Source organism: Neoarius graeffei, chromosome 3, assembly GCF_027579695.1.
Source record: "Neoarius graeffei isolate fNeoGra1 chromosome 3, fNeoGra1.pri, whole genome shotgun sequence".
Classification (NCBI taxonomy): Eukaryota; Metazoa; Chordata; class Actinopteri; order Siluriformes; family Ariidae; genus Neoarius; species Neoarius graeffei.
In genome coordinates this window covers 78,990,459-79,134,637 of record NC_083571.1, presented here as the reverse complement: position 1 = coordinate 79,134,637, position 144,179 = coordinate 78,990,459, and the positions used below count along the sequence as shown (strand labels likewise).

General features: G+C 41.2%; 1 protein-coding gene, 1 long non-coding RNA gene and 2 other non-coding genes across 10 annotated transcripts; 3 read left to right on the top strand and 1 right to left on the bottom strand.

Moving 5' to 3' along the window:
• Positions 1-34,290: 34,290 nt before the first annotated feature.
• Positions 34,291-83,089, bottom strand: usp46 (ubiquitin specific peptidase 46). 2 transcript variants are annotated; one of them, XM_060917397.1, is made up of 9 exons: positions 82,732-83,089; positions 55,929-56,009; positions 49,751-49,964; positions 43,448-43,686; positions 40,794-40,870; positions 40,602-40,685; positions 38,437-38,634; positions 35,491-35,569; positions 34,291-35,399 (listed from the first exon to the last, which is right to left on the bottom strand). In XM_060917397.1, the coding sequence occupies exons 1-9, from the start codon at positions 82,765-82,767 to the stop codon at positions 35,298-35,300; spliced, it is 1,110 nt and encodes a 369-aa protein (XP_060773380.1). In that variant the 5' UTR covers positions 82,768-83,089; the 3' UTR covers positions 34,291-35,297. The 2 variants fall into 2 exon arrangements, with proteins under 2 accessions (XP_060773380.1, XP_060773381.1); XM_060917398.1 differs by lacking the exon at positions 82,732-83,089 and adding an exon at positions 56,398-56,483.
• Positions 83,090-83,249: 160 nt separating this feature from the next.
• Positions 83,250-88,184, top strand: LOC132883595 (uncharacterized). 6 transcript variants are annotated; one of them, XR_009654371.1, is made up of 8 exons: positions 83,250-83,336; positions 83,520-85,374; positions 85,460-85,516; positions 85,785-85,845; positions 86,745-86,799; positions 86,982-87,043; positions 87,267-87,390; positions 87,945-88,184. It is a non-coding gene; the product is annotated as an uncharacterized LOC132883595 (long non-coding RNA). The 6 variants fall into 6 exon arrangements; XR_009654372.1 differs by having other exon boundaries at positions 83,262-83,336; positions 83,520-83,653; XR_009654374.1 differs by having other exon boundaries at positions 83,264-83,336; positions 83,520-83,591.
• LOC132883920 (small nucleolar RNA SNORA26) lies at positions 85,584-85,707 on the top strand. Its single transcript, XR_009654420.1, has one exon. It is a non-coding gene; the product is annotated as a small nucleolar RNA SNORA26 (small nucleolar RNA).
• LOC132883921 (small nucleolar RNA SNORA26) lies at positions 87,083-87,214 on the top strand. Its single transcript, XR_009654421.1, has one exon. It is a non-coding gene; the product is annotated as a small nucleolar RNA SNORA26 (small nucleolar RNA).
• Positions 88,185-144,179: the final 55,995 nt, after the last annotated feature.

Here is a 144,179-nt window from a genome sequence, read left to right as displayed (position 1 = left end):
TCAGCACGGCACGGCTCAGCCCGACTCAGCCGCGTTGGTAGTGGAAAAGCGGCATTAGAGTAGTCAGCTGACCTAATCCGCATGTCTTTGGAGTGCAGGAGGAAACTGAAGCTCCCAGAGGAAACCCATGCAGACCATAGAAAGGCCCCAGAATTTGCAGTATGACACAGAAAACATCTTCACAATAAGAAATTTTATGAAACAGCAATTAATCCTTTGAAAAATGCAAACAAAAAGGATTCTGTAAAGTGGCTGATTTGGGTTTGTGGCATTTCTTTTTCTTAGCTCCCTGGTTTTGTTTTGACATCCACATGAATACATTAATGCTCTGTTTCCAGTTGTGCTCACATGGATCTGTTTACTTTGTCATTGGATAGCAGATTCAATCCCCTGAAAGCTTTATGGTTGAATAATAAAAGGCCCAGTTAAAGCGGAGCTGTGAACTCAGTGTTGTGGTGATGAAGGTTATAATTGTAGTGGCTGCGGTTGGATCTGTTAGTGTGGTTCCAACTTTCCCAGCAATGCATTCTGATGTGTGAAAACATTGTACTGGTTCTTCTTTGATGTCATTTAAGGGGCACACACACACACACACACACACACACACACACACACACACACACACACACATTAAGGCATTTCCTCATAACAGAGCTGAGAGCCAATCTGTCAAGTCACTTATGCTCCTCAGTGGAGTGACGGAGAACGCTTGGAGAAAGTTTGGAGAGCTTAAAGAGGACCACATCAGTTCCACATTTCATCTCTTGATGGCAGTCTCACTCTATGACACAGTGTGTCCTTTCCACATGCAGACCTGGAGTACTTGTACATATCTACACCACCTTTAAACCATGATTTTCCATAAGAAGTTTGCATCTATATAGAACACCAGATCTGCCAAAATAAAAATATAAATAGAATGGTGGCTACAATTATCAACAGTCCATAATTATCGACACCTTTTCAGATTTACCAATAAAAACAATTTTACAAAAGTGAGTAGGGCGGCATGGTGGTTTAGTGGTTAGCACTGTCGCCTCACAGCAAGAAGGTCTGGGTTCGATCCCCGTGGCCGGAGAGGGCCTTTCTGTGTGGAGTTTGCATGTTCTCCCCGTGTCCGCGTGGGTTTCCTCCGGGTGCTCCGGTTTCCCCCACAGTCCAAAGACATGCAGGTTAGGTTAACTGGTGACTCTAAATTAGAGCCCTGCACTCCTGCAGGAGTCCCGCGGGACCTGCCGCAAAGCAGTGCGGAGCGGGACAAATTTTGAAAGCTCATTGCGGGTGCGGGCGGGACCGGAAGTGCACATATGCAGGCGCGGGCAGGAGCGGGAGTGCACATATGCAGGCGCGGGCGGGAGCGGTGAAAAGCTGCAGTCCCGCTAACTAAAAACGTGTTTTAAACAGGTTACACAGTGACGGTAGGCTTGACTCAATGCTATCCCAGAAATCCTTCCTGTAATATGCAAATTTGGCTGTCCAATCAGAGGCGGCCAAACTTGCATATTACAGGAAGGATTTCTGGGATAGCATTGAGTCAAGCCTACCGTCACTGTGTAACCTGTCTCTCTGATTAGAGTTGTAGACTAACTCAAGCAGTAAATCACTTCATGGTTCTCTTGCTAGCTCTGCTTTGCAATAAAAAAAAAAAAAAAAAAACACACCACACATTGGTACAAAGCAAGCCCATTCACTTTTTTATGCTAATCAGAGAATTACAATGGTTTCTCATGTGACAAAAATGTGTGATTCGCGATTAAATATTTTAATCGCTTGACAGCACTAATTATTATTATTAGAGACACTACATGCTGAATTCAGAAACAAGGTAAATAATAACAAACGTGAACGTGAGCTGTAGATATTTATGCTCAAATCCACTCAAAGTAGGGGGCGGGGCACCATCACGCTGTGTCAAGACAAGAACTTTCCTGAGAAATAACGCGAACGTCTGCATCATGCGGAATTTGCGGGCGGGAGCGGGACAAAATATGGCAGGCGCAGGCGGGAGCGGGACTGAAAATCATAATTCTTTGTGGGCGCGAGCGGGAGCGGGACTGAAAAATCATAATTCTTTGCGGGCGTGGGCGGGAGTGGGACTGCACAATGCGGGCGCGGGCGGGAGCGGGACTGAAAAATCTGACCTGCGCAGACCTCTACTCTAAATTGACCATAGGTGTGAATGTGAGTGTGAATGGTTGTCTGTGTCTATGTGTCAGCCCTGTGATGACCTGGCGACTTGTCCAGGGTGTACCCCGCCTTTCGCCCGTAGTCAGCTGTGATAGGCTCCAGCTTGCCTGCGACCCTGTAGAACAGGATAAAGCGGCTACAGATAATGAGATGAGATGAGACAAAAGTGAGTTTCAGTTACAACAGTTATTATTGGTTAATTAATCAACCAGAAGACCCCCCTTCACCCTTTGATCTTGTTGTCTGATGACACAGCTCGTTACCTGAGATGGAATTTTTTTTCAGCACGATCAGCAAGTTGAGAAAAAGCTGGACATTATCATCGCAGGTAAGCATGGTGGAAAGATCATGGACATGTTTTTACTTATCAAATCCACCAATATTTCATGATCTCCTTGTCGAAACCTACTTTGTTTCTTACTCATTCATTTGAATAACCATTTTGTATCTAAACGTGTGTTTGAGAAGTCACGTGAGGTGTTGATAATAGTGATCACTTTCACCGGTGTCCATTATTATCAACAGCCTGTGGAATTAAGTGACATTTACAACTGTTATGGATTGATCTTTCTGTAAAAAAAATAAAAGTGCAGTGATAATATATTTTTTCTGATTCATAACAGAATGGAATGTTTGTAGAGTATTTGGAATCCTATTGCAATAAATAGAATTAGGCCAGAATTAAATTCCTAGCATATAACAAATTACATGCTTGAAATATTCAGATTTAATAGATCTATTCTAACATTATAAAAATATACCAAAGTATAACAGAACAATTTTAGGATGACCTAGATTGACAACAAGGTACCTACAATTTTGGTTCGAGGAATGACATGCGACCTTTGACCTGGATTTTCATGAGATTACCATGTCAATTGCCTGTTGACATTTATTGGTAAACTACAAAACGAGAAATTAATACAAACAACAATGAATGATTAACAAAATGTGATCTACGAAAATACTTAGAAAGTAGAACAAAAAGATTTTCTGACACAGGTTAAATATTATCAGTTCATTTGTTTACAAACATTAGAATTACTTCCTCATTTACGTAAGCACCAACATCGATATATTTATATAAAAGATATTTTGTCCTCAATATAAGTCTATGTAAAACAAATTTTAAATAAAAACTGTTTTGTTAACTTAATGTCACATACTGATTTTAAAAAAAAAATCATCTGGGTGTCGATAATTATGGAACGGTGTTGATAACTGTGGACAAAGGTGTCAATACTTGTGGAACGATGTCACGTAATCTGATATGCTAAGTAATTGGGGATCAACTCGTTTTTTTTTTTCAAATGGAAGTTTTAGTAACTATTCATGCACAATTTACGTATTGAAAGTCTTTTCTACTTTTGCAATGGCCAAAAGATCATTAAGGTGTTGATAATTGTAGCCGCTGCTCTATATAAAATAAATAAAGAAATATATAAATTATTCTCCCCGTGTCCGCGTGGGTTTCCTCCGGGTGCTCCGGTTTCCCCCACAGTCCAAAGACATGCAGGTTAGGTTAACTGGTGACTCTAAATTGAGCGTAGGTGTGAATGTGAGTGTGAATGGTTGTCTGTGTCTATGTGTCAGCCCTGTGATGACCTGGCGACTTGTCCAGGGTGTACCCCGCCTTTCGCCAGTAGTCAGCTGGGATAGGCTCCAGCTTGCCTGCGACCCTGTAGAAGGATAAAGCGGCTACAGATAATGTGATGTGTGAATATATAAATTACTAAAAACATTTAAAAAATGTTGCTTCATTGAAATAGGCTAAATGTGCTCTATATGTTTTAAACTGGGGAGATGGCTTCCAGAGTGTGTTTACTTTGTTAGCTGCTTTGCTCAATAACAGTAATATCACATCTCTATTAAACTTTATTTTTGCTCTTGTGTTGGGAGCATTAGTGCAGTAGTATCTATTGTGTGAGACAATCTGACAAGGTGTGGTCATCCAGGAACAGTGTAAACTACCCCATGTACATTCTTGAAACGAGAGGTACAATTTAAGCATGTTTTAAGAAGAAGAAGAAAAGAAAAAACCTTTATTTGTCACATGAACACTTCAAGCACAGTGAAATTCATCCTCTGCATTAAACCCATCTGAAGTAGTGAACACACACACACAGCAGTGGGCAGCCACACTACAGCACCCGGGGAGCAGTCAGGGGTTAAGTACCTTGCCCAAGGGCACTTCAGCCCAAGGCTGCCCCATGTTAACCTAACTACATGTCTTTGAACTGTGGGGGAAACCAGAGCACCCAGAGAACATGCAAACTTCACACAGAAAGGCCCTCGCCGGCCGCTGGGTTCGAACCCAGGACCTTCTTGCTGTGAGGCGACCGTGCTAACCACTACACCACCATGCTACCCTAAGACCATGTATGGTGTTAAATATCTTAGAGATTTCCATCACCAAGCCATGCAAATTAGATCAGCTAGATTTGCCATAACTGGAGCTGAAAATCACTTGCCTCAATTGTTGCTGCTATTATTTTCAATGTTTATATGTTTTGTGGGGCAGCACGGTGGTGTAGTGGTTAGCACTGTTGCCTCACAGCAAGAAGGTCCGGGTTCGAGCCCCGTGGCTGGCGAGGGCCTTTCTGTGCGGAGTTTGCATGTTGTCCGCGTGGGTTTTCTCCGGATGCTCCGGTTTCCCCCACAGTCCAAAGACATGCAGGTTAGGTTAACTGGTGACTCTAAATTGACCGTAGGTGTGAATGTGAGTGTGAACGGTTGTCTGTGTCTATGTGTCAGCCCTGTGATGACCTGGCGACTTGTCCAGAGTGTACCCCGCCTTTTGCCCGTAGTCAGCTGGGATAGGCTCCAGCTTACCTGCGACCCTGTAGAAGGATAAAGCGGCTAGAAATAATGAGATGAGATGAGATGTCACATTTGTCTGCATACATGCCCATTTCTAGGTTTTTGTAAAGCCTTTTGTAAATACTGCACTTTTTTTGGGGGGGGGGGGGGGGGGGTAAAAGCTGCCTTTCTGGGACTTGTTTTCTTTTCTGTTTCATTTATGAACAGCAACTTTGTTTGGAATCTGGATTAGTTTTTTTGGGAAAAAAACACGAAGTCTCTGTAAATAGTAATAAAGACATTAACAAGGTTTTAAACTGAACTTATTTTCTAACCACAAATTAAAAAAAGTTGGGACGGTATGTTGAAATTGAAATTAAAACTGAAAACAATGATTTGTAAATAATCTTTGACCTGTATTGCATTCAAAACAACAACAGCACATTATTTGATGTTTTGTAAAATAAACACAGTTCAGTTTTGATTTTTGCAACATGTTCTTGCAACACTGTCACTTTATATGGCTCCACCCCACTAGGATTATGCACACCACTAGTGGATGTAGTGCCACTACCAATTATTATTGTTTGTTGCTATCTTTTGTGAGCAGTTGTCCTTATTTAGCTCTGTCTTTATTCTATTGTATTTTATTATATTCTATTTATTATGTTATATTTTCTATTATATCTGTTTTTATTCTATTTTTTTAACTAAACCTACATTTATTTATATTTTACTCTGTACTTGAGCTGCTGCAACACCAAAATTTTCCTTCATGGGGATCAGTAAAGGAATATCTTATCTTATCTTATCTTATCTTATCTTATCTTATCTTATCTTATCTTATCTTACATTTAAAAAAAAAAGTTGGGATGATAAAGCATTTACTACTTTATAATGTTCCCATTCCTTCTCACAACACTTAAAAGATGTTTAGGGGCTGAATACATCAAGTGATGAAGCGTTTCAGGTGTTATTTTGTCCCATTCTTCCTGCAAACAGGTCTTAAAGGAGATACGCAGAACCATCCATCCATTCATCCATCCATTATCTGTAGCCGCTTTATCCTGTTCTACAGGGTCGCAGGCAAGCTGGAGCCTATCCCAGCTGACTATGGGAGAGAGGTGGGGTACACCCTGGACAAGTCGCCAGGTCATCACAGGGCTGACACATAGACACAGACAACCATTCACACTCACATTCACACCTACGCTCAATTTAGAGTCACCAATTATCCTAACCTGCATGTTTTTGGATTGTGGGGGAAACCGGAGCACCCGGAAGAAACCCACGCGGACACGGGGAGAACATGCAAACTCCACACAGAAAGGCCCTCGCCGGCCGCGAACCCAGGACCTTCTTGCTGTGAGGCAACAGTGCTAACCACTACACCACCATGCCGCCGATACACAGAACCTTTATTTTTAAATACATTTCTGAGTGGATAGTATCTCCATCCTTGACTCTTGTATGCTGCATAATTGGGAATTAAAAAAATATATTTTAGAGAGTTAAAATCGACTGCAAAGTTGGCATTCGAGCTGCCCCACTGAGCCAGCCAGCTGTGGGTGGGTGACGCCACAGCGGGAACTGGTGCTATAGACCAAAGCCAGACAGTGGTTGCAATGGCCTCTTCGTTTGGATTTATTGGAGATTCTTCTGATTCCTCAGGTAGTAATACATCTGACTGTGATAGTCCTGAAATTGGAGTGTGTGTACAATGAATGTTGTTGTTTTTGTTATGTAAAGGTGAAGGAAATTTAGTGAATGAACATTCCTATTCTCTGTGTTTCTGTTTGTTGAGCTCAAGTGGCCTAGTGTACTGAGAAAAGCTGTTTTCCCACAAGCTGTAATCGCCTTTCTGTGTCCTTGGCGACTTCGGCTGGTGATAAGCAAGCTGCCTGTCTTATGTTTCATGTTATGTTATGCCTAACCACACGTCCACTGCGCATCTCAGAGCACACCAGGTGCATGCTCTAACAAAGAACCAATGTTTAGAAGAAGGCACTCCAAAGGCAAGCCATGAGCTCAGCGTTCTACAAGACAATCTAACCAATAGCATTATACTCCCTTTTGAGGAGCAACAGCTGAACCAATCAGAGAAGCAAGGGCAGAGCCCGCATGAGATATAGGCCTGAGCTGAGAGCATGTGTGTGTGCGCGCGCGCGTACCAGCTTTCTGTGTGAGTGGCTGTATGTGTGAGTAATTTCTACTTGTGTGAATGCTTTTCTACTAAAATAAATAACTGAAAAGACAACTGCCAAGCGTTCTGAAGTGTTTATTAGAAGTTTCCATTACAGTAACCAAATGAGAATTGCATCTTACCCGTCTGTGTTCTCACTTCTTGAAGGCCGAGCTTGTGGCCGATTGTTTTGAAACAATCTGACTTTCAGTTCTTCATTCATTCGCTTCTTCCATGTAAGGGTGAGATATTGCTGCTGAGGCAAGAATATCCAGCGGGGGGCATATCCGGGGGGGGGGCGGGCGAACCCAGGACCTTCTTGCTGTGAGGCGACAGTGCTAACCTTTACACCACCGTGCCGCCCCCACCATATACTTTCTATTTTTTTTTTTAAACACATGTCCCTTTAGGGGCTCTGTAGAAAAATCTCCTCATACTAGTGTAAAAACTTTTTTTTAATATTTGAGACTTTCTTTTTTCTAAATTCACGTGTTTGTGATACTTGAATTTAGTTTGCAATTTCCAATTGCACATAAAGCAGGTTAATGGAAACATGGCTATTGTTGCTTAGAAACATGGTTAGCTTGTTTACTCCTTCACAGAAACCTCCAGAAATGTTTCTTTCAGGATTTGAATAAAGCTATGTTCTGTAAATTGCTATTTGTTGTGATAATTTATGAATTAAAAAATGGCTTTTTTTCCCAGCAGCCTTTTACCCCCCCCCCACACACACTTTTTTCCTAGTATATTAGTGGTTAGCGCTGTCGCCTCACAGCAAGAAGGTCCGGGTTCGAGCCCCGTGGCCGGCGAGGGCCTTTCTGTGTGGAGTTTGCATGTTCTCCCCGTGTCTGCGTGGGTTTCCTCCTGGTGCTCCGGTTTCCCCTACAGTCCAAAGACATGCAGGTTAGGTTAACTGGTGACTCTAAATTGACCGTAGGTGTGAATGTGAGTGTGAATGGTTGTCTGTGTCTATGTGTCAGCCCTGTGATGACCTGGCAACTTGTCCAGGGTGTACCCCGCCTTTCGCCCGTAGTCAGCTGGGATAGGCTCCAGCTTGCCTGCGACCCTGTAGAACAGGATAAAGCGGCTAGAGATAATGAGATTATATATATATATATATATATATATATATATATATATATATATATATATATATATATATATATATATATACACACACACACACAATGACACTGCTTTAGACCCTTAATGTCCACACATCTGGGTATCCTGATCACTGATCTCATATCAGATTTTTCCTTTGGGTTCAGTTGGTACAGTAAAGCATTTGGGAAGGAGAAAACTGGTCTTAGCTTAGTTACTTTTTTCACCTCCTTATCCAGACTGTCAGCAAGTTTTAGCTATAACTGAGATTCCAGCCACAAGTGCAGCCTGCAGAATAACAAACCTACTCTGAGCCTGAATATATCGTATTATATGGGGAATGCTTCTTCTCCTGCTTCTGTGACAGTTTAATGAATGAGCTGGTGTTCCAAAAGGAGGTGGTTTCTGGAGGAAAATGCCACAACAGAGTGCTCTAGTTTGAAGTGCATACAAGAATACTTAAGGTTGAAGATTAGCATGCAGACAGAATTCACCAGATGAGAATAAATTTACATGAAAACAGCATAAAAGTACAGAAGAGAGATCTGGGATCTAAATACTCGATTAGTAATTGATGACCTATTTAAAGTTTGATTTATAATTCATACCAGGTCACATTCAAGCACTAGACAAAAATATTTTGTGGTTAGATGTCAAACAGGGACTTCGGCAAGACTAACTATGACAGCATCAGTAAAAGGGAGAGCCAGAAGGTAACGCAAACATGAGGGAACCCTGGGACATAAAGCAGCTAGCCACTACACTGTCAACAAACCCAAGTGAGTGAGTGAGAGTGGGGTGTGTATGACTGCATCCATACATCCCAGTTTACCAAAACACCCTATGCCTGAGGACCCTCCTAATCTACTTCTTTACCTAATAATAAGTTATTAACAATAGGCTCGACTAAACAGATATGTCTTCAGCCTTGATTTAAACAGTGTATGAGTCCCGAACATTACTTGGAAGGCTATTTCATAACTGTAGGGCTTTATAAGAAAAGGCTCTGCCCCCGATGTAGCCTTCACTATTTGAAGTACCAACAAACAGCCTGCACCTTTTCATCTAAGTAGGCATGGCGGGTCATAAAAGACCAGAGGTTCTTGTTACTGTGGTGCGAGACCATTCAGTACTTTATAGTTCAATAGTGGTATTTTATAATCAATATGAAATTTAATTTGGAACCTATGCAATATGGATAAGATAGGCATGATGTGGTCATGTTTTCTGGTTCTGGTAAGGACTCTTGCTGCTGCATTATGAACTAACTGGAGCTTGTTTTCACACCTAATGGAACATCCAGACAGTCAGACATTACAATAATCCAACCTAGAGGTAACGAAGGCATGAACTAGTTTTTCTGTATTGTGTAGTGACATTATATTTCTTATTTTAACACAATTTCTGAGATGAAAGAAGGCTATTCTAGTAATATTATCTACATGAGATTCAACTTAAAGACTGGAGTCAATAAACACAGCAAGGTCTTTTATTGCTGCACATGATGAAAGAGAAAGGCCATCCAGAGTTACTGTGTAATCAGAAAAGCTATTTCTAGCTGCATGTGGTCCTAGTACATATACTTCTGTCTTGTCAGAGTTAAGTAGAAGTAAGTTAATAAGAATCCAGTCTCTAATGTCCTTTACACATTCCTCAATTTTATTAAGCTGGTGTCTCTCATCTGGCTTTGCTGAAACATATAACTGTGTGTCATCAGCATAACAGTGGAAACTAATACATCATTTACATCAACATACTGGTAACGATCAGTTAAATAAGACCTGAGCCAGGAGAGGGACGTTCCTTTAATTACAATGACATAGTCTATCAAGGAGAATCTATCAGTCAGTGGTGTCAAAAGCTGCACTATGGTCAACCAGCACAAGCATGGAGACACAGCTCTGATTAGATGCCAACAGTAGGTTGTTTACTACTTTAACCAGTGCTGTCTCTGTGCTATGATGAGGTCTAAATCCTGACTGATACATTTCATGAATGTTATTCCTATATAACCATAACTTCTGTGGCACAGCTTTTTCTAGGATCTTGGAGATAAAGGGGCGGTTTGATATTGGCCTATAGTTGGGCCGGTCAGTTTTTTAAAAATCAGGGGTCGAATTATAAACTGCTAATTTAAAGAATGATTGCTAATTTAAATGATTTAGGTACATAGCCAGAGCTTTGATTGGTTTTGGTATTATCTGTTTGAAAAATCATAGGTAAGAATCTAGTACACAAGTTGAAGAGTTTGATGAGGAAATTAGTGAAATTTGTTCGTTCTCTCGAAGGGGAGCAAAACATTCTAATCACTAATCTGGTATAGTTATATTGTTATCTACAAGTTTACTTATCAAATTGTCTGGTTTTAAATGAATAGTTTAAATAATAATTAAATGTCACACTCAGTGGTCACTCATTAGAATTCTAGCAAGCCTATGAAAGAGTGTCCTCAGAGGATTGAATTGTTTTGGTATATGTAATATTGTTAGGAGTCTGAAAGGCCTGATGACCTGAAAAATGTATCATAATTTATTGTTATTTGGGTCTTTGAGGCTTTTTAGCTGTAGTTTGTTTGCTTGAGAGTTTTCGACCTGAGTCTGTGTTTTGTCTGCACTGAATGTCCAACTATGAACCAATCTACAAAATCAACAAAAGCAAAAGCTCTTGCATAGGTGGATCATGAAGGACATTTTGCCTGTATTTTCATAGCTGTTGAAGAAATTTGTGCTTTGTGTCTAAAGCTCTGTCACTAAGATTAATGACTTTCCTAGTGGGGATATGTGTTCAGCTGTGCAACGTTTCCATGTCTACTCTAATAATGTGTCTGTTTGTTTCATAGATACCGTATGTGTGTATGCCATAGGGATGTAACCAAATACATTATTCACATTGAACAGATAATGTGTTCTAGATACAGATAGGATTATGAAGAGCATTATTTAAAAAAAAATATCTTGCTGGAAATCTAATTGAGTGGCACAGTGGTGTAGTGGTTAGCGCTGTTGCCTCACAGCAAGAAGGTCCGGGTTCGAGCCCCGTGGCCGGCGAGGGCCTTTCTGTGTGGAGTTTGCATGTTCTCCCTGTGTCCGCGTGGGTTTCCTCCGGGTGCTCCGGTTTCCCCCACAGTCCAAAGACATGCAGGTTAGGTTAACTGGTGACTCTAAATTGACCGTAGGTGTGAATGTGAGTGTGAATGGTTGTCTGTGTCTATGTGTTAGCCCTGTGATAACCTGGCGACTTGTCCAGGGTGTACCCCGCCTTTCGCCCATAGTCAGCTGGGATAGGCTCCAGCTTGCCTGCGACCCTGTAGAACAGGATAAAGCGGCTACAGATAATGAGATGAGAAATCTAATTGAGACTAGAGTTGTTGTTTGAGACTGGCAATTGTAGTCATGTGACAAGTGAGTCATGTGAGCAAAAGGTTTTTACTTTCATGTGGTTAAATATGAAGCTCACAGGACAAAGAATGAACAAGAACACAAACATATGGCACATTTTTAAATTTAGGGCAATATTTTATCTATTGGGAAATAGAATCAAATGGGGTTTTAAAAAATAGTCCCACATGCATAGTTGCGACCATGAATAAACAAGCAAACACAAGAAATTCTGGTTTAGACCACACAGACTGCAGGTCTAAATCCAAACAGAGACACAGACATAAATATTTGGAACATGTACAGATACAGATAGTAGCATTGTGTTCCAGGCCTAGTCTGTAGATAACAGTATGTATGTCAACATGGACAGATGGAGCTTTTTGTACTTGTTTTCAGGTTTTGTACATCTTTTCTAAAGTGAAATAGCACTTTCCAGTATAACACAGATCAACATTTAGGCCCTGTCCACACGGCAACGGATTCAGGTGACTCCGATACAATTGCTTATCGTTTAGGCCTGCCATCCACACGGCACCGGCGTTTTGGGTGCCCAAAACGCAATCTTTTTGAGAACAGGTTCCAGAGTGGAAAGATCTGGCAACGTTGCCGTTGTGAAGTCGTCTGGATGAGTAGAACGGATTTGTTTACGACGACGTCACAACCACATGACTGTGAGTGCTTCACGCCGGGTAGAAGTGTAACGAATATCACCAGGAAAAAGCCTTACAGAGCACTAGTGAGAGTGAAACACGAGCTTGGATATTATTATTATGTTCAGTGTTAGTTCACAGTACTAATGCAAGAAGCAGAATAGTGACAGTAATAGTGAAGCAAAAACATGCAATTGTACAAACACTGCAGCTCTACAGCAAAATATTCATTTATGAAATGGTCTGATTCTTAACACCAGTAGTGCCAATGATCTTCTCATTGCGATGCGATGCGAGTTGTCAACAAATCCTATAACTTGGTTCATGAAACGCGCTTACAAAATATTTTCACTGTGAATATTTATTGTGTAATGGTGCAATCCTGCCAGCAAAAATAGGGGAAAAAAGGAGCGATCTCACCTCTTCAGATGTTGATTTAAGTCCGACAATACATTCCTTAAAAAGGGCGTAGAGGAGCAAATTAATCCAATTTATTCCGGACCATTAAAGATGCCGCCTTCCGCGTAGAATCATACGTCATCCTCGCCGCCATATTGGAGAGGTCAAAGCGGAGAATAAAGATTAGCTGTGTTTATCTGTACCAACAGGTTTACCGTCCAAACGAGATCATATGGGATTACCTTTCACAGGTGAGAAACAACAAATTAATCTATCAACGTGTATCATTCAATTTATTCCGGACCATTGAAGACGCCGCCTTCCGCGTAGAATCATACGTCATCCTCGCCACCATTTTGGAGAGGTCAAAGCAGAGAATAAAGATTAGCTGCGTTTAACTGTACCAACAGGTTTTCTGTCCAAACGAGATCACATGGGATTACCTTTCACAGGTGAGACTGGAAAAATACTTTTCATTGTATTTGGTCATTATAATGTAATTTTACAAACAGATTTTCCTGACTTTGTGGCTAATATGAAGTCTCGCGCATAATAGTTTATGCGCATGCGTCGTTACTTCTTCTATTGTTCTGGTGTCTCCGAAGGGACCGTCTTACAGCGCCCCTAGAGGTGTGGCATGTGTATTGCATCGTTTTCAGCAAGCGTTGCGTTGCCATATGGACCTGATATTTTACTGATTGTTGCCCATTTGGACGCGATATATTTTTAAATAACATCTCGTTGCCGTTGTCGTGTGGATGTAGCCTTAATCTCAATAGATCTCATCTCATTATCTCTAGCTGCTTGATCCTGTTCTACAGGGTCGCAGGCAAGCTGGAGCCTATCCCAGCTGACTACGGGTGAAAGGCGGGGTACACCATGGACAAGTCGCCAGGTCATCACAGGGCTGACACACAGACACAGACAACCATTCACACTCACATTCACACCTACGGTCAATTTAGAGTCACCAGTTAACCTAACCTGCATGTCTTTGGACTGTGGGGGAAACCGGAGCACCCGGAGGAAACCCACGCGGACATGGGGAGAACATGCAAACTCCGCACAGAAAGGCCCTCGCCGGCCACGGGGCTCGAACCCGGACCTTCTTGTTGTGAGGCGACAGTGCTAACCACTACACCACCGTGACACCCTTAGGAGAGTTTATATAAAAAGCTAATTGAACCGTGCTAGATCCTGAATAACTTACACTGCTAGCTAGTTATGGAACTTTGTACTAGCTGTTATATTGTTATTTTCATATTTTTTTACATTGGTATGTGGCACGGGCGGCACGGTGGTGTAGTGGTTAGCACTGTCACCTCACAGCAAGAAGGTTCTGGGTTTGAGCCCAGTGGCCAATGGGGGCCTTTCTGTGTGGAGTTTGTATGTTCTCCCCGTGTCTGCGTGGGTTTCCTCCAGGTGCTCCGGTTTCCCCCACAGTCCAAAGACATGCAGGTTAGGTTAACTGGTGACTCTAAATTGACCGTACGTGTGAATGTGAGTGTGAATGGTTGTTTGTCTCTGTGTCAGCCCTGCAATAACCTGGCGACTTGTCCAGGGTGTACCCCACCTCTCGCCCATAGTCAGCTGAGATAGGCTCCAGCTTGCCTGCGACCCTGTAGAACAGGATAAGTGGCTACAGATAATGGATGGATAGATGGATGGATGGATGGATGGATGGATGGTATGTGGCACAAATTATAAATGTGAAGGAGTTATCATTATTGATTTTCCAACAAATTTAAGTTAAATTCAACTCTGTTTTATAAGCTGAGAAACAGAAGAGATCTGAGAAGCGTTTCTTTGTTCCTTAAGAATGTGTCCAGTGCTCAAGCTGAATAAACCCAAAAACAAATGGAGCACAAATGGAACGTTTGTACAGCTGCAGAATTTAGCTTTACTATTAAAAGTGTATAATCACCTGTACCTATGAATTGCATTTTCGTAAGCTTAGAACAAGTCCTTTGTGTCTACATAATGAATGTAGACACAAAGGACTTGTTTGTCTTCCATATAGATCCTGTCATGTTATGCTGCCATGTTTCTACAGTAGCCCAGAAAGGACAAAATAAAACACTAGCTCTAGAGAGCGCCTTTTGCGCTTCATGTTTTTATAAGTGGCAGCTTGAATCCGGTAACAGAAGGAAGATGAAGAAGAAGAAATTGTTTTAAGGATTGAAATGTTGATTAGCCTAACAGTCACTAAGAAACAAAAAAGTGGCTGCACATGCACTGCTACTGGGATGAAACTGTTGTTGTAAATCTGTGGCTCTGCAGACAGATACTACTACATCTGACGGTCACTGTAAATTCTAATGGGACAGGGTGAGGGAGGGGTGTTTAGTTGATTGCAATCTGCAACTTCACCACTAGATGCCACTAAATGCTACATAGGCCACCTTTAATAACAGTAGCTGTTAATAGTCCTTTTGATTTGATTTATTAGCTTTGCCATAGCAAGAGCTATATATGTACATACATTATGGCTGGGAAACCACTACAGCTTGCGCCAATTACAGTGGCCCCATTGTACTGAATCTGCATGTCTTTGAACCGTGGGGGAAACCGGAGCACCCGGAGGAAACCCACGCAGACACAGGGAGAACATGCAAACTCCACTCAGAAAGGCCCCTGTCGGCCGCAAGACCCGGAACCTTCTTGCTGTGAGGTGACAGTGATAACCACTACACCACCCCATTAATACATATAGATATTGTTTTCATTGTCCTAGATATTCTGGCATTCATAAAAATCAAATTCTTTTTTTTCCCTTCATTTTTGTCAGGCTCGCTTTGAGACCTCATCTGTTTCCTGTTGCTGGGGGATGGTGAGGATCCTGCCAAAAAGCATCTCTGAGAAATTTTAAAGCCACAAGGTCACATTTTCACCATGAACTACAAACCTAGAGCATAAAAATTGCTGTTAATCAACAGAGTACAATGATTGATGATGTTTTGAACTTGTAATCTGTCTGTCATATGAAGTTACTCACAAACTAGCAAAGATCCATCATTATACTGCGCCTAGAACATCCCTAGCAAGCAATATATAGAATCCAAAGATCAATAGTACATGAACACAGTTTTAATGCTGTTTTGTACCTGAAATAATACGTGATAGGGATGTGAACAAATATATACATATTTGGACTGAACAGATAATGTGTCCTAAACAAATACAAATACTGATATGAAGCGTGAGCAAACTATTCTTTTTTAAGACAGCTTGCCTGAAAGGGCATCTATTTCAGACTAGATCCAGTGGGAAGCAACAAAAAAGCATGGGAGTGGAGCAGCATGCTTGAACATGACTGAGGGACAAACAAAGAACACATTCCAGATAGCTATATGAAGATATGGTGTTGTTCACAGGGCTGGATGTCTCTGCTAGGGTCTTCATAATTTTTTTTTTTTTTACTTACTTACTTAGGCCTACTGCCCATCCTTGGGCATAGGCCACGGACTAGATCCCTCCATCTCATGCGGTCCTGGGCCCTCTCTACCAGCTGTTCCAGTACCAGTACCAGTTACTGTACCAGTAAAAAAATGTTAATGCATTAAAAAAAACCAACAACCAACAACTTGTACATTAATTGTGAATGCTTTTCATCATTCTTGAATGAATGTTCTCTGTCTCTATTCAAAGAAAAAAAGTCCTGGAAAATCAGACCATATTGAAATGAAAAGGACCCAGTTAAGACTTGCAGCAGCACTGCGTCCCAGTTTTATAACAGATTCTGATAGCATATAGCAAAGTTTTCAGGTCTTTCTGGCATGTAGGAAACTCAAAATTTAAAATAAATGTGATAAAAACATGATTAGGTGCCTAAACAACAGTTCTGCATATTGGTGTTTGTTCTACCACCACCACTACTACTACTACTACTAATAATAATAATAATACAATTCTTCTGCTGTACACCATGCCCACTTCAGGATTAAATCCAAATACAGAAATACAAGTATCTGGAGCACTAAACAGATACAGATAATGGCATTGCATTAAACCCTTATAATGTGACGATATAACAGTAAGCATAACAGCACATGCTGTAATGACAGTCTGGACACAATAGAGGGCAGTATAATTTTATAATGAGACCAGGACCAGTGTTCCATGGTACTTCAAAAGCTGTTTATATGGGACAGAAGGGGGAAAAGCTTAATGAAAAGGTTTAATAATATTGACAGAAAGTTCAAAATGATTTTTACTTGACTGACTTACACAGGTTTTTTTTTTTTTTGTGTGTGTGTGTGTGTGTGTGTGTGTGTGTGTGTGTGTGTGTGTTTTGTGAAAACCCTGCTGCAAAATTCAACATAGTTTGGTCAGTTACAAGCAGCTAAAACATCGGCCAGGCTTGTAAACACACTTGTCCAGCTGGTAAATGTTGGCAGATTTATGAATGACTATTAATGTAACATCACAGAAAAGCTGTGATTAAACAGTAATTCAGGAAACTTGAATCATCATCTTTGAATTATAAGGAAACTTGAAAACACAGAGTCCCAAGACCAAGTATATGTTTTTAAGTCAAGATTACATATTTTCCAAAATGATCTGGTCTACAAGATCTGCCTTGTCTCAATCTGCCTTGACTCAACTAGACCACCTCAGGTACCTCAGCCCAGGCTAGTACAACCCCGATTCCAAAAAAGTTGGGAGAAAGTACAAATTGTAAATAAAAAAGGAATGCAATAATTTACAAATCTCAAAAAACTGATATTGTATTCACAATAGAACATAGACAACATATCAAATGTCGACAGATGATGATGATGATGACACTTGTAAATTATCCTTACATCCAATAATACAACTGTAGTTTTTAAGCTATATGCTCAGTAACAGGTCTTAAATTTTTCCTCCATGGTGGTGAAAAATCTGTTAAATTATTTTTACAATAGCCTCATCCTCTGGTGTGTTTCTTTAATGAGCATAATTTGAAGGTATCCACTCACAACTACTCTGGGCCCCAGGTCATTTAAAATGGACTGAGGTGAAATGGAAAAACTGTAGTCTGAGGAATTGAAATTTGAAATTTGAAATTATTTTTGGAAATCATGGACACCGTGTTCTCCGAGCTGAAGAGGAGAGAGACCATCTAGCTTGTTATTAGTGCACAGTTCAAAAGCCAGCATCTGTGATGGTATGAGGGTACATTAGTGCATATGGGATGGATAGCTTGTACATCTGAGAAGGCATCATTAATGCTGAAATGACACGGCGTCCCTGATTTCCATAAAGAACTTCAAATTTTGATTCATCTGACCACAGAACAGTTTTCCACTTTGCCACAGTCCATTTTAAATGAGCCTTGGCCCAGAGGAGACGTCAGCGCTTCTGGATCATGTTTCGATACGGCTTCTTCTTTGAACTATAGAGTTTAGCTGGCAACGGCGGATGGCACGGTGAATTGTGTTCACAGATAATGTTCTCTGGAAATATTCCTGAGCCCATTTTGTGATTTCCAATACAGAAGCATGCCTGTATGTGATGCAGTGCCGTCTAAGGGCCTGAAGATCACGGGCACCCAGTATGGTTTTCCGGGCTTGACCCTTATGCACAGAGATTCTTCCAGATTCTCTGAATCTTTTGATGATATTATGCACTGTAGATGATGATATGTTCAAACTCTTTGCAATTTTACACTGTCGAACTCCTTTCTGATATTGCTCCACTATTTGTCGGCGCAGAATTGGGGGGATTGGTGATCCTCTTCCCATCTTTACTTCTGAGAGCCGCTGCCACTCCAAGATGCTCTTTTTATACCCAGTCATGTTAATGACCTATTGCCAGTTGACCTAATGAGTTGCAATTTGGTCCTCCAGCTGTTCCTTTTTTGTACCTTTAACTTTTCCAGCCTCTTATTGCCCCTGTCCCAACTTTTTTGAGATGTGTTGCTGTCATGAAATTTCAAAATGTCTCACTTTCGACATTTGATATGTTGTCTACGATCTATTGTGAATACAATATCAGTTTTTGAGATTTGTGAATTATTGCATTCCGTTTTTATTTACAATTTGTACTTTGTCCCAACTTTTTTGGAATTGGGGTTGTATACACACACACACACACACACACACACACACACACACACACACACACACACACACACACACACAGGTCTTTCTGGCCTGTTTATTTTCTTTTTATTGCCTTCTACAAATGGAGCCTGAAATTAGAAAATTAGAAGTTGTAGTGTGAATGTTATGGTTCAGTTAGCAAGGATGGGTGCTTACACAACATGCCCTACATTCTCACACTTAGAGACAGTATGTCACACTCGCGCACATTGGTGCACTCTGAACAGCACGCGCCGCTATTGACACACACCTGCCTCAGAGTAAGGCACAATGAGCGTGCCCATATACTAAGGACACTGAGGACTCATTCAGGTCGCAAAGTATTGCGTTATGATTAACATTACTGAGCCTTGTTGTTTTCCTGGTTTCCTGATTCCTGTTCCATGTATTTGATTCTGTTATTGTCTAGCCCTGTTTAGCCTGTTTGTGCCTCGCCCGACCCTTTGCATGTTTACTGCTCACGATTTCTGCCTACTATATTGGACTGTATGCCTGATCATTGCTTTTATAATAAACTCTTCTGTACTTACATCTGACTCTACTGAACCCTTTTATTGACAGAATGCTTCGCCCTGCTGACCCAGTACACAGTGACAAATCATTCAGCCTTGGAGGTGTAGGGCCACAGAATAAAAATACTGAGTGAGAGACAGACTGAATGAAGCATAATAGGGAGGATGAATAGACAAGAAACAAACAAACCAAAACCAGATATAAAACTGCTGCTGAGAAGATAGAAACTAGGGTGATGCATAAAAGAACATCAGCATGAGCATGCCTTTCTGTTTACAATCACCCAGGTTCTGTAGAAACTAATGGAGAGCATCTACTTTAGGATCGGCATTCAATTTTCTAGATTCTGTTTTACCTTTCTGCGTTTGTAGCACTACAGTAACCGAATTGAATATAAACCAACAAAGAAAAAAATATGTCTCTTTTGGCTTCCATGCTGTTATTCAAATGATCATAATATTCCTCCTGAGGATTTGTTCCTTGCTATTCTCACCTTGTGTGGGTTTAAGAACCTGAAGTTTCTTATGGCTTTGTAACCATCTCTGAAAAAGTCATGTACAAATAAACTTACATTTGGATGCCATTCTTTCTTTCAGAGATCATCTTACCTGATTATCTTACCTAACAGAGAAAAAAAAAGCATGTTCAAAGACTTGCGGTTAGGTTAACACATGGCAGCCATGGCCTGAGGTTGGGCTGAAGTGCCATTGAGCAAGGGCACCTAATCCCCAACTGCTCCCCGGGCACTGTCGCATCGCTGCCCACTGCTCTGGGTATGGGTGTGTGCTCATTGCTCACTTGTGTGCGCATGTGTGTGTTCACTGCTTCAGATGGGTTAAAATACAGAGGTTAAATTTCACTGTGTGGTTAAGTCTGTGCTTGAGTGTACGTGTGACAAATAAAGGCTTCTTGGCTTGGTTGTCTTAAGAACATGTACAACAAATATGCTAGAAAACAGCAGAGTAACAACAGAAGAATAATCCAATTTCAGGGGAAACAGATTATTAGGAAGCTAATGCGGTATCCAAATGCTCAAATTAATGACCTTGGTCTTCACGAAACTCGTGCATATGCTGAACACAAGAATGCAGAATTTTGAAGCCAACTTGGATCTGAAATCTCATCTCATCATCTCTAGCCACTTTATCCTGTTCTACAGGGTCGCAGGCAAGCTGGAGCCTATCCCAGCTGACTATGGGCGAAAGGCGGGGTACACCCTAGACAAGTCGCCAGGTCATCACAGGGCTGACACATAGACACAGACAACCATTCACACTCACTTTAGAGCCACCAGTTAACCTAACCTGCATGTCTTTGGACTGTGGGGGAAACCGGAGCACCCGGATGAAACCCACGCAAACACGGGGGGAACATGCAAACTCCGCACAGAAAGGCCCTCGTCGGCCACGGGGCTCGAACCTGGACCTTCTTGCTGTGAGGCGACAGCGCTAACCACTACACCACCGTGCCGCTCTGGAACTGAAATAAAAAGAAAAATATTAAATTTTACATCACGAAAAATGCCTATGGATCCAGACTTTTGGGACACTCTGTATATCTGTATTTGAAAGGGTGCTTCTCGCTCGACTGTCATATCTAGCTTTGAAGAACCCATAAGGAATACAATACAACAGGGAATAACATTATAGCAAAATAATCCACACTGGGGTTACTGTGTGATACAGCCCAGTGTGAAGCAGTGGGGTCTGGCTTATACTTGATGCATGTAAGTGCAGAAGCAGCAGCAACGTGAGCAGCATGTTTCACACAATTGTCCGTGGATCTTATATACAACTGTAGGATTAAAAAAACCATCCACTGTAGTTGGTACATCTGTGTCAAAATATCCCTGTCTGTAATTCATGTTTCCAAGATGAACTGCAAAATGTTTCGTGAATTCACACACAGCAAAACTGTTCATTGTCGTTGTGACTGTTGTCATGAGCTGCATTTCACATTGAAAACTTTGACCTCACATTCATAAAAGTATTTGCTAATCTAGAGAATCCAGAAGACTGGTCCAGAAAACAGAAATGAATCTCCCAGTAAGAAAAATATTCGAGCACAGAATCTCTCTTTACCGCGTGGGTTTCCTCCGGGTGCTCCGGTTTCCCCCACAGTCCAAAGACATGCAGGTTAGGTTAACTGGTGACTCTAAATTGACCGTAGGTGTGAATGTGAGTGTGAATGGTTGTCTGTGTCTATGTGTCAGCCCTGTGATGACCTGGCGACTTGTCCAGGGTGTACCCCGCCTTTCGCCCGTAGTCAGCTGGGATAGGCTCCAGCTTGCCTGCGACCCTGTAGAACAGGATAAAGCGGCTAGAGATGAGAATCTCTCTTTATAGTTCGAGTAATATTTATGCTAATTTGTAAAAAGATTTGTAAATCAAGCGACTCCATATGAGGTAGCAACCACAATGGGGTATTCAATTATTTAGCACAAAAGTCTCTTAGCACAACTCTATATTCTTTAGCACAACTCTGGATTATGGTCACAATAATAATAATTTAAAAAAAAAACATACTCATCTTGATATAGGAAGAGGTTTATTATGATTGCTTAGGGACCGGAAGCTGGAATTTCTGCTGCTGTGCATGTTAATGATCAATTGTTGATCCCTGAAACGTGGACTGAAAATCCGATTCTTTGGTGTCTTTGGATATTTGTAGTTAAGCCATAACAAACCTTGAACTGTGGGCACCTTCAAAGATAACCTCAGTCACTTCTGATCATATCACAAATTCAAATGACGGTCAATAATTACACGTTTGCCGGATTAATTAACTGGGGAATTATGTCCCTTGCCCTGCTTGACAACATGTGTTTTGCCAACTAAAAGCAGAATCTATTCCTAAATCTTACTCAAATTATTAAACATCTATTTGATATCACATATTACTGTTTTCATATGTACAGTGGTGCTTGAAAGTTTGTAAACCCTTTAGAATTTTCTATATTTCTGTATAAATATGACCTAAAACATCATCAGATTTTCACACAAGTCCTAAAAGTAAATAAAGAGAACCCAGTTAAACAAATGAGACAAAAATATTGTACTTTATCATTATTATTATTATTATACATATCTGTGAGTGGCAAAAGTATGTGAACCTTTGCTTGCAGTATCTGGTGTGACCCCCTCGTGCAGCAATAACTGCAACTAAACATTTCCGGTAACTGTTGATCAGTCCTGCACACCGGCTTGGAGGAATTTTAGCCCATTCCTCCGTACAGAACAGCTTCAACTCTGGGATGTTGGTGGGTTTCCTCACATGAACTGCTTGCTTCAGGTCCTTCCACATTTCAATTGGATTAAGGTCAGGACTTTGACTTGGCCATTCCAAAACATTCACTTTATTCTTCTTTAACCATTCTTTGGTAGAACGACTTGTGTGCTTAGGGTCGTTGTCTTGCTGCATGACCCACCTTCTCTTGAGATTCAGTTCATGGACAGATGTCCTGACATTTTCCTTTAGAATTCACTGGTATAATTCAGAGTTCATTGCTCCATCAATGATGGCAAGCGGTCCTGGCCCAGATGCAGCAAAACAGGCCCAAACCATGATACTACCACCACCATGTTTTACAGATGGGATAAGGTTCTTATGCTGGAATGCAGTGTTTTCCTTTCTCCAAACATAACGCTTCTCATTTAAACCAAAAAGTTCTATTTTGGTCTCATCCGTCCCCAAAACATTTTTCCAATAGCCTTCTGGCTTGTCCACGTGATCTTTAGCAAACTGCAGACGAGCAACAATGTTCTTTTTGGAGAGCAGTGGCTTTCTCCTTGCAACCCTACCATGCACGCCATTGTTGTTCAGTGTTCTCCTGATGGTGGACTCATGAACATTAACATTAGCCAATGTGAGAGAGGCTTTCAGTTGCTTAGAAGTTACCCTGGGGTCCTTTGTGACCTCGCCGACTATTACACGCCTTGCTCTTGGAGTGATCTTTGTTGGTCGACCACTCCTGGGGAGGGTAATGATGGTCTTGAATTTCCTCCATTTGTACACAATCTGTCAATACATACATGACTGGGATAAGGTGACACAAGGTGTGTGTGTGTGTGGTGGGGCATAGCTAATAGTATAAGCATTTGTTTTGCCTTCGTTAACATGTCTCAGTGATACTCAAACTCTTGATACGCCACCCAATTAAAGCAAACTGGCAATACAGACAGTAATCGATTCGAAACAGACATTTTTAAAGCCAACTTCCTTTAATTAATCAATCATTTATATTTCTTTTCACACATGACTGTCTTTTCTTCAGAACTCCTTTTACAGCCTCACTTAAGATTAAAAATAGATATGCGTTGTCTGACATTCTACACATCTTTTTTTTAGTGATGTTCCATCTTGCATGAATAAAACAGCATTTTTTCTGTGTTCCAGTTTAAAAGGAGTGTGTGTGTGTCTCCTGGGATTCAGCACACGTCAGAGTTATCTTTGACCAATAACCAAGAAAATGGGACATATTCACGTCTTCATAAATAAATAAATGAGGCTTCATTATTTCGCAGTACCTCAAAGTGTCAGACATAACTGTGAATAAAACAATAGCAGGCTGACGCAAACTGGTCACAAACGTCAAGGATATTTTCATCTGGCAAACAACTTCTGTGTAGTCCAACTAAACTTTTGCCATTACACAGGGATCACAGATCTGTAGTGCTTTTAATTACAAGTTATTCTTTCAAAATAATTAGAAGATAATAAACTTTACAGAGTAGTTAATGAGTAAAAACTAAATGCACTGACTGGTAAGAAAGAGCTAACAAAATATTACAGGGATATACAGTTTTTATGCATGATGACACCTACATAAAATTCTGGTAATACAGAAATTCACTTCATTGCAAATCACACAGAACCAAAGGCAGGGAGAACAAGGCTGGAAAATTTGGCCTTTAGAGCAACTCCAGGGTTTTAGTTAAAGAATAAAATCTCTATGCAGTAGGGGAGAGCGGGGAGACCTGGGACGAGTTTTCAGCTTTTGTACAACCCCGATTCCAAAAAAGTTGGGACAAAGTACAAATTGTAAATAAAAACAGAATGCAATAATTTACAAATCTCAAAAACTGATATTGTATTCACAATAGAACATAGACAACATATCAAATGTCGAAAGTGAGACATTTTGAAATTTCATGCCAAATATTGGCTCATTTGAAATTTCATGACAGCAACACATCTCAAAAAAGTTGGGACAGGGGCAATAAGAGGCTGGAAAAGTTAAAGGTACAAAAAAGGAACAGCTGGAGGACCAAATTGCAACTCAGTAGGTCAATTGGCAATAGGTCATTAACATGACTGGGTATAAAAAGAGCATCTTGGAGTGGCAGTGGCTCTCAGAAGTAAAGATGGGAAGAGGATCACCAATCCCCCTAATTCTGCGCCGACAAATAGTGGAGCAATATCAGAAAGGAGTTCGACAGTGTAAAATTGCAAAGAGTTTGAACATATCATCATCTACAGTGCATAATATCATCAAAAGATTCAGAGAATCTGGAAGAATCTCTGTGCGTAAGGGTCAAGGCCGGAAAACCATACTGGGTGCCCGTGATCTTCGGGCCCTTAGACGGCACTGCATCACATACAGGCATGCTTCTGTATTGGAAATCACAAAATGGGCTCAGGAATATTTCCAGAGAATATTATCTGTGAACACAATTCACCGTGCCATCCACTGTTGCCAGCTAAAACTCTATAGTTCAAAGAAGAAGCCGTATCTAAACATGATCCAGAAGCGCAGATGTCTTCTCTGGGCCAAGGCTCATTTAAAATGGACTGTGGCAAAGTGGAAAACTGTTCTGTGGTCAGACGAATCAAAATTTGAAGTTCTTTATGGAAATCAGGGACGCCGTGTCATTCGGACTAAAGAGGAGAAGGACGACCCAAGTTGTTATCAGCACTCAGTTCAGAAACCTGCATCTCTGACGGTATGGGGTTGCATTAGTGCGTGTGGCATGGGCAGCTTACACATCTGGAAAGACACCATCAATGCTGAAAGGTATATCCAGGTTCTAGAGCAACATATGCTCCCATCCAGACGACGTCTCTTTCAGGGAAGACCTTGCATTTTCCAACATGACAATGCCAAACCACATACTGCATCAATTACAGCATCATGGCTGCGTAGAAGAAGGGTCCGGGTACTGAACTGGCCAGCCTGCAGTCCAGATCTTTCACCCATAGAAAACATTTGGCGCATCATAAAACGGAAGATACGACAAAAAAGACCTAAGACAGTTGAGCAACTAGAATCCTACATTAGACAAGAATGGGTTAACATTCCTATCCCTAAACTTGAGCAACTTGTCTCCTCAGTCCCCAGACGTTTACAGACTGTTGTAAAGAGAAAAGGGGATGTCTCACAGTGGTAAACATGGCCTTGTCCCAACTTTTTTGAGATGTGTTGTTGTCATTAAATTTAAAATCACCTAATTTTTCTCTTTAAATGATACATTTTCTCAGTTTAAACATTTGATATGTCATCTATGTTCTATTCTGAATAAAATATGGAATTTTGAAACTTCCACATCATTGCATTCTGTTTTTATTTACAATTTGTACTTTGTCCCAACTTTTTTGGAATCGGGGTTGTAGATTGTGTGAAATTCTTTGCAGGTTGCATCACATTCAGATTGCATTGGAGAGTATTTCCTATACCCTCTTACCACAACATTAGTTTCTTAGCTTGTCACATATACTGGCATTCAGACTTCACTTTTTCTGTCATTATTTTTTGCAGAGAGACAGGAGACATTCAGGGGAGACTTGGAACATAGTGGGGAGACATGGAACAAAAATAAAACACCTAGGCCTACATGTTTCATTTTTATTTACGGTATTATCAAAACTTGTACTATATGAACTGTGTGAACACACATTGCTGGTACAGCGATAGAAAAATATCAGTTTACCCAAAACCTGACTCGACAAAATAGTTCCATTCTCAAGAAGGAATTAAAAAAGTTTAATCCTCATGCAGGTACATGCCCACATTTTTAACAAATTATATTTTTATATTTGTAAACCACAAGAAAAAACCTATAACTTCAACTGTCCCAGTTCTCCCTATCTGGCCATTTTGGAAAAAATTAAAAAATAAAGTACAGTACTGAGTGATTCTCTTCCTTAATAAAGTACAGTATTGAGTGATTCTTGTCTTTAATAAAGTACAGTACTGAGTTACTCATCAAGGATAAGAGTACAGTACTGAGTGATTCTCATCCTTAATAAAGTACAGTATTGAGTGATTCTCATCCTTAATAAAGTACAGTACTGAGTGATTCTCATCCCTAAAAGTACAGTACCGAGTGATTCTCATCCTTAACAAAGTACAGTACTGAATGATTCTCATCCTTAATAAAGTGCAGTACCAAGTGATTCTTGTCCTTAATAAAGTACAGTATTGAGTGAATCTCATCCTTAATAAAGTACAGTATTGAGTGAATCTCATCCTTAATAAAGTACAGTAATGATTGATTCTCATCCTTAACAAAGTACAGTACTGAATGATTCTCATCCTTAATAAAGTACAGTACCAAGTGATTCTCATCCTTAAAGTACAGTACTGAGTGATTCTCATCCTTAAAAGTATAGTATTGAGTGATTCTCATCCTTAAAAGTACAGTAGTAAGTGATTCTTGTCCTTAATAAATTACAGTAGAATGATTCTAAAGTACACTACTGAGTGATTCTCATCAAAGATAAGAGTACAGTACGAATGGACTGAGTGATTCTCATCATCAATAGAGCCGTGTCAGTACTACAATGACTATTATCCTCAGTAGGCGCAGACTCAGCACTCAGGTGGTTCTTATTCTCAAATATGATCAGTACCGGTACAAATAAGGATCAGCATCATCCTCAAGATGGAGCAATACTGAGACTTTGAGCAGTCATTGGGCTAAAAAAAAAAAGGTTATCCACACTTATTGTAAGCATTGTCCATAGAATGCATTTTCTGGAACAGGCACCATAAACTGTTACACACCCTCAGCAAGGAAGCCAGCAAATAGGGAAACTTTACTAGTTTTAAAAGGAAATTACGCTGACAGTCCACCAGTTACTCATAGAATCACGGTTACATATGTACCCTCCTGGTTCAAATATTATGTAAATGTTTGAATGGCCATTCCGAAACACTATTCACTCATGGTTGTTTTCAGAGCACCTCAAAACTATGATCAGATCAATGAGATCGTAAACATTTCTATATGGTATACTGTAGCAGGACATGTTTTCTTTTTCTCTCCTTGCCTAAAGCCCCAGGGAAACAAATCTGTTTGCTTTCTAGATTAATGTTCTGCTCTAAGGCACACAATATATATGTATATGAATGAGAATGAATAATTGGTGGCCTTCCATTGTCAATGTATCTACTTTTGCCCAAATTTCTCTCCCTTCAATGTAAGTAGTGACTGATGTCACTCATCCCTCCCACAAATCTTTTAGCAAAATTAAGAGTTCCTGCTTGAACCGTGTGTTCCATTCGACAACATGGCCAGAGAAAGCAAATTAGAAAGTATAGTCTACTGTGAAAATGCATGTACATGTAGAGTTAAATGATGGTAATTTTCTCCAGTTTCTACAGTTTTATCAACCCCTATTTTATTTTGATGAAAACTTTCCCAAATATTTAACATTCAAGTTCGGGTATAGTTTGAATTTTATACTATTTCTACGGTCTATGCTTTGTGGGGGACCACCGCTGACAGCCGTTTGCAGAGTATGGACTGAGGAAAAGCGTTTACACTTTATGACCAAAAGCTTGTGGACACCTCACCATCAGATTCCTATGTGCTTGCTGAATATCCCATTCTAAATTTAGTCCCCCTTTGCTGTTATATTAACCTCCCCTCTTATGTCAAGGCTTTTCATTAGATTTGAGTGTCACTGTGAGGATTTATGATCATTCAATCACAAGATCATTAGTAAGATCAGGCACTGCTGATATTGGTGAAGAGGTCTGAGGTTCTAGTTCATCCCAAAGGTGTTCAGTGAGGTTGAGGTCAGGGCTCCCTGCAGGACACTCAAGTTCTTCCACTCCAACCTTGACAAACCATGTCTTCATGGAGCTCGTTTTGTGCACAGGAGCAGTGTCATGCTGGAACAGGTTTAGGCCTCTTGGTTCCAGTGAAGGTAAATTTTAATGTTACAGCATTCAAAGACATTTTATACAATTGTATGCTTCCAACTTTGCGGCAACAACCACATCTGGAAGTAATGGTCAGGTGTCCACAAACTTTTGGCCCTATAGTGCACTTCAAAGTGGTCAATTACAAACGGAATGATTGATGGACAGGGTGGCATGGTGGTGTAGTGGTTAGCACTGTCGCCTCACAGCAAGAAGGTTCTGGGTTCGAGCCCAGCAGCCAACGAGAGCCTTTCTGTGTGGAGTTTGCATGTTCTCCCCGTGTCCGCGTGGGTTTCCTCCGGGTGCTCAGGTTTCCCCCACAGTCCAAAAACATGCAGGTTAGGCTAATTGGTGGCTCTAAATTGACTGTAGGTGTGAATGTGAGCGTGAATGGCTGTCTGTGTCTATGTGTCAGCCCTGCGATGACCTGGTGACTTGTCCAGGGTGTACCCCGCCTTTCGCCCATAGTCAGCTGGGATAGGCTCCTGTGACCCTGTAGGACAGGATAAGCGGCTACAGATGATGGATATTCTTTTGCTGAATGAATACTGTGTATAACCACGTCAATAGGTGGATTCACCTACAAGTCCAAGTAAGAAACATTATATTTAAATAATATTGGCTGGCATTTTTTCGTGGTCTATCAGATATATTCCATTCAGCTAGCATGATATTGAACTCGTCTTCGACTCATTCAATATTGTGCTAGCTGAATGGAATATATCTGATAGACCACGAAAAAAAGCCAGCCAATATTATTATTATTATAATAGTACATACACACTCTTCATATCAGCATTCTTGAAGGCCAACGCTCGAAGGCCAACTCGTGACTCTGTGCTGTTAACACGGTAGTCCAGTTAGCTTCCAGCCGGCGCAGCAGTAGCATTAGCAAATGCCAACGCTAGCTTACCTGTGACTTGGTGCTGTTAGTGCTGCAGTCCAGTTAGTTTCCAGCCACTGTAGCAATAGTGTTAGCGAAGGCTGATGCTAGCTTACCCACAACTCGGTGCGGTTAGTGCTGCAGTGCAGTTAGCTTCCAGCCGGTGTAGCAGTAGCGTTAGTGAAGGCCAACGCGAGCTTACTTGCAACTTGGTGCTGCTAGCAGTCCAGTTACCTTCTAGCTGGTGTAGTGTTAGCGCAGGCCAATGTTAGCGCAGTCAAGCCGATTATTATTATTATTATTATTATTTTCCGCTGTGTAATTTACTCCCTTTTAAAATTAACAATTGACAACTACACACAGTGGCGTGATCTGGCAGCCAAAATTCTCTCAAAATCTTCCGCTTTTAATGAAGCAAACCTTGCTGGCATGTTTGTTTACAAACTGTCACAGTCACTCACTAGCGTGGAAGTTTTACATCTCCAATGTGTCTCTTTTCCAGTTTTTTGATGTACATTGGTATGTTTTTCTCTTGTAAATATGCATGAAGAATATATAATGAAGTTTTGGTAGCCTTTTGGGTGTTCAGCACATCTTTTTAGTTTCAGTTTATTTACAGTATTTACTGCTTAAACCTAGCACTGGATTAGCCTCGTTGTCTCTCTTTCCCGGCCGACAAAGAAATGATTCTGCGCGTGCACAGCAGAAAAGTTGTCTCATTGGATCTTCGCATCAGCTCCGACGTGCGACGTCGTGTTGTCTTGACAATGTGCAATATTATAGCAATATTGCACGCTCATTCTCCATTGGGGAGAGTGGTGTAATACATGGAGGATAAGCGATATGATAACAATAGTGCATGCCATCAATAAACCCACTCGAAGGGAACAGAATACATGTTTTTATTCCATGGAAAAAGTGGCCCGTATGTATAACAATTCCTAATATTAAACTGTACCTTAAAATGAATCCCTTCAGAATCAACTGCAGCCTATATTTCCTGGAAATACATGTCTACTCATGTACATCATTACCTTCGTACTGTAATTAGTGATTAATGATGTTAATAACAATTATGTCATAATTGATGTCCAACATGTGTGTTCCATTTGCATTTCATGTCACAAATATGGGCTTTACCAGCCAGTACATAGAATGTGCAGTGAACCAGTGGAGCAGGAGGACATTTTCATTTTGTGAGCATATTTCACATATTGCCTTTTTTTAAATTTAACTTGTACGTTGATTTGTCAAATTCACTCCCAGACTACTTTCAGTCTCAATTCCAATACAACATCCTTTACCTTATTAATATTCCATCAGCTGGTACATTCAGTGGTGCTCATGGAATCTTTAATGAGCAGAGAGTGAGAATATGAGGTCATAAATAAAACATGAAAAACACACAGAGAGACAAATAAAGGTGCAAATCAAGAATTATTAATAATACAAGTCCAATATTATTGTCCTTGATTTAACAAAAAGCACAGGAGCATGGAAAGGAATGTTAATCTTTTTTCCCTATAGTTTCACTTTGCTAAGCTCAGTTCATTATACACACAGTCAAATTCAGTCGGAGATAAGCCTGTCATGCAAAAATATTTCTCTCAACCAACTAGGTATTCAGTTGTTCTCTCCCTAAAGCCATAGACTCTCCACAAATTCACATTAAAAAAAATGCCCTTCATATTTTCTAATTCGATAAATTGTGCGTTTCTATTTGAGGGTCCATAGCAGCCATCATGAGTGGGTTGACTTAAACTCATTACAAGATCTTGATGTAATCCATTAGTGCTGAACTAGGATCAGCTTCTGAAACTGTTCCCTTAGTGTTAACTGATCTCAGAAAAGCCTTAAAATGTACCGAATACAGACATCCTCTCCTTCTCCTCCACCCCAAATTAAAAAAAAAAAAGTTGGGATGGTATGTTGAAATTAAATCTGAAAACAATGATTTGTAAATAATCTTTGACCTGTATTGCACTCAAAACAATACAACAGCACATTATTTGATGTCTTCCTTCATGAGTTTTTTTTTTAATCAAAATAAAACATTTCAAAATGAGTTGGGACATTTACCACTTTATAATGTTCCTATTCCTTCTCACAACACTTAAGACACCAAGTGATGAAGCATTTCAGGTGTTATTTTGTCCCATTCTTCCTGTAAACAGGTCTAAAAGGTATACAACTATGGAATCAATTTTGTGCCAAAATGTTCATACAATACTTTTGAAATATCAAACAAAAACGACAAATCAAAATACAAAAAAAGAAAAAAAAAAAAGTCGATTTTTTTAGACTGGCAAACAAATTATTTGTGTAATCGTGCAAAATATCAGTCTATTACTCTTCAGAAACCTTTTATTTTTGTTCCGTGTCTTTCTCAGTTTTGTTTGATGTAACTTATTTTGGTTGCGATTCCAGCTTTCTCGTTTGCGCTCCCTGACTTTTTGCTTGCAGTTTTGGCACAAACTTCCCGTGTGGGTGGGCTGTCCAGGAATGCATTCCCATTGGCTAACTTGTGTTTGACTGACAGCTACGCTCAGCCATTCCCCCGGAAGCTGTTGTGGCCATTTCCTACTCGGATTTTGGCGGACTGTTTGACGAGTGACCGATCCATTGACGGTAAACAAGGATCGAGTGGACTTCAGTGGCGACTATGATATTGAATTAATTCAACAAAGTGTAAATTCAATATCATAGTTGCCACTGAAGTCCACTCGATCCTTGTTTACCGTCAGTGGATCGGTCACTCGTCAAACAGTCCGCCAGAATCCGAGTAGGGAATGGCTGAGCGTAACTGTCAGTCAAACACAAGTTAGCCAATGGGAATGCATTCCTGGACAGCCCGCCCACACGGGAAGTTTGTGCCAAAACTGCAAGCAAAAAGTCAGGGAGCGCAAACGAGAAAGCTGGAATCGCAACCAAAATAAATTACGTCAAACAAAACTGAGAAAGACGCGGAACAAAAATAAAAGGTTTCTGAAGAGTAATAGACTGATATTTTGCACGATTACACGAATAATTTGTTTGCCAGTCTAAAAAAATTGACTCTTTTTTTGTATTTTGATTTGTTGTTTTTGTTTGATATTTCAAAAGTATTGTATGAACATTTTGGCACAAAATTGATTCCATATACAACAGTACAGGGTCGTCAGTGTCATATTTTTCATTTCAGAATACACCACACGTTCTCTATTGGGGACAGAGGGGTAGGCACCCTCTCCTTCCACAGCCACGCCTTTGTAAGTAATGTGTGCAGAATGTGGTGTTGTACTGTCTTGTTGAAATATCTCTGTCATCTTGAAGGCTACATATGCTGCTCCAAAATCTCAATGTACTTTTCTGCATTAATGCTCCATCACAGAAGTGCAAGTTACCTTTGCCAAGGGCACTGACACAACCCCATACCATGACACGCCTTGGCTTTTGGACTTGCTGCTGGTAACAGTCTGGATGATTCTTTTCGGCTTTGGTCCAGAGCAAGTGGCATCCATTTCTTCCAAAAATTACCTGGAATATGGATTCATCTGACCACAATACACTGTGTGATGGTCCATCCCAGATGCCTCTGAGCTTCGAGAAGTCGATGGCGCTTCTGGACACAGTTAACATAAGGCTCCCTTTTTGCACAGTAAAAGTTTTAACTGGCGTTTGTGGATGTAACTCCATATTGCAGTGCTTGGCAAACGTTTGCCAAAGTAATCCCGAGCCCATGTGGTTATATCAGCTATACATGAATGACCGTTCTTGATGCAGTGCCGTCTAAGGGATCAGAGATCACCGGTGTTCAGCTTAGGCTTGAGCCCTTGCCCTTTACACACTGAAATTCCTCCAGATTCTTTGCATCGTTTCATGATTTTATGCACCACAGAGGATGAAAGATCCCAATCTCTTCATATCTTTCTTTGAGGTACACTGTTTTTAAACATTTCAATACATTTTCTCACCCATTTGTTGACAAAGTGGAGATCCTTAGCCCATCTTTGCTTCTCAAAGACTAAGCTTTACCTGGATACTGATTTTGTATCAGATTATGATTACAATCACCTGTTTCAAATCACATCATTATTTAATCGTTTTACCTCGTTACTAGCCCTAAATTGCCCCCGTCCCAACTTTTTTTGTAATGTGTTGCAGACCTGAAATGCAGGAATGGATGTATATTAACAAATGAAATGAAGTTGACCAGATAAAATATGAAATATCTTAGGTTCATTCTGTCTGCAATAAAATACAAGTCAAAGTAAATTTAGAAATCAATCACTGCTTTCTTTTTTTATTTGCATTTTCCATACCATCCCACCTTTTTCTGATTTGGGCTTATATTATTATACTACATTAAGAAAACATAACGACCATCATTTCAGATCAGTGAAATATTTAAGCGGTGTGCAAGATGGCATAATGGAATCTGAATTGCACTCCAGATAAATGCTGACAGGATTTTCTTGAAATTGTTATAACTGCTTCACTTGACCTAAGACAGTCAAAGCACTGGAGATCTGGGGTCAAAGTAGGAGCTTTTTCATCGACTTTCCTCTGTATAAGAGGGAACGTTTATATGAGTGCAGTGAAATGGTGATCAGTGCTCATCAGCATATACTGTATATCTCTACATTTATTACATCTTTAACCTGTAAGCAGATGTGTCTGCATAATCTGAATAACAATTTACCTAGTTTCCTCTGCAACACCAAGCACAACGGTGGTTGGATAACAGGTGTGTTACATAAGGAAAAGACGATGCAATAACAGAGCTACAGCCTTGAATCATGGCTCCATAGGAGTATCATTGTGAGTTTAAATGTAACTTTCAATGGATGAATGTCTTTCTGCCTGTCATGGTTTGCTGCTGATGTAAGGCAGGAATGACTTTGTTGACCTGAGATATTCATGGCCCGGTGACTGTCATGCAGATTTAGATTTAAAGAGTATATATATAGCAGCAATGGCCCATTTTCTCTCAGGAAGGTTTTAATGCCAGAAAATTATCAGACTAGACCAGAGAATTGTCTTAAATATGAACATACTCAAAACCTTTACCTTTATCTTGGTCCATCAAAATGTATTTACCAGACACTGTATGTGAAAACTTCCCCAATAATTACCCCGTTCTTCCTATAGTGCTCCACGATGCAGCGAATGCACAGAATGCAACTAAACCCCAATAGCAAACTGGGTGGAAATAAAGAGATACTTTGCTTTAGTAAAATAAAAAGGCCATGATTTCATACCTGGGCAGATAACGCAAGCCAAAAGTCTTAACTGTCCAATATGATAAAGAGGTAACAAACATTCATTCATTGTTGGCTGCATTTGGATAATTCAACGGGAACGTCTTTGTGAGAAATCAGAATTGGAGGACTGAACAGACACATATAATACACAAATGTATAAATTAAAACATCCTGTTCATACATACATCTGTGCCAAGGAAACCACACTGATCTCCAAAGAGAAGGACCCTAAAACGTTGAAAAAAAGTGAAGGAGGACTCAGCTCTGGGAGCGGATGATTCCCGATGGCTAGATGGTGAGATCAGTTTGATTCCTTCCTTTCAAGATCTTGACAAGAGTGGTGTCATTCAATATGTTGTTCTTTTGCTGCTTTTGTAGTATGTCATTATGTACGTTGATGCTTTTTGTTCATAAAGTGCCTTCTATATGCAGGTGACTGACCGAGGGTCAGTTTGGATGCATCCCTCCCACCCCACCACACAGCCCCCCCCTCCAGAATGCAGTGGTGATGTAGAGGGCATTCTGGGAAATGTAGTATTGGCAAAAATGAGGTTAGAGTGCTATTGGCACAGCTTTCAGAATTTGCTCCTGAGTGCGAGTGTGTGAAAGTGGGCTGTGGTGTGGATTGCATGGTGTTAGTGATTGAGCTACATTTCTTCCAATTGTTTTGTCCCCTACTTTCCATCCTTTGCTCTTTGTTCGCTCTTTGTTCATCCCCGGATCCTGTCACTCCCGAGACTGATAGAAAAGGATGTAGCCTGACTCAGAGTTCTTAGAGATGTCGGAGGTCAAACCATAGAACTCCTCTATTGCCTGTGCATCAATTTTCTGTGTGGGAGAAAGGAAGAAAGAGTTGATTACGAACACACATATTTGGCAAAGTTCTTCTAAATGGCAGGTCATAAGGGCATATACACACCTCCACAATGTCATCATCAAACAGCAGCCAGAAGCCATGACTCTTCACTATTGTTATGTAGTGTCCTCTGTTTGGCCCACTATCACAAGACAATGCACAAGATGATGATGTGTGTGTGTGTATAGTGTAAGTCAACAGTACATCTAAAAGCCTTCCTACACCAAAACAGTTATGCTACGTAAGGAAAAACACACGGTGCAGTTATATGAAAATAATGCATGCCGGGGGATATGATGCAGCACATCGTAAAGCATGCCACCCCAAAATATATGATTTCTGTATAACAGCATGGACTGGAGTGTGTAATTCCACTTATACCACAGCGATTTTCCAATAAGTTCAATGTTTAATTTTTTAAATGGAGGACACATTGCACATTTTATGTTTTAGTTCAATGTTGTGGAATGCCCAAGAGACAAGTTAGTTCCTGTTCGCAATTACATTATAGTCACGATAATCAGTCTCTCTCGGCTTTCTCATGCTGGGAAACTTACGGAAAGCACCATGACCGTTACAAAGCGTTTACACTCAGAACTCCTATGTTAAATAAATGTCTCCTAACAACAAAAAAAAAAAGCCACCACATCAATGACATGTTTTACTTTGTTAAACAAAAACATTTAATCTGTATTATTAGTCTTCGATTATATGGAGCATCTGCTGTACAAGTCCCTGTGAATGAGCTGTTACTATGGAAACAACAACGTATTAGTAGGCATGTAATAATATATCATGCAACAATAAACTGTGATACAGATTTATGATGATTTGAATCGATTAAATTTAAAAAATGAATCGTGATAATCATCAAACTGTGTAATCTTAGGTTTTTTTTCCTAGCTATAATTGTGCAGTTTAGACAGCAGAGAGTGCAATAACATACAACAGCAGGAATACACGTGACTTCACTATAGGCGGAAGTAGCACAGTTCTAAAGGTGTGAAAACCTAGTCTGGCTAACGCAACTTCAAAGCTCTGCGAGCATTGGTCTGGCAAAGATATTAAGCCCAACCGTTTCCCAAAGCGCGTGGTTGACCCGCCTCCCTGAAATGCCTCAGTTTGCTACTGGTCGAAGCCAGAAAAGGCTGTGACGAAGCTTAAACCAATCACATCACTCTTTCCTCTGACGTATGTGACGCGACGGAAACTGCTTGAGTAACAGGAAGAAGATAAATACCTCCAGGGCTGCTCTTTGCTCCGTTTTCAATGAGAACTTCCCGTTGAATGCTTTCAATACAGCATCTACCACTGTGCCAAAGGCTTGCCACTGCTCCATGTTCGTAATGTTTCTAGTGAATGAAGCGCTTCCGGCATAGATTCTGTAAACAATCTATGGCTTCCGGTCGCAGTTCTACTACGTCACTGCCTTGAACACGCCTCTACCCAGGGCCGTTGGAGATGCTCAAAGCTGATTAGCTCCCGATTTTTCGGGAGCTTGGAAGAGCTGGAGATAGCTTGCCTTGCCAGACTAAGTTCGCAACAGGTCCCCGTGTTGCGTCACACTTAGGATGGGCGGGCCCAGGCTAGTGAAAACCACTGAGCTCTATATAAAATCTGGAGCACTCATAGGCTCGTCAGAGTGAAGTCATCTAGCCGCCATCTTACCACTTGCATCGTGTGTATTTGGTTTGTGTGTTAAACCATCATATCCGGTCAAACTTGCCCCAAGAAAAGTATCTCCTGCCTTCCCCCCCCTTTATTTTATCAACTTTACTCCCATTCCTTACATATCTTTATAGTGTTCCCCTTCACTGTTAGTTTTTTCCCCCTTTTCCAGTTCAGTCTCTGATCATTTTTTGAACGGCTCTTTTACTACTATAATTATTTTTAGGGAGGTTATTTCAGTTTTTCTCTTATACAGTGCATCTTTCTCTTTCGTATAGTTCTTTCCATCTATCTCCATCTATTTATTCTTATTTTACCAACACAAAGGCTGTACCATATTTCCTTTCTGTTTAGGACAGTTGTTGAGACAGGATTATTTTCTCATGTTATTTGCCATTTTCACTTCATTCTCACAGTCATGTCTGAACAATATTTATTGGTCACATAATTCACGATCACAATATTCATGCAGCTTGTGACCAATAAATACTGTTCAGACATGACTGTGAGAATGAAGTGAAAATGGCAAACAACATGAGAAAATAATCCTGTTTCAACAACTGTCCTAAACAGAAAGGAAGTATTGTACAGCTTGCGCGTATATATATGAGCTCTCCAGATTTTATATAGAGTTCAGTGGTGAAAATGCACACAAAACAAAACCAGATGTAAAATGGGAAAGAGCTGTTGTGTGATTGATTGTACAAATAGATTTAACAAGAAATCAGAGCTCTCTTTTACAGACTGCTGAATGCTGAAGAAAAGAGAGGCAAATGGAGGGAGTACAAATGTTCAAAGTTTATTAAGAAAAGGCCTATTTGTTAACTAACTTATTTTTAAATAAAGGAATATTTTAGTTAACAGGTTATTACATTTTACTACAATCTTTATAAATGTGGGTAAATTATTTTTAGTTATTATGAAAGTGAAACAAAAGTTTTTTTTTCTAAAGGGGAATATGCAAGTTGATAAAGAATAGAAAAATAAAATGTTGCATTTTTTGAGCAACAAAATTTTCTTCATTTAAATTTTTTTTTTCCAAAAATCAAATTGGGAACACAATATTGTGAATTATGAATTGGGCGAATCGTTACATGCCTACATATTAGAACAAGAGCATATAAACCTTTCGTTCATGTTACAGCCTTAACTACTGTCCGAGCCATGTCGTTATACAAAAATAACGCACACCTTCTGACCAAGCAGATTTGAGAATTAAATTTTTGTCATCAATTATGCAGCCTGTGTGCTGTGACCTTAAGAACATCAACAACAACATAAGACGTTGGTGTTTCAGGGGGTTTAGATGTTTGGTAAAAGTCTGTGCACCCACTGTATTACCTGCCACAGTGTACCACCACAGCCACAAGGTCATACATGCGGTCGAGGTTGATGGCGTCGGCGGATGTGTTGAAGAGGCGTAGCTCGAGTGGAAAGACCACGCGATAGCTCAGCTTTGTGTAGCGCTGCAACTGCTCCATGTACTTAAAGCGTTTCAGATGCAGGGCCAAGATCATGGGCAACTTCTTCACTCGCATGCTGGAGGAGACAACACACACACACACGATAAACAAAAAAGAAAAAAAAAAATCAAGCAATACCATATTTTCTTCCAATTTTGTCATTGCCAATTCCTGCACAAATGCTAACACTATCCTTTGATTCTTTACTTATATTATTACATTACATTTTACACACACACACACACACACACACACACACACACACACACACACACACACTCTTGCAAAAGTATTCATCCCCCTTGGTGTTTGTCCTGTTTTTTCACATTACAAGCTGGAATTAAAATGGATTTTTTGGGGGGCTAGCACCATTTGATTTACACAACATGCCTACCACTTTAAAGGTGCACATTGCTTTTGTTTTTTTTTTTTTTAATTGTGACACAAACAATAATTAAGATGAAAAAACAGAAATCTGGAGTGTACACAGGTATTCACCCCCCCCCAAAGTCAATACTTTGTAGAGCCACCTTTTGCGACAATTACAGCTGCAAGTCTCTTGGGGTATGTCTTTATTAACTTAGCACATCTAGCCACTGGGATTTTTGCCCATTCTTCAAAGCAAAACTGCTCCAACTCCTTCAAGTTAGATGGGTTGCATTGGTATACAGCAATCTTCAAGTTATGCCACAGATTCCCAACTGGATTAAAGGAATGGCCTAGTCAAAGCCCAGACAAGACATTTAAATGTTTCCCTTTAAACCACTCCAGTGTAGCTTTAGCAGTATGTTTAGGGTCGTTGTCCTGCTAGACCGTGAACCTTCGTCCCGGTCAAAAAAACTTTTGGCTGACTCAAACAGGTTTTCCTCCAGAATTGTCCTGTATTTAGTGCTGTCCATCTTTCTTTGAGTCCTGACCAGCTTTCCTGTCCCTGCAAATGAAAAACATCCCCACAGCATGATGCTGCCACCACCATGCTTCATTGTTGGGATGGTGTTCTCAGGGTGTTGCGCCACACATGGCATTTCCCATGATGGCCAAAAAGGTCAATTTTTGTCTCATTTGACTAGAGAATCTTCTTCCATGTGTTTGGGGAGTCTGCCACATGCTGTTGGGCAAACTCCAAACGTGATTTTTTTAAGCAATGACTTTTCTGGCCACTCTTCTATAAAGCCCCGCTCTGTGGAGTGTACGGCTTAAAGTGGTCCTATGGACAGATACTCCCATCTCCGCTGTGGATCTTTGGAGCTCCTTCAGTGTTATCTTTGTTGCATCTCTGATTAATGCCCTCCTTGCCTGGTCTGTGAGTTTTGGTGGATGGCCTTCTCTTGTCAGGTTTGCAGTGGTGCCATATTCTTTCAATTTTGCTATACTGGATTTCATGGTGCTCCCTGGGATATTCAAAGTTTGGGATATTTATGACCCAATCCTGATCTATACTTCTCCACAACTTTGTCTCTGACCTGTTTGAAGGCTCCTTGGTTTTCATGTTGCTTGCTTAGTAGTGTAGCAGAGTCAGGGTCCTTCCAGAACAGGTTGATTTATACAGACATCATGTGACAGATCATGTGATACTTTGATTGCACACAGGTGGATCTTAATCAACTAATTATGTGACTTATGAAGTGAATTGGTTGGACCAGCTCTTATTTAGGGGTTTCATACGAAAAGGCGTGAATACTTATGCACACTCCAGATTTCTGTTTTTTCATCTTAATTGTTTGTGTCATCATTTAAAAAAAAAAATCAAAACAATGTGCACCTTTAAAGTAGTAGGCATGTTGTGTAAATCAAATGGTGCTAACCCCCCAAAATCCATTTTAATTCCAGCTTGTAATGTGACAAAACAGGACAAACACCAATGAGGATGAATACTTTTGCAAGACACTGATATATGTAAAAGGAAACAAACACTCAGACTCTCGCCTATATATTAGTGGATTAGTGGCACCATCAGATGTTCATGCATGTGATCACAGAATCAACCATTCACAGATGTAAATGAAATCAGTGCAGTGCAAAATGCAGGATAAACCCACTGACCGTTTCTGGGCCTCTTGCTTGCTGCAGCAGGTTTCACAGTAGTACTTATACTCACTGCACAGCGTCTCCGTGTTACTGAAGTCCCTGTACACGCAGGCACGACAAATCAGAAACACTCCAACAAAGAAATATCTCCCCACTGGAACCTCAAAGACAGTGTCACTCTTGGTTAGATCATGCTTGCGTAAATACCTGAGACAATGTGTTATTGAAGTGTTCTGCTCGACATCTACAGACAAATCTAGGAAGTCCTCGTCTTTACTGCTTACCTGTAATTGGCAAAAACAGATCATTCTGGGGTGTGGGTTTTAGATTGTCAAGTTTATCTGCATCATCTCACTTTATTAGCATCAGTCCTGTACAGTATTCAACGAAAAGGTTGTAACTTTCAAACTCCAACTTAAAAAACAAAAAACACCCCCTTAACTCAGGACGGTCTCCTCAACACCGAGTTCAGCAAGTGACATCAAACCAGCGTGACCGCTCACAGCATCAACAATTAATATAAGCAGTATTTCTTACCTTTACATATGTTATACTATACACACACGTTTTTGTATTAGTTCAATCAACATACAGACAGGTTCGCTTGTTAAACCCGACATTTTCTGAGCATTTCCACACTCACAGTGTGATGAGATCTCACAGGATTGGGACTAAACATCTGCATGTCCATAAGAAAACCACTTGTTAATGAGGCTAATCAGGAGAAAAGGCTTCAGGCTACATCCACACGACAACGGCAATGAGATTTTTTTTTTTTAAATATCGCATCCACATGGGCAACGGCTCAGTTACATTTCAGGTCCATATGGCAACGGAACGCTTGCTGAAAACGATGCAATACACATGCCACACCTCTAGGTGCGCTGTAAGACGGTCCCATCGGAGACACCAGAACAATAGAAGTAGACGCATGCGCATAAACCCCTTCTTCTGTAGCTTTAGCCACATAAAGTTTTGATTATTAAATCAGTAGCGTAAAATGAAAGACGCAGAAAGAGGAATGAACGGGGGTAGATGGAGAGAGAGAGAGAGAGAGAGGAATGAATGGGGGTAAATGGAAGCCGGTACGCCAACATTCTGATATCCTCCAGAATTTTTTAATGGTCCGGAATAAATTGAATGCTACACGTTGATAGATTACTTTCTTCTACGCCCTTTTTGAGGAATGTATTGTCGGACTTAAACCAACATCTGAAGAGGTGAGATCGCTCCTTTTTTTCCCCCATTTTTGCTGGCGGGATTGGTTTTGTTTTTGGAAAGCGCACGGGCGGTGCGCGGTTTTGGTTACTGCTTCCGCAGTGTTTGGACTAGTTATAGGATTTGTTGACAACTTGCATCGGGTTCGTTACACTTCTACCCGGCGTGAAGCACTGACAGTCATGTGGTTGTGACGTCATCGTAAACAAATCCGTTCTACTCATCCAGACGACTTTGCAATGGGGCCGTTGCCAGATGTTTCCGCTCTGGGACCCGTTCTCAAAAGATTTTGTTTTGGGGCACCCAAAACGCCGGTGCCGTGTGGACGCCAGGCCGAAATGATAAACAATTTTATCAGATTCACCTGAATCCGTTGCCGTGTGGACAGGGCCTCAGTTTGCTAGGAAGCATAAAGATTGGACTCTGGAGCAATGGAAAAAGGTCACGTGGTCTGAGGAGTCCAGACTGACCCTATTCCAGAGTGATGGGTGTGTCAGGGTAAGAAAGAAAGTGCATGAAGAGATGCACCATCATGCATAGTAGCTGCCGTACAAACCTCTGGAGGCAGGGTTATGATCGGTGGTTGCTTCAGTTGGTCAGGTTGAGGCTCAGCAAAGTTATGGGGCAATAAAATGAAGTCAGCTGACAACCTGAAGGTACCGAAGGTTATCACATCAATGGATTTTTTCTTCCCTGATGGCACGGGCATAACATTAGGGCTCAGATTGTAAAAGTGTGCTTCAGGAAGCATGAGGAATTATTTTCACACATGAATTAACCACCACAGAGTCCCAACCTTAACCCCACTGAGAATCTTTGGGACGTGCTGGAGAAAACTTTACCAAATGGTTCGACTCTCCCACGGTCAATACGGGATCTTGGCGAAACATTAATGCAACTCTGGATGGAAATAAATGTTATGAGATCACATAAGGATGCTGAAACAATGTCATGGAGAATGTCCACCATAATCAAAGCTAAAAGCAGTCCAATTAAATATTAGTGTCTGAGAGACTTTTTTTTTTTTGGGCCAGGCAGTGTATTTTTAAAATGGTGCATCAACAATTTCAAGGGCGCTAGTCAAATCTGACTGAAAATACCCGAGATACATTATTGTGTCTATTCATTGCATTACAGGCATTTAGCAGATGCTGTTATCCAGAGCGACGTACAACATACCCAGAGCAGCCTAGGGAGCAGTTAGGGGTTGGGTGCCTTGCTCAAGGGCACTTGAGCCATTCCTGCTGGTCCAGGGAATCAAACCAGCAACCTTTTGATCCCAAAGCTGCTTCTCTAACCATTAGGCCATGGCTTCCCCATTTTATTCTTTGAACAAATGAAAAAACAAACAAAAAAACCCCCTACAATTCCAGAAATTCAGGAGTTTTAAAACAGTAAAGCAATTTAACACGGGGAAATGACCATGTCCCCTGATGCTGCATCTCTGATGAATCAAAACATGAGGATAGGAAAGGTTAAAACTAAAGACAGAAGGGGGAAAAAACCAACCAAACAAAAAACACCATATACTTATTTTTAGGCACCCCTTAAGTGACTAAAGGTAAAATAAATATATTGCCAGACTGAGTTCCAACTCTCTAAGAAGCTACAAACCATACAGGCAATGAAGATGAAGCTCTCACCGTCTCGCAGTTGAGGCAGCGCGTCTCATTGGTCAGCGTACCCTGGAAGATGTCATGCACCCAGGTGGATTCGGTCTTGTTTTCTGTCTCAGATTCGGCAGTGACGGCGCTTCCGTTGTTCTTCAGCCGGCCATTTTGTTTCTCCTGTTTCTTCTCCTCCTGCAGGATGTCTGCCACCGTGTTCAGCAGGTAGTTAAGGAACTCATGAGCATCCTGCTGCATGTAGTTATCGAACAGGTCTGTAGGGGGAGACAGAGCAGTGCAGAGACACGTTTTAACGACTTGCACAAAAATAGGTATCTACAAAGCAAATACTGTTATGTGTATGTACATGCAAGCTCAGCGTACAGGGTGATTTAAAAATGTGTTAACATCTCATCTCATCATTTCTAGCCGCTTTATCCTTCTACAGGGTCGCAGGCAAGCTGGAGCCTATCCCAGCTGACTACGGGCGAAAGGCGGGGTACACCCTGGACAAGTCACCAGGTCATCACAGGGCTGCACATAGACACAGACAACCATTCACACTCACATTCACACCTACGGTCAATTTAGAGTCACCAGTTAACCTAACCTGCATGTCTTTGGACTGTGGGGGAAACCGGAGCACCCGGAGGAAACCCACGCGGACACGGGGAGAACATGCAAACTCCACACAGAAAGGCCCTCGCCGGCCACGGGGCTCGAACCCGGACCTTCTTGCTGTGAGGCGACAGCGCTAACCACTACACCACCGTGCCGCCCATGTGTTAACATGTACTGGCAATATATATTTTTTTCAGTACAGGGATGTTTTTTTTGAAGGGAAAAAAAAAAGTCATAATTAATAACCAAATCACCCATATATTATATGTATGTATGTATGTATGTATGTATGTATGTATGTATGTATGGTCTGCTAACTGATTCTTTCCTGACAGAGACCAGTATTATTCATTTGCTGAGAGACATCCAGAGAAGTAGCAGAACAAAAATCTTTTCATACCCCCCCACCACACACACACACACACACACACACACACACACACACACACACACATACACCACCACCTGTTCCACATTCCACAGATACACCATATTACACAAAGACTTACTGTATGGATGCAAAGATCAGGTGCAAATTCATTACTACATCTACAGACATACCATTAAAACCGCCCGGTCACTTTTCTTACATCTTTAAACATTATTTTTCTACACAAAACAATGCACAGAGATACATTTTAAATAAAATATCTGACCTTATTGTTTTTTTTTTTTTTTAATTTTCACTGGCACAGTACTGGGATCTGGGCTTTTACACCAGCATCATGGATCTTGGGAGTAAGTGTTAACCTGTGATTACATTTGCACGGTGTATAATTGAATCATGTGTCAAGCAGGAAATTACAGCCTTGGCTTCGACATGCCGTTCTGTCTGCTAGGGCTGGCTCTTGTTTAATTGTAACCCATTATAAGATAACCCTACTATTAGTTCCAAATGAATACTCTACATTTACACCATTCCACAGGAATACACCATTCCTCTGTTGACTTGAATTTGTGCTTTGGCTTGTTATTGTGCTGGAAGGTGAAAGTTTTCTTCATGTTCAGCTGTCTAGCTTTAGCCTTTCCTTTGGTGCAAGTTTTGTGCCAAAATATAGTTTGGTATTTGGAGCTACACATGATTCCCTCTATCTTGACTACAGCCCCAGTCCCAGCTGAAGAGAAGAGAAGCATCCCCATAGCATGATGCTACCACCACCATGCTTCAACTGTGGGTATTGTGTTCTTTAGGTAATAAGCAAAAGCACATGCAAAGAAATGCTGTAAACTGAAGATGCCTTCAAAAGTTAACCATGAACTCTAAGGGCCTCTGCATGCTCTTGCGACAAGGCTTTCGCAGATAGCTTTTCGCAGACAGTTGTAATTTATCGTTGAGCGGGGAGTAATAGGCGTGCGCGATGTTATTCACCGCCACAATGCAAGGGGGCACGAAGTCGCGAAATCACTAGGAGTAGTTGGTGGGTGTGGTTAGTGGAGTGTTTATCCTCCGGTTATTTATAATGACTAGAACTGGAGTCGTATAGATGTATGTACTTCCTCACTTCCTCGATCAACCGCTCTTCGTGCTGCTCCATCTTCACTTGTGTTTTTAAAAATGGCGGTCGTGAAAACAAACCAAACCGGGAAAGTAGGGAAGCGGAAGTGCGTGTACAGCAGATGTAGAGTGGACCAATCAGAGCCCTCTTGTCTGCGACGCTGTCTGCGAGGCTTCTGCGGTGGTCACAATTTTTGGGAGGTGCGCGCAGAGCGTCTGCAAGGGGGGGGGGGGGCTATGCAGACGCCATCTGCGACGCCATCTGCAAGGACTGCGTTGTCAGCATAAATTGGCCTTAAGTGTTCCTGAGCATCTTGCAGAACCAGCCACAGTTCTATTGAAAACCTGCTAAAGTCGTATTTCCTTCTTATTTGTGCAGCAAAACCCAACAGCCTTCATTATGTTTTTGTCTGAAGAGTTGTCTGTAAAAAGTAGATGGCCTTTCTATTTCATAAAATCTGTGAAATTTAGTTCCCTATGGAATTTGGTCATTGTGATTATGTTTATTTTTGGAATATCTTAAAAACATCTCATTCTCATCTCATTATCTCTAGCCACTAAATATTAAAAAAAAAAAATTAGGCCATTCTGTGGCTGGGAAGTTATTTAATTTGACAGGATTTCCTAACAATCTGCATGAAAATCGCTCGCTTTGCACAGTCAAGCAGACAGAGGAAGTCTGTGTGCGCATGCACACACTTACTTGAGTCGTCATCTTCTTCTTTAGGGTTTTACAGCAGCTGGCATTCAGTGTTACATTACTGCCATCTACAGGTTTACCCTGACCGTGCACTGACAGTTGCATCATTCTGTTGCTAAACGAACAGCTGATCACACCGAGGTGCTCGCTGACCGCAGATGTTTATTAGTTTGGTCCTGCGTTTCCTTTCCTTTGCAACATAACGTCTTTTCTTCTCGCTTTCTGTTACTGTAGTTGGGCTTTCCGGTTTCATTCGCACACATATCCACCATTGTTCTCTCCCATTTCAAATTTGTATCCCACAATGCCTTGCGCGAACGAGGAAAGCCCACCACGTGATGCATGACGTAGTATCTTGAATTGGATCATGGTGAAGCAAGAAAAAAAAAAATAGTGGAGAATTTAGGGCCACATGGCCCTAAATTCATTAATTGTTCTATTAAAAAAAAACCTAAAAAAATTGTAAGTCTGTGATTAGAATTCAGTAGCTTTCAGTCCACTAAACAAAAATAACTGGGTGTCAGGGAAAATTCTTTTTATGACCTACACTTGAAAAATCTGAAAGGCAGTATAGCTTTAAGTAATATGCTAATTTATTTCCTGACATACAAATCTTTGTCAGTAGTATCACTTTTCTGACAAAAAAATGCAAAGTTTGGAAATCTGAAATGCTTTGCAAATATCTAGAACAAAATTTGTACTAAAAAAGGGTGTTTCAGACTTCTGCACAGTACTAGATATCTTTTAGAATTATGCCCCCCAAAAAAGTTCTACCTTGTTCTCATAAGACTGTAACATTTTTCCACATGGTTTTGGGTTGGGTTGGTTTTTCATGGGTTAAGGCTTCCATCTAGTCACCTCAACCCATAGCCCAGACTTGAAAAATATGAGAGATATGGGATCATGTCACATGCACGGAGTGAGCAGTGCTTGCCAAATATTCCTACAGCTTCTTTAATATTACTGTAGATCTCTTGGCAGCCTCCCTGACAAGTTTTCTTCTTTTCCTTCTGTCTATTGTGGAGGGAAGTCCTGTTCTTGGTGATGTCAGTGTGATGTGGTGGTACATCTACCATTTCGAAAATACTTTGTACCCATCTCCGGATTGATGCCTTTCAGCAATGAGATTCTGTACATGCTTGGAAAATTCGTTATGGATCATGACTTCAGCAATCAAATGAAACCAATGCGGTGACAAGAAAATCCTATAGAAACAGTTGATATTTATTTGGGGTTAATCAGAATCACTTCACTGCTGATAGCTGTATGATAATTACTACTGGCCATGAGTTTAACCCTCTGGGGTCTGAGGGTATTTTCTGGCACCCTAATGATTTTGGCATGCTCTGATTTTGTTGTCAATTTCAACAAATCTAAGCAGTGTTTTCAAAGTCATATGACTTTTTTTGTATTCAGCACAAGTTCAGCTACAATAATATATCTCTGTAGTGTGTGTCATGATTCTCATCTCACCTCATCTCATTATCTCTAGCCGCTTTATCCTTCTACAGGGTCGCAGGCAAGCTGGAGCCTATCCCAGCTGACTACGGGCGAAAGGCGGGGTACACCCTGGACAAGTGGCCAGGTCATCACAGGGCTGACACATAGACACAGACAACCACTCACATTCACACCTACGGTCAATTTAGAGTCACCAGTTAACCTAACCTGCATGTCTTTGGACTGTGGGGGAAACCGGAGCACCCGGAGGAAACCCACGCGGACACGGGGAGAACATGCAAACTCCGCACAGAAAAGCCCTCGCCGGCCACGGGGCTTGAACCCGGACCTTCTTGCTGTGAGGCGACAGCGCTAACCACTACACCACCGTGCCGCCCGTGTGTCATGATTGTACTTTAAAAAAAACAAAAACAAATGATGTTGTAAAAAGCAGTTTTAGAACAGTGTGTGAAAAAACATGACCTTACCCATTGTGTCGAACCATTTTGATCACTTGACGTGATTCTGTTCAGTCTTAGGAATGTATCAAGCACAAAAACTTACACCTGCTCCATTGATTTGGACAATTAACTGGCCATCACAAAAATGTATGTCCTATTGTTTTGGGAAAAAGGGTTGGCAGTGGGAGGGGTATTCAATGAGAAGGGTAAAAATTTCCATACCATTCAATGAGAAGAGTGAAAACCCGTCCCACTGCCATCTCTTAATCCCATCAGGTCAAGTCCCAATGAGTAAGGCCATGTTTTTTCACACATTCCAACACAGTTCTAAAACTGCTTTTTACACCTTCATTTATCTGGTATTTGACTTTATTTTGGTATTTAACTCTATTCAGTGTGTCTTGAAATTAACTCTTCTACTATTTTACTCAGTTCAGAGCCACAACCAACTCTGTTACACAATTACTCTGTAATTTTGCTCCCACGCCAACTTTTACTCTCTAAACTCAAAATCAAGCAAAATGAACCATTTTTGAGGAAAATACTTTTAACCCTAGAAAAACTGCTCAGTCATTTTTCCTGTGTATGCACTACAGTGCACACGCATCAACCAATCTGCTCATAATAAATAGAAGAAATATTTACACTTACTCAAGGTGATCCTTGGCTGGATCAAGTTGAAGTTTAAAAAAAGGGGGGGGGCACCACTCATCAGCAGTGTCGCAGTTCTAAAGACTGAATCGAATCGCTGTCCTGAATCATCCGAAGTGCATAAAATCCACGTCCATCTCGCAACAAGTTTTACCTCCAAATAGCCTAAACTATGGCTGACAGATTTTATCCTGTTTACGACAGGCGTTCCCACCGCGAAAGAGAAACCAATCGAAACCGAAAGCGTGAAAGTGATTATCATGCCGTTACCATGTGAATAGTCTTTTATGAATGCGTAAGTGCGCGCTCAGCACTCTGACACCAGTGTGACTGAATAAGGTGACAAGTTTTATGTTTCACCTAAATTAGGTAATTAAAAAATATATAATATTTGGCAGTGGGCACATAGGAAAGTGTAAAGTATAAAGTTTGTCAATATGTTTATCATGCTTGTATGATGAAGAACTTGCAAAGATATTTTTCTAAATACACAACCTACTCATTCTAAACCTGTCGAACTTCGTCGGTGAAGCTCTCGACCCCAGAGGGTTAAAAGTGATTGGTTAATTCTGAGCACAGACACGTGCCCCATTATAAAAGGGTGCAGGGTTATGCAACCAGGTTATTGTCAGCATTTGCCCTTGAAAATGTTTCTACTTGCTTTTTACTTGAATTTTGTTGGTTGTTATAGAACATTAAAGACAGAAAAAGATCGGATATGTTTTGAACTTTTTATGTCCATTGGAAGAGTATTGTTCATCTGACTTGCACTCAATTTTTAAACCATTTTAAAAGCAAAAGCAGATAGGCCAACTATCAACCCAACAAAACTGATCTTCCAACACAGACACCACATCATCATGACTGTATTTTAGACACATCGATATTTAAGATGACGAGAGTGCTTAATTTCAGGGTCAAATTGCAAGGGTCAACGTTGGTGCCTGTGACCGATGCACTGGCTTCCTCACCATTTTCTTTTCTCAGACGAGAGATGAACTTCTTGGGAGGGATGACTCCCACCTTCTTCTTCTGGGTGGCGATGCTGTGGAAGAGGTCAGCCAGGCAGGTCAGCAGGTTCTCCTTCTTCTTCTGTTGTGCCTTGTAGGCCAGCACGCTCTCCCTGAATGGCCTGCAGAAATACAGCGCCTGCAACACCGAGTTACAGTAGCACGTGTTCCCGAACTGCGAGAGAGAGAGAGAGAAAAATGCATATAATATTCTTAGATCAGCTTTGTGCTTTCAGTGAAAAAAAAAAATCTGTAATACAATCAGAGCTGAGGGAACAAGATGGCAGGAAGAAAGTCAGAGATAATCTTCTGATTCAAGACGAGGGCTTAAACCAGTGCATTTTGACATTCTTGTAAGAGACAAACTTGGATCAAATTTCTGTCATTTGTTATTCCGAAATAAGACAAGACTTTCTCTGACAGAAGAAATCATGACCTGCCCTAATTTACCAACAATGCAACGAGTAACACTAGTCATCATTGGCTTGGCATCAGAAAATGGATGGGATTTATGAGAGCTGCTGATTTTCTACTGATTATTACTTTCCTCTTGCAAACAAATGCATGTCCAAGAACACAGCTGGCAAAAAAAAAAAAGTTAACATTCATAAAATGCATATTAAATATTACTATACCATTGTTTTCTTTAGATAAAGCAAAACCAACTGTATTGCTAAAGCAAATATCTTTCACTAGAGTAAAACATGACTGCTGAACTTATTAACCCTACACTGTCAACTTTAAAATCTGCTATAGAAAGAGTTTCTAATTTCTAAGAGTGCTTTCACTTATGCAGTGTTTAGTTTGTTTGAATTGAACCCTTGTGCATCATTAGTGTGGTTCATTTGTGCAGGTGAGAACACAGCGGTTGAACTCTAGCACACTGCCCTAAGAAAGCGATTTGATCCCGAATACAGGAAGTGAACCAAACATGCGAATGACTTTTTTTAATAAAACATGTTCTGGAAATTTGGACTGACAAGCAAAAAAAGAAAATATAGACAGTGAATGCAAAACAGAAAATATTTTAATCTATTCATTATTATGGGTATAATGATATGCTCTGGCGGGGTGGCATGGTGGTGTAGTGGTTAGCGCTGTCGCATCACAGCAAGAAGGTCCGGGTTCGAGCCCCGTGGCCGGCGAGGGCCTTTCTGTGCAGAGTTTGCATGTTCTCCCCGTGTCCGCGTGGGTTTCCTCCGGGTGCTCCGGTTTCCCCCACAGTCCAAAGACATGCAGGTTAGGTTAACTGGTGACTCTAAATTGACCGTAGGTGTGAATGTGAGTGTGAATGGTTGTCTGTGTCTATGTGTCAGCCCTGTGATGACCTGGCGACTTGTCCAGGGTGTACCCCGCCTTTCACCCGTAGTCAGCTGGGATAGGCTCCAGCTTGCCTGCGACCCTGTAGAACAGGATAAAGCGGCTAGAGATAATGAGATGAGAGATGAGATATGCTCTGGCCACAATTTGATTCAATTCATGATACTGGCTTTAGGTTTTCAAAGTCGATTCTCAGAATATTTTGTCTAAAATTTGAATGAAGAAAGACGTATGACTGCATGGATATTTGAACACCTGGTGAACGGTTAGAGGAGCCAATATTTGAATACTCAAATCCATACGTGGTTATTTATTACACCATACATCCACATGAAATCACATGACAAACAGAAAAGACTTGCCTGGAAGTACAGTATTTTGATGCAGAGAGTCAAGTATGAAGCTTGTAGAACAAGTGAGACAATACTTTTGCAAGAACATTCAGTACCGAGTAAAAGTAAGGAATGACAACAGACATAAAACAAGATCAACTGTGAGCTACTGCTCACTTACGTATCCCCCCGCTCTCACTTACATCAGAATGCAAGCAATCGAAGGAATAGAACACTTATGAATGCTGACGTCAACAAATAATTAACCCTGAAACAAGTAAGTAAAAGAGCAGTGTTCTCCCCAGGGATTTCAAATAGCATCCTGGTAAACGGTCATTTTGAAATAGCATTTTGCTTCTTGAAATGGCGTCAAAATCCACGCTATATGTTTCATAAATACATTCAGTCAGTAAACAGGAAGTCGATGTGCGACAGACCTAAAAACGGTATGCACGGTACAGAACCCCAAGGTGAAGCTCGGTACCAAATATCAAGCAGTTGTGATTTGTAGTTGCTGAGAAAAGTGTAACGAAAATTATATGTTTCATAAATACATTGTCAGTAAACAGGAAGTCGATGTGCGACAGACCTGAAAACGGTATACACGGTACAGAACCCCAAGGTGAAGCTCGGTACCAAATATCAAGCAGTTGTGATTTGTAGTTGCTGAGAAAAGTGTAACGAAAATTTTATAAATCCACCTGATATGTTTCATAAATACATTCAGTCAGTAAACAGGAAGTCGATGTGTGACAGACCTGAAAACGGTATACACGGTACAGAACCCCAAGGTGAAGCTCGGTACCAAATATCAAGCAGTTGTGATTTGTAGTTGCTGAGAAAAGTGTAACGAAAATTATATGTTTCATAAATACATTCAATCAGTAAACAGGAAGTCAATGTGCGACAGACCTGAAAACAGTATGCACGGTACAGAACCCCAAGTTGAAGCTCGGTACCAAATATCAAGCAGTTGTGATTTGTAGTTGCTGAGAAAAGTGTAACGAAAATTTTATAAATCCACCCGATATGTTTCATAAATACATTCAGTCAGTAAACAGGAAGTCGATGTGCGACAGACCTGAAAACGGTATACACGGTACAGAACCCCAAGGTGAAGTTTGGTACCAAGTGGCTATGATTTGTGGTTGCTGAGGAAAAGGGCGTTTCGGACAGACAGAGGTAAACCAGTATACCCTCCCTGCTTCGGAGTGGGGGTATAAATCAAGCACCTCAGGTTTGCAGCTTATTTTACACCAGATGCTGCTCTCTTATGGAGCACATCCACTGGCTGAGTAAATAGAACATAGAAATATCTGTACTGACCAGGGCTGTGCGATATGGAAATGCATATCATAGGACGACAGAAAATTGTACATTGATAAATATTTTCTTGGATCATCACATTGCCAGTGTCACAAAAGCCACTTTTCAGCAGCTGATTTGTGTCATTAAGGTTGAAGAGAAACAAACAAACGACAAAGAACCTGTGCCTATAGATAGTTTTCACTGACGTCACGGCATTCTGGGGAAAGCCCTCCAGCCGCCATCTTGTGGGTCAAACAAAACGGACCATCGCCATTACCAGCTACGTTATCCCGGACGAATTTATGAAGTTATATAGTCAGTTTTCTAAAATAAAGATCAATGTCGGCAAAATCAAGCAAACAGAAGTATATAGATACATTAGACGACATCTCACGACAACGGTATGCAGCCAAACTGGCCTTGATTGGGGGAATTGGCCCCTACGAAGTGGACAAAGATGCATTTTCAAGTGACTATGCAGGGCTGCCAAAGCCTGAAACTGCCAAAGCCTGCTCCAAAGCCTGAAACTGACTTCATCAAACTTTAAAGGCTGTCTGATATATACAACTTTATATATTCTACAGCGCGCCTTTTGGCGGATGCCGCCTTTTTCACGGCTGAATCGCGCAGATCCGATTTTTTTTTGGGGGGGGGGGGGGGCGTTGGAGTGTCTGATTATAATTTCAAAGTAAATTCTGTATTAAAATTACTAAATAAGCAAATCCGTTACAGTCCATGAAACATAGGAAGTATAAGGATGAGAAAAAAACAGTTTAAATCGGAAAGCTGTGCAGCTTCGCGCAAATGTGCGCAGCTTTCCGATTTAAACTGTTTTTTACTCATCCTTATACTTCCTGTTTCATGGACTGTAACAGATTTGCTTATTTAGTAATTTTAATACAGAATTTACTTTGAAATTATAATCAGACACTCCAACGCCTCCCCTAAAAAAAAAATAAAAATCGCATCTGCGCGATTCAGCCATGAAAAAGGCGGCATCCGCCAAAAGGCGCGCTGTTTGCATCCCTGGTTGATTAAACACAAATCAAATCATACAGAATAGACCTAAAATGTTTTTCAAAAATGACCCTTGCGTGAGTGAAGTGACAAGTGTCAAATAGAAACGTGACAAACGAGCGATATTAAGTGTACATTACAATGTAAACGTACACTCAGCGGTTCCAGTTAGGCATTCTCCAGAGATTGTTTACACGATGTTTTGGTTTCCAAAAACAAACTTAAACACAATTGATTGTTTATTTAAACAACTTACCACTTATAAAATGATCGGAGCAGACTTTGCTCTGTTTGGAAGGCTGATAATCCTTGCGATTGATTCTCGCAAGCCATAGATTTCTCCTTTGTATGCTGAGTTTCTTTGTTTGCTCGCCTTCGTGCTCCTGTACAGTGGGAATTCCATAAAAGCTCCGCTTGACTTCATCATCTGACCTATTACAACAGCCGTGAATACAACAGGTGTGCACCATTGCTAACTTTAAATAGCCTGCTTGGGTTCTTTTGAAGACTTTGTACTCGTACGTTACAATGTGTGCTCAGTGACCCGTACGGTAAGCTTGACCCACAAGATGGCCGCCACTAGGGAATCCCCAACTCTGTGACGTCATGTGCAAACTATGTATAGAGAGGTACGTTTGTCGTTTGGATTTCTGGAGTTGAATAGTGTTTTAATATTTACTTTTTCACATTTTGTATTCATATCATTCCCATTTTGACAATAGCCGTTTTTCCATTAACATGTTTAACGCACAATAGCGAACTAAAGAACGAGTAATGGAAACGTGAATTTTGAAAAACTCATAGTGCGAAAAACGTTTTTACTCTCGCATGAGGTGACTTTTCAAACGTTCTGATAAAGTAATATTTCGCAAAATTGAAATGGAAACATTTTTCCACAAATACAGTGCTGTGCAAAAGTCTTAGGCCCCTTATTTTTATCATACAAACTTTGTTACAAATTTCTGACAAATTTTTGACTTCGACATTACCGAGTCAGTACAAAAACATTTTAGAGTCTAAATGTTCGTTTTCCAGCACAAAATTAAATGTTACAGAAAAAAAAAAGTTTGTATCTGAGCAGCATATTCCATAAGAGAGCACTTTTCAGATTAAAAAAGAAAACATAATGAAGGCTGCTGGGTTTTGGTGCAAAATGAAGAAGCGAGTGTGACAGTCAAAGTGTCCAGAAGAACTGGGGCTGCTTCTGTAAGACGCTCAGTAAAACCTACAGATCATTTCCTTATCAAACTGCACTCACTGTACCGCAGGCTACTATTTTTTTTTTTTTTAAATTGACCGTTTAATTTATTATGGCTTACTGCTGTTTGTTTAAATGTTGAAACATTTCATTTCATTATTTTTAAGCCATTTTTGGTCTACAGCATTTCTTACATGTGCCTAAGACTTCCGCACACTACTGTATTTGTTAATAATCATAATTAAAAAAACAAACAAACAAAAAAAAACCCCATCTCCCCACCCCGAACCACCACCAAGCAGAAGGCAAATCGTCCGTTCGGTTGAAGATCTTCAACAACCCTGTCAATTTTGTAAAATCTTCTCCCGTTTATCGTAAATGCTGACCTACTTCTCCCGGGAACAGGGCAAAGCACCCTGTAGTGTTCACTAAATATGTAACTCCTTAATTGGGGCTGTAATGAGGCTTTGCTTGAGCGTCATCCAGTGAAAAGTTCCAGTGTCAACCTGACCAAGAACAACATGTAACCATCCTGCAGCACCTCATATCTTTTCGTCATTTGTAAAACACCCTCATAAACACATGATAAATGCCCTCATGGAAGAAATACAATACAAAACGGTTTTCCAGGTCTTAGATCTTAGAAATCGTGAATAAAAGTCAGATACTTTTGCAAACAATACAGCAGAATAGTCTTGATAGTGAAACACTGCATCCAGTGCGATTTTACATGTTTTGTTGAGAAGTGTTTTTTTTTTGTGGTACATGAGCTTGGAATGAATAAACAATACAACATGGTAGACATGGAGAAATAATATCTTTTTTTCCATACAGTTCTTTTGCATGCAATGTTTTGCCTTCTTGGGCCAAACACGGGCATGGTCTACAAAACTCCTTTAATTGCTTTGGCTTGTATACAAATATGCGACTCAACCAGAAAGCTTTAGGACTGAATGATACTCACATTGACCAATCCAAAGTAGTGTTCATTAATGGGGAACTGCTCTGGACCAATGTCTTTCTCCAGAGCAGAGGCATTGGTGCCCTACAGAGGGAAAAAGAGCGAAGAGATAAAATCATCAAGTTATCAGTATTAAAATCACAAGCAAAAAACCATTTAAGCATCATTTTTATAAACACAACACGCACAATCTTGCATAAAAACTCAACTGAAGCTGGAAACCGAGATTAGACGATGAGATGAGGAAAAATAAAGCCAGGCCACTAAAAACACGAGTCTGTGCATACGCCAACGTGACAGCAAGTACACTTTGTTCCCAGTCTGCACCATTTGGACTTAATGGTGTCAGAAAGAAACAAGTGCGACAGCAAAGAACAGCCTGTATTACACAAAGCCTAAGAAAACACTCCGTTAGCCTCAGCAAGCAATAGAAATATCGGAGTAGCTGATTTTGCCAAGCTTATATATTTACCTCCTCTATCTGATACGTAAGCATGCCATACAAACATCCATGAAGAGAAATATTACATCCTGAGCTCAAGTCACGTATTTAACGACTGCCAGTCGATAGCGGTTAAGCCTTCTGAGGAAACTGGCTCAGACTCTTGTGACTTTACAGCAAAAGTATTTGTAGCTGGCGGAGTTTTAATAGGCACAGTGTGTTCTATGAGAAGAAAACTATCCATAGTTCATAGCTTACATGCTCCTGCCCAATTAAATCCAATTCCTTCATAAGGAAAAAGAAAAAAAAAAATCAAATTTTAAGTTGAAAAAATGCAATAGAAAAACATACAACAAAATTCCAAGTTCTTGTTTAGGAATGTTTAGGAAATGTTAAACTCCTAAATGAATTTAATCAGTTGTTTTTCCACTGTTATGTTCCAGTTTGGGGTGGCACGGTGGTGTAGTGGTTAGCGCTGTCGCCTCACAGCAAGAAGGTCCGGGTTCGAGCCCCGTGGCCGGCGAGGACCTTTCTGTGTGGAGTTTGCATGTTCTCCCCGTGTCCGCGTGGGTTTCCTCCGGGTGCTCCGGTTTCCCCCACAGTCCAAAGACATGCAGGTTAGGTTAACTGGTGACTCTAAATTGACCGTAGGTGTGAATGCGAGTGTGAATGGTTGTCTGTGTCTATGTCTCAGCCCTGTGATGACCTGGCGACTTGTCCAGGGTGTACCCCGCCTTTCGCCCGTAGTCAGCTGGGATAGGCTCCAGCTTGCCTGCGACCCTGTAGAACAGGATAAAGCGGCTAGAGATAATGAGATGAGACGTTCGAGTTTGGTGACGGGTACCAACTAACATCTGCTTCCTTTGAAGCACCTTTCCGAACTGCTGCATCACAATGTAGCTGAACACTCAGAGGAAAGCGCTATCCGCCCTCTTCTGCATACATGAGAGTGTAATGTCATCATTCCCAATTTAGCATTAAACTAGCAATCTCCTTAGGACAGGGCAAACACTTCTGTTGTGCCACTTAGGAGCCCATTGTGCAGTCATCAGCACTGTCGCCTCACAGCAAGAAGGTTCTGGGCTCGAACCTCAAGGTCGACTGGGGCCTTTCTCCTTGGAGCTTGCATGTTCTCCCTGTGCCCGAGTGGGTTTCCTCCCACCGTCCATCGACATACGAATTCGGTCAGCTGACAACTCGAAACTGTCCGTATACACTCACCGGCCACTTTAATAGGAACTTGTTCTTAATTCTAAGATTCCTGTTATTGGCTGCACGAGTGGAACCCAGTGTGGTCTTCTGCTGTTGCATGCAGAGATGCTTTTCTGCTCACCATGGTTGTAAAGAGTGTTCATACGAATTACTATATCCTTCCTGGCAATTCAAACCTGTCCAAATCAGGCCATTTTCCTCTGATCTCTCTCATCAACAAGGCGTTTGTTTCCACCCACAGAACTGTCGCTCACTCAGTGTTTTCTGTTTTTCGCACCATTCTGTGTAAACTCTAGAGACTGCTGTGTGTGAAAACCCCAGGAGATCAGCAGTTTCTGAAACACTCAAACCAGTCCATCTGGCTCAAACCAACACCCATGCCACAGTGAAAGAAAGTCACACTTTGAGATCACAATTTTCCCTCCATACTGATGTCTGAAGTGAACATTAACCGAAGCTCTTGCTTTGCGTCTGCATGATTTAATCCTTGTGTCAAGGGATTGGCTGATTAGAAAACGGCATCAAACAGCGGGTGGATGGGTGTTCCTAACAAGTGGCCAGTGAGTGTAGATAATGGATGGAATTTTTTTCTCATATTCCATTGGGATCCAGTCCAAATATTGTTATTATGAGGATATAAATAATCTCCTACCAGATTATTATGAAAAACATTTTTGTGCAAATTGCATAACTGTCAACCTTTTACTTCCAACAAGATCTGGTCTAGGGGCGGTGGTGTAGTGGTTAGCGCTGTCGCCTCACAGCAAGAAGGTCCGGGTTCGAGCCCCGTAGCCGGCGAGGGCCTTTCTGTGTGGAGTTTGCATGTTCTCCCTGTGTCCGTGTGGGTTTCCTCCGGGTGCTCCGGTTTCCCCCACAGTCCAAAGACATGCAGGTTAGGTTAACTGGTGACTCTAAATTGAGCGTAGGTGTGAATGTGAGTGTGAATGGTTGTCTGTGTCTCTGTGTCAGCCCTGTGATGACCTGGCGACTTGTCCAGGGTGTACCCCGCCTTTCGCCCGTAGTCAGCTGGGATAGGCTCCAGCTCGCCTGCGACCCTGTAGAACAGGATAAAGCGGCTAGAGATAATGAGATGAGAAGATCTGGTCTATTCGCTGAGCACGCTTACTGTGCTTGATCCAGCAGCAGCGCCTGTGCATTGACAAGCTTGCACGGTGTAACTGTGCTTGTTCTGCTGTTTCACAAACAGCACATGCAGTAAATATAAAACGTCTACACACCCCTACTAAAACTGCAGTGGGTTTTTTTAATGTTAAAAAAAATAAAACCAAGAAGAATCATATCAGATCTTTTTCCAAAAACAGAAATATTTAATGGGGGGGAAAAAGAAGAAACTTACAATAACCTTGCTTAATTGTGCACATGGGGCGTGTGAATGTGCTCAGAATTAACCATCACATTCAAACTCATGTTCAAATGTCATTATCATATCATACACCCATCAGTGAAGTGATTCTGATGAAGCCCAAATAAAGATCACCTCTTTCTGTAGAATTTTCTTGACTTCATCGGATTGCTGCAGTGCTGTAGTCAAGTCACTAAACCTCGAGTCCGAGTCCAGTCTCGATTCCCCAGTGTTCAAATCCGAGTCAGGTCCATTATTGATCAGAGTCAAATCCGAGAACAAGACTCCGACACCGTTTGACAGTGGCTGTTTTAGCGCCATTAACATTAGTTTGTTCCTGAACATAACATATGAACAGGTGAATGTGCATTCTTTTTATCAGGGAGTGTGAAGTATTCTGTCAGAGATGGTTGTAAGTGCAGAAGGTGTGTTTATTAATACAAGTGAAGACAGGTGAACAATCCAGAACGGCAAGCAAAATCGTAAAACGGTGAAAGAGGCGCAAACAGGCTATCGTAGACTCGGCAGAATCAAAGATGAGAAGCAGAAAATCAGGGATCAGGAACCCAAACAAAGAAATAAGGCTTGGTAACATGTCAGAAATGCAACTCAATACTTCGCAAAGTAAGCGTGTTTTCACAGTCTTTATATAGGTGCGCTGATTGCGCCTTAATCCTGTGCAGGTGCGAGTCGTTTGCGGCACACGCGCAAGAGTCCACTTGGTGCATACGCTGTCCAGAGCGCACCCGGGAGTCTCTCTGATGCACGTACCACGGTGCGCAGGTGCGACACTCCTACACAAAATCAGTACAAAAATTAATGCAGATATAAAGATCTTCTGCCAAATTATTATGGCATGGTACAAGAAATAAATAAATAAATAAATAAAAATCAGAGTCCCTGTCTCCAATTTACGAGTCCAAATGCAGTTAATGCACGAGTCCAAGTCATCAGTGCTGAAGTCCAAGTCGAGTCACGAGTCCTTAAAATTAGGGCAGGAGTCGGACTCGAGTACTACAAACCTGGATTGCTGAAGCCAAACAACTTTTGAAGCATGTACAGGATCTCCTTGTCAAAAGGCATCAATCAGAAGAGGAGTACAAAAGAATTTGGCATAACCCAATTCTAAAAGAAAGATATGCTTGGCACAAAATACAAGATAGTTTATTACCTAAATATCACCATCCACATGGTGAAGCATGTTGGTGGCAGCATCATACTATGAAGCTGCTTCTCTTCACCTTGGACTGAGGCTCTAGTCAAGATAGAAGGAATCAAAGATGACTCCAAATACTGTACATACTTGCCAACTTTTCAAAATTCTCATGGGGGAGAAAGTGCGTGAACGACATTTTCAATGCACGGTTGAAACGATAAAAACAGTGGATCCCAATTAATTGCAAACCATTTGAAATTTATACAATTAAAGGAGTTTTTGAATTGTTGCTATTGTTCTATCAGTTACTATAGGTTATGGGATTCATGTATCAGGCATGAGAGAGCTCAGAGTGAAAAATCTGAAATAATACTCATCTTGAATTTTAATATAATAACAATGAAAGGGAAGTCTTAAATCAGATTTTTAGCTGAAAAATCTCATGCCTGAATATTGTATACATACGGAGACCCACAGAAAATAACACAAGTGATGCTTTAGAACAGACCTGGGCATTTTACGGCCCGCAGGCCGCATCCGGCCCGTTGGTTCATTCTGACCGGCCCGCGTAAGGTTAATTGGAAATTACAAAATAAACGTATTTTTCTAATTTTACCTCATGCATGGACTGAATGTGCATTGCTTTTATTTTGAAGTTGTGTTCAACAAAAACGCAATGCGTGCGACATGAACATGACTTTTTTTTTTTTTTAACTACTTCCGTAATTTGTCCAGACCAACCACAAACTTGTACGTCATCCTTCAAACGGTCCAGCCAATCACATAGTGTGACGTCACCAGCAGGCACCGGAGCCTGAGCCCATCTGTAGATCTGATACCTACACCAAATCGACGTTGTTGCGAGCAGGTCACAAGAAGACTTTAGCCCCCCAAAAGAAGAAGGGTACGGTAGATGCTGAATGCAGGGCTTTCAACAAAACATGGACTGCTAAGTATTGGCTCTACCTACATATGTGAACAAACATTTTCAGTGATGAAGTTTAACAAATCCAGGTATAGATTCTCTCTGACCAATGATCATCTGTCAGCTGTGCTTCGCATCTCCACCTCAGACATTCAACCTGACTCTGATGCGCTCGTTAAAGACCAACAGAGACTAGATTTCTCTCACTGAACAAATAAAAAACTGAAAAACACTAAATGAAGAAGTGATTAGACTACAAATGTGGGCATCATTATTATAATATGATGCATCTTGCTTGATATTTGGAGTAGAAAGACAATATTGTGATGTCTTTATTGTGTTTTGGGGTGAATGTGACTGAAAAAAAAAAAGGTACAAACGTTCACATTTTGTTAATCATTGTTTTGGGAAATTTGATTGAATAAATGACATTTTTTTGTAAGGCAACCTCGTTTTTTCCATACTCTTACCAGTCTTAGCAGCTTGTAAAAACAATGTTATTTACTGCTTTATATAAAGAAATACAATTAATATTATGCAGAATTTAGTTCAGCCTTTTGGTCCGGCCCTCTACAAAATTTTCTGTTTCTCATGTGGCCCCATGGAGAAAATAATTGCCCACCCCTGCTTTAGAAGAATATTTATAATTTCTTAAAATAGTCACAGTGAATGAAAGTATTATTGGATTGCATCAAATGTGTTTTCCTTCTGTAAGCTCATGTAAAAATACAGAGAACTATAATATCATATATAAATTAAATTTTAATAAGATTTGACCAAAATAGTAACAACTCAATTAAATAAATACTGCACTGTCTTAGTACTACTAAAGTGCATCTCTCTCACGAAACACTTTCCAACAGAATTTTTAAAAAGCACTAGAAATGCTATCAAAATCCTATCACAATGCATCAGAGGAATTTGCTCATTTGCAAACTCTGAAAGTTTTCAAACAAAATTTTAAAAATGGCACTATAAATACTACCATACTATCAAATCATACTCCACAAAGAAATTCACTCGAATGCAAAATTTTAGTACGACCAAAATACACTCACTAGTAATCTTTCACTTAAAACATCAAAACTCCATCAAAATCAATCACTTTCCAGATAATTCACTTGTAAACTTTCACTTAAAACTTTCAAACATAAATTCAAAATAGCACCAAGATACTACCACACTATTCAAATACACTCACCAAACAAATTCGATAGTTACGGCCACCCGACCCAGCGTTAAACATTTTCCAACTGAAATAAATTCGAGAGACCTGGATGTAAACATACAGACTTCTAAACTTTGACCTGTGCAGTCAGTGAATCGCTTGCCTTGCAAAATGCGTTAGTCTGGCTGGTCAAACATTTGCTTATCCATGGAAATTCATTCTCCCATGCAACCTGGTATTTGCATTCATGTTTTTGCCGTTTGGTATTGGGTTTAGTGGCCATGATGAATGACTGCTTGTAAAAAATGTCGGACAGCCTGGGTGAATCCTACATTACGGAAGTGACTGTCGTTCTGTTCGTTGATTGGTTAAAAATCAGTTGACGTCAGCAGTGTTTCTCATACGATTCTGATTGGACATAATCGGGAGTATTTTTAACTTGGTGGTAGGGATTTCCCCAAACTGGGAGATTATCCAGTTTTTAACAAATACAATCGGGAGGCGGGAGACGGAGGCAAAAATCGGGAGCCTCCCGCCAAAATCGGGAGGGTTGGCAAGTATGCAAATACTGATACGTTTTGGCATAAGATCTGCAGGCATCTATTAGACCAGGAGTTCTTAACCTTTTCTGCTTTAAGGCCCACCTATTCATGCTTGTAACGAGTCGGGGCCCATTAAAAAAGATCCCCAATTATTTTGGTTCATCTATTCCTTGGGTGGCCAACCCGCGGCTCGCGAGCCGCATGCGGCTCTTTGCCCGGTGTCATGCGGCTCTTACGTTCATATCGAAGTTTGTGTTTGTGGTTTTTTTTTTTTTATGTGCGTGTGCGCTTTGCTTGAGTTCAGTATAGTATTTTCGTCAAATGCATCTTCGCTTTGCTTGGGTATATTACGGTATTTTCAGGTCATGTCAAATGCGCATGTGCGTGAGATAATCGCTAAGTTTTTGGGCAAGGTGTATCTTGTGTCAAGTAGCCTCTCAAAATGGCAATGAAAAAATGCACAGCAAAACGAAAATATGAAGACGAACATGGGACATTTTTAACAGAGTGGAAGAGTTTATACTTTTTTGTTGAACGTAATGGCAAGCCATTCTGCCTTATATGTCAGTCGTCATTAGCTCATTTCAAAGCTTCCCGCCTCCCTGAATAAGCAAGGAGCCAGATATGCAACACTAATTGAAAACCTGCACGAAAGCTTTGTAACCCGGTTCCGTGATATACAACTGAAAAGGCCACAGATTACGTTCCTCGTCGACCCATTCAATGCGGAGATGGACTGTTTGAAAGCCCCGCTTGTCACAGATGAGGCTGCGGCTGAGTTGGAGATGATCGATCTTCGTGAGGAAGACCAACTGAAACCTGTTTTGAGGGAAGGCACCATTGAGTTTTGGAAAAGTGTGCCATTGGAAAAATACCCGAATGTGAAACGGGCTGCGCTTAAGATACTGTCAATGTTTGGGTCAACATACGTCTGCGAGTCTGTGTTCTCTACCATGAAACACGTGAAGTCAAAGCATCGTTCTGTTCTGACTGACACCCATGTGAAAGAACTGCTTCGAGTGGCAACGACGGAATACAAGGCAGATTTGAAGAGGATTGTTCAAGGCAAGGAATGTCAGAAGTCCCACTAAGCAACATGCATAGTAAGTGCACACAATATTGATTGCTGTAAATGACTGGCCTGTGGTATTAGTACTGACTGAAGGAGTAAATTTCTCTCATGTTGGCGTGTGACATTTACTATTAATCTGGCTGAGCAGAGATGCGTGCTTGAGCGTGTGTGTCTGTGAGGGAGGGGGGGCGATATTCATGTGCGGTCATGTGTATGGTGCGGCTTTTTTTGGTAATGCCATGAGTCCCACTAAGCAGCATGCATAGTAAGTGCACACAATGTTCATTGTTAAAAATGACTGGCCTCAGCCTGTGGTCTTAGTACTGTAGGAGTAAATATGTTGGTGTGTGACATTTACTATTAATCTGGCTGAGCAGAGGTGTGTGTGTGTGTGTGTGTGTGTGTGTGTGTGTGTGTGTGTGTGTGTGTGTGTGTGTGTGTGTGTGAGTGAGAGAGAGAGGAAGGGATGGGTGATGTTCGTGTGCCCATGTGTATGATGTGGCTCTTTGCGGTAATACAATAAAAAATGTGGCTCTTGGTCTCCCCAACTGGTTGGCCACCCCTGATCTATTCTATTAGAATCTAATAATCTATTGTAAAGTGTATTAATGGGATGCAACATCACCCCCTGTTACAGATGGGAGCCCAGGAATTAAATAAACACAATAAAAACAAACTATTTTTAATTGTAGGTATTGTATTTAAAACTGTATGGATGTGCCAGAAGCCAAGCCATGCATACAGGGCATTCTCAGTCAAAAGGGATTAATGATCCAAAAGTGGAGTCTGGTCAATTAACACAAGAACTTATTGCCATGTTTGTGTACAGCAAGCAAGCAAGTTATTAAAACCAAGAAGTTCACTCAAAAGAAGTGGATATAGAAACCACTCAACGGGATTAGATCCTTACACGCTAACAAAGAAGGATTTTTCCTATGATTTGGAAATGTATCCATCCGTTGAGTTCCCCCGACATCTCAGACTACCAGACATCGTTCTACACGGTCAAACAGATGAAAACCTGGAAGAGCATGGAGAAGTACAACTTTTTATATGTGACTGAGTTAAAGATCTGGGGATCAGGACACTACAAGGTAGACAGATCTAATGCCGCTTTTCCACTACCAACGCGGCTGAGTTGGGCTGAGCCGTGCCGTGCTGAGTTGGGCTGAGTCGAGCTGAGTGGGGCTGTTGGAGTTGCATTTCGACTACAACCGCGCTGAACCGTGCTGGCTGAAAGTGGGTGGACACATTGGGTGGAGTTAGCGAAAGTGGGTGGACGTCACGTGATGTCGTTAGGCGGCGCAAACAGTGACATCAGTGATCTTTTAAGCGGTAGTCTCACGACCCGAATAGTAAACAATAAACATGGAGGACACGGAGTCATTAGTGTTGCTGGTCTTGGTGCTGTAGCTTGTTGTCACCAACAACGCCAACAGATACTGGCAAGAGCGTATAGATGAGGCGAGGCGCATAAGTCTTCAGAAATTCTCATAATTCGTAATTCTTCTTCTTCCGGGTTTACGGTGTTTACAGATCCCAGCGTGCTCGCGGGGCGTGTGTGGGCATGTGAGGACACTCCTCCTCACCAATCAGTGCACAGGGGAGTGTCTCCTCACGCCCCCAGCCCCACTCGGCTCGGTTTGGCTCGCTTCAGCCCTACTCCAAAACCGTGCGAGTTTTGGGAGCTGAGTCGGGCTGAAGCGAGCTGAGTCGTGCTGTTCTGAGGTAGTCGAAATGCGAGCCGTGTCGGGCTGAAGTGAGCTGAAAAAGGGTAGTGGAAAAGGGCCATATGTACAGGAAGAGTGTTTATTAGCAGGCGTGATCGTTACAAAAATGAAAGCAAAACAGAAAGCAGAATCATAAGGCAGAGTATTTAAACAGTGTTATAAACATGGCTAGAAACAAACATGACCGTGATAATGATAATGCTCCGCAAAGCCTCTGCGAAAACAGTGTCTGTATCTGTGTGTGCTGATTGCGCTCAAATCACTATCAGGTGTTTCCCATAATGACCGGGTCCCAAGAGTGTGCACAATACGCTCCGTGAGCACGCGTGGCCGCTCAAGCACCCAAAGGCATGACAGTCAAGTGTTCACCTACTACGTGACCACAACTTTTAGCTCACGTGTATATCGCCACCAAAATGCCTCATTTTTATTGATAACCCATCGCAAAGCATCACAGGCTGTAGTGTGACCGTAGCTTAAGGAGGCAGATGTGACGTCGGATGCAACCCAGCAATTGTACCTTACTGTGAGTAAAAATTAGCTTCAACTTGAAAAAAATTAAATTTCGCAGCCCACTAGATAGCGCTTCACGATTGAGAAACACTGTTCGACAGCTGAAGATGAACAAAATTTAATATCTTCAAGCATGACAACAAACCTAAGCACAAATCCAAGTCAACAAAGGAATTACTTCAGATGATTATGATCAACGTTTAGGCATGGCCCAGTCAGAGGTTTCGAGGGCTGTGTACAAGAGATCTCCTCACAATCTGATAGATCTGGAGCTTTTTTTTTGCAAAGAAGAGTGCAATAAAATTGCTGAATAAAGATGTGGCAACCAAGTTGGTCGAATTTTACCTCCCAAAAGACCGAGTGCTGTATTAAAAGGAAAATATGCTATAAAACATTATTAGTTAAAGGGGTTCACACTTATACAACTTGGTTATTGTAAGTTTTATTCTTTTTCTTAAAACTGTGTGTTATGCACTTGAATCGTGTTGGTTGATATATCACATTAAAGACGGAAAAACATCTGATATGATCGAGCTCCGTTTCCCTTTTTCTTTACATCACAAAGACTACGTTCAGTCTGCACCCTGAAACGACCCATATCTGATTTTTCTGCCCATATGCGACCTGTATCCGATTTGTTATTGACAATCTGAATGACACAGATCCGATTTTTTCACATGCGACCCAGGCCGCTTGGATATGTGGTCCTAAATCCGATGCATATCCGATATTTTCACATGCGACTGCAGTCTGACCGGACAGGTCGCATTAACGCGACCTACACGTCATCAACAAGAGACAAACGTCACTATTCTGCGTTGGCTAATCCCGCCTCTTTGGTGGAAAACAACAACATTTGTACAGTTTTCAGAATTTAAATAGACTTTTATAGAATTGATCAAGCTAATGGTGGATTTGGTAGGGACCTGGATGTTGATCTGTTAGCCTGATTAAATAAAACAGTTTCTATAACTGATTTATAACTTAAACCATCCTGTACCACATCGCCAGGTCTCGCCTCATCTCCATAGCAAACTGCACTGGTGTTTATGCACCTTGAGCCAGCGCTGAGAGAAGTTGCAGAATTCAGCTGGCTATAAACAATCTAAATAAATATTTATAAAAATGTAGAAAAAGTTTATTAATATGACGAAATAAATGTGTGCAAATTATTAAGCCTGAATTAAGAGTTTGGTAATACAGCGGCCGTATCCCAAATGACTGCCTACTGAAGCTCAAGTGCACTATATAGAGTTTAAAAATCCATTACTTCCTAGTAACATGTAGTGCACTTATATAGAAATTAGAGAGACATTTAGGAGTCAACCCTCGTTACCAGGCTACACGTTTTCATTTCAGTTCAGAAACAAAAACACACACGAGACCTCACACTTTAACACTAACCAGATAATTAAACAAACAAACAAAAAAAAGAAATCATTAAACATGAAGAGTGCGCTTTTTTTTTGTTTACGTATTACGTAGATGTGCTTATTACGTGTCAATTTGCGCATGCGGGACACTTTTGGGTCGTTTTCCGTTCATATTGGAGATCGCATACAAGTCTCATAATTGGTAATGTGAACGGCCTAACAAAAAAAATCGGATTTCACAACAAATCGGATATGGGTCGTTCCACGTTGCAGTCTGAACGTAGTGAAAAAGATGAAATTTTAACAGGGTTAAGGAGACTTATATCCACAATATCCTACAGAACTTATGAACCACCTAACTATAGGTAACTTAAAAAAAAAAAAAGTGTGGAGAATCATGCCTGGTTGCTTAAAAAAGACATATTAGATGAAGGAACACACATTGATGGCGGTTAAAAACTAAACTAATACAGATCCCACAGTCAGGATAAATCAGATTACTATTCACTAGCTTCACACCAAATTAGAGAATATATAAATGTCTTATCTGTTCAGCAAAAACAAAATCATGAATCAGTGTTTCTCTTAATTATTATACTGTACTTTCTCTCATTTCCCTGTATGGACACCTATCATTGCAATACTTCTTTCATGCAAAATAAGATTTAAAAGTATATACACGGAGCCATGGCCTTACTTTTGTTTATAAATGCCTTGAGACCTCAAGAATGGCACAGGAATTGTTTTAAGCGTTAACAAATTTAATATCGTAATTTTTACGATTAAAGTGATTTATATAGGTAGCAGTCTGAGTGAATGACCTTGACGTCCGTAATGTCACAGCAGGAAGTCTATCGGTCTCATCGCCATTTCCGCTATACTAAAACACAGAGCTGACTGCAACTCCGATCCTCCATTTTGAGCTAATGTATCGCCATGCCATGTAGATGTGTTGCTGCACCCGCCAGCAACACAACAGAAGGTGGATTTACGTTGCATTCATGGCCCAAGAATGTTCAAACTGCAAAGATTTGGACAGGTTTTGTGAGAAGTTCACAGGCACATTGGGCGCCTATGAAATGGCCTCTCCTCTGTTCTGCACATTTTACTGAGGACTCGTACGAGACCTCTGATCTGTTGAGGAGCGTTGGCTATAAGCCCGTATTGAAAGAGGGTGCAGTACCAATAATTAAAGGAAAATAAAGCTACAAGAAAAGGAAAGTTTTTTTTTTTTAAGAAAAGTTCAGTTGCACCGGTCCTCCTGGAGCGTGAGCCAAGGGTTGTTGCTAAAACCCAGGACGGAATGGGACGCGACATATCGCTCAGGCAGTGACCTCCCCACGGTTGGTGCTAAAACCAGTGACATCCCGTTCCATCCCAGGTTTTAGTAATTGCTTGAGCCGAGCAGTAATGGCGGAGTACTCCGTATGGACAAAATAGAGAATGAGTGGAGCAGCCGTCTTATTTCTAAACTGGATATTGCTGCCATCTCGCCCTTACGTGGAAGAAGTGAACGAACGGAGAACTGAACGAACAACTGAACGAACAACTGAAAGTCAGATTGTTTCAAAACAAATCAGCCACAAGATCAGCCTTCAAAAAGCGAGAACACAGACGGGTAAGCTCCAACTCATTTGGATTAAAAAAAAAAAAAAAAACACCTTGTTTACCTGCATTTAGATTAATACACGTAACTTGTAGGGGCGGCACGGTGGTGTAGTGGTTAGTGCTGTCGCCTCACAGCAAGAAGGTCCGGGTTCGAGCCCCGTGGCCGGCGAGGGCCTTTCTGTGCGGAGTTTGCATGTTCTCCCCGTGTCCGCGTGGGTTTCCTCCGGGTGCTCCGGTTTCCCCCACAGTCCAAAGACATGCAGGTTAGGTTAACTGGTGACTCTAAGGCTACGTTTACATTACGTCGAATCAGCGGATCATCAGATTAACGTTCTTAAAACGATTCGCGTTTACACTAAAACCGTTAGCCGTGCACACAGCAACACCAATACACGGATACGCTCGGCTCCGCAGGCATCCTGCGCTCCAAATCACTCCGCCCTGAACAGTGAGTGCCCTCTGGAGGGTGCGCACTCCGGCCCTGAGCAGCTCACAAAGCGCGCGAGTGAAGTGCACAAGCCACGATTCGGGACTGAGCCGCTGTGTGTGTGATCCAGTAGCGGCTGGCTTTTGTAAAAGTGAGGGAGGAAGGAATGCTTGGTTGAAGGTCACGGGCCCCAATGCGACCGCACCTGCTGGACCGGCTATAGTTACACGCACGGGTTGAGTTGATAATAGTTGAAAAACCTATCATTTTAACGGGGTGTGTACACTTTTTATAGCTGCTGTACACATTACTTTCAGGTGTTCAACACATCTTTCTCTTTCAAAATTCTCTCAAAATCTTCCGTATTTAATGAAGCAAACCTGGCGGCCATGTTTGTAGCTCAGCCCATGGAAGGGTTTTGCAAGCAAAACATTCACCACGTCCTCTGTTTCCATTACTTTATTCGTAGAATATCTATAACATAGTCAATCCACTTCCACCTCGCCGTTCTCACTCTGACTGCCGAAGTGCCCGAGTCACCGGATCTAGAAGTTAAGTTTGATAAGATAACCCCTCCCCCCAGGCAGCTAAGGCCTCTACTTATTGGTTCATTGCGCAACGAGGGCTGCAGCCTATTGGTTGATATTTTGTAGCACTTGTCAGATCTCTTAGCTAGTCCCACCCTCTTAGAGGAGGATTTTCCTCCTCTCTCTCATTGAAGTCTATGTTAACCACGAGCCGCCAGTGCCGGAGACTGTTTGAATCGGAGTGAATGGGAGCCGAAGGGAGGAAGATCCTCCGTGCAGTAATTTCTAATAGCGAGCGATAGGGGGTGCTAATGTAATTTCACCCAGAGAAACGAATATAATGTACATGTCGTATTTGGCAGTAAAATAGTAATATTCAAGGACAGCAATTCATTAAATTGGTCAAGACAATTTCAACTTTTTATTCTTAGAATTTTTAAGGAGGATCTTCCTCCCTCTCCTCACTGGAGAAGCCACCTGTGGTGTGATCCCAGCGCATATCACTTACTACTTGCAAGTGGAAGGATGGCAAGCCTAAAGACAATCATAACTACACAATGGGCAGTATTTGCATCAGTATTTGCAGTATTTTCATACTTTTATACTCTTTAATGAAAGGTGATACAAGGCGGAAGTCCGCGCCGTTTTTCAGCAGTCGCGTCACATGACCAACGCCAGCGAATCAGGAAGGTGGATGTCACAGTGACGTTGTCCAATAAGGACGCCAGCTAGAGCTCAGCACAGCGTATCCGCGTATTCTCAATGTTTACACAGCACCGGACCAGATACGATCTAGATTGAATACGTGGACGCTGGCGGATTCCCGTTTCCCGGCTTTTCCAGGTGGTTTAATGTAAACGGACAGTGCATCCGCGAAGAAAACGAGACAGATACGGTCTAATGTAAACGTAGCCTAAATTGAGCGTAGGTGTGAATGTGAATGGTTGTCTGTGTCTATGTGTCAGCCCTGTGATGACCTGGCGACTTGTCCAGGGTGTACCCCGCCTCTCGCCCGTAGTCAGCTGGGATAGGCTCCAGCTTGCCTGCGACCCTGTAGAACAGGATACAGCGGCTACAGATAATGAGATGAGACATGTAACTTGTATCGTGTGTGTTTAAGTTACCAGTATAAGATAATTTAATTTGCTTCAGAATGTGATTGTCTCAGTTCATCTGATTATTTAATTAGCCTTTTACGTTTCATCAGTGAAAATGCATGCATGTACATGTATATTGCATAAGTTATAACACCTATCCTGTTTTAATGAGAGTCAACCCATAATCAATGAAGTCAAATCAGTCTTAGTTGAGCAAGTCGGTAATGGTATTTCTTACTTTCACCATAAATTTTTATTCATATGACTTTGGTCTATAGCTGTAAAAGGCCTCAGCCTTAAAACCGGTTACCGCTGTGACGTCACGCACTCAGGGCTGGCTGGCTCAGCGGGGCAACTCCAATGCCAACTTTGCAGTCGATTTTTAACTAATTATATATATATATATATATATATATATTTTTTTTTTCCATTCCCATTTATGCAGCATACAAGAGTCAAGGATGGAGATACTATCTGGTGGATGATATACAGTAGTGTGCAAAAGTCTTAGGCTCATGTAAAGAAATGTTGTAGACCAAAAATGGCTTAAAAAATGTTTCAACATTAAAAAAAAAAACAGCAGTAAGCCATAATATATGAAACAAAGTTAATATTTGGTGTGAGATGACCCTTTGCTTTATATTTAAAAAAAAAAAAATTATATTAAGGAAATGATCTGTAGGTTTTACTGAGCGTCTTACAGAAGCAGCCCCAGTTCTTCTGGACACTTTGACTGTCACACTCGCTTCTTCATTTTGCACCAAAACCCAGCAGCCTTCATTATGTTTTCTTTTTTAATCTGAAAAGTGCTCTCTTATGGAATATGCTGCTCGGATACAAACTTTTTTTTCTGTAACATTTCATTTTGTGCTGGAAAAAACACGAACGTTTGGACTCTAAAATGTGTTTGTACTGACTCGATAAAATAGAAATCTATAACGAAGTTTGTATTAAAAAAAAGGGGCGATTAAGACTTTTACACAGTACTGTGTGTGTATACTCAGGGCTTGAAGGATGTGATTAATGGCTGATTGCTTAAATCTGGTACCTTAGAGCTCTACCAAGTTGTGCCTCCATATTTCTCATACTTGCTAATTCTTTTGCTTGTTTGTTTTTTTTGTCTAACCGTGCCTTAAATTCCCAGTGCTTTGGTTGGAGGAGATGTGGAAGGAGGCAATGGCGTGGATAATCAGGTAGCTATTTTTCCTTCATCCTTGGTTTTGTAAATGACCAGAATAGTAAACACTTGCTTTCTCTCATCATGCAGGATGCAGATAACGACTCGGAAAGCGACGACAACTTGTGCATTACTATCGGCAACATCAAAACCGGCAGGATCCAGAGCACGTGCGTAATCGCTCTCTGAGGTCAAGCAAAACACTCATGCCCTGCACTCTTTCCTGTTATTTTTTTGTCTTCTTTAAACTTTAAGGCAGAACCATCATTCTGTACCAAGTTACAAATAAAATAGAAGGCTGAAATAAAAATAAGCCCACAAAAGAACATTGAGGTGAGGTCATTAATCTTTAAGTGGGGAGTTATTCTCACACATCACATGCAGCTCTCAATAAAATAGAAGCTCAAAGAAAGGAAAAAATGTTCCAAGTCACCTCTTTTACTTGACTTTTACTATTAAAGGAATACTCCGGAGTGAAATACTTTTTAGGTCTATTTTCGCATTATTGGGAGTGCATACGTTGAGTTGCTACCACAATCACATCAATCGGATGCGTTTTGAGAAAATTCGTTTTTTGCTATTTCAACCGTAAAGCGCTAACACGGCAGTGCACGGGGCATGTCTTTTTGCCAATACAAAACGCTAGTTTTAAAACCATTGCAAAGCTCAAAACAACATGACAGTTCTGTGGAAGTGAGTAGAGGGTTCCTACAAACAAAATGAAGTGTCGCGAGCTCTGCAAGTGCACGGACAGAGTGTGTAGAAGAGTAAATACAAAGCCAGTGACCTTACCTGAAGTTGGTCTTCCTCAGACGCCATCTTCATGGGACAGTCCGTAAAAGTCGAGTGCCGAATGCAGAGCCCATCCCGCTGGAAATGCACAACATACCATAATTCTGCATTTCCAGCGGGATGGGCTCTGTACTCAGCACCCGACTTTTACGGACTGTCCCATGAAGATGGCGTCTGAGGAAGACCAACTTCAGGTAAGGTCACTGGCTTTGTATTTACTCTTCTACACACTCTGTCCATGCACTTGCAGAGCTCGGGACACTTCATTTTGTTTGTAGGAACCCTCTACTCACTTCCACAGAACTGTCATGTTGTTTTGAGCTTTGCAATGGTTTTAAAACTAGCGTTTTCTATTGGCAAAAAGACATGCCCCGTGCACTGCCGTGTTCATGGATTAAAACAAAAAAAAAAAAATTATCTGACTGAAAAAAAAGCTCCATGTCGTTGGCCCCTACCATGTCAGCGATGCGTCAAATTTTAAACGCCGTGTTGTCCATTATCCCTTAGGCCCCTACTTATAGTACATTTACATAATTTTAACAAATGACTAAAGCTAAGGCAAGACTTTACCATTGTCATTACTGGCTATTCATGATGAAACATCAAGTTTTCAGCGCAAAGTGCAAATTTATTTCAACAATACTTTAGTAATGCACAACAGTGGTTCAGAGAAAAGTGCAAGTGCAGTCGAACTTGAACCATGCTTTCGAAAGAGTGGAACAGAAAGAAAAATAGGAAATTCTGTTGAAATAAAGCCAGGAAACAAGAAAAGTAAAGTGAAAGTTCACTTTTTCTGCTTCTTCGCAGTGAAGCCAAAGGCATCTAGTTTGGCAACACCTGATGCCTGTTTTTGTTTCTTTTTCCTTGGCACAGCAGCAGGAGCTTGCCATTATCGCCCATTTCATTTCGCCAAGCCCATCTCCACTTATTCTTTACCGTTTTGTCGATGTCTGACACATCTGTGCCTTCATTTAAAAGAAGCGCGTCCATGCTGGCAAAACCGAAAGTAATTTGACGCGCTCTAGTGATGGAAATCGAAGGGCCTATGTCAGGTGAAATATGGCCTTATACGCAGTACTCGAGTTGAGGGGGGGATGTGGGGGGAGGCATCCCCCTTCTGAAATAAAAATCTCAAATCATCCCCCTTATAAAACGGCCATCCCCCCCATCACATCCCTTGTGCCATTTTACCAATTAATGTGGAAATTAGCCTACTATTATTTTAACAAATATTACTACCATTTCAACATTAGAGGCTTTGCGCAGTGATAGCCTACATGTAGCCGGATAAAAAAGACGCATATTTATTTATTCGGTTGCACCTCTCATTCACACCTATACGGAGGTTTCAGTCACTGAAAACAGCTACTTTTGCAAACTCTGGGCAGAGTGGAGATTTCTGAAAACTCCATCTTCAGACACGCGTGTAAATCGGGAAAACGAAGCAACAGTGGGCGAGAGGGCGCGCGCGAATATAATGAGTCATAGGTGTGAATCTTTCACCGAATGCCAATTGTCCCGGTTCTTCATGAAATCGCACGCGCACGCACAAATTCATTAGGTTAACTTTCAAATAACTGTTCTTGTGCACTTGCGACACCGGAGCCACTTTCCTGAATTTTGAGCTTCGGAGTATTCGCTTCTTTATCTATTTATTCAATGAATTTGTCACATACATTAAATTACTAATGTAAAACATTAGTAGCCTATTTAAGCAATAGCTGTTTTCTCCACTGTTTTCCGACCTTTTGTGCTTAGTGAATGAGACACTTCATTACACTCCACTGACCGACTTCCAATTCCGGACTTTTTTGAAAATGTAAAATATAGGCCTACGAGATGTTTTTTTGGGACTTAATTCGCGTTGGTCCTTCACTATTAATTTTTGAGACTGACGAGGCACTAAATACTGTGTAATTATTTTCTCCTTACTATGAAGTTTGGCATCTTAAACAAGTGTCGGGAAATCTTGCAGCCCGACTCTGCAGCCTCCAATGTTTAAGCGAACTGCTGAAACCATAATGTTTAAAGATTAAATCGTAGGCTAATCAAACCAAAGAAAAACACAGCCTTTCCAGAACGTTGTCTGCCGAAGCCTGTTTAACCTACAAAAGGCTTAATAGCATAGATCTTGCTGCGGCTTCAACAGGGCTGTTTAGATTTTTCACCTGATCACCTTTCAATAGGCAAATATCATTATTATTATTATTACTACTACTACTACTACTACTACAATAGGCCTAGTATTAGTAGGAGGCAAGTAGTTGCCTAGTAGTAGGACAGCCAAATTGTTTCATCAGTGGAGCCGCCGTTAAAAGGAAACTGATGCGGAGCGCCGCGGCTCGCCTCGGGGTGAATCGTGTCCCGAGGCGCGGGGCTGGCCCGCCCTGGCAGCGCTGGTTCATTGGGGAGAGGGCAGAGGTCGCTGGCTGCCAAGTTTGGAGAGGCTGGGACCTCCCCTGGCCGAGTTACGAGCGTCCAAAGTCGGGCTGGAGCTGCTGATAGAAACGAAACTCAAGCCGAGCACCGCGGCTCGCTGCCTACGCCGAGCCTCCCCGGGACTAGACAGTAGCATAGGCTGTATTTATTTATTTAGGCCTATCTAGCGCAACAACTTATTTCTTTACATATACTCAAACATAGCACGAGAAAGGGTTCAACAACAGGCAATCACAGCAGCTTGGTGAAGTTATAAATCACATCGGTGTCAGACCTATGGGCCTACCCCCCCCCTTTTTCCTCGGATCTGCATCACTCTCATTATTGATCTTTAGCGCTCCCAGTTGACGGAAATCCGTCGTAGTGACGGAAAACTTTAATCCATGCGTGTTAGCGCTTTCCGGTTGAAATCACAAAAAACGAATTTTCTCAAAACGCATCCGATTGATGCGATTGTGGTAGCAACTCAACATATGCACTCCCAATAATGCGAAAATAGACCTAAAAACCATTTCACTCCGGAGTATTCCTTTAAGGTCATTGGGAATTGTACTTCATCTTCATCAAAGTTTGTATGAAAAAAATAAAAGTGCCTCAGATTTTCACAGTACTGTGCATGTACAAATTTCCACCCTAACACTCCTGACATGACACCGACTGTGAATTACTAGTACAGGATTGGCAAGGCGACTTTCATCAGTTCAACAACTTCATATAAAAGTGACGCAATCATTCACTAACCCGGGCACGAGGGACAAGCAGATTTCATCAGACCTCAATCAGTTACTATTTATTTCACAAAAATTCCTATGTGTAGCATTGGTACAACGAACAAAAATCAATAATGAATAGCACATATTTAATTTCAGCTCCCTCCATGTTCACGCCATGTTTTTTGGTGGCCTACAAAGTCATATCAGTCACATGGTTATTTCCTATTATAAGCATGGGCTCTGCAGTGCGGTGAAAACCAGGTGATCGTCCAACAACAGTGTAGTTCTCATTCAGGACGATTCCAGTAACTTGGTGAAAATGTCTTTAATACTGTATTACTCAGAGGTAAGACAGAGTATTCCATGTACGGTATTAATAATGCATAGAATCACCGGACAGGATGTGTTGCAGAGTCAGAGAATAATGAATAAGCAGCTGAAGGTGCAGGGTTTCACCTTATGTTAAGGGAGATCAAGGATTTCAGTTGTGTTCATCAAGCGAAAGGTGTTAAAGTTTATTCCGTATCCTCACAGCTACACCCTCTTTCAGCTTATAAAGACATAATGAGAAGGTATTCTCAAAAATATCTTTCTAAAATCCTATTCAAATTGGATTAGTTTTACATGAGGAGGTGGGATATTACAGTTATTCCCAGAATATCACTGGGATTTTAGTCCTGTCCGAATCGGACTCATTTCAGTCATTTCTTATGGACTGTGTGGATAATTACTCCATATTACTCTGTAAAATGACCAATACAACCACCAGGTAATATACTGTATATCCCATCCGAACTGATATGTTGGTAAATTTTGTTATATTATACATGTGGCACAAAAACAACACGGGTTATCACCTAAACACCATCATACCCATGGTGAAGCATGGTGGTGGCAGCATGGTGGCTGCGTCTCTTCCACTGGGGCTGGGGCTCTAGTCAAGATAGAAGAGATTATTTATCGTACCAAATACCAACCTATATTTGCACAAACTATAATTCACAACCACTATCGAACCAAAACATCTCTGGAATATAGTGTTAGGAGAATGAAAGATGAATCTTCCCAGTCATCAAGGACATATACTGTCTGACTCAGTACAACCGCTGTATCGTGAAACAGACATCACAGTCATGGTCCAGGAAGAGCACTATGCATGACTGACAGGTGACCGGGTGAATAGCTGCACTGTGCATCATGTGACAATAATAATCTGAGAATGCAATTCAACTTCTCTTCCCCTGAGGACATCTGACTCCAACAAGGTTCGTATTTCAGTCATTAGAGGCCTAAAATGCCCTTTACCTCAAAGGTATATAAGTGTTGCATTGTGTAACGGAGAGATTAAAGAATGTACGTTCTCTTTGCTGAAACGAGCAGGCACATTATACTCATACAAAGGCTATTGATATTACAGAATCTCAAAGACGGTGGAAATAAAGTGGCATCATTGTAGAAGGAGCATGACTGGATCATTTTCGGCTGCGTCATTTAAACAGGCATTCAGACACTCCTGCCCTAAGTCTCCATCGAAAAGGCCCAGAAAGTCTTGCTTGACCTAAGCTACACACACGCTTGTGTATACAGACAAAGGAGATACACATTCACACACAGATGCACTTGCACTTATGGCTGAGAAGAGAGCGGTGCGAAATAGCACAGTGTTATACTGTACCTGCGACCAGACACATGCTAGACAGCGGTCACATAACCAGCACCAAGGAACAGTCCAGGTTGTAAAAAGCATGGCCTAGAACACATCAGCCCAGATAATAAAACAATTCCTATTCACTATCATTCCTGGTGTGACATTTTTGTGTCAATGACTTAACAAAACGGAAAATCAAAAGTTTGGCACGGACAGTTCAGAGCTATGAATTATGAGCTTCGCTGTGTAATTTGCTTGGCATCTGCTCGATATGAAACTGTGCCTAGAAGACAAAGACATATTCAGTTTAGCTTACACGCATTAGTATTAATCAGACCCAAGCCTGATTTCATGATGGCTGAAAGATTCATGCTTGTGTGAAATGACGCTGTGCTTGGATACAGTTTTCCATGTTTGCACTGCAGGTCAAGTTGAATGGTTTCTGCATTCATTCCAGGAGCTACAGTACAAGCAATCCAAACAATCTTACTAAATACTAGCTGGAATCGCTAATCATCTGTTGAAGGATCAGACACAAATCTTGGATCTGGATTCCTCATCATCATACACGGAATAGTGCACAGGATCACAACTGCCTCACAGCAAGCACGTCCTGAATTCGAACTTCGCAGCTGACTGGGGGGGGGGGGGGGGGGGGGGGGGCGCTTTCAGTATGGAGTTTGCTTGTTCTCCTTGTGCGGGTTTCCTCCGGGTGCTCCGGTTTCCTCCGACAGTCCAAAGACATGCAGATTAGGTCAACTGGTTACTCCAAATAGCCTGGAGGTGTGAATGTGATATATTGGTGACCTGTCCAGGACGTAAGCCACCTCTCACCCGAAGTCAGCCTTGATCGGCTCCAACTCACCGGCATCCCTGACGGATAAGCGGTATAGATAATGGATCCCAATGCTGATCCTGGAGAACCCTCTGTCTTGCACGTTTGAGTGTTTTCTCTCTTCTAACACACCAAATTCATATCAAAAAAGGGTGTTCGTGAGCTGATGAGGTGAATTAAGTGCATTAGAGCAGGGAAAACACTTAAATATGTAGGACAGGACCAGGGTTGGGAACCTGTGGTATAGTGTATAAAGGGGACACCTAGTTAGGGATGGAGGCTGTGCACTTATCTGTCAGGGAGCAAGCAAACCCCCCCACACACACAAAGTGTGTATACACACACATAGTGTGTGTGTGTATATATACACACACACATAGTGTGTGTGTGTATATATATATATATATATATATATATATATATATATATATATATATATATATATATATATATATATATACACACACACATATACACACACATATATATATATATATACACACACACATATACACACACATATATATATATATATATATATATATATATATATATATATATATATATATATATATATATATATATATATATATATACACACACACACACAAAGTGTGTATATATATATCAGGGCTCGAAATTCGCGGTGGTCCGGTCACCCGAGGCAACTTAATTTGTCATTTGGGGGGTAATTCCTGTCACTAGCCAGCCCGGCTGGCTAGTTGAAAATAAAAAACATATATGAAGCAAAGATTCAGACACACTGTCAACTAAAGCCGCCACATATTAAGCGTGTGCCGTGTCTATGTGTTTATCGGCAGGACGGAAGCTACCGAAGAATTCCGAATCATATCGTGTACGAGTCAGGCTGTCGGTTTTTTCACTACTGCGCATGCATATAATGCATCTCGTTGAATATCGCGGTAATCACGTGTAATATTGGACCAGGTGGGTGGAGCACAGAAGCACGGCAGGCCAGAACTGAGTTCTCAATGAACTATTTATTGCTAGCTTTTCAGCCTTTTATCACTTCCCAGCCGCGCACGCGCGCACACACACACACACGCACACACACACACACACACACACGTGTTCTGGTTGGGGAGAGAGAGCTCCCTTTCTCTGCTCTCCTCTCCTTTTAAAGGGCGCGGTCACTGGGGAAGATACACAAACACAGGTTAATCCCCATCAGGTGCAATAATTCCACCACTTACCTTCCCTGACTCCGCCCTCCATTCACAGACCGCCGCTTGGCCACGCCCCCACTGCCACATCACGTTATCAAATTCAATAGACGTGGCCACATTATCGCCCATTTAAACACGTGCTTTTGTTGTTGTTTACATCTACATCTGCCAAAGCTATGTTGCGATGTGGAATTTTCTGAAAGGTGTACAGAAACCACCAGAGACGGGGACAAAGCGACCTCTGTCTGAAGAGGAGAAATGACAAAGGACTTATAAGCAAACGTGGGAGCAGGGTAGGCCTTGGCTGTGATACGATTTTTATGGAATAATTAATTTTTTTCCAAGTTGATTCCTAGTCAATATGAAGCTCCTAATGCTTTCTCTCTCAAATGGTTAAATACAGAAAGCATGTTGGACATATTTTGGGTGCTATAGTCATGATAGTAAGTATATTTGCTTTCAATACTCATACACCAAGTTGCCAAGTTTTCCAATATATTATTATTTGTTGATATTATATATTATGGTGCTCTGTGTTGTTCTCATTTATGTATTTAACAACAGTATCAAAATACTTGGGTCTTGAAATAAATGCACATTAGTCATGAACAATGGTAACTACTCTCTTTTACGTTATTTTTGACAGAAGTAAAATTCATACATGAACAAATTTTGGCTAGTTGATTTTCTGTTTGGCGAGTTCCTTTGGAAAGTAACTAGTCCAGCTGGCTGGTGAAAAAAAAATTAATTTCGAGACCTGCATATATATTAATTACACACACACACACACACTACTGTATATACACACACACACACTACTGTATACACACTACTGTATGTATACACACAACTGTATATACACTACTATATACACACACTACTGTATATACACTACTGTATACTGTGTACACACTACTGTACACACACCTGTATATACACTACTGTATACACACACATTACTGTATACACTACTGTATATGCATTACTGTATATACACTACACTATATATATATACACACACACATTACTGTATATACACTACTGTATACACACTACTGTATATATATACACACACAACTGTATATACACTACTGTATACACACACTACTATATATATATATATATATATATATACACACACACACACTACTGTATATACACACTACTGTATATATACACACACACAACTGTATACACTACTGTATATACACACACACACACACATTACTGTATATACACTATACACACACACAACTGTATATACACTACTGTATACACACTACTGTATATACACACTACTGTATATATATACACACACTACTGTATGCACACTACTGTATATACACACTACTGTATACACACACATTACTGTATATACACTACTGTATATACACACTACTGTATACACACATTACTGTATATACACTACTGTATATACACACTACTGTATATACACACACATTACTGTATATACACTACTATATACACACTACTGTATATACACACTACTGTATATATATACACACAACTGTATACACACTACTGTATATACACACTACTGTATATACACTACTATATATACACACACACACACACAACTGTATATACACTACTATACACACACACACACACACACACACACATTACTGTATACACACTACTGTATACACACACTACTGTATATATATATACACACACAACTGTATACACACTACTGTGTATATATATATATATATATATATACACACACACACACACACAACTGTATACACACTACTGTATAGACACACACATTACTGTATATACACTACTATATACACACTACTGTATATACACACTACTGTATATATATACACACACACAACTGTATACACACTACTGTATATACACACTACTGTATATATATACACACACAACTGTATACACACTACTGTATATACACACTACTGTATATACACTACTATATATACACACACACACACACACACAACTGTATATACACTACTATACACACACACACACACATTACTGTATACACACTACTGTATACACACACTACTGTATATATATATACACACAACTGTATACACACTACTGTATATATATATATACACACACACACACACAACTGTATACACACTACTGTATAGACACACACACATTACTGTATATACACTACTGTATATACACAGTACTGTATATATACACACTACTGTATATACACTACTATATACACACACATTACTGTATACACACTACTGTATATACATACACACAACTGTATATATACTACTGTATACACACTACTGTATATATATACACACACACATTACTGTATATACACTACTGTATATATATACACACACAACTGTATATACACACTACTGTATATACACACACATTACTGTATATACACTACTGTATAGACACACACATTACTGTATATACACTACTGTATATACACAGTACTGTATATATACACACACACTACTGTATATACACTACTATATACACACACACACATTACTGTATACACACTACTGTATATACACACTACTGTATATACACTACTGTATATATATATACACACACAACTGTATATACACTACTGTATACACACTACTGTATATATATACACACACACACACATTACTGTATATACACTACTGTATATATATATATACACACACACAACTGTATACACACACTACTGTATATACACACACACACACACACACACATTACTGTATATACACTACTGTATATACACACACAACTGTATATACACACACACACACACACACACATATATATGGACTAGCTAGCACATTAGCAATGGATTTAAAGCTTGTGCACTTACCATATTACAAATGGAGGCGATATTTCTGACAGTCATTTAGTTCACAGGATGCTCCTCACCGCCATTGTTATGAAATAAACATGACTGTAGGAAGTGCACGAGCAGCAGATCTCGTGCAGTTTGGACCAAGAAGCCAATGCAGTCCTTATGATGGAGCACTGGCATGCAGCTCGGCTTATTCCTGCCTCGAAACAATCACAAGCACTCTTCCAAAGTCCAAAAGAAGCTTACAAACACTCAGCAACTCATTCTAATCTCTGAAAGTGGATCATTACATTAAAACTGACCGCTAAAGGATGCAGAGTAAACATCAGCACTTGCTTGCGGCAAGTAACTAGCTAGCAAAGTCCGTTCACCACAAGCCCCGCCCACTCCGCCAGTGACGCCATGTAAATGTCAGAGAAATTGGGCGGGCTTTGATTTTGATTTGCAGCCAGTTTCACCAATCAGAGCTCGGGTTTCTACTTCTTGCTTTGTATTCTCACCAATCGCAGCAAACCAGGAAATGTTTTTGGAAGAACTTGGAGAGCAAGGATTACAGAGTCGCAAATTTGGTTTTCGTTGGGAAATTAATCCCGATTTTCGTGTTTATCATATAACATGATGTAAGTTTAACTCTATACAGTGTATAATTTCACGAACAAAATGTTACTAAATATGAACAGAAACACAAAACATTATTTTGAACATTTCCACATTTTCTATAAATCTGTATTGGCGCTACAGCCACTGTGCGCATGCGCACGGCCCACAATTCATTTCTTCTTCCTGGTGTGTCTTTCTTTCAGCGTGGTCTTTCTCTTCTCTCACATGGAAGGGTGAGGTGCAGGTCTGCTTATTCTTGATCAAGCGTTATGTTGGTAAAATAAGCGATTCATTCATGTTGATGATCACGTGTTTATTTTCTAGGAGTATGGATGAGGTTTGTTTTTATCAAACTGTTAATATTGTTTAAATCCATTTTGTGGGTCTGACCACGTGTTTGCACAAACCCTCCTGTGCTATGCATATACATGATAATATCTGTATTAACACAGGATCTGCTTTAGTTTAATGTGTAGTCTACCAATCTTATTAGTGATTTTAAGGACCTTAATTAAATGTACTTTTAAATCAGTGTCTTAATGTTGTGGATTGGATTTGTGGAGATGTTAATTGTTTAGTGTGACGAAATTTAGAGGGGGGATGCTTATTTCTATAATATAATGAATGCTTTCCTCTTAATGTCTTGTACTTACAACCAGGTGGAATAAGAAATCCTGGATTCCCATATTCCTGAAATTCCAGGACTATCAAGGAATTTTAAAATGTTTACTCCAGACATGGAAAGTCATGGCCTGCAATTTTATTTTTATTTTTTAAAATATAAATAGCCAAGCATGAAATATCAGGGCTTTTTTTTCTAGCACGTTTACATTTTAATTGTTATTTATCAAACTACTATTTTCCATGCAGTATTTTTCTTTATCTGGTTATTTCATAATGTTTAGGGGGAAAATGCTTATTTCTATAGAAATGGCCCTAGTGTGGGAAGCCTGTAATAAGCTAGAAAAAAATCTGGCAGTCAAATTTAACTAAGTCTATTAAGGTCCAGACATCTAGAACTTTAGTAGAACCAGTTCTTCTGTATGAGTCAGAAACCTGGACCCTAACTACCAAGCTTGAGAGCCATTGTCATGGTCTGAATTTACCACCGGTCTGAATTTACCAGGTAAATTTATTAACTTTAATAAAACTAACTTGCTCATAAAATTCAATCCAAACCATTCACACAATACAAAAACACATTATCTACACATTATAAATCTGAAAAAGATTGTAAAAATATCTTTCTTTTGAAAATGGTGAATCGCTGGTCTCGTGCCTGCTTGGACTGTGTTTTTTGCTGATCTTCATTTTGTGTCTGGGAAATGATTGTTTCCTCATCCATATTCAACAGCTTGTCTACTGATTATCAAATCTCACAATTGTAATCACAATTCGCGTTCTATTAGTCCACAAATGTGTTGAAATGCTCGGTACAAAAATCGCAGCAAGAAATGATAAATTTAGACTTTCCGGAAGTTGACCGGGGGAAAAAAAATCGGTCTGTTCATGGTAAACTTATACCAGCACATGATCAGACCGTGACACCGTCTTGACGGATGCTATGCAAATCTGTTAAGAAGAGCACAGGACATCAGCCATTCTCGGCCATCGTGCCACAGGCAAACTAATTTCCTCTCTCCTTCTGTGGCATCCTTCTGGCAAAGTTGTATCCAGACAGTGAACGTACCCAGACACCATTGCCAGAGACTTGGGCATCGATATTGAAGATCTGGGTTCAGCGATGTAGGACTGCTGTGTCTGGAGAGAGTTAGTCATGGGAATCTCGCCCACCCCCATGGTCGAAGGACGATGATGTTTAAGCAGTTAAAGCTTTAAGTTTTGTCCTGAAAACATCTGTGAACTAGTAAATAAAGATCACAAATTGATTGATTTCTGGCTGGTTTTTGTCTGGTGACAGACAAACGTGCCCTGTTTTCCCTTTTCATTATCAGTCATAGAAACTCAGCTTTTTCGTTCGTGAAAGTCAGGGATTTTGACATGACTTGAGTGGGAATCCTGGAAATCTCTTCTTCCACCCTGCCTCAGATCCTGGAGGTGGAATTATTACACTTTAATCTGATATTAACGGCTTAAATTTGTTCTATGCATTAAATACATAATGTTAATATTGTGTGTTTAGGTCAGAGGAGTGTCAGAGTGAAGCACCTGGTTAGAAAAGAGTACAAAATCTCAGCAGGTGAGTATCTTAAAGGACAATATTTCTTAGCGACAAAATGGTAACTTTTTTTTTTTTGTCCCCTTTATTGCCCATTTAAGACTTCTCGTGTCCTAAATGATTAACACAGGGGGGAAGAAGAATTCTCTCAAAAACCTGAAGTAAAGGCTCATGTTTTTTCCTTGCTTCGGATCCTGTCGGGAGAAACACATCTTTCTTCAACCTTTATTTCTTATGCTTGGCCATATGGCCTTGATGTACAGTATAAACCTTGTCTATTTGTCCACAGGAGCTGAAATGGAAATTCTGAGCTCCAAAATCGAAAGACCTCTGATGTTAAAAGTACTCGGGTAAGTAAGCTTGAATATGAAAATTGAGCTATGCCTCCAAGAAACAAACCTCCACATCCTGGATGAGAAGTTAAAAGCATATAAAGATGTTGATCTTTCCTCCTATGCTTTGCCCACTGGAGGCTGTCTGTGTTTCTAGTGGCCATAACAGGGGGGTACAGCAATCTCTTGCTAAAACATTGGGGTCAGAGGGCTTCTGCATGTGCCTGGATCCTGTGCAAGGAACATCACCTAAACAGACAAATTGTCCTTTAATGCAGGACTGCACGAAGAATCATGTAATTTGTGGGGGGAAGAGAATGTTTGTTTGAATTCTTAAAGGAGTGAAACCTTGCTTTGGGATGTTGAGGTTATAAATTGTATAATGTAACAAATAATTTGCTGTAGGCTACATTTTGGGTGCTACTGTTGCTCATTGCTAAAGGTACACTCCCACCAGAGACACGAGCGACTAACTAATGTTCTAGCATGAACGCAGGGTTAGTTTGTCTTGACGTATGCAGGGCAGGAGGTCCCTGGACAGAATTTAGAAAACCCCTGGCCTAAACATTTAATTTGGTCTAGTGACATCATTTTGTGACAATGTTTTCGGGATGTTCATCTGGGAGTCTCAGTATCTCAAGAGTAAGTTGTTGAATGTAGGATTTATGAAGAATTCTCACTGCAGATGAACTGATCAGATTTTAGCATTGAGCCAAGCAGGGTTGGGGTCAAACGTCTGAGTTCTTCAAGCCCGTTTCCAGTTGGAACTGTGTTTCTGACACAAAAATTAGCAACAGGAAGGACTAGGTTTGGCAGAGCAGTCCTTCCCAGTTGACGCCATTGGTGGTGGTGGTAGTAGTAGTACTTGATGCTTGTATTTGTAGTCCTAATATTTCTTAAAATGGTGTTTGTTCCAGACTGGACTCCCAGCCACCTGACTGAGGAGAGCGATGTTCTCTGCTGAAACTGAAGGTAAGCATTAATAAAATCCTGAAGTACAGAGTATAGTGTTTTTTCTTCTCCAGTGGAGAGCATTCAAGAGTGCGAAAGAACATGCACAAGGAGAATAAGAAATTTGATCCGATTACCTTTGAAATGTTATTCAGTGAGTGTTGTGTATTAAAATAATCCCTTTGTTAATACTGTGTGTGTAGGTTAGAGGGCTGCCACTCACACTGAAGCACCTGATTAGAAAAAGAGCACAAAATCTCAGCAGGTATGTGTCTTGAAGAACAAGAACCTTAAGTCCCCTTTATTGCCCATTTAAGACTGCTCATGTCCTAAATGATCAACACAGGGGGGAAGAATAATTCTCTCAAAAAACCTGAAGTAAAGGCACTTTTTTTTTTTTTTTTCCTTGCTTCGGATCCTGTTGGGAGAAACACAACTTGCTCAGATCACCCTAATATTATATAAACCTGCTGTCCACTTATCCACAGGAGCTGAGAGGGAACACGCAAGCTGAGAAAATAGGATGTGCCATGTCAAGTCGCCAAGTGAGCAAGCTCATCACCTCCAGAATTATTGGCACCCTTCGTGAAACTTGCACAAGACTGAATAATGGTCAGTGAAGGATATGCTTGAGCTTTTAAAATGACCAATACACCTGCAATTAACATGTGCTGAAGTCTCCCATTGAGAGAATAACCGCACTGAACCTTTTCCTGTAAGTAAAGTTTAATAAGGTTGGAGACATTATGCAGGTTGCCTATAATGAAAGGTGAGAACACAAACCTCCATGTCCTGGATGAGAAGTTACAATGCATGTAGACCACTTATTTAATTGAGAACTCTTTCCTCCTATGCTTTGCCCACTGGAGGCTGCCAGTGTTTCTAGTGGCCATAACAGGGGGGTACAATAACCGCTTGCTAAAATGGGGTCAAAGGGCATTCACGTGTGCCTGGATCCTGTGCAAGGAACAGACCAATCTTTCATGAACAGCCTTTTTGATTTAATACTTATTTAACACCAACTGAAGTAATGATTAGAGTCTAAATAATGCGATAATGCACAATTTAACCTCGTGGGGGACTTTTATTAGACTTTTTAACCAAGATTGATAATAATGGCAATTCTATGTTCTGTCATCTTAAATTTTCCACCTCTTTCTCACTAGGTGCTGAAAGTGTGCCTTGAGGTCCAGATAAGCAGCATGTCTGTGTTCAGTACAGATACACCTTTATCTGCCCTTTTATTTGAACTTATTTTGTCTTTGTGCTACCTGGTGTTGACTGCAGTGTCTTTACATGTTTAAAAGGGGTTGTCGGCTCTTTTCTGTGAAGCGAGAATAATTCTGGTGTGTGTTTCATATATTAAATAAGTGCTTTACTGGGAAATACACCACTCCCCCCCCCCCCCCCCCCCCCCCCCCCCAATACAAACTAAAACCATGATGTTTTCCAATATCTTTGCTTGTGGGGAAATTGATGAATTGTTTTAACTTGTGTACTTTGTGAATGTGTCTGTATAATAAAAAGAACTTCACATGTTGGCTTGAAGATATGAAGTTTATCTTGTGTTTGGAAAAACTTGCATTTTTCATACAAAGTAGATATAAAGAACATTACACGGTAGTGCAAAGATATGAAGTTTATCTGTGTTGAAAAATACTTTCAGTGGTTTGCTTCACTCACTTGTGATATTTTTTTTTTTTTTTTAAATGAGTTGATAGCTGACCAGGGGTGTAGCACCGAGTCTGCTCTAATCTATGTACGACGAGATTGAATAAAAGTTATTCCGCTCAATCCACATTCAATGGATTCTGAGAAATGGCATTTTTATTTTTTGCAAATTTGATAAATGAAAACTATACAACATGGCTGACAGTCTTTTCTGATTTAAAATGTAAACTATAAACAAATTATAGCCTGTAGCAATTTGTGAAAAATGTTAATTATTAAATTAAAAAAAAAAGTTCTTACCATCAAATTCCATATTTTGTTGCTTGCAGTTTTTGGGGTTTTGTTTTCGAGTAGAGTTTTTATCTTGGTTGGTTCAGCAAAATGCTCTGCCATTTTTTTTTTTTTTTTCCTACTCATGGTCGATGAACTGATAGCCTAGTAGTAGAGTAGCCAATCGGTGTGCAATTGCTCAGATCCAGTGACTGTCGATAGAAATAAATTGTAGTGAAGCCATGGCTGAATGGTTAGAGAAACCACTTTGGGACCAAAAGCTTGCTGGTTTGATTCCCTGAACCAGCAGAACTGGCTCAAGTACCTTTTGAAGAAGAAACCTTTGTCATATGCACACTTCAAGCACAGTGAGATTCATCCTCTGCGTTTAACCCATCTGAAGCAGCGAACACATACCCAGAGCGGTGGGCAGCCACACTACAGCGTCCAGGGGTTAGGTACCTTGCTTAAGGGCACTTCAGCCCAAGGTTGCCCCATGTTAACCTAACTGCATGTCTTTGGACTGTGGGGGAAACCGGAGCACCCGGAGGAAACCCACGCAGACACGGGGAGAACATGCAAACTCCACACAGAAAAGCCCCTGCCGGCAGTTGTACTTGAACCCAGAACTTTCTTGCTGTGAGGTGGTAATGTGAACCACTACACCGCTGTGCTGCCCCAAGGTTAGATTAGGTGCCTTGAGCAAGGCACCTAACCCTCAACAGCTCCAGCAAGAGTGGTAGTGTATCTTGTATCTGATTAAAGAAAAATTGATGATGCGATTATCAGTTTGTGCAAAAACCCAGCTGTAATATATATATATATATATTTATTTTGTGTGCACGCGCACTGTCCCAATTTAATTTTTTAAAATCTTTTGAATATACAGTTAGGTCCATAAATATTTGGACAGAGACAACATTTTTCTAATTTTGGTTCTGTACATTACCACAATGAATTTTGAACAAAACAATTCAGATGCAGTTGAAGTTCAGACTTTCAGCTTTAATTCAGTGGGTTGAACAAAATGATTGCATAAAAATGTGAGGAACTAAAGCATTTTTTAAACACAATCCCTTCATTTCAGGGGCTCAAAAGTAATTGGACAAATTAAATAATTGTAAATAAAATGTTCATTTCTAATACTTGGTTGAAAACCCTTTGTTGGCAATGACTGCCTGAAGTCTTGAACTCATGGACATCACCAGACGCTGTGTTTCCTCCTTTTTAATGCTCTGCCAGGCCTTTACTGCAGCGGTTTTCAGTTGCTGTTTGTTTGTGGGCCTTTCTGTCTGAAGTTTAGTCTTTAACAAGTGAAATGCATGCTCAATTGGGTTGAGATCAGGTGACTGACTTGGCCATTCAAGAATATTCCACTTCTTTGCTTTAATAAACTCCTGGGTTGCTTTGGCTTTATGTTTTGGGTCATTGTCCATCTGTATTATGAAATGCCGACCAATCAGTTTGGCTGGATTTGAGCACACAGTATGTCTCTGAATACCTCAGAATTCATCTGGCTGCTTCTGTCCTGTGTCACATCATCAATAAACACTAGTGACCCAGTGCCACTGGCAGCCATGCATGCCCAAGCCATCACACTGCCTCTGCCGTGTTTTACAGATGATGTGGTATGCTTTGGATCATGAGCTGTACCACGCCTTCACCATACTTTTTTCTTTCCATCATTCTGCTAGAGGTTGATCTTGGTTTCATCTGTCCAAAGAATGTTCTTCCAGAACTGTGCTGGCTTGTTTAGATGTTTTTTTTAGCAAAGTCCAATCTAGACTTTTTATTCTTGAGGCTTATGAGTGGCTTGCACCATGCAGTGAACCCTCTGTATTTACTTTCATGCAGTCTTCTCTTTATGGTAGATTTGGATATTGATAGGCCTACCTCCTGGAGAGTGTTGTTCACTTGGTTGGCTGTTGTGAAGGGGTTTCTCTTCACCATGGAAATTATTCTGCGATCATCCACCACTGTTGTCTTCTGTGGGCGTCCAGGTCTTTTTGCATTGATGAGTTCACCAGTGCTTTCTTTCTTTCTCAGGATGTACCAAACTGTAGATTTTGCCACTCCTAATATTGTAGCAATTTCTCAGATGGGTTTTTTTTCTGTTTTCACAGCTTAAGGATGGCTTGTTTCACCTGCATGGAGAGCTCCTTTGACCGCATGTTTTCTTCACAGCAAAATCTTCCAAATGCAAGCGCCACACCTCAAATCAACTCCAGGCCTTTTATCTGCTTAATTGAGAATGACATAACGAAGGAATTGCCCACACCTGCCCATGAAATAGCCTTTGAGTCAATTGTCCAATTACTTTTGGTCCCTTTAAAAACAGGGTGGCACATGTTAAGGAGCTGAAACTCCTAAACCCTTCATCCAATTTTAATGTGGATACCCTCAAATGAAAGCTGAAAGTCTGGACTTTATGTCCATGTCCATTATATAACTATAACTTGAATATGTTTCAGTAAACCGGTAAAAAAAACAACAAAATTTGTGTCAGTGTCCAAATATATATGGACCTAACTGTATATTTTTACTTGGCTTGATCTGTCCTCTTCTGCTGCTATCCACTGTGCTGCTGCAAACAGGAAATTTCCCCATTGTGGGATAATAAAGGTCTTATCTTACAGTATGTATTGTACTTGGACTTGTCATGTCAAATGCATCCAGTTTGTTTGTTTCAGAGGTATGTACAAGATTGATTTGGTAAACACCTTATTTAACTAAAGTACTTAATAAAGTAGTTGTATTTTTGAGTGTCTTTCCAAAGATACCTTTGAGTGAAGGAGTCACGCTCTCTCAAAAGGGGAACTCGGTTGTGCCTGTATAAAACCTGCCTTAATATGATGCACATGCGAGGTGGGTTTGTTTTTTGTTTTCTCCTCCTAACCATTACATCCATCCATTATCTGTAGCCGCTTTATCCTGTTCTACAGGGTCGCAGGCAAGCTGGAGCCTATCCCAGCCGACTACGGGCGAGAGGCGGGGTACACCCTGGACAAGTCACCAGGTCATCACAGGGCTGACACATACAGTGCATTTACATGCACATCCAAATCGAGCTACTGTCGGTAATCGAGCTACGGGTCCCTGCAGGGGTGCCAGAGAAATCCAATCCTACATGCACACAAGGAAATCGAGCTATTGTGTGAGGTACATTGTGCACCCGAGCCACAGGTGGCCCCATCGTGTTGGTACACTTCCGGTTGTCGTCATGAAGAAGAGCTATTCAAGAGTATAAACAAAGTTATCAGTTCCGTGTTCACAAGAAGAACGACGACGAGGACAGCAACATTGAGATATATTTTATATATATATATATATATATATATATATATATATTCAACTCCTTAAGCTGAATGAGCATGAACTCTATCTCCTCATTGCTCAAGAAGTGCACGTTTCTACTACTGTTGTCATGCCGACCGAGGCTGTTGTGTTTCCCGCTTGTGGTCTCGTCACTCGTCACTTCCGGAAGGGGCAGTGCTGAAGTAAGTAGCTCGACTACGTAGCTCGATAGGGTTTACATGCACTAAGTAGCTCGGCTACAATCGCATAATCTAGGTCGCGTAGCTCGATTACGAGAAATCCAGTTCTTATCGATTTCAGCCAAGCTAAGGTGTTTCCATGGCATTTAGAACTTCGATTTCAGTCGAGCTACGGCAGAAATTCGATTTTCTCTATGTGCATGTAAACGCACTGATAGAGACAAACAACCATTCACACTCACATTCACACCTACGGTCAATTTAGAGCCGCCAGTTAATCTAACCTGCATGTCTTTGGACTGTGGGGGAAACCGGAGCACCCGGAGGAAACCCACGCGGACACGGGGAGAATATGCAAACTCCACACAGAAAGGCCCTCATCGGCCCCTGGGCTCGAACCCAGGACCTCCTTGCTGTGAGGCGACAGTGCTAACCACTACACCACCGTGCCGCTGCCACCTCCTAACCAATGTGAAGTTATTTACTTAGACTTGAGTCTGCTACTTTTCTGTACATGTCTAGTATATTACTGACTTGATTAAATGGCATCATTATACTGCATTCAACTTGCCTCAGAAGTGTGAAGCCTGAACTTGGAATTACACAATTTTCGAGCGATAAAGTGGGAGGAAAACTGTAGATGCCTACATGTTTGCCTTTCATTAGTGTTTATAGATTTAAGTGAGTGTCTGTATGTTTCTTGATCTAAAGCAAATACTGGTGCACATCCAGTGTAACTCATTTAAAGGTGAGAAGTGCTGCTTTGTTTACTGTTAACGCTGTGAGCGGCCATGTTGACTTGAGTCGCAGACCGTTCCTGAGTAGGAGTTCAGAGTCGATGGGGTTTTCTTGTTGTTTTTTTCCCCCCTCGTCAGAGGTTGAGAATTAAGAGTTGAATGCGACATTAATGGAAGTAGACGTGAGACCTGTAAACTGATTAGGATTAGAATTCAGAGGAAAGGCTTCCCATTTACCTTTTACAGCTAGGATTTGAACAGAAGAAACTACTGTATCAACAGGGCTTTCTTGAGGTTTAATGATTTCACAAAGCCCTTGCTGAATATAAAAAAAGAGCAAATGCTCATCTCATTCTCTCTAGCAGCTTTATCCTGTTCTACAGGGTCGCAGGCAAGCTGGAGCCTATCCCAGCTGACTACGGGTGAAAGGCGGGGTACACCCTGGACAAGTCGCCAGGTCATCACAGGGCTGACACATAGACACAGACAACCATTCACACTCACGTTCACACCTACGCTCAATTTAGAGTCACCAGTTAACCTAACCTGCATGTCTTTGGACTGTGGGGGAAACCGGAGCACCCAGAGGAAACCCACGCGGACACGGAGAGAACATGCAAACTCCACACAGAAAGGCCCTCGCCAGCCACGGGGCTCGAACCCGGACCTTCTTGCTGTGAGGCGACAGCGCTAACCACTACACCACCGTGCCGCCCTCAGAACAAATGCTTTGGCTGATTATTCAAAAAATGTAGGGAAATGAGGAGCACATGATGGCCTCTTTCATAATGACAACTGAAATAAGACCGCGAGGACAGAAAATTGATTCACCTTGTTTGACTAGGTACAGATCTTGTTTTGATAGAAGCTAATTTTGTTCATTTGGCATAATGTTCATCCAGAGAAACATCACTGTAGTGTTTATGAGAGCGAGATGAAATATGGTCACTGCAGGTTGGGTAGCTTCTGTTCTTTTCGACCGACCTGTCACACACTGCTCGTGTTTAAAAGTGTGTGTTTGTGTGCTGGCAGGGACAATATAAACACTACAACCTCATAAGCTTTCGACACAGGGGTCTGTTTATAATCCACATCTGATTGAACAGACGAACGTTGGATATGGTACTGTATGTCCATCGAGCACACTTGAGAGGAAAATTCTGCTGTTAGCAAAAGCTTGTTAACTTTGCTAAATATAATTCCAACCAAATTATCCCAGACACGGTTTTCAGTTCAGGCTGCACGTTTTCTGTGGGATTCAGTTTACGTGCAGTGTTCCTGAGATATGAAAATACATGGAGTGAAGTGTACTGTATATATGTATTATACACTCACTGGCCACTTTATTAGGAACCCATACACCTGCAGTTCTCTAATCAGCCAATCCCTCGACAGGAGCACAATGTATAAAATCATCTCATCTCATTATCTGTAGCCGCTTTATCCTGTTCTACAGGGTCGCAGGCAAGCTGGAGCCTATCCCAGCTGACTACGGGCGAAAGGCGGGGTACACCCTGGACAAGTCGCCAGGTCATCACAGGGCTGACACATAGACACAGACAACCATTCACACTCACATTCACACCTATGCTCAATTTAGAGTCACCAGTTAACCTAACCTGCATGTCTTTGGACTGTGGGGGAAACCGGAGCACCCGGAGGAAACCCACGTGGACACGGGGAGAACATGCAAACTCTACACAGAAAGGCCCTCGCCAGCCCCGGGGCTCGAACCCAGGACCTTCTTGCTGTGAGGCGACAGCGCTAACCACTACACCACCGTGCCGCGTATAAAATCATGCAGATACAAATCAAGAGCTTTGGTTAACGTTCACTTCAAACATCAGAACAGGAAAAACTGTGATCTCAAAGTGTGACTTTCTTTCACTGTGGCATGGGTGTTGGTCTGCACCAGATAGACTGCTTTGAGTGTTTCAGAAACTGCTAATCTCCTGGAGTTTTCACACCTAACAGTCTCTAGAGTTTACACAGAATGGTGCGAAAAACAAAAAAACATTGTGTGAGCGTCAGTTCTGTGGTTGGAAACAAATGCCTTGTTGATAAGAGAGGTCAGAGAAAAATGGCCAGATTGGTTTGAGCTGCCAGGTAGGATATACCAACTCATATAATCACTCTTTACAACCGTGGTGAGCAGAAAAGCATCTCAGCACGCAACAGAAGAAGAACACATTGGGTTCCACTCGTGTCAGAAATGCATGTTCTGTATCATTGCTATTTTATAAGTAGAAATAAGTATATTTTATAACCAAACATTTGCTTGTTTTTGTTTATGTTTGTGTATTTCCCAGTTTCGGAACTGTAAAGGAGAATATAGTTGAGATCAAAATGCTTACACACACCCAGCCCAAAGATATTCAATCACAGTTTTTTTTTTTTTTTTTTTTACAACTCCACACATTTCATGTTGCCCTGTGATGACCTGGCGACTTGTCCAGGGTGTACCCCGCCTTTCGCCCGTAGTCAGCTGGGATAGGCTCCAGCTTGCCTGCGACCCTGTAGAAGGATAAAGCGGCTAGAGATAATGAGAGATGAGGGAGACATTTCATGTTACGCATACATTTCTTTCAGCAAGTCCATTACGACGTCTACGTTGTTAACATCCATGGTCATTTTAAAACAATCAATTGGAGACAGATTTATTTCAGCTTTAATTCACTATATCAGAATTCTAGTAGGTTAAAACAGACAAGTTGATCATCTCTTTCAACGGTCTGGAAGATTCCAGAAATTGACGTCATGCGCTTTTGCAGCTTCTGATTGGTCAGTTGTCATAATGGATCGCAGGTGAGTCTTCCAGCAAGACAGTGATCCTAAACATAGACGACAAAGTCAAAACCCTGAAAAACTGTGGACTGAACTGAAAATGCATGTCTAATCAAAGAGACCACAAATGCTTATCCAGGAGGAAGGGGCATATATTCCAGCAAAGTATTATGAGAAGCTTGTGGAAGGGTACTTCCAAGTTCAAGTTTATTCAAGTTCGAGCATTTAAATGGCAATGTCACCAAATACTGTAATAACAAAGTGTATATAAAATTTTGACCCACTGACAACCTGATATTGTAACTAAAAGTGAAAATAAATCTCTCTAAATCAGTCTCTTAGCTATTATTTTTATTTCTCATGGAAATAAAACAAATACTGTAATTCATTTTTTCAAGTGTAGTTCATAAAAAGAATTTTCCCCGACACACAATTATTTTTGTTTAGTGGACCGAAAGCTACTGAATTCAAATCACAGACTTCCAATTTTATTAGTTTTTTTTTTAAATAGAACAATTAATGAATTTAGAGCCATGTGGCCCTAAATTCTCTGCTATTTTTTCTTGCTTCACCACGACCCAATTCAAGATAATAAGTCGTGCATTTCTTCGTTCGCGCAAGGCACTGTGGGATACAAATTTCAAACAGGAGAGGAAAATGTTGGACATGAATGAAACGTGAAAGACCGACTACAGTAACGGAAAGTGAGAAGAAAAGACGATATGTTGCGACGGAAAGGAAACGCACGACCAAACTAATAAATATCGGCGGTCACCTTGGTGTGATCCAGCCATCCATTTTAGCATATCACTACAGTGACATGGCCGCTCTGACAGCTCCAGCCATCAAACTGTCTAGGGAACATTACAGTAGTGGTTTCCCATTGCCTTCTACTGGATTATTATAGAGGTTTTCTCCTCTAAACCATTCACACACACAGACAATTTAGAGTAGCTAACCATATGTCTTTGGACTGTGGGAGAAACCTACACAGACACAACATACAAACTCCGCACAGAAAGGCCCTCATCAACCACTGGGCTCAAACCCAGAACCTTCTTGCTATGAGGTAACAGTGCTAACCACTTGCACCACCATGCCACCTCAGTGCCAGAATGATATGACTGTCAGTGCACAGTCAAGGCAAGGCAAGTTGATTTATATAGCACATTTCATACACAGTGGCAGTTCAATGTGCTTTACAGAAGTAAAAACAAAACAGTAAACAATAGAAAATAAAATTACATAAAATAAATGGGGAAGAAAAATAATAAGCATTAAACAATAGTAGAAATAAAATAATAAAATGAAGTAAAAGTTCAGTAAAAAAAACAGCAGAATAAAATTGAATAAAAGTTAAGTAAAGTTTAAAACATGCAGAGACTGTAAAAGTTAAGAAAGTTTAAAACATGTAAAGATGATGATATTTATCAGTTAGCAGAAAGCATCTGAAAACAGCTTGGTCTTTAGTCTAGATTTGAAGCTGCCAACAGCAGGAGCATTTTTGATGTCCTCTGGCAGTTGGTTCCATAGCTGTACTGCATAGTAGCTAAAAGCTGCTTCACCACACTTTGTTTTAACAACAGGTTTTACCAGTAAATTTTTCTGTTGCGATCTGGTAGATCTGATCGGGTTAGGCCGCTGCAACATATCAGAGAGGTAATTGGGCCCTGTACCATTTAGAGATTTGTACACCAGCAGCAATGCTTTAAAGTCAATTCTGTAGCTTACTGGAAGCCAGCGAAGGGACCTTAGAATTGGAGTAATGTGCTCTGTTCTTTTTGTTCGTGTGAGAACCCTAGCCGCTGCATTTTGAACCAGCTGAAGTCGTTTGATGGTCTTTTTTGGCAGGCCTGTGAAAAGGCCATTGCAGTAATCAACCCTACTAGAGATGAAGGCATGTATAAGTTTTTCCAGATCATTTTTTGACATAAGTCCTCTTAGTTTGGAAATGTTTTTTAGGTGATAAAATGCCGTTTTAGTGATTGCTTTCATGTGCCTGTCAAAGTTTAGCTCGCTGTCAATGAAAACACCAATATTTTTAACCGTATCTTTTGTTTTAATCCCCTTTGTGTCAAGAATAGTGGTAATCCTGAGTCTATCATCTTTTTTCTCAAATAGAATTACTTCTGTTTTATCTGTGTTCAGCTGAAGAAAATTTTGTGACATCCAGTTGTTGATTTGGTTGATACACTGGTAGAGACATTCAAGGGGGGCATAATCATTAGGTGATAGAGCAAAATAAATTTGGGTGTCAACTGCATAGCAGTGATACAAAATTGAGTTGTTCTTGATAATTTGTCCAATTTGTCAAGGTAAACCTGTAGATGGCAGTAATGCAACGCTGGATGCCAGTTGCTGTAAAACCCAAAAGAAGAAGGAAGAGAAGATGAAGGTAAACCTGCACATGCACACACAGACTTCCTCTGTCTGCTTGACTGCACGAAGCAAGCGATTTCGTGCACATTATTTGCTCGGGAATCCCCTCAAATTAAATAACTTCCCAGCCACAGAATGGACTGATATTTTGAGACATTGCAGAAATAAACATATATCACAATGACCAAATTTCAGAGGGAACTAAATTTCACCCATTTCATGAAATCGAAAGACCGTATAGCTTTAACACAGGAAATGTGTGGTGTTTGAATGTTCAGCCGAGGTGTATGTAAATATTTGACCACGACTGTATCTCCATGCTGTATTGCTAAGGGATAGTGAATGTTGGTGGTGAGGGCAGGCAGCAGGCTGCACTGTTTACAGTGTGACTGATCACTGTGAGCATGTTTTGGTTGGTTTTTCCAGACTGGTCTTCTTGATTGTTTCAGGATTCTGTGTTTGGATTGGCTTCAGCCATAAACTATAGTGCGCATGGTTGTTCAACACAACTTTTATTTACTTACATCTACATAAAACACACTGTGTCTGTCTCTCTGTCTGTCTGTAGTGCACTATCATGCGTAAAATACTCTTTCAAATCAGCCTCCAAACAACCTCCATCTGTATTAAGGACACTAAAACCACTTGTTACTTGTTCACTATTATACATTGCTTTTTTTTCTTCTTCAAATATACACGAACTTCACCCCTCACTGACTTTTCCCCTCTCACACTCACTATTCTTTTGAAGTGTGTCTGTAGACATGTGTGAAAAACACCGTCTGACCTTTCTCTAGTCAACCGAAGAACAAAGAGATGAATTACGGGGTATTTTCCCCCAATTCCTTTTCGAGAAATAAAGAATTCATCTTGCTCACAGAGAGAGTGTTGTGAGTGAACGCAGGTCACATGGATAAGCTCCATGTCCCTTTTGAAGCTGACAGCTCCGTAACCGTCTTCCTGCCGACTCTTCGCTGTTTTGCTCCAGTAAAACGCAGGCCTGTGGACAAGTTCCTCTGCATTTGCTCCCAAAATACACAGCTGCTTGGATGTAGATCAGACGCACAAATCTGCTTTCACTAAACCGACTTTACACTCATTTTCACCTAACCCTAGACTAATGATATGTCTGAACAGTGCATTGTAGAAATAGTTTACAAATTATGAAATCTTGAAAATGCAGTAAGTCTGTGATATTTTATTAAGTACTGTAGTGCTAAGGAAATATTACAGAAATGACTTTATATTACAGTGCTGTCAAATTCTCAAATCTGACTAATCAGAAGGTGTTGATTAGTTTTCTCAATATATTTTGAAGTTGCCTGTTTATGGTTGCCTGTTCTCTTTCTAATTAGCTATCGTTTCTATAGCAACAGCTAATACACGGAGACTTTTAATGGTCCTGATGTTCACAGAATCTCAGGCTAATAGGAAACTGATTGAAAATGTGTTATTGTTGCTGTTGTTTGCTGTATGATCAATTGCTATGTTTCCATTAACCTGAGGTGGTTTTTCAGACTATTCGATAAAGCAATATTTCACAAACTTGAAATGGAAACCGTGCACTGTCGCCTCACAGCAAGAAGGTTCCGGGTTTGAACTTCATGAACCTTGGACGGGCGCCTTTCTGTGTGGAGTTTGCATGTTCTCCCTGTGTCTATATGGGTTTCCTTCAGGTGCTCCGGTTTCCCCCACAGTTCAGAGACATGCAGCCAATGGGGTTGTACAAGCCAGTGCATACTTAGTGCCAGTCTCAAGCCCGGATTAATTGGGGACGGTTGCGTCGGGAAGGACATCCGGTGTAAAATCTATGCGGAACAGATCTGCTGTGACGACCCCGAATGAACAGGAGCAGCTGAAAGAAGAAGAAATGGAAACGCATTTTTCGCATGACATGACATGTAGAGCAAATAGAAACACAAGCTTTCTCGAAAAAGAGTGCTCTGTAAGAACTATCGTGAGAGGAGGAAACCCAACTTCACATCACTCCATGGAAACTCACACCATTCGCAATTTTTTTTTCAAATTTTTTTTTTGTAAGTAGATGTTTATTTAAGTTGTTTATGTAAGATGATGACTTAAGTTGTTTATGTTTGTTGATGTTTTTTATGGTTTGTGTTTGTTTGTTTATGTTTGTGTTTATTTAAGATATTTATGTTTATTTAAGGGGCGGCACGGTGGTGTAGTGGTTAGCACTGTCGCCTCACAGCAAGAAGGTCCTGGGTTCGAGCCCCGGGGCCGGCGAGGGCCTTTCTGTGTGGAGTTTGCATGTTCTCCCCGTGTCTGCGTGGGTTTCCTCCAGGTGCTCCGGTTTCCCCCACAGTCCAAAGACATGCAGGTTAGGTTAACTGGTGACTCTAAATTGACCGTAGGTGTGAATGGTTGTCTGTGTCTATGTGTCAGCCCTGTGATGACCTGGTGACTTGTCCAGGGTGTACCCCGCCTTTCGCCCGTAGTCAGCTGGGATAGGCTCCAGCTTGCCTGCGACCCTGTAGAACAGGATAAAGCGGCTAGAGATAATGAGATGAGATGTTTATTTAAGATGTTTATGTAAGTAGATGTTCCCTCTGGGTACTCCGGTTTTCCCCACAGTTCAAAGACATGCGGTGAGGTTAACACAGGGCAGCCATGGCCTGAGGTTGGGCTGATGTGCCCTTGAGCGAGGCACCCAACCCCCAACTGCTCCCCGGGTGCTGTAGCATAGCTGCCCACTGCTCTGGGTATGTGTGTGTGCTCATTGCTTACTTGTGTGAGCATGTGTGTGTTCACTGCTTCTGATGGGTTAAATGCAGAGGTTAAATTTTACTGTGTGCTTAAAGGAGATACGCAGAGCCATGGCCTCACTTTTTGTTTATAAATGCCTTGAGACCTCATGAATGGCACAGGAATAGTTTTAAGCGTTAACAATAAATCTAATATAGTAATTTTTATGATTAAAGTGATTCATATAGGTATATAGGTAGCAGTCTGAGTGAATGACCCTGACATCTGTGACATCATCTCAGGAAGTCTATCAGTCTCATTGCCATTTCCGCTATACTAAAACACAGAGCTGACTGCAACTCCAATCCTCCATTTTGAGCTAATTTATCACCATGCCACGTAGATGTGTTGTTGGCGGGTGCAGCAACACAAAAGAAGGTGGATTTATGTTGCATTCATGGCCCAAGAATGCTCAAACTGCAAAGATTTGGACGCGTTTTGCAAGAAGTTCACAGGCATATTGGGCGCCTACGAAGTGGTCTCTCCTCTGCTCTGCACATTTTACTGAGGACTCGTACAAAACCTCTGATCTGTTGAGGAGTGTTGGCTATTAGCCCATAATGAAAGAGGGTGCAGTACCAACAATTAAAGGAAACTACAAGAAAAGGAAAGTAATTTCAGTTGCACCAGTTCTCCCAGAGTGTGAGCCGAGGGTTGTTGCTAAAACCCGGGACGGAACAGGGCAGGACATATTATCGCTCGGGCAGTGACCTCCCCGCGGTTATTGCTAAAACCGGTGACGTCCCGTCCTGTCCCGGGTTTTAGTAATTGCCTGAGCCGAGCAGTAATGGCGGAGTACTCAGTATGGAGAAAATGGAGGATGAGTGGACCAGCTGTCTGATTTCTCTGCTGGATACGCTTGCCTCAGCAGCAATATCTTGCCCTTACATGGAAGAAGTGAATGAACGGAGAACTGAATGAACAACTGAAAGTCAGATTGTTTCAAAACAATCGGCCACAAGCTCGGCCTTCAAGAAGCAAGAACACAGACGGGTAAGCTCCGACTCTTATTTGGATAAAAAAACAACAAAAAACAACACCACTCACTGTTTACCTGAATTTAGATTAATACATGTAACTTGTGGGCGGCATGGTGGTGTAGTGGTTAGCGCTGTTGCCTCACAGCAAGAAGGTCCGGGTTCGAGCCCCGTGGCTGACGAGGGCCTTTCTGTGTGTAGTTTGCATGTTCTCCCCGTGTCCGCGTGGGTTTCCTCCGGGTGCTCCGGTTTCCCCCACAGTCCAAAGACATGCAGGTTAGGTTAACTGGTGACTCTAAATTGACCGTAGGTGTGAATGTGAGTGTGAATGGTTGTCTGTGTCTATGTGTCAGCCCTGTGATGACCTGGCGACTTGTCCAGGGTGTACCCCGCCTTTCGCCCGTAGTCAGCTGGGATAGGCTCCAGCTTGCCTGCGACCCTGTAGAACAGGATAAAGCGGCTAGAGATGATGAGATGAACAAAAGTAAAATATTTCACGTATATATTAATGAATGAATGCAAAACATCTCTTGAAAGTGGAAACCTGGGTTAGTGTTCCAGTGGAGCTATAGTACTGACACTATATGCAAAAGTAGAAAACACACACACACACACACTGACCACTTTATAAGGAACACGTACATTGAGATGCCATTTTTCCTTCATTCGGATGTTTCATCTTAACTGAAGCTCTTGACTTGCATCTGCATGAATTTAGACTCGGCTAAACTGGCTAAACGTACAGAGAGAGAGAGAGAGAGAGAGAGGTGCTATAGTGCAGTGCAGTGTGGTCGAACCCTCTCCATGAGTTCATCCCCATGTTAACTCCTTGGATGGTCTCTTACTTATCCACATAACTGGATCAGGTGTGTTAGAGAAGGGAAAATAACTCCATTGAGCAGGGGGACAGGCGGCACGGTGGTGTAGTGGTTAGCGCTGTCGCCTCACAGCAAGAAGGTCCTGGGTTCGAGCCCCGGGGCCGGCGAGGGCCTTTCTGTGCGGAGTTTGCATGTTCTCCCTGTGTCCGCGTGGGTTTCCTCCGGGTGCTCCGGTTTCCCCCACAGTCCAAAGACATGCAGGTTAGGTTAACTGGTGACTCTAAATTGACCGTAGGTGTGAATGTGAGTGTGAATGGTTGTCTGTGTCTATGTGTCAGCCCTGTGATGACCTGGCGACTTGTCCAGGGTGTACCCCGCCTTTCGCCCGTAGTCAGCTGGGATAGGCTCCAGCTTGCCTGCGACCCTGTAGAAGGATAAAGCGGCTAGAGATAATGAGATGAGATGAGCAGGGGGACTCCAGGACCAGACCTGGGAACCACTGCACTCTCTTCAGCAACTTTAGACAGACTGTTCCAGAACAACATCTGGAATCCATCCCAGCATGTCCTCCTGCACTTGACAGTATAAACACTCGTGTCTGTGTGTGTGTTGTGAGTTATTTTTGGCTCTGCTGCTGGATACCACTGAAGAAGGTAAAGTTATTTGGCTTCACTCGGCTAAATAAAGAAAAGAATTGAAGGCTGCATGAGCTTCGTGTTGGTGGGCAGCTGTTATCAGGAATATATTACAGTAGATTCTGGAAAAAAAAAACAGGTGGAATTCTGATGCATGTATTTCTATTGAAGAACAGAAATGTTACTTTGAAGTGTAAGCTGTATATTCATACACTCGCATGTAATTTGAGAGAGAAAGACTTCTTGGGTGAAACTGAAATCCTACATATGAAGATCTGGTCACCTGAGAGACAGAGATGGCTGCCATAGCAACAGTCGAACAAAGACCATACTGTGTGTCTGTATGCAGGAAGGGTCACAGGAGTTCAGCCTCACCAGCCAATGCTAACTGGAATCGTGTCTGTGAATGAGATAAAGAAGTAGGTTAGTGCACAAGTGACCTAGAAAAAAGCACGAGGATTAAAAAAAAAACCCTACACATCTTAGCAAGTGAAAATATCTTGAATATAGTCAAACGTATCTAGTAGTTCCTATTATAAGATTTCAGTAAACCAAATATAAGATTATTAACCTTATTTCTAGAAATTTTCAAGACTTTTAAGCTTTAAAATGCATACAAAACCAATCAATTTCAAGCTTGAAATTTGTAGAAATGTCTAGAAATGGGTTTCATGAGCTTATATTAGAAACTTATAATAGAGACCGGTAGACCAATTTGACTATAATCACTTGCTAAAATGTCTTCTTTTTTTGCAGTCAGGACATTGATTATCTTTATATGAACCATAATGTACGTTTAGTGAGCAACTCTATCATAGAAATAACTTCATAACCTCTATCAAAAGTTCTGTGCTGCGTTGTATGGACATTATGTTTTCACCATTTGTGCATTCACTCTACCGTACATAATTGATACTAAAAAAAAGAGAGAGAGAGAGAGAGAGAGAGAGAGAGAGATGATGGACGAAAATGATGCTTTAAATTAAAGCATAGTTTAGACAAGCAGGGTCCTACTTTTCATTAGACGAATGACTTAATACACAGTGACATCAAAAGTGCTTTGGGTTATTAATCATTACAGTTATTGAACAATAACATGTAAAACCGATAATATTACATTACAGGCATTTAGCAGATGCTCTTATTCAGAACGATCTATAGTAAGTGCAAAAGTCAGGTACAAGAAGTGCTGAACTTCTAGACAAGAAAGTTCTAGTGCCAACTGAACAAGTGACAGAATACAGTAACACTTGGTGTAATATTCTGTTGAAGTACAAACACTCAGGAAACAGCCAAGGAAAACAAAGCAATTCAACCATACAAAAGAACTGACAAAGTACAACTAAATAGAGAAAAATAACTGCAACTGTTAACCCCAGGCTAGACAGTACACAGTCTGGGTTTGTCAGGACTGCTACATGATTACACAGTAGGCAGGAAAGCAGGGGAGAGGTGCAGCCTGAAGAGGTGGGTCTTCAGTCTGTGCTTGAAGGTGGTCAGGGAGTCGGCAGCTCTGACCTCTTTGGGAAGGCCATTCCACCAATGGTAAGCCAGGACAGACAGGCTCCCAGGCAGGAGTGGAGAGAAGGAGGGGCTAGGTGACCAGTAGTAGTGGAGCGTAGGGATCTGGCTAGCATGGAGGGTCGGATCAATCTCTGGAGGTATGCTGAACATGACCCCTTGACTGCCTGGTAAGCTAGCACCAACGTCTAAAATTTGATGCCAACTGCGACAGGCAGCCAGTGAAGGGCATCAAGCAGAGGGGTAATGTGCTCCGGTTTCCCCCACAGTCCAAAGACATGCAGGTTAGTTTAATTGGTGGCTCTAAATTGACCGTAAGTGTGAATGTGAGTGTGAATGGTTGTTTGTCAATATGTGCCAGCCCTGCGATGACCTGGTGACTTGTCCAGGGTGTACCCCGCCTCTCACCCATAGTCAGCTGGGACAGGCTCCAGCTTGCCCGCGACCCTGCACAGGATAAGTGGTTATGGATAATGGATGGATGGATAATAATAATAATAATAATAATAGCTAACTGAGATTCCACTTTCTCCAGCCTTCCTTCACAAATGGCTTCTGTGAAGCTCTGAATAATCTAGAAAAAACCAAACAACACATATAGCATTATTAGATTTCAATATAATTAGGTCCATAATCAATAATTATTTCCTAATCAATTTGATTAACCTAGTTTCAGAAGATCTTCAAAGAGTTTTCTGAACTAAATGGACTAATCCGTGCTACGCTAAATTAAAATAAACATCTTTATCATTCACATGGTCTGCAGCTCATCATCCTTATTAGTGGCTGTCTTTTTTCCTCCTTCATACCTCTGTGTATGAAAGTATATACAATCTATTTATGAAGGGAAAACAAACAAGCAAAAGTAAACCCCTTCTCCTGTAGCTTTGACCTACTTTCACAGTTCTTCAAAGCTCTTCATCTGAAATGACCTGAGTTCATCTTGACTTTCCTCCTGAATTCATTGATTTTGGCTTTACTACATAATTCACTGTACAGCTCCTGAATCGGGGCGGCACGGTGGTGTAGTGGTTAGCGCTGTCGCCTCACAGCAAGAAGGTCCGGGTTCAAGCCCCGTGGCCGGCGAGGGCCTTTCTGTGTGGAGTTTGCATGTTCTCCCCGTGTCCGCGTGGGTTTCCTCCGGGTGCTCCGGTTTCCCCCACAGTCCAAAGACATGCAGGTTAGGTTAACTGGTGACTCTAAATTGACCGTAGGTGTGAATGTGAGTGTGAATGGTAGTCTGTGTCTATGTGTCAGCCCTGTGATGACCTGGCGACTTGTCCAGGGTGTACCCCGCCTTTCGCCCGTAGTCAGCTGGGATAGGCTCCAGCTTGCCTGTGACCCTGTAGAACAGGATAAAGCGGCTAGAGATAATGAGATGAGATGAGCTCCTGAATCTGAATCAAATCCAGAGGTAACGTATAACACAAGTCAAAGGAAAAGGGCTACTCTGTCCTGCTAAGTGGCGTGGTCTTCCTGGTTTCTTATCTGTAATTCTTTTAAAGCAGTAGTTCATTACTTTGTATCTTATCAGCCTAATTAACAGACCCTTCCAGAGTGGTGTATGGGAGCAGAGATATCGTTGAAACGTGCGGGACATGGCGGTGTCATGAGCAAGGTTGGGAATCACCGTTTTACTTGACTAAACTCAAAGCAATTTATGTACATTATTTATCTTGTTTAATTCAGCTTCATTCCATTAAATTAAATTAAAGCGAGGTTGCATGGTGGTGCAGTGGTTCGCGTTACTGCCTCACAGCTTCTGGGTGTCCGTTTTGTTCCTGCAGTGGATTAATGGCTGTGTGGACTTGGTTGCTATGGAATTTTTTCCCACCTTGCAAAAACAAGATGGAATTGATGACTTGAAATTGCTCCTAGGTATGAGTGAATGTGTGTGAACACGGTGATGGATTGGCACCCACTGTTCCTGAGACAGCCTCGGGATCCACTGCAACCCTGAAGATGAGTGCCATCCCATCTATCCATCCATCCATTATCTGTAGCCGCTTATCCTGTCCTACAGGGTCACAGGCAAGCTGGAGCCTATCCCAGCTGACTATGGGCGAGAGGCGGGGTACACCCTGGACAAGTTGCCAGGTCATCGCAGGGCTGACACAGAGACAAACAACCATTCACACTCACACCTACAGTCAATTTAGAGCCACTGCACAATCTTTGGATTGTGGGGGGAACCCACACAGACACAGGGAGAACATGCAAACTCCACAGAGAAAGGCCCTCGTCGGCCACTGGGCTCGAACCCAGGACCTTCTTGCTGTGAGGTGACAGTGCTCACCACTACATCACAATGCCACCCCTGAAGATGAGTGAATGCATGATAAATTAAAGCTATTCTTCATAAAAAAAGAAAACATGTGTGAAAGGCCAAAAGTATATGAACAAACCTCCACTCTTCTTGGAAGGCTTTCCACTAGAGTTTGAAGCACTTCCATTCCAACCTTGTCAAACCATGTGTTCATGGAGATCACTTTGTGCACAGGGGCCCTGCGCGCAGGTAGCATGGTGGTTAGCACTGTTGCTTCACAACAAGAAGGTTCTGGGTTTGAGCCCAGCAGCCAATGGCGGCCTTTCTGTGTGGAGTTTGCATGTTTTCTCGGTTTCCCCCACATTTCAAAGACATGCGGTTAGGTTAACATGGGGCGATCTTGGGCTGAAGTGCCCTTGAGCAAGGCACCTAACCCTCAACTGCTCCCCGGGCGCTGTAGCATAGCTGCCCACTGCTCTGGGTATGTGTGTATGCTCATTGCTCACATGTATGTGTTCACTGCTTCAAATGGGTGAAATGCAGAGAGGAATTTCACTGTGCTTAAGTGTACGTGTGATAAATAAAGTTGTTCTTCTTCATACTGGAACACATTTGGGTCTCTTAGTTTAAGTGAAGTGAAATTGTAATGCAACAGTGTACAAAGACCTACAACGAAACAGTTGTGTGCTTCCAACTTTCTGGCCACATTTTGGGAAAGAACCACTTTAGAGTGTGATAGTCAAGTGTCCACACACTTTTGGACATATAGTGTATTTAGATTATTGTGTAATCATATACATATGCCCATAATTTCTTTATTTTTTATTTGCTATTAAAATTAACAGCATCACAACATGTATCGACACGATAACAAACGCAAACCATAACTTCAGCATCGCTCATCAATTACAATGAACAGCATCAAAGTTTATTTTAATGTGTGCTAGCATTTTGTCTCTTCCAGCTTAGAATAATAAACTGCAAAAGCATAAAGGCAACATGTGTGTCAGTGATTTGACTGAAAATTCATTCTTTTTTTCCCAAAACTCTCATATAATAAAAAAAAAATTGAAAGTGAAATAGCACATCATTACAAGACCATCCTAATCTACTGTAAACATCTTTCATTAATAACTGATGTACGGTAGTAACAAAATCAATCTATTTATTTATAGGTACATTTAAAAGCTATATTCCAAATCAGTGTTTTTTCATCATCATTACTACACTCATCTTTTTTTTAAAAATGACAACCAATATAAAAATATGTAGTGGCACAGTGGTGTAGTGGTTAGCGCTGTCACCTCACAGCAAGAAGGTTCTGGGTTCGAGCCCAGTGGCTGACGAGGGCCTTTCTGTGTGGAGTTTACATGTTCCCCTCGTGTCTGCATGGGTTTCCTCCAGGTGCTCTGGTTTCCCCCACATTCCAAAGACATGCAGGTTAGGTTAACTGGTGGCTCTAAACTGACCGTAGGTGTGAATGGTTGTTTGTCTCTATGTGTCAGCCCTGTGATGATCTGGCGACTTGTACAGGGTGTACCCCGCCTCTCGCCTGTAGTCAGTTGGGATAGGCTCCAGCTCGCCTGTGACTCTGCACAAGATAAGTGGCTACAGATAATGGATGGATTAACTTATACAGTGGTGCCTGAAAGTTTGTGAACCCTTTAGAATTTTCTATATTTCTGCATAAATATGACCTAAAACATCATCAGATTTTCACACAAGACCTAAAAGTAGATAAAGAGAACCCAGTTAAACAAATGAGAAAAAAAACATTACACTTAGTCATTTATTTATTGAGGAAAATAATCCAAAATTACATATCTGTGAGTGGCTAAAGTATGTGAACCTTTGCTTTCAGTATCTGGTGTGACCCCCTTGTGCAGCAATAACTGCAACTAAATGTTTCCAATAACTGTTGATCAGTCCTGCACACCGGCTTGGAGGAATTTTAGCCCATTCCTCCGTACAGAACAGCTTCAACTCTGGGATATTGGTGGGTTTCCTCACATGAACTGCTCACTTCAGGTCCTTCCACAACATTAAGGTCAGGACTTTTACTTGGCCATTCCAAAACATTAACTTTATTCTTCTTTAACCATTCTTTGGTAGAATGACTTGTGTGCTTAGGGTCGTTGTCTTGCTGCATGACCCACCGTCTCTTGAGATTCAGTTCATGGACAGATGTCCTGACATTTTCCTTTAGAATTCATTGGTATAATTCAGAACTCATTGTTCCATCAATGATGGCAAGCGGTCCTGGCCCAGATGCAGCAAAACAGGCCCAAACCATGATACTACCACCACCATGTTTCACAGATGGGATAAGGTTCTTATGCTGGAATGCAGTGTTTTCCTTTCTCCAAACATAACGCTTCTCATTTAAACCAAAAAGTTCTATTTTGGTTTCATCCATCCACAAAACATTTTTCCAATAGCCTTCTGGCTTGTCCACGTGATCTTTAGCAAACTGCAGACAAGCAGCAATGTTCATTTTGGAGAGCAGTGCCTTTCTCCTTGTAACCCTGCCATGCACACCACTGTTGTTCAGTGTTCTCCTGATGGTGGACTCATGAACATTAACATTAGCCAATGTGAGAGAGGCCTTCAGTTGCTTAGAAGTTACCCTGGACACATCTAATTCAATGTTGTTGTTTTTTCAATTTTTGTTAATTAAAAGACACCTCATGTCTTAAAGTAATGATGGATGTCGTTTCTCTTTATGTAGTTGAGTGGTTCTTGACATAATATGGATTACTACAGTTGAGGAATAGAAAAAGAAGAAACTTTTATTTGTCACATGCACACTTCAAGCACAGTGAGATTCATCCTCTGCATTTAACCCATCTGAAGCAGTGAACACATGCACACACCCAGAGCAGTGGGCAGCCACACGACAGCGCCCGGGGAGCAGTCAGGGTTAAGTACCTTGCTCAAGCGCACTTCAGCCCAAGACCGCCCCATGTTAACCTAACTGCATGTCTTTTGAACTGTGGGGAAACCAGAGCACCTGGAGGAAACCCACACAGACACAGGGAGAACATGCAAATTCCACACAGAAAGGCCCCCGCCAGCCGCTGGGCTCGAACCCAGAACCTTCTTGCTGTGAGGTGACAGTGCTAACCACTACACCACCGTGCCACCCGGTGTACTGCTATTTACTGAATAGGGCTATTTACTGTATTTTTATTATTTACTATTTACTGTTTGATCTCAAACACATGAAGAAGGCAAGAAATTGCACTAATTAACTTTTGACGAGGCACTCCTGTTAATTGAAAAGCATTCCAGGTGACTACCTCATGAAGCTGGTTAAGATAATGCCAATGGTTTATGGTCATTTCACACAAAAAAGTCATTTCGCACAAATCTAAAGTCCTTTCCAACATGTTCTAAGCACATTTAATCTTTAATTATAAATCTTTAATTATAAATACCTTCTGATAAGTTTAAAAATGTTGAATGGATATTTTTTATGGAAGTTGCTGCAATTCAGATAGAATACAAGCAAGTGTATTTCACCACTCTGCCATGTTTGATGTCGCCGTATGTTATTCACCAATCCTTCCTCCAAACTATTTAACACAGTACACAGTTCAGCTCCAGTCAGCTTCCAGGTTTGTAATGCTTATGTGACAAATAAAGGCTTCTAATTCTAAAAATCCAAACAGAAATGTTCTGTAACTGTGTGATTTTTACTGGCAACAAAATTCGCAAATCAACAGACTTCACTTTTATTAAGTTTAAAACTCAGTCTGAGAGATAATGCATACACAGTACTGACACAGATACTAATGGACATTGTCATAGCAATATGATTCTTGCCATCTAAAAAGATAATTTTTCTCAGTTAATGAAAACAAACAAAAGAACATCACACAAAAATACAAGGAAATTTTTAATTTGGGTGGAAAAAAAAACAGAGTGGCCAATGATGGAGTTTATAGGCAGCAAAATGCTCCCCAAGTCTGGGAGAGTGTGCTCACTGTTTAGTTGTATGTGTGTTCATGTTCACTGTTTCAATGATTGGGCTTATTTTTACACCCAAACACTTGACACTCGGGCATCTTCAGGGTTGTTTACAACAATTATGTGAAATGACTTTAGATTTGTGCGAAATGACTGGACACCATGCCAATAGCGTGCAAAGTGTCATCAAGGTAAACGGTGGCTACTTTGAATAATCTGATATATATGAAACATTTTTTGTTTAACACTATTTTGTTTGCCATATACAGTTAGGTCCATATATATTTGGACACTGACACAAATTTTGTTTTTTTACCTGTTTACTGAAACATATTCAAGTTATAGTTATATAATGGACATGGACATAATGTCCAGACTTTCAGCTTTCATTTGAGGGTATCCACATTAAAATTGGATGAAGGGTTTAGGAGTTTCAGCTCCTTAACATGTGCCACCCTGTTTTGAAAGGGACCAAAAGTAATTGGACAATTGACTCAAAGGCTATTTCATGGGCAGGTGTGGGAAATTCCTTCGTTATGTCATTCTCAATTAAGCAGATAAAAGGCCTGGAGTTGATTTGAGGTGTGGCGCTTGCATTTGGAAGATTTTGCTGTGAAGAAAACATGCAGTCAAAGGAGCTCTCCATGCAGGTGAAACAAGCCATCCTTAAGCTGCGAAAACAGAAAAAAACCCATCCGAGAAATTGCTACAATATTAGGAGTGGCAAAATCTACAGTTTGGTACATCCTGAGAAAGAAAGAAAGCACTGGTGAACTCATCAATGCAAAAAGACCTGGACACTCAGAGAAGACAACAGTAGTGGATGATCGCAGAATAATTTCCATGGTGAAGAGAAACCCCTTCACAACAGCCAACCAAGTGAACAACACTCTCCAGGAGGTAGGCGTATCAATATCCAAATCTACCATAAAGAGAAGACTGCATGAAAGTAAATACAGAGGGTTCACGGCACGGTGCAAGCCACTCATAAGCCTCAAGAATAAAAAGGCTAGATTGGACTTTGCTAAAAAACATCTAAAAAAGCCAGCACAGTTCTGGAAGAACATTCTTTGGACAGATGAAACCAAGATCAACCTCTAGCAGAATGATGGAAAGAAAAAAGTATGGCGAAGGCGTGGTACAGCTCATGATCCAAAGCATACCACATCATCTGTAAAACACGGTGGAGGCAGTGTGATGGCTTGGGCATGCATGGCTCCCAGTGGCACTGGGTCACTAGTGTTTATTGATGATGTGACACAGGACAGAAGCAGCCGGATGAATTCTGAGGTATTCAGAGACATACTGTGTGCTCAAATCCAGCCAAACTGATTGGTCGGCGTTTCATAATACAGATGGACAATGACCCAAAACATAAAGCCAAAGCAACCCAGGAGTTTATAAAAGCAAAGAAGTGGAATATTCTTGAATGGCCAAGTCAGTCACCTGATCTCAACCCAATTGAGCATGCATTTCACTTGTTAAAGACTAAACTTCAGACAGAAAGGCCCACAAACAGACAGCAACTGAAAACCGCTGCAGTAAAGGCCTGGCAGAGCATTAAAAAGGAGGAAACACAGCATCTGGTGATGTCCATGAGTTCAAGACTTCAGGCAGTCATTGCCAACAAAGGGTTTTCAACCAAGTATTAGAAATGAACATTTTATTTACAATTATTTAATTTGTGCAATTACTTTTGAGCCCCTGAAATGAAGGGATTGTGTTTTAAAAAATGCTTTAGTTCCTCACATTTTTATGCAATCATTTTGTTCAACCCACTGAATTAAAGCTGAAAGTCTGAACTTCAACTGCATCTGAATTGTTTTGTTCACAATTCATTGTGGTAATGTACAGAACCAAAATTAGAAAAATGTTGCCTCTGTCCAAATATTTATGGACCTAACTGTATGTTCCATATATTATTTCATAGTTTTGATGTCTTCAGTATTGTTCTGGCAGCACGGTGGTGTAGTGGTTAGCACTGTCACCTCACAGCAAGAAAGTTCTGGGTTCGAGCCTAGCACTCGACGGGTGCCTTTCTGTGTGGAGTTTGCATGTTCCCCCCATGCCTGCGTGGGTTTCCTTCAGGTGCGCCGGTTTCCCCCACAGTCCAAAGACATGCAGGTTAGGCTAATTGGTGGCTCTAAATTGTGAATGTGTGTGTGAATGGTTGAGAGGAGAAAACCTCTATAATAATCCAGTAGAAGGCAATGAGAAACCACTACTGTAATGTTCCCTAGACACTTTGATGGTTGAAGCCATCAGAGCGGCCACATCACTGTAGTGATATGCCAAAATGGATAGATGGAGTATTGTTCTACAGTGTAGAAAATACAAAATACAGAAAAACCTATGAGTGAGTAGGGGTGTACAAACTTTTGACCGGCACTGTGTATCCCCAACAGTACCACCTCAATTCATCCTCCAGTATAATAAACAACCTCAAACTCCAGTTTTTCAGGTTCATGTCGTTCTGCCTTCCTTCATACTACTTGACGATAAATAATGTCTCCATGGTCAATGATATTAACAAATAATGATAATCTGAAAAATTCTGAAGGAGATCTTTTTGAACTCAGCTGTGTAAAAGGAAGCCAGAACTTTTTCCTGAGGAGCCCAATGTTGCCAATATTTCCAGTACACAATGATGAAGGCCCACATATTTCTTCTTGACAGAGAGTTTACAATCCAGGACCCATTGGACAAAATGTTGTTGAAGGCATTGGAAATAGTTCTGAAGTTTTAAGAATTGGAATAATGCAGCATGGCATCCACAGTTGTTTTACTGAACCTAGTGAAGTTCACTGAGAGGATGAACAGATGTTGGCTGGCTTGCAACTTTTCCAATGTGAAGATGCTCTAGCTCTCTCCATCCTGTGATGGTTGAGCTAAACTAGTGAATGAGGGTGGATAAACAAATCTAAATCGATACCAATGGGTCTGCTGATGCTTGTCTTCATGTTTGTCTTTCTAGTGTTTGTCCCCTATTGAAACTGATTTCTTTTGCAGTTCTCCATGAATACAATTCTGTCTGGACCTAGATATCGTCTTCTTTCAATCTTTATATAATCGAATATCTATTCTTTTTCTGTTTATTATTTGTTATTAGGATAGCAGCACATTATTTTGTGTAGTAATGGTATTATCAACACATATGTGGAATCCTTCAATGTCTTTATGTTCCTGGTTGTTTCATTTCTGTTTTCGCTACCTCTATTCAACTTATAGATGCCTTGCACTGATGTCACACTTATGTTAGCAACCATTGCTACCCTTGTCCTGGGGGACAAGCGAACTTTGTGAACATATGGAAGACAAGCAATATTGAAGATGTCAGACGTCTGTAGTTCGAAGAAAACTACAACTAAAAAAGCTTTACTACTGGATTACTTGGATAATCTAAGTCAGAAAGAAGCAAAGGATAGATATACGTGGAACTTAGAGCTTATTAGTGGTTATGATCCGTACAAACGTTCCAGGGAGACGGTAATACCTTTTATCTTTTTCTCTGTTTGAACGATTGAAACAACCAAAAACAGCATAAAAATGAACCATATTTAAGACAGATTAAGGCTTGCTTACAGGAAAGATGGTGTCTGGTTGTCCCCCAGGGAGAAATTATCACATGATGTGTGATGTCATGAGCCCCTTCAGCATCTTTTGTCCAATTCTACCCTGATGGAAAAGTAGATATACTGTATATGATATATATGGGAGAATAAGATTATCAGTTCTGCATATAGAAAGTACACATCATTATTTCCTCTTGAATGGATTCTGAATGAGGCGGCACAGTGGTGTAGTGGTTAGCACTGTCACCTCACAGCAAGAAGGTTCTGGGTTTGGGCCCAGCAGCTGACAAGGGCTTTTCTGTGTGGAGTTTGCACGTTCTCCCCATGTCTATGTGGATTTTCTCCGGGTGCTCCGGTTTCCCCCACAGTCCGAGGGCTCTACGTTAACTTTGAGACATGGTTGCCCATTCAGGCAACCATTTGTAAAAATTTGGTTGCCCGAACTCAGAACATGGTTGCCCAAATATTACATATTATTATTTATTTATTTATTATTCAACCTTCTCAGACGCTGTCTGTATCAACAAGCATTGACACTAGCGCCCCATGTGAGTAATGCGGTAATTAGTCATGTAGTGAAGGACATACCAATAGAACACTGAATATGCACTACGCGATAATTATTAGCAATGGGAAACTGCATTGTGAGCCCGCAATGTGCAAATGTGAATTCCACTAGTTGTTGAACATCCCGTAATGATAACATGGACGCGGTCTTTCCGAGTCAAACAATCGCAAATCGTGATGGAATTTCATCATAATATGAATGAATAAACATCGTTTTTCATGTAAGTTGACATATTTGGGTAGTTGCCCAATCGGGCAAGCATTTGTGAGAGTCTGGTTGTCCGAATCTATTGAATGGTTGCCCCAGGCAATTGGGCTACTGTTAATGTCGAGCCCTGAGTCCAAAGACATGCAGGTTAGGCTAATTGGTGGCTCTAAATTGACTGTAGGTGTGAATGGTTGGTTGTAATTCCAAGTTCAGGCTTCACACTTCTGAGGCAAGTTGAATGCAGTATAATGATGCCATTTAATCAAGTCAGTAATATACTGGACATGTACAGAAAAGTAGCAGACTCAAGTCTAAGTAAATAACTTCACATTGGTTAGGAGGTGGCGGCGGCACGGTGGTGTAGTGGTTAGCACTGTCGCCTCACAGCAAGAAGGTCCGGGTTCGAGCCCCGTGGCCGGCGAGGGCCTTTCTGTGTGGAGTTTGCATGTTCTCCCCGTGTCCGCGTGGGTTTCCTCCGGGTGCTCCGGTTTCCCCCACAGTCCAAAGACATGCAGGTTAGGTTAACTGGTGACTCTAAATTGACCGTAGGTGTGAATGTGAGTGTGAATTGTTGGTTGTCTCTATGTGTCAGCCCTGTGATGATCTGATGACTTGTCCAGGTTGTACCCCTCCTCTTGCCCATAGTCAGCTGGGATAGGCTCCAGCTTGTCCATGACCCTACACAGGATAAGCGGTTACGGATAATGGATGGATGAATGGATTATGAATGAATGAATGAATGAATAAGGCTGTTCAGTTTGGGTGGTGCACGTCTGCAAGTTTCTCCATTGCTGTTCACACAAATGCTACAGGGTACAAGTTGCCTCCACTTTTGAAAAAGTGTATGCAGCTCTGGATAGAAATTTCTTTCTTTTTCTTGCTCTGAAATTCCTGCAGTATACGTTTGCCATTAGCTTTCTGATATACTTGGAAGTGAAGGAGGAAAACGATGTGGATTTGTTTGACGGTAAAATGTTCTTGTCTAAGCGTTTTAGTGCCGCATTCCTCATCCCAGCTATCAGGAGCTACGGTATGAAGAACAGCATACATGAGAACTCTCTCCCTATCCATAGCTCTTACATTGCTTCTCTCTGCAGCATATCTTCTGCATCTCTGGCTATTTCTCTTCCAGCAAATTGCTAGTCATTCTCAGGGTCTCATTAAGCTAACACATGACTCACAGTTGAAGAACATATGAATTGTACTGCAAATCTCTGACACTTTAGGAAAATGATCTCACAAAGTGTCCAAACATTGACTCACATTACACATTTAAAGTGTAGCAAAACTAGGAAGCCATCTTTCTAGATGCAACTGTATAAATGAAATACCTCCAGCTGAATCTGTTTAAGCTCTCTGGATAGACGTAATAAAGAGAATTTGAGAATGTATCTGTATTGGTCTGATTATTTCTACCACTGTACATTGGGATATGGAGGTGGGTCTACTAAGGGTAGTATCTCACTGGGCTGCGACGGCTTGCGACAAATTGCGAACGTCATTCACGAGAGAGTTTCAAAAGTGTCTTGAAACATTCACGGGGCTTCTCAGTTTCCTCGCATGAGTCGCAAAGTGTCGCTCCTTCATCGCTGAAATTTTGAACATGTTCAAAAAATTAGTGCAACAAAATTTCTCTCAAAATAGCCGCAAATGCGTCGCTGGTGTCGCAAAGCCATCACGAACCCTTCTCAAGTCAGTTTCCGTGAGACAGGAAGTGCGAGCCAGTATCTCACTGGGCTGCGACAGCCTGCGACTAGTTGGAGATACAGCAATTGCGGTAAAATATGCAAATATCAATTCACTGTGATTCCAAGTGAAAATTGTCGCTAATTCGCATATTTTATCGCAATTGTTGTGCCCAGTGAGATACTGGCATAAATGAGTAAGTGTACATGACTTCAACTATTATCTTTACTGCGCAGAGTCTAGCAGCAGAAGTCCCTACTGCGCAGACTGTGGCTCCAAATTTTCTGAAGTTTTCTACAGTTGATCATTTGGCCGTTCTGAAACCAGAACCTTCCTCACAGAGGGATCAACTTCTGCAGACTGGAGCAATTGGTCCAATGCTAACTGTAAAACACCAAACATTTTGGTATTGTGTACAACATATAATGGAAAATTGTAAGTTCTCACTAGAATGTCATCAGTGTATCAGCATTCAATAACTGGGTGGTGAGACCACCGGCAAGGAAGGCATGAGGTCCAGCCTGACCTTGTTCATTCCTTTCAGTTGGACTGAGCCTGGGTGCACTTTGCACACATATGGCAGCAACACGGCAAAAACAGAGACAGCATGAGCAATAAACTCTGGAGAAAGTTGAGCACACACACCAAAATTTATACTCCTGCTTCAGGGGCCACACACACACTATCCTTGTGAGGACCTTCCATTGACATATTATTGCAGTTAATTAATGTTGTGCCTACACCTAAACCTAATCTTAACCTCACTAATGAAAAGGAATCTATCTATCTAAATTTTATTTAAAAAACAACAACAACAGCAATTTCCTCATGGGGACCATCCAAATGTCCCCACAAGGTCGAAATTGTGAAATTTTACCATCCTTGTGGGGACATTTGGTTCTCAGTAGTATATAAAACCATACACACACACACACACACACACACACACACACACACACACACACACACACCCACACACACACACACACACACACACACTTGTCTCACTATCCTTGTGAGGACCTTTCATTGATATAATTATTATTGCAGTTAATTAATGTTGTGCCTGCACTTAAACCTAACCCTAACCTTAACCTAATTAATGAAAAGGAATCTATCTATCTATCTATCTATCTATCTATCTATCTATCTATCTATCTATCTATTTAAATTTTGTTTAAAAAAACAACAGCAATTTCCTCATGGGGACCATCCAAATGTCCCCACAAGGTCGAAATTGTCAGATTTTACCATCCTTGTGGGGACATTTGGTTCTCAGTAGTATATAAAAACATGCATGCACACACACACACACACACACACACACACACACACACACACACACACACGTTTGTCTCACTATCCTTGTGAGGACCTTTCATTGATATAATTATTATTGCAGTTAATTAATGTTGTGCCTGCACTTAAACCTAACCTTAACCTAATTAATGAAAAGGAATCTATCTATCTATCTATCTATCTATCTATCTATCTATCTATCTATCTATCTATCTATCTATCTATCTATCTATCTATATTTTGTTTAAAAACAACAACAGCAATTTCCTCATGGAGACCATCTGAATGTCCCCACAAGGTTGAAATTGTCAGATTTTACTATCCTTGTGGGGACATTTGGTTCTTAGTAGTATATAAACACACACACACACACACACACACACACACACACACACACACACACACACGGGGCTGGATGGGATACTCCCTACAATTAACAAAATGAAAGGGAAAGAATGGTTAATATATGTGTTGGAATTTACTCCCTCATCTGCTGTACTATATTTATGGGGACAAACTGCTTTCTATGTAGTAAATCTGCGTGTGCGTTGACAGTTAAAGAGTATTTTGGCTTTTAAGTACAATGTAGTGCCATAGTCCATGTGACTATGGTGACGATCTTGGCAGCAAAAACAAATATGATGTCGTCCTTTACTTAAGAAATAATCACACAAAATCACCATCCTCACTGATAAAGCAGTTTTATTGTTTATTGTTGTTTACTAATATGTATTAATAATTCACCTATCAATCTTTTCAATGGCTAACTGTAATCACACAAAAAATTCAAATCAAATCTAAACTTTGTTTCAATGAAGTTTTTAATATTACTATTAATTTGACTGAGTGTTAATTCAAAACACAGCATCTTGAAAAACTCCTCAACCTCAGGTAATCTTTATTTCTAACCTTTGGATTGACTCTGCAATCTTCGGTATAATGTTCCTACACTTTTTTCTCCAGATATATTACATAAAACCGTAAAAAAAAAAAATTTTAAAAGGAACCAAAGACAACTGCTGCCCACACACAGGCAAAGCAAAGTGTAACACTCATACTGATACACACCCTATAACCACAGCAGACTTTGAAGTGTGTACATGAGATTTGCAGAAACACTCGATACACTGATAATGGCATTAAAATGCATTTATGCGTTTTCCACTATAACAACCCAAAGAGTGGGAATCAAGCCATTTTTTTCTTGCGAAGGGTTCGTGAGAAGCTGTTTTCTGAAACAAAACTAGCATTGTGCAGACAGCTGCTGGTTTGAAGCTAAAGTAGAAAACAAGACATAATGTTTTAAAGATGCTTGTGTTTCAGCTGAGCATGGCCGAGGCTTTTGGCTTAGCCTTTTAAGCATGCCAAAGTAGTCTGGTGAACATCTACACATCGTCTGTTTCATGTCTGTATGTGCTTTTGCAAGCAGACAGTTGTTCAGACAGCAGAATCAATGTGTGTGCATGCACACACACACACACACACACACACACACACACACACACACACACACACACACACAAAGCTGACTTAGCAAAACATACCAAAAAGATGTGACTATGCATAAAAGCAGATGGTGTGCCCTCACACTAAACCATATGAACAGCTGAAACCTGTGATCCTACCCACACAAATCCCTAACCTACACACACACACACACACACACACACACACACACACACACACACACACACACACACACGTGTTTATCCTACTACTCTTGTGTGGACCTTTCATTGACATTTTGGCTTTCTTTATTTAAAAGTTATTAAATAACATAAATCATATTAAAGCATTAGAATCATTTTGCAACTCACAAAACACAATTTATATTTCGACTTGTGGATTGTAGGCAGGATACGAAATGAAAAATATCCGAAAAAATATGTCAATAACCAAACTTTTTATTTTTGCAAGTATGCCAGAAACATCGGAAGACGTCATTGATGCATTGGCACTTTATATATACTGTACAGGACTGGAATGCAAAACATTAGCTTGTCTTTTTGATAACATACCAGTTTACCTGGGGAAAGGAAGCACGTGTAGTTTCACAAATTTGCATATTCATGTTAATTTGCATATGCATAGCATCTGAATTGAATGACAGTCAAGATGTAGGTTTGTTTCTGTGCTGTTTCTGTTGTGCAATGACGTGTTTAGTCATTATGCATCATTCGTTTGTTATTTGCTACTCTCATACATGTACACATGCACAAACATGCACATAAATGCAGAACAACATTTCAGTGATGGTGATTGGGGTGATTGCTATTAGCCTCATCTAATGCTTTAGCTTTATTCAGGTATGTGAGAGCAATACAGGTCTGAGCCCCCAAATTATCCTCAATACTGTAATAGCCTCAGGCACATTCCAGTGCGTGTGTGTGTGTCATTGTAATTCAGTAATTTAAGCACTCACCTCCAATCTCCCCCTTCTCACAATCTGCCCTCCCTCACCATGTTGACATGCTGCGGAATGTAAATAGCCTGACTCGTTTGAATGTTAACATTTCAATGAGAAAAAAAACAATCTCTCATCCTTTGTCATTACAGAGGAGGCAAAAGAGTTTCCATCGGCTGCAGGCAAGAGTAACGACCGTGTGATGTGAAATGAACAGATTGTCAGAATACAGCTATCTGGGCTTCTTTGCATTCTTTAAGGAAGTTTTGGGGGAAAAGTGGTTGAATGGCTCAACAAAGTAGCCTGTATGAAAGAGATCTCTTATCAACAGCAATAACAACAACAGCAAGAAGAACACACACAAGCACTGTCACAAGCTGTGAATAATCACTCAGCGTCAACTCAGTATGCTAATCATTAGCACTAATGATCAAAAATCAAGTCAAGTCAAGTCAACTTTATTGTCAGATATGCTATACATGCTCGACATACAGCACAGATGAAATTTCAGTCCTCTCTGACCCACGGTGCAAACAGGCAATGCAATAAATAAAAATAGAATAACTGAAATAAACAATATAAACACTCTAGATAAGAAATAGACATAGACTAAACACTCACATATATATATATACACACACACACACACACTACCGTTCAAAAGTTTGGGGTCACTTTGAAATGTCCTTATTTTTGAAAGAAAAGCACTGTTCTTTTCAATGAAGATCACTTTAAACTAATCAGAAATCCACTCTATACATTGCTAATGTGGTAAATGACTATTCTAGCTGCAAATGTCTGGTTTTTGGTGCAATATCTCCATAGGTGTATAGAGGCCCATTTCCAGCAACTCTCACTCCAGTGTTCTAATGGTACAATGTGTTTGCTCATTGCCTCAGAAGGCTAATGGATGATTAGAAAACCCTTGTACAATCATGTTAGCACAGCTGAAAACAGTTTAGCTCTTTAGAGAAGCTATAAAACTGACCTTCCTTTGAGCAGATTGAGTTTCTGGAGTATCACATTTGTGGGGTCGATTAAATGCTCAAAATGGCCAGAAAAATGGCTTGACTATATTTTCTATTCATTTTACAACTTATGGTGGTAAATAAAAGTGTGAAAAACACAAAATTGTCTGGGTGACCCCAAACTTTTGAACGGTAGTGTATATATATATATATATATAACCACTCTGAAAAAGTATCAGCTGGATAGTACAGTGGTAATGCTCATTGACTACAACGCAGGAGATCGGGGTTTGAATCCTGGTCGGGGCAAAACATCATCCAGTAAGGGTCCTTAGGCAAGACCCCTCATGATATATCAGCCTACCTCAGTAATGAGTGAAGACATAACTGATAGATTCATACCAGGTCTGCGTCACAACAAGGGAACCAGGGCAAACTGATGAGAAATGGGCTACTGGAACAAGAACAACAATATATATATACATCTTCATTACAACAACGATGTAATGAAATACAACAACGATGCTATGGCAAGGGGGAGCCAGGAAGACAGAGATTGAGATAGAGACAGAGATCTGGACCTTCATCCAGAACTCAATGGAAATGGAAAACCCATTGCCCAAGTCAACATCAAGTGTGGCATATACCGTACCAAGGAGATGCGCTGTCACCACTGCTGTTCTGCATAGGCCTGAACCCTCAGTCAGATCGGGTACCAATTCCGTAGTGGGGCAACAATCAGCCACCTGCTCTACATGGATGACATCAAGCTGTATGCCAGGAACGAGCGAGGAAATAGACTCCACACCACCCGGATCTATAGGGATGTCATTCGGATTGGACAAGTGTGGCCGGATGGAGAGAGGCAAGATGATCTCTCAAAGAGAGGCAAGATGATCTGGACTGAGGGGATTGACCTACCAGAGGGCAACATAGGTGATATCCAAGACAGCTACAAGTACCTTGGCATCCCTGAAGTCCTTGGCAGGTCCTGAAAAGTCAGCTGAATGGTAAGAACAAGGTCCGAGCCATCAACATGTACGCACTACCAGTCATCAGATACCCCGCTGGTATCATAAACTGGCCAAAGGAGGAGATAGAAGCCACAGATATCAAGACTCGAAAGCTCCTCACCCCAAGTCCAGCACCCTGAGACTATACACTAAGCGGAAAGAGGGAGGCCGAGGGCTAGTGAGCATCAAGACCATGGTCCAGGATGAAACATCGAAAATCCGAGAATACATCAGAAAGATGAACTGCTAAGTGAATGTCTCAGGCAGCAGAACCCTGATGAGAGTGCAGAAGAGGAGGAGGAACAGACAACCTGGAGGGACAAACCCCTACATGGCATGTACCACCGTCAGATAGAGGAATCAAGAAATCCTACCAGTGGCTGGATAATGCAGGACTGACAGACAGCACAGAGGCACTAATCATGGCAGCACAAGAACAGGCCATAAGCACAAGAGCCATAGAGGCCAGAATCTACCAGAGTAGATTCAGAGTAGATCAGACCCAAGATGCAGACTGTGCAAAGAAGCCCCTGAAACAGTCCAGCACATAGTAGCAGGGTGTAAGATGCTAGCTGGATCAGCGTACATGGAGAGGCACAATCAAGTGGCTGGGATAGTATACAGGAACATCTGCAACCAGTATGGAATAGAAGTACCCAAGTCCCAATGGGCCATACCACAGAAGGTGGCTGAGAACAACAGGGCCAAGGTTCTGTGGGACTTCAGCTTCCAGACTGACAAACAGATCCTGGCTAACCAACCGGACATAGTGGTGGTGGACAAAGAGCAGAAGAGGGTGGTGGTGATAGATGTGGTGATCCCAGCTGACGCCAACATCAGGAAGAAGGAACATGAGAAACATCAAGGGTTGAAAGAGCAGCTGGAACAGATGTGGAAGGTCAAGGGTTGTGTGGTCCCCGTGGTAGTGGGGGCACTTGGGGCAGTAACCCCCAAACTGGGAGAGTGGTTCCAGCAAATCCCAGGAACAACATCTGAAGCCTCAGTCCAGAAGAGCGCAGTCCTAGGAACATCGAAGATACTGCGCAGAACCCTCAAACTCCCAGGCCTCTGGTAGAGGACCCGAGCTTGAGGATGACATGGATACCACCCCCCCGCCGGGGGTGAGAAGGAGATTTTTTATAAATGGCCTCAGTGGCCTACAACTCAATGGATTTTTGCTCTGCGACCAAACAAATCCACTATTGATAAAATATACTCAAATACAAACTTCATTAAACTATAAATGTGCTGAGACAATGAGCTCAGTTCTGATTTAAAGCAGCTAATCTATTTTATTTCATGGTTTTCCACATGAACTCTGAAACCGTGACAACCATAGAACAACTATAAATGATCCATTACTAATCTCATCACCAAATGATCCCACTACACTAATAACAAGCAGATTTGTTTTACACATAGAAAAATACAAAGACTGGGAAATAGTGAAGAAACTTTACCAATTCAATCAGAATATGTAGTCTAATATACTCAAATATATTCAAATATACTCAAACACACATCTGCACAACTGCATTCAAATACACTCAAACTAAAATATTATCAAATATACATATATATAGACATGAGTGTTTAACTGGGAAATACACCACTCTTATTTTATATACAAGCTACATCCGGGACATGGAGAACCAAAATCATGACATAAATCTCTTTATTTTTTTCGTGGTGCAGTTTCCATCAAATCCTGCGCTCTGATTGGCTGGCGAGCGGGTCCGTATCCTACGGTACAGACCCCAGTTACGGACCTCTGGCGACTCGCTTATTCACAACAACAACAAACTTAGTAGAAATTTTTGTCAACATTTATCTTTTTTTATAAGATTTATTTATAAGATTATCAAAAATCTTATAAATTTTTGGCAGCATTTCTCAGGATAGAAATGCTGGCAAAAATTTCTTTTTGCCAGCATTCGCTGTGAAGACTGTCGTTATCGCTATCAACTGTCGTTGTCGTTATCGACTGTCATTATCGCTATCCATGCTGTAAAATTAATGCACATCTGCAGGTGTGCAGATGTGCATTAATTTTACAGCATGGATAGCGATAACGACAGTGTTCACAGCGAAAGCGGGTTTTACTACCCTGAGGAAAAAGAAATAAAAGAAAACATTTCAGGAGAAAGCTAAAAACCTCTAACTTGCTAACACCGAGCAAAAACATGGCTGAATCCTGAATGACTCCTATTTGTATAAATAGGGAACTACATAGGCGGCAAAATGTAGTTGTTTTCCTGCCAAGGAAGTGTACTTGTATACCGAGGAGGAAGCAATTTGCATTACAGCCGTGAATGAGGATTCAAAATGGCGTCTCGGCTAGGTTTTCCTTTTCGGGCGCTCTCGTTTTCTGTTAGAATTTGGTAAAGAAAAATAAATATATTATTTACCAGCTTAAGGTCGGTCTGTATGGTGACATACCGTGACCTCAGCCTTGAATACTGACCTCGGCCCAGAGGGCCTTGCTCAGTACTTTCAAGACCTCGGTCACGGTATTTCACCACACGGACCTCCCAGCTGGTCAATAACATATATATGTCACTTGTGAGGAAATCAATTAATTGTTTTGATAAATTTGGGTACTTTTTGTTTGTGAATGTGTCTATATAACAAAAAGAAACTCACATGTCGGCTTGAAGATATGAAATTTATCTTCTTGTGTTGAAAAACTCGCATTTTTCATACAAAATACATCGCGGATCTGAGTGACATATTTCCTGATATTTCACTCCGATGATGTCACTCCCAGTGTTTTCCCGCCGACTAGACGTGCAGTGTCAAAATGATGAACTGGTTCAAAATTAAAATTTTTTTGATTAACTTGCATTTTTTTGTCTTTTTTTGTGAATGTGTCCATATAATATAAAGTACATTATACAGTGGTGCAAAGATGTAAAGTTTATCTTCTCATGTTGAAAATATTTTCACTCATTCACCTTGCTTACTAGTGAATATGTTCACCACTCGAAGATAAATGTCGTATCTTTGCGCAACCATGTAATATTCTCTATATACATACTAACACTCATATATACTCAAAAATAGTCATATACTATAACCTCAGATATAGTCCGATGTCGTCAAATATACTCTATCTCAAATATACTTGTATATAGGCATACTGTATATGGCATACTCAAACCCAAATATAGTCAAATGTAATCAAATAGATAGAAGCTTAAATATACTCAAACTCAAATACACTCATATAGCCACATTTATTCTAACTCAAATATACCCATAGTCAAATATACTCAAACACAAATGTACTCATATATAGAGGATATTACATGATTGTCCAAAGATATGAAGTTTGTCTTCAAGTGGTGAATCACGAGTGAGCGAAGTTTACGAGTGAAAATATTTTCAACACGAGAAGATAAACTTCATATCTTTGCACAACCGTGTAATGTTCTTTATATTACAGTATATGGACACGTTCACAAAAAAACCCCACAAGTTAATGAAAATAATTTTAAGTTTGAACTGGTTCACCATTTTGACAACACATCTGGTCAGTAGGAAAACACTGGGAGTGACATCATCAGAGTGAAATATCGGGAAGTATGTCACTCAGATCTGCAATGCATTTTGTATGAAAAATGTGAGCTTTTCAACACAAGAAGATAAACTCCATATCTTCAAGCTAATGTGTGATTTTCTTTTTATTATATAGACAAATTCACAAACAAAAAGTACCCAAATTTATCAAAGCAATTCATCAATTTCCTCTTGAGTGACATATAGAGATTTATATCATGGATTTGGTTCTCCATGTCCCGGATGTAGCTCGTATGAAAAATACAAGTGTATTTCCCAATAAAAAACGTGCTCATATAATATAGTCAAATATACTCAAACTCAAATCTATTCGTTTTGTCATATACAATCAAACTCAAATGTAGGCATATAGTCAAATAAATTCAAAATGAAATATACTCAGACTGTATAATTAAGCATACTCAGACTCTAATATACTCATGCGTAATCATACATGCCAAAACTCAGATGTACTTTATATTCCTATACTACATACTCAAATGCAAATATAGTCAAATATACTCATAGTCAAATATATTCAAACTCAGACATAGTCATATAATCATATATAGTTATAAATACAGAAACTCAGTTATACTCAAACATAGTCATATATTATATACTCTAATGCAAATATACTTAAAAAGACACAGATTCAAATATACTCAAATAGTTGTATCATCATATGTACTCTAACTCAAATATGCTCAAATATAGTTAAACTGTGCTCACCATGGAGGTTCAAATGCAGCATCTGTTTTATTTTGAAAAATTAGTTTTTGGTGTTTTAAGCAGCCTTGGAGGCAAAACTGGACTGCATATGACTGATAATCCTATGTAAAACAGGATTATTTAAAAGGTTCTGAGTTAAAAATGTTAGCTTTAACAGGGTGCAGCATGACAGATGATACTAATACATTCACTTTGTGTCTTTTCTTGCTTTATTGAAATATATTATACATGAATATGGAAATGTAAAGTGCAAAGATGTAAATAATTTTTTCCTCCATCAGCATTACTGCATCAGTGACTTGATGAAGTTCAGGATTTAAAAAAATATATATATTGGAAATTGAGTAATTAAGGCTAAGATTTCCCCAGTATCAATTTTGGAAGCTAGTATTAAATATAAGATGGACTCACAAATCTGGGCAGAAAGAACATTAAGTTAGAAGCGCTTGAATTTCCTTAAGTTTTTTTTTCATTAGTTTTCTCAGCATTACACCCAATAATTACAATACTAGTGCATCTCAAACAATTAGAATATTCAATATTTTCCATCAGTTGTTTAAGAAAGTGAAAATTTCATATATTCTTGGCTCATTACACATAAACTAAAATGTTTCAAGCATTTTTCTATTTTAATTTTGATAATTATGGCCTGTAACGCAAAAAAAAAATTATCAAAATATTAGAGTATTTCATTTCAAGTTTGAGTAAAACAGTATAAATAGCATATATCTCTCGGTCTAGTTCAGTACACGCAACCACAATCATGGGGAGGACTGCTGACTTGACAGTGGTCCAGAAGACAATCACTGACACCCTTCACAAGGAGGGTAAGCCACAGAAGATCATTGCTGAAAAGGCTGGCTGGAAAAGGTGCACAAGCAACAGGAATGACTGCAGCCTTGAGAGGATTTTCAAGAACAGTTTATTCAAGAACTTGGGAGAGCTTCACAAGGAGTGGACTGAGGCTGGTGTCAGTGCATCAAGGGCCACCACAAACAGACATCTTCAGGAAAGGGGCTACAACTGTCGCATTCCTAATATCAAGCCCCTCCTGAACCAGAGACAATGTCAGAAGCTTCTTACCTGGACTAAGGAGAGAAAGAACTGGACTGTTGCTCAGTGGTCCAAAGTCCTCTTTTCAGATGAAAGTAAATTTTGCGTTTCATTTGGAAATCAAGGTCCAAGAGTCTGGAGGAAGAGTGGAGAGGCACAGAATCCAAGGTGTTTGAAGTCCAGTGTGAAGTTTCTGCAATCTGTGATGATTTGGGGTGCCATGTCATCTGCTAGTGCTGGTCCACTGTGTTTTATCAAGTCCAAAGTCAACACAGACGTCTACCAGGAGATTTTAGAGCACTTCATGCTTCCATCTGTTTCAAGCTTTATGGAGATGCCGATTTCCTTTTCCAGCAGGACTTAGCACCTGCCCACAGTGCCAAAACTACTACTAAATTGTTTGCTGACCATAATATTACTGTGCTTGATTGGCCAGCCAACTCGCCTGACCTGAACCCCATGGAGAGAATATGGGGTTTGCCAAGAGGAAGATGAGAAACACCCGATGCAAAAAGACAAACGAGCTGAAGGCCGCTATCAAAGCAACCTGGGCTTCAATAACACCTCAGCAGTGCCACAGGCTGATGGTCTCCATGCCACACTGCACTGATGCAGTAATTCATGGTAAAGGAGCCCCAACCAAGTACTGAGGGTATAAATGAACATACTTTTCAAAAGTTGGATGCTTCTGTATTGTAAATTCTTTTTTGATTGATCTTAGGAAATATTCTAATCATTTGAGAAACTGGATTTCTGATTTTCATGAGCTATAAGCCAGAATAATCACAATGAATAGAAAAAAAGGCTTGAAATATTTCACTTTATATGTAATGAATATAGAATATATGAAACTTTACATATTTGAATTAAATTACAAAACATGAACTTTTTCATGATATTCTAATTGTTTGAGATGTACTAGTACAATCAAAATACATCTGAAGAAGTGTAACTGGCCTTGCTTTGCTAATGAGCAATGCATTGTAATGCCAAGTTTAGGTTATCCAAAATTAGCACATGAAACACTTTTAAAGAATTTACATATTGACTGTGAAATACATAAAATGCATTTGATTTACATGGAAGCCAGGATATGCTTGAAAACAAATTTAACATTTCAGTTGAAACATCTGATTTGATCTATGGAAGTGACAATTGCCTTGATCATTTGATCAAAGTGGCTCTTGGTCACTTATTTTTCAAGGAAAACTCACATTAACAGGTAATGAGCTCATTTAGACAAAGATCTAATGGTATTTCCAGTGAGTTCAATCACTGACTCACACTTCTAAGAAACCAGTGTAGACTGATTTATGCCGTTCCTTTTGAAATATACAGTGAGCAGTTTGTAATCTCACACACACACACACACACACACACACACACACACACTACGGTGTACAACAACATCTCAGTAATAGTCTGGGTGGTGTCGTTATATAATACTTCTGCTTTATCCAGTGCTGAGGCAGCACACATTACAGACAATTACAGACATATGCCGCTTTTCCACTACAAACGCGGCTGAGTCGGGCTGAGCCGTGCCGTGCTGAGTCGGGCTGAGTGGGGCTGTTGGGGTTGCATTTCGACTACAACCGCGCTGAACCGTGCTGGCTGGAAGTGGGTGGACACATTGGGTGGAGTTAGCGAAAGCGGGTGGACGTCACGTGATGTCGTTAAGCAGCGCAAACAGTGACATCAGTGAGCTTTTAAGCGGTAGTCTCACGACCCGGATAGTAAACAATAAACATGGAGGACATGGAATCGTTAGTGTTGCTGGTCTTGGTGCTGTGGCTTGTTGTCACCGACAACGCGGACAGATACTGGCAAGAGCGTATAGATGAGGCGAGGCGCATAAGGCTTCAGAAATTCTCGTAATTCGTAATTCTTCTCCTTCCGGGTTTACGGTGTTTACAGATCCCAGCACGCTCGCGGGGCGTGTGTGGGCATGTGAGGACACTCCTCCTCACCAATCAGTGCACAGGGGAGTGTCTGCTCACGCCCCCAGCCTCACTCAGCTCGCTTTGGCTCGCTTCAGCCCCACTCCAAAACGGTGCGAGTTTTAGGGGCTAAGCAGGGCTGAAGCGAGCTGAGTCGTGCTGGTTTTTGGTAGTCGAAACGCGAGCCGTGTCGGGCTGAAGTGAGCTGAAGCGAGCTGAAGTAAGCTGAAAAAGGGTAGTGGAAAAGGGCCAATAGAGTGTTTTGGTAAACTGGGATGTATGGATGCTGTCAGTCCCCACTCACTTGCTCACTCGAGTTTGTTGACGGTGTAGTGGCTGCTGCTTTATGTCCCGGGGCTCCCTCATGCCTGTGTTACCTTCTGGCTCTCCCCTTTTAGTTATGCTGTCATAGTTAGTTTTGCCGGAGTCCCTACTTGTACTCAGTGCAATATGTATACTGTTCCTACTTATACAGGGGACACTGGCCATACCCAACAACCTGTTTTTTCTCTCTCTCCCCCCCCTTCCCCCCAATCTGTCCCTCTGAGTTACATGTCGGTCCTGGGATCGAGATGCTGACCTCTTCTGCTCCTCGGACCTGCTTGATCCATCCTGGTGCCCTGTGTCCGGTTGGAGTCTCATCGCATCGCTCCTGTGGAGGACGGCCCCATGAGGACAGTTGAAAGTCACACTTGGAAGACGCTCTGGACTCTTACAGTAATGCTTTTATGGCTGAGGACTACAGCTGACTTGCTAACTTTAGGACTGCAGTTGCCATGAACAGTTTTGCACTCAAGTTTCCATCAATGAAGAGTTTATAACATCAACGAAGCTGACTTCGTGTTAAAACTGTTAATATTATAGTCAGGCTGTCTGTTGTTGCCCAAATGAGGATGGGTTCCCTTTTGAGTCTGGTTCCTCTCGAGGTTTCTTCCTCATGTCGTCTGAGGGAGTTTTTCCTTGCCACCATCGCCACAGACTTGCTCATTGGGGATAGATTAGGGATAAAATTAGCTCATGTTTTAAGTCGTTCAAATTCTGTAAAGCTGCTTTGCGACGATATTTATTGTTAAAAGCGCTATACAAATAAACTTGACTTGACAATTGAAAAGAAGAACAGCTCAGGTGACTGGATGAGGGACTCTGAAGGCCGACATCTTCTTACAGACCAGATCACTAGTTCTTCACAGTGCACACAAACTCACAACCAACATTATCTGCCTTTTTTTTTTGAAGGGACTTAAATAAATTGTTCAACTGCTTTTCAAACATGAGAGCTCACTTAGATATTCAAGCCTTACCCAACACTGTCAGAAATGGGGTACAGTAGGAGTCCATTGCCTTAGGGTTCATTATTGGACCTCAAGGTAACTATGTGTACCTTTTTAGGGCCAAAAAGGTACATATATGTTCCTAAGTGGTATATAAAGGACACAAATAAATACCTTAGAGGGTCCTGCCCTAGCGACAAGCCATTGTGCCTGTGAAGGTACAATAATATACTTTATTTTCTGAGAGTGAATGCATAAATTACGTGGGCGGCACGGTGGTGTAGTGGTTTGCACGGTTGCCTCACAGCAAGAAGGTTCTGGGTTCAAACCCAGTGGCCGGCAAGGGCCTTTCTGTGTGGAGTTTCTCCCTGTGTCTGCGTGGGTTTCCTCTGGGTGCTCCGGTTTTCCCCACAATCCAAAAACATGCAGTTAGGTTGACGTGGGGCGGCCTTGGGCTGAGGTGCCCTTGAGCAAGGCACTGAACCCCTGACTGCTCCCCGGGCGCTCTGGGCTGCCCACTGCTCTGAGTGTGTGTGCGCTTGTGTTCACTGCTTCAGATGGGTTAAATGCAGAAGATGAATTTCACTGTGCTTGAAGTGTGCATGTGACGAATAAAGGTTTCTTCTAAATTAAGCTCCACTTCTCATTCACTAATGTTACCATTTCCCTCTTTTATTCCTTATTCCCTCTGTTACATTCCAAACCTTATTGCTGATACCTGCTTTTCCTCCCCCAATTTAGGTTTAATCCACCCCCTTTTACCCACTGTGTGTTTGTTCTATTACCCCACTAGTCAAAGGCCCCCTCTGGTCCTTTGTGAGCCCCCTGAGTGACACCTCACTGCCCATAACCCGGAAGTGTCTCCTGGCTTGATGTGGATTCTTCTTTCAGATGTGTCAGTTCCACCTGGATAGAAAGTGACCAACACATACGCACACACGCACGTACACACAATCTACTGATGTAGCCTTTTTAAATGTAACTAAACTCACTCTCAGTAATTCAGAAACAGTCCAAAAAATCTTTGCAGCCTGACCTTGGGATAAAGCCTGTTACTACACCAGAAGAAGAAATCTGAAGAGGCTCTACTCATTACAATCAAATTACATGTTCTGTTCCAGCCTTTCATTCTATTATATAGACAATGGCCTAGTCTGGAACACGGCATGTCATACTGAGTACAGACAAATGCAATAAAATGCTCCTGGTACATTATACCATTTTACACACAATCGTAATCAGCCTGAATTTATTACTATGCCTTAAAGAACAGAGTACACAAAAGCAGAATACCCTTAGGCTCAAAGATGTGAGACCATTTCACACCTAGGTTTTGCACCACATCCCACTGTCAATTCAAAACGGTCTGATGTGACGCATCTTAAATGAGATGTATGACCTCACACTTCAGCTCATACTCTGACACGCCGCTGAAGCTGGGAGACACCTGGGGCTTTTGTTTGGCAAACTAGCATGCTGATAATTAGCATGTGCCCATTAGTGCTATCAGCAATCTAAACATGGCTGCTAATACAAATAGTACATGCATCGAACTGACAGAACTAGCATTGAAATGGTAAAAGTTTTAGCACTGAATATCAGAGTTCACACAGGCGGTTAGTTACTAAATACTGGACTGATGCTATACAGGCAAGTTTTAGTATTAGGGAGACATGGGTTTTGAAAAGATAATAATAATAATCTCATCTCATTATCTGTAGCCACTTTATCCTGTTCTACAGGGTCGCAGGCAAGCTGGAGCCTATCGCAGCTGACTACGGGCGAAAGGCAGGGTACACCCTGGGCAAGTCGCCAGGTCATCACAGGGCTGACACATAGACACAGACAACCATTCACACTCACACCTACGGTCAATTTAGAGTCACCAGTTAACCTAACCTGCATGTCTTTGGACTGTGGGGGAAACCGGAGCACCCGGAGGAAACCCACACGGACACGGGGAGAACATGCAAACTCCACACAGAAAGGCCCTCGCCGGCCACAGGGCTCGAACCCAGGACCTTCTTGCTGTGAGGCGACAGCGCTAACCACTACACCACCGTGCCACCCATAATAATAATAATCAGTGTTGGGCAAGTTACTTCAAAACTGTTTTGCATTATTTATTACTTGTTACTGTCATTTTAAAGTAATTAGTTACATTACAATATTACTGTATTTAAAATGTAAGGCATTACACTACTATTGCATTACTTTTAAGTTACTCTCACCAAAATAACTGGAAGTATGGATTTGGCAATCTAAATGTAGCTCAAGACGCTCAATTAGCTCATCACACATCCAGTGGAAGGTGCTGTGGTATCTGACTGAGCTAGGCTTATGGTTAAAAACAGTAGAATATAATAGCCACAGTGATGGCTCAGGGCACAATACAAGGAACAATCATCGCAAGAACAGACAAAAGGTGAAAGTCTGGCAAATTGTGATAGAAATACTGTAACTTTAGGCCTATTCATATTAACATTAATTGAACTGTATTGTATTGTAATGTCTAAAGATATGACAGGATACAAAATTAGCATTTCTATGCCTTTATTGTTTTCAAGTTTACAGCATTAAGCATAGTTTATGCTTCATTAAAAAAAAAAAAGATTAGCCCTAGGGGATATGACTCCATTTCAGAAATTTAACAAAAATGAACATATTCTGGCAAATCGTAGCCTACAATAAAACTGGCCTGAAAAAAACCCACAAGCCTTTTAAATCACAGCTAGACAATGACTATTAGCTATATGAGGCTACCCAGTCACATTTCGAAAAACTGATTTTGTTATTTCTAATTCTAAGTGCTTTTAATGATATTGAAGTGCTTAGCCCTCGAAGGAAAGGCAGCTCAATCACTTTAGTCTGACTTCCGACCAGAAAGAAAAAAAAAAACTCAGTTATACAGGACAAAAATGTAAACAAACTGTCAGCATATCTTCAACAACATACTCCGCCACAAGTCTCCTAACCTCCTGAGGCTGAAGGAGCATCTCAGAGCGGCAGAATGTTAATTTTGGCTGTTTTGTGAGTTTATCCCCACTCTCATCCTCCACTTGCTTCCTTGCTAACTTCATGTTACTATGGCACCTCTGTAAATGTTTAGTTAAATTACTGGTGCTATTTTGGGAAGTGGACAGTTCTTTAGGTTTAGCACACAAAGTGCATTTGACTACGATGTTCTTCACATCCTTATTTTTCACAAACTTAAAGTAATGGGCGTGTGTCCATCTGGAGAATGTGCTATCCGGCGTTAGAGCAGCTGCAGGTTCACTCATCTCTCTCTCTCCTGTGTGACTAGCCTAAAGGAAAAGGAAGTGAAACATTTTGCGTGGATGTTTCACCTCTGCTGATCTCGCGTGATTTTGGCGAATTTGTATGAAGGAAAAAACCCACCACTTCATTCCAGGTTAAAAATGCATTGTAACACGCGTTACTGACATTTGTACCGAGTAAAATATTACCAAATTTTTTTCTGTAATGCCTTACATTACCGCGTTACTGCAAAAAGCAATGCATTACAGTAATTCGTTACTTTTGTAACGCGTTACTCCCAACACTGATAATAATAATAATACAAGTTTGCATTAATTTAGAGCTCGGGTATGTCATTTATTTTAGAAGCATTTTTGTTACAGTGCCTTGCAAAAGTATTCATCCCCCTTGGTGTTTGTCCTATTTTGTCCTCTGGTGCCCCTTTTCCATCAAAGCAGTTCCAGGGCTGGTTCGGGGCCAGTGCTTAGTTTGGAACCGGGTTTTCTGTTTCCACTGACAAAGAACTGGCTCTGGGGCCAGAAAAACCGGTTCCAGGCTAGCACCAACTCTCTGCTGGGCCAGTAGCCTGGCAAGCCAGACTAAATGTGAATATTTAGTCTGGTCTCGGTCGTAGACATTTCCGAAGGGTGTGGGTAGGAACAACCCGTTGTCTTTCAAACTGTCTCTGTGCGTATAGGCCAACGCTCTGACCAATCAGCGCAACAGTGACTGTGATGTAGTCAGAGCGACAGAAAGCAGTGGGGGAGACTTTTGCCATAGCCGGTCGTCAAAACAGCGAAAACGTCCTTCTTGAAAAGGAATGAGCGGAGAGCCTCTTCCTGCTCATGTTTCAACGAAAACTCCAAGTCTAATTCTTCTAAAAACTGATTCCAAAGCAGAGTCAAACGAGCGCTGTTCAATAGAGTGCTTCGAGATCAGCGCGATCCCGGCGGCGGCCATATTGGAAGTCAAAGCGCGCTGTGTCAGTGCATTGTTGTTGTCCAGCGAAGCAAAAAGGGGTGACAATGCCAAATACGTGCGTCATTGTTGGCTGTAGTAACCGAGGGGAAAAGGGTGGCAAAAGCTTCCACAGACTCCCTAAAGTCGTGACTAACCAGGGAATTGCAGCACAGGAGAAAAGCGAGCGGAGGAGACGACAGTGGCTGGCTGCCATTAACCGATCAAATTTAGGACAACTTGACTGTATCCGGATTTGTTCTGATCACTTTGTGACAGGTAGGTTAATATTGTCTTGAATTTCATAGTTACTAAAATAGTTATTTTAATTTCATAGTTACCGGTAGCATCCAGTATGCCGGCTGTTGTGTGGCCATCGTACTTTCCCTCAGTCTCGTGGCCGCTTCAACATAAAACAACAGGGAAGCAACATGGGAGCAACATTCCCCAAGTCCAGCAATGCAGTTGCAATGTGCACACAAAATAGCATGTCTCTTGTCAACTATTATCCAGGGGTGTAGACTAGGCTGGGATAGTCTCTGCGAGTGTAACACTTTCCCTCTGATCACTTTTGTCTCTCCGTCTTCAGCAGTAAACACCGACACATCGCGGACCCAACCGGACACAAATCTATCGTATGCTTCCATACTCTTGTAGTTCTGGAAATCCTTTAGTTCACAAAATGGACTTGGGTGAAACACTAGATAGTTCACAAGATCTATGTATGTTAAATGCGGCAACAAGCTGGGGTCAGCTTTCCATTCCTTCTCACTAACAGTGTATGGATCTACATTCCCAATGAAACGTACCTTTTCAGCATAACGCTCCCGTACCTGCTTATCCAAACTTTCACAGTAGTGCTCCATCACTTCAGATGTCTAAATTCTTAAAAAATCCAAGCTTTTAAGCCCTCTAACGCGGAAACGAATCGCTAAATGTGTACTCTATGATGTGTACTCTATGCGCGCTCTGGAGCGAGTGACTTCCAAGATGGCTGCGCACGTGCAGTGTTACTATTTTTAGCATCACCTCGGAGCCCTCTATAGCTGTAGCCATCTTTCCTGTTGTGCTTTCTCCAGCGTTGCGCAGCCTTGTCGTCACTCCTGCAAAAGCCCGCCCAAAGAATCCAAACAAAATCCTTGCGTTGTGATTGGCGGGCACAATTTGATGCCCGGGGTGTGTTGTTGATATGGTCCGAGGCTTGACCCACTCGTAGGCAAAAATATTTTTGGCCGCTAGGTGGGTGGGTCTAGTTTACTAGGCTACTGGGCCAGAGGAAAGAACCGCTTACGTCAGTGGGGGGCGGAGTTGTTAAGACCAACAACAAAAACAAGACCGCAAAAAGTCACCATTTTTAAGCGACGAGATATGGATGCAGTAAAGCAGCAGTGGTCTGTGGAGGAGACAACCTGTCTCCTAGCGATATGGTCCACAGATGAAGTCCAGGCGAAACTGGAGGGTGCTACGCGGACCAAACCCGTATTATACCAAATACAAAAAGAGATGGCTGCGGCAGGATACGAACGCACTCTTGAGCAGATAAGCAACAAATTAAAGAAACTGAAGAAAAAGAAGGAGCTCAGTCGAAGTGGCGACGGGCGGCCGAGGAAGAACCCCCACTTCGATATTCTGGACTCGGTCCTCGCGATAGACCGGCAAATAATGCCACTGGAGCCTTAAATTCAGCGACGGCGACGCTGGAGGCGATGGTGCTGCAATCACAGCCTGGTAAGTTTCTTTTCAAACATTTTCGCCTTGTATAAAGTTTTTTAGTGAGTGGCCGTTACTAGCTACTTCAGTTAATGATTGTTTGTATAATGTTATAATGAAATTTGATGCATAGTTTCATTCACTAGTTCATTTTTGTAACTGTGCACTTAGTTCAAAATTTTTCACTATGAACTGAACTAGCTCATTTTAACATTTGTGAACTGAACTTTGAAATAGTTCATGTAGAAGGTGAACTTTCCCAACACTGGCTGTTTTTATGTGGTTTATAGAGTTGTCCAGCATTGGGGACGAGGACCTGATGTCTCCACTCCACTGCAGCTCTCCTGCATCATCCAGCAGCTCAGGACAATCACAGCAGACCAGACCTGGTAAGTTGTTGTGCTGAGTATCCAGTAGTCTGTTTCTCACCGGATACTATGCAAACATGGATATATACCTAATAGTGTGACTTTATAGTATAAATAAATGCTGTAATAAGTGACCAGTCATTCATATAAAATCCCCCACCAACCGTAAACAGTTAACTCAGGCTACATCCACACAGCAACGGCAACAAGATTTTTTTTTTAGCGAGTAAAAAAAATATCGCGTCCACATGGGCAACGGATCAGTAAAATATCAGGTACATATGGCAACGCAACGCTTGCTGAAAACGATGCACACCTCTACGTGCGCTGTAAGACGGTCGCATCGGAGACACCAGAACAATAGAAGAAGTAGGACGCATATGCATAAACCCCTTCTTCTACCCGGTGTGAATGAGCGAGTGCTGCTTGTTCTAGTCATGTGGTTGTGACGTCATCGTAAACAAATCCGTTCTACTCATCCAGACGACTTCGCAACGGCGCCGTTGCCAGATTTTTCCACTCTGGAAACCGTTCTCAAAAAATATAGTTTTGGGGCACCCAAAACGCCGGTGCCGTGTGGACGCCAGGCCGAAATGATAAATTTTATCGGATTCACCTGAATCCGTTGCCGTGTGGACAGGGCCTAATGCTCTTATTGCTGAGCCGACATGTTTCTTATATTGTATTGCTGAACCTGTGTTAATCTACTTATGACTTACCAAAAACTTTTAAACTCATTATTCTGTTCTTGTACACAGCTAAGGGGAAGCGAGACAGCACTGAGTTCCTGGAATACCTTGAGCTGGCGGACGAGAGGTTCCTGCAGCACTGCAAGGAAATGAACGATTCCTTGCACAAGCTGGAGGCAGACAACAGTGCATTCCTCAGCACGATGGGGCGCATGGTGTCTGTAATGGAGGCACAAGCCAGAAAATAATCACACCACTTTTTTTTGCACCCTTGCACTGCTCACGTCACTTTATGTTGTGTTTCCACGCACTATGTAAATAAATGTTTTTTCTAGAGACATGTCTGCTTGTATATGTTTTCACTAGTGATGTGAAATTATTTTAACTGTGTAATAAGTACAAGTAAAGCTGGTTAGAGCTTGTGAAAACAAGTAATGAAAGAACAACAAGCTACCTTTTTCAGTCACTTTATTTATAAATAAATGACTCATTTCTATGAACTTATCAAACTGAACAATTAAGCAACATTGACATGAAGTAAATAGCAAAATAACCAAACAAATTACTCATTCCCTCTGTTAAAGTAGGCCATTAAAGTGGCTCTAATGTCAGCCCCTTCTTGACTGCCATGTTCAGGTAATGCCTGAAGAGGAGGCTGGATGTTGGCATGTCTGTCTTGGTGCTCCTCAGTGAAATTGTCACCATGTTCCTCACAGATGTTATGAAGGACACAGCAGGTCAGCGCCATTTTCTTGCACAGTTCCAGCTTGCAGTCATTTCTTTTTAGTAGGCTCCTCCACCGTCCTTTCAATCTCCCAAATGCCATTTCCACAACCGATCGTGCACTGCGGAGTCTGTAATTGTAGATGTGTTGTTCAGGGGTCAATCTGCCAGTGTCAGAAAAGGGTTTCATCAGCCAGTTCTGCATGGGGTAGGCTGGATCACCTATCAGGTAATGTCCAACCTCACAGCCAGAGATGGTCACTTTGCTTTGACCTAGAAGTTCTCCGTCACTTAGGACTTCCCACAAATGTGACTGTTTTAGGACTCTTGCGTCATGCACACTCCCTGGAAAGCCAACACACACATCCCAGAAAAAACCTCTGCCATCTACAACTGCTTGCAGAACAACCGAATGCCATCCCTTCCGGTTGTAGTAGTCTCGGGGATACTCTTCTGGTGCTATAATGGGAATGTGGCTTCCATCTATTGCACCAACACACTGTGGCACTCTCCAACGACTCTAAAAGAGAACAGCCATTTCCACTAACTTCTCAGCATCAGGGCATGTTATGTGGGCAGGGAGCAGCAGCTTGATGACTGCGTTACAGAAATCCTGAACGCAATTAAAGACGGTGCTCACACCTACTCCAAAAAGATGGCTGATGGTCCTGTATTCACTGCCAGTGGCCAGCTTCCAGATGGCAATAGCCACCCGCTTCTGGATTGGGACACACAAACGGTAATTTGTGTTCCTTCTCCCCAAGACATGCCTCAACCGACTGCAGATATACTCAAACAACTCTTGGGACACACGGAAATTCTGCATGAACTGGTGAGAGGTGAAATCAGGAACAATTGTGTCCCACCGGTAGCGAGATCTTGGGTGTGCCCAGACAACATGTGATCTCCGCCTTGCCATCAGTTGCAAGATTACCTGTAAAGAGAAAAATGTATAGGTAAATAAACATGTTGTGTGGAGAGTCATCAATACTCAAACAAATATTCATCATGGTACTTAACCCTTGTGCCTCTGTTTCCCCTTAGATTAGAGTGGGATGTGTATTGAGAAATAAATGTGCATGTGTGAGTGTTGGAAACATAAGTCAGTGCGTTTACATGCACATCCAAATCGAGCTACTGTCAGTAATCGAGCTAAGGGTCCCAGCAGGGGTGCCAGAGAAATCCAATCCTACATGCACACAAGGAAATCGAGCTATTGTGTGAGGTACATTGTGCACCCGAGCCACAGGTGGCGCTACACGCCCCATCGTGTTGGTACACTTTCGGTTGTCGTCATGAAGAAGAGCTATTCAAGAGTATAAACAAAGTTATCAGTTCCGTGTTCACAAAGTTATCAGTTCCGTGTTCTCTTCTGCTGCTCGCTACTACTACTGTTGTCATGCCGACCGAGGCTGTTGTGTTTCCCGCTTGTGGTCTCGTCACTCGTCACTTCCGGAAGGGGCAGTGCTGAAGTAAGTAGCTCGACTACGTAGCTCGATAGGGTTTACATGCACTAAGTAGCTTGGCTACAATCGCATAATCTAGGTCATGTAGCTCGATTATGAGAAATCCAGTTCGGTTCGATTTCAGCCAAGCTAAGGTGTTTCCATGGCATTTAGAACTTCGATTTCAGTCGAGCTATGGCAGAAATTCGATTTTCTCTATGTGCATGTAAACGCACTGACTGTTACATTTACTTGTGGAGTTAATGTACAGCACATTTGCCATACTTTATATTCTGACCTTATTATATTTCTATATGTATGAACACAGTCAAAATAATAAAGAAAATTAACTACTGACAAGCCAAAAATGTCCTTAGTGAGGCAAAAGGGTTAAAGAAACGAGGTTAAACATAAATCATTCACTTGTATTTCCATGCAGTTTGTTTACATTCACTTCAGTAAGTTAAGTTCATTACAAAGCTAAGCATACTCATATCTACCGCTGTGGTAGATATGAGCGGCGACTTAAAAATCGCCAGTAATATGTTTGTGAATTTGTGGCGATTCCAGCAGGGACATAACACTGGCTAACGTTAGCTCATAACAAAGGCTAACATAACCATCTCACGTTCAGTGTAAGTAAGAGTCAAAACGTTATTAGGTTATTACCTGTCTCCTAGAACGTAATCGCCGTCCAATCAAAGCCTGTCGAGTAGCATAAACATATTGGATCTGCCGTTTTCTGATCCCAATGAACCACCGTAAAGCCAGAAGCAGCAGCTGCACAAACGCGAAGTCATCCATTATTGTTGTTGTTGCTACTTCTTCTTCTCCGTGTTGTTGTTGCTTTGATGTTCGTGCCAAGGTTTATGCAAACGCAGCGACGTAACTGACGTATACAGTGATGTAATGACGTGGCTCCCCTTAGCACCCGAGCTATGGAAAAGCAAACTGGTTCTCAACTGGCTCGCAAGTTGAACCAGTTGTGAACCAGCACCAGCACTGGCCCCGAACCAGCCCTGGAACTGCTTTGGTGGAAAAGAGGCATGGCTGACTCAAACAGGTTTTCCTCCAGAATTGCCCTGTATTTAGTCCCATCCATCTTTCCTTCAGTCCTGACCAGCTTTCCTGTCCCTGCAGATGAAAAACATCCCCACAGCATGATGCTGCCACCACCATGCTTCATTGTAGGGATGGTGTTCTCAGGGTGTTGGGTTTGCGCCACACATGGCATTTCCCATGATGGCCAAAAAGATCAATTTTCATCTCATTTGACTAGAGAATCTTCTTCCATGTGTTTGGGGAGTCTGCCACATGCTGTTGGGCAAACTCCAAACGTTATTTGTTTAAGCAATGACTTTTTTCTGGCCACTCTTCCATAAAGCCCCACTCTGTGGAGTGTATGGTTTAAAGTGGTCCTGTGGACAGATACTCCCATCTCCACTGTGGCTCTTTGCAGCTCCTTCAGTGTTATCTTTGGTGTCTTTGCTGCATCTCTGATTAACACCCTCCTTGCCTGGTCTGTGAGTTTTGGTGAGCGGCCTTCTCTTGTCAGGTTTGTAGTGGTGCCATATTCTTTCCATTTTGCTATAATGGATTTAATGGTGCTCCATGGGATATTCAAAGTTTGGGATATTTTCTATAACCCAACCCTGATCTATACTTCTTCTTTGTCTCTGACCTGTTTGGCGGCTCCTTGGTTTTCATGTTGCTTGCTTAGTAGTGTTGCAGAGTCAGGGTCCTTCCAGAACAGGTTGATTTATACAGACATCATGTGACAGATCATGTGACACTTTGACTGCACACAGATGGATCTTAATCAACTAATTATGTCACTTATGAAGTAAATTGGTTGGACCAGCAATTATTTAGGGGTTGCATACGAAAGGGGGTGAATATTTGTGCAAACTCCAGATTTCTGTTTTTTCATCTTAATTAGTTTGTGTCACAATAAAAAAAAACAATGTGCACCTTTAAAGTGGTAGGCATGTTGTGTAAATCAAATGGTGCTAACCTACCAAAAATCCATTTTAATTCCAGCTTGTAATGTGACAAAACAGGACAAACACCAAGGGGGATGAATACTTTTGCAAGGCACTGTATATTTCTTCACATTCACTTCACATTCTGAAAGCAATGAATGAAGCAAATGTTCTGACAATAAAAAGAAAGAAAATCCGTAATCCGTGACAGTCACAGGGCTGTGAAAAGCCCGTCTAATCATTTCACCCAGTCCGAATGAAATGATTGGATGGCCTACCTACCTGTCTACCTGTGTGCACTCTGCCCATGCACTCATTGTGTATGACTGGCGTCTTCCACAAGCCTAGGCAGACATACTGCAGACATATTGCTAAAGCTAGCAAACTAGTTGGCAGCTGTGATTACTAACAATGGTCATTGTTTACATTCATTTTGATAATATTAGGTGTTTTCTTACATGTGAATAAGACATGAGGGAGTTCGATATGATTAGAACGCTTTATGCTCTTCCCCCAGTGCTCCCTCTCACTGAGTGCATTTACATGCACATCCAAATCGAGCTACTGTCGATAATCGAGCAAAGGGTCCCAGCAGGGGTGCCAGAGAAATCCAATCCTACATGTACACAAGGAAATCGAGCTATTGTGTGAGGTGCATTGTGCACCCAAGCCACAGGTGCACCCAAGCTACACGCCCCATCGTGTTGGTACACTTCCGGTTGTCGTCATGAAGAAGAGCTATTCAAGAGTAAAAACAAAGTTATCAGTTCCGTGTTCACAAGTTTTTGATATTTTATATGAAAAAAACTTCAGATATTGTTTTAACAATAATAAGAATCAGTTCCTCCTTGTTCCTCCTGACCTCTTCTGCTGCTTGCTACTACTACTGTTGTTATGCCGACTGAGGCTGTTGTGTTTCCCGCTTGTGGTCTTGTCACTCGTCACTTCCGGAAGGGGCAGTGCTGAAGTGAGTAGCTCGACTCCGTAGCTCGATAGGGTTTACATGCACTAAGTAGCTCGGCTACAATCGCATAATCTAGGTCGCGTAGCTCGATTACGAGAAATCCAGTTCGGTTCGATTTCAGCTGAGCTAAGGTGTTTCCATGGCATTTAGAACTTCGATTTCAGTCGAGCTACGGCAGAAATTCGATTTTCTCTATGTGCATGTAAACGCACTGATTGACTCATCCTCCAGCAGTAGTCAGGCAGTGTGCGTTCATGTGTTTTCAAGGAGTAGCTTTGGAGGCAGGGCTGAAAGGAGAGGGGTGGGATTTTTCAGATGGATACTTTCAAAATCTAGCTTACTTTTGCTGGTTTCTCCTAAATTACCTACCCTAATTTTAAATGGCTAGTATGTACATTACTGTATACAATTCTTGGCAGCTTGGATTTTTTTTTAAAGAGGAAATTAGTCTTAGATCTTTATTGTGCAGGTTCTGCACAGTATATGTCAGCAGAAACATTATTTCCGAGCATTCTTTTTCTGACTATAAAGAACTTTTCTTCCCTGAAGAAAACAGATATGATGAGCTCAGCAGAGCTCTGAAACACAGCTGTCTGAGAGCAGCTTAAAAATAGAACTAATAGAAAGCCAAAGTCTGCAGATGAACCATGAAGCCTGGAACAACCTCGCAGCCAACTGATTCCCTTATAAAACTGTACAACAGTGTGCTGAAGAGATCTGATGCAATTTTAAAGGCATCTTTCCCACTGT

Bases quoted from the DNA above. Each gene is read 5' to 3' on its own strand.
- usp46 (XM_060917397.1), bottom strand. From the start codon at position 82,767: ATGACTGTCAGAAATATCGCCTCCATTTGTAATATG. The intron at 43,687-49,750 runs GTGAGGAAGCCA...CTCCCCCTACAG, and splicing joins TCGTCTGAGAAAAGAAAATG to ACCTGTTCGATAACTACATG. The intron at 35,570-38,436 runs GTAATACAGTGG...GTCTTGTGATAG, and splicing joins GTGGTGGTACACTGTGGCAG to TGGGCCAAACAGAGGACACT.